The sequence below is a fragment of the Callospermophilus lateralis genome, unplaced genomic scaffold, assembly GCF_048772815.1.
Source record: "Callospermophilus lateralis isolate mCalLat2 unplaced genomic scaffold, mCalLat2.hap1 Scaffold_5641, whole genome shotgun sequence".
NCBI lineage: Eukaryota > Metazoa > Chordata > Mammalia > Rodentia > Sciuridae > Callospermophilus > Callospermophilus lateralis.
In genome coordinates, this window is record NW_027514493.1 from 80,523 (window position 1) to 224,701 (window position 144,179).

Here is a 144,179-nt window from a genome sequence, read left to right on the forward strand (position 1 = left end):
ACCCATGTGTGTCTCTTGCTGCCCCCAACCTCATTGGTGTGAGTGACTTGAAGGAGAAGTTGGTATCCTTAGCATGTGGCCGAATGCTCACCTGATTCAAATTCCTAAAAGCCAGAACAGGATGCTGGAAAAGCTGTGGGTTTTGTTGCTGTCCCATCCCAGCAGAGGGAGTGACATGGAGTGACAATGTGTATGAACTGCCTTGGTGTTGGATGAGCTCTACCAACTTCCAGAGTGTGAAAACAGTGGTTATTTCACTTTCCATTCCAAATCTCATGAGAGTTTTTCTTGTTTTCTCCCCACCCCTAATCCAGAACCATATTGGGGAGGAAATTTTTCAGCATAGGTCCAGTGTCCCTAAGTTGACATGGAAGAAATCTTGCAAGTGCTGGGAAAGTGCTTGACCACTGAGGAGGCCTTTGGGGAGATTCAGAGAATCTGAATAGGTGCCATCAGGAGACACAACAGGAAAATACCAGGGACTAGCTGCTTGTGCTTCATCTAGAAGAGTTTGTTTATAATTCCTCTTGTGGCTGTTTTGTTTGCATATGTACACTTGTGGCCCCTGACCAGTGACATTCTATCAGCTAGGCTCTGGTGTTTAGGTGTCCATGGCAGGCCTCGTTAGGCTGTGGTGTTCTCCTCTTGAAGGTAAATACTTTAGCACATATTAGTATCCATTTGCAAACCTTCATTCATGCCAATATCCCTCTGGGTCATTCTGTGACCAGGATTGATCAAGACATAAAGAATACCACTTTCATATATTGTGTAACCACGATGCAAACTTTACGAATACCAGTTCTCTCCCTTTCCAAGGATTTAACATGAGTCACTGCTCCTTCTCTGTCAATTACAGCTTTGGTCTCAGTCTTCTATTAAGATGGCCAATTCTAGAAGTACCCCTACTTTCTGACAGCTTCCAATCCAGAACTGAGCCCCACTCCTCCTTCAAACCTCCCCCAAATCATTTAGAAGTCAAAATCCTGTAAGTTGTTTCCAAGACACTTTTGATGATATCCCTCTCAGTTCTCTGTGACACACACTGTCCCTCACTGTACGGACTGAGAAGCTCATTCAACCTCAGGAGTTTCTAGTGGTCTTTGGATGGAGGCTGTGTACATATATATGTGCATAAATGTCCTCCCTAAATCATGTAGATTTTACTTATATTTTGTGTCCCATATGATACAATTTAAATGACACCTAAAATTTAGATACACTACAATTTAAGCAAGACCTTCACTTTCCTTGGTAATGGATAGGTTTTATACCTGAGGTGGTCTTTATCTTTAATGGGTAGTAGAGGAACCAACTCGCATTGTATTCATAAATGACAACAGAATCAAGAGGAAGGGACTAAAAAGACAGAATCTTTAGTCCACTTTTTATTTGCAGTGTCTCCCAAAGACTCAACCTGTCACAGTACAGTTAAAACTTCAAATCTCCGGAGGAGTGGCAGACAGAAAGGTAGTATAAGTAAGGATAAAACTTGGGAAATTAAGCATAAAGGGGACTGTGTTGGATAGGGACTAATCATTCTTCACCATGAAACCTTCATTACAGTGACAGGTCAGGCCTGTCAGTCAAGGCAAGGCCCATCAAAGTGGGAGGCCATTGGTGGTGGATTTCACATGCTAAGATTAATAATGTGGCTTCTTATTGTTCATTTGTGAACATTCAGCTGATGTTGTCAGGACAATGAAAAAATGGAAATGGAATTCTAAAAGGAGTTCAGGAGGACTGTATTGGACATATGGAAGCAATCAGAAAACCCAGCCTGAGCTCAAGTCTAAGCTCTGTCACTACCCCACAGTGTCAATCCCACAGTTGGTCCTCATCTGCAAATGGAGTGCAATGATGTGACACTCCAGCAGGACCATGCACCTGATAGCCAAGCCTGTGAGCAGTACCTGACCCACATACTCTGCTGGCTGCTGTGTGTGGTACTCTCCAGGAGGGGAAGACAAGAGTTCAAGAGCCAGCTATAAGAAATGTTATGAGGAGTAGGGAGAGAAAAGAGAGTTCTAGAATGTTGTTCAGGTCCAAGCCTGTAGAAATAAGCTTGGAGTGCAGTTAGCCATAGGAAAGGATGGGCACAGAAGAATGGGGACCAAGGGATAAAAGAACCAAAAACATTAAGAGCAAGGGTGGATTGTGTGAGAGTCCTCTGGATACACTTCTGAGACAAAGAGACAGGGCCTATGTGACTTTTAAAATACATTTTCCTATCTGCACTTGAGTGGGATGGGGCAAAGGTGGTACAGGTTGAACTTATCAAAAAGGACCAGGCTCAGCTGAACAAGTAGGATATTTGCAGCCTTTAATCCTCCCTCATAGTACGGTATCCATTATACCATGGAGTTGTGAGTTTAGGGTTTGAATATGAACCTTCCCAGTCCTTTGGGATTTAAGGATTTTCATGTTGTCAAATTCATCATCTGCTCAAAACTTAATGACCTTCAACATTGACTTTATGTATCAGAATGTTAGTTGATAAAAACTTCTCCCATCCTGAATTTAACCAAGAATTGTGATTTCATTGACTTTCCACCTGTTTGTCATTCACTCATCAAAAAAATTGAGTGCTTCTGTGCACCAAGGACTGGGGACATTGAAGGTGGCCAACAACATAAGCAGGTGCTTGCAATCAGTCACATAATTCCAGATTTAGTGCTGAGTTAGAAAGCATGGTAAGTACTGGGGAGAAAAGTAGAGTATGCCTAAAGAATGTATCCCAGGGGAATTGACTTAATCTGAAGGGAATGCACATGGTTTGTTCCCTGAAGAGGTGATGGCTGGGTTGGGGAGTTAACTACTAGCAAGGATGTGAAGTGAGGAAGAACATTCCAGACAGAGGGAAGAGCATGTGCAAAGATCTTGAGAAGGAGGGCTCCTGGCATGTCTGAGGATTATCTAGAAAACCAGTATGGCAGGGGCTGGGGTTGTGGCTCAGCAGTAGAGCACTTGCCTAGTGTGCGTGAAGCCCTGGGTTCAATCCTCAGCACCACATAATAATAAATAAATAAATAAATAAATAAATAAATAAATAAATAAATAAATAAATAAAACAAAGGTATTGTGTCCAACTACAACTAAAAAATAAATATTCAAAAAAAGAAAGAAAGAAAACTAATAAGGCTGTGGGGTAAAATGTGACCTCCTCAGTGGACTGAGGTTGGAGATGGAGCCACTGGTGAAGAGCCAGGTTTGAAGCTGGGAAAACCAGATGAGAAGTCACTGCTAGGACCAAACTGTGCATATCAAACCCTGTGAATTCCTAGAATGTCACTAGGAATTATTAGTGAGGCCGTCAAGTCATCAAGGACAGCCCTTGGCTTTGACCTTGGGTTTTGCTATTTTCTAAACTGGAACATGAATGAAGACCACCAAGACTCCTTGCATCGACCCAAATGCATGTTGTTCTAACAGGGAATTATCTTAAATGAAGCAGAGAGGAGAGACAGGAAGAAAGCCAAGGGTCAATGTCAGATGCAAAGTAAGACACTTATCTTCACTCCTGCCTGCATTTTTTTTCTCCTTCTTTAGGATCCTGTGAAAATTTTGAGTGAAATACTTTGAAACCCTAGGGCTTGGGGAAGTTTATCTTTTCAGGGCTGTTGGAAAGATGAGAACATTTTGGAGTGGTTTGGTAGCAATTTGTGGTCTCTCTTTGCTTTTCTTGGCAGCAGGGCTTGCTTTCCCTGGCAGAGCTCTGCCTGGATGTGCAGCGGAGGCCCAGCATTTTAAGAAGACTGTCTCAATGGCTAAGTTTTTAGGGCTCACTTCACGTTTGTATCCCAATTCACTCAGTGTTTATCCAGTGGCTTGGGCTAGGTTTGATGGAGACCTTTGTCAATAAAAAAAAGGAATCAGTAGATAAAATTAGGGAACAGCTTCTCAGGTGAAGAATAAAATAAAAGACTGAATTATTGGGGGACACAAAAACTGCTGTTATATTCCTGCACTTAGGGCTTCTAGAACCAGGTGATTTCACACAAAAGAGAAAGAATGCTATTGATCTTTAAATATGCCCAGTTCAGGAAAAGCTGTTTAATTTCAGTGGAAAGGGAGTCAGAGCATTACAAATAAAATACTGTTCAGGTGCTAATAAATGATACTTTGAAGTGAATTGGGATAAGTTCCTACTTACTGGGATAAATTCCTATTTACATAACTCTTTACTGTAGTTATGTAAATACAAGCTTCAATTCTTCAGCCTTTGATTTAAAAAGAATCTCTGATTCTATAATCTCAATTTAGAACTAAATTGACTGGCTTCTCCCTCTGTTTTTTATTAAAGAAAATAACTTTATAAGGATGATCCTTTTGGGATTGGATACATAATCTCTCTGGATATCACCAAGTCATCTTATAAAGAAGTGAACAGAGAAAGAACAAGGATCATGTCATTGGTTTTTCTGAGGTCAACAGAGCCTGGTTTGGGTCCTTGATTCAGTCTTCTATCCAAATATCCTAGCATTTAACAGTGAGCTATTGTCAAGCAAAGGAATCCCCCCCCAAGATAAACCATCCACCCTTTTGTTCATCATGAGGATGTCACTAACTAATACTGTTATGTTCCGATGGGACAAAGGGAAGAGGAAGGAAGGATGCTTAACCAAAAATGGTTGCTATGATGAGGAGGAAATAGGGGTACTTATTAAAATGCCAGCAACAACACTCATCCCACATTATATAAGAATTAAGCTACTGTAAATAAGACACTCTAATTCAAAATGCTGTGGTTTTTTTATGGCAGGCTTAAAGAATTTGCGTTAACCCTGACATCAAACCTCAAGCCATCTTGTACTAGAAATGTTGACGTATGGAATGATCGGCTGAGAACTCACAATTCATCTTTTCCCATTGTCTCCTCTCCTCCCTCATCTAAACCGAGTAAATGAAACAAATCCACACTCTATTAGAATTAATCAGCCACTAAGCGTAACAATCGAATGTTTCAACGTTCTGGAGCTCTCTGCTTAATGAAATGGTTTCTGCCTGAAGAGATTATATTTAGACCAATTTCTCAGTCTGAATTGAGATTTCTATGAAGTAACATCTGAATTGAGATTTCTATGAAGTAACATCTCTCTTTTTTTTTCATCACTTAGAAAGTGGGGTAAAAATAGAACATCCTTACTTTTCTTTTGCTAATGCATCTTAACAAGAAAAGAGTGAATGAACTTACCTTATATCTTAAAGCTCCAAACACACATGACATGGATGATTTCCTTTATTCCTATTCAGTGACCACAAGCAGACAAATGGGTACAGGCTGGCTAATGCCTAGCTGTACTATGTGGTTGTGAGCAAAGCAGTGCCACCAGTCATCTGAGAGAAGGTGGTGGTAGCCAGGAAGCTGACATAGTGAAGGTGGTGGTGAGTATCACATGTACCAGGAACTGTGCTAAATGCCTTGGGTGACATTGCCTTATTTAGTTCTTTTAGGATCCCAGTGGATAGGGTCATTACTGTACTCACGGATGCCCAGAGGATCAAATGACGTATTCAAGGTACTTCAAAATGGAAAGAGAGAATGATGAAGTCAGCTTGAATCTCATTGTTCCACACATGGTTACGCTGGTTGTTCTCAGGGTGGTCTAATTCTGAAAATCATATTATAACTTCTGTGTCCACCTGAGCATCCTGAATATGATGATGATGGTGTCACCACTTAAAATTCTCCTACTCATTATCATTCTGAACTCTTTTCTCTTTCTAAATCCTTTTCACTTTCAGCTTAATTTCAGACATATCCAGATTCTCTCTTGCATGCTCTTGGCTTCAGAGCTAATGCTATCTGAGAATAGTTCAGTATCTTTCCTCTAAAACAGCAACACTGTACTATAATTTTCATTCATGTATTTCATGCATCCCAAAATGGTTTCAGATATTTTAAAATTAACATATTTGCGTCAATTGTCTTACATGAAAGGGCTCCTACAGTTCCCTCTGTTAGGGGTGGGGTGGGGAAATGTGTCTAGTCTTGTAGTCCAGGTGACCAGGTGACTTATAGATTCTCAATTATTTGGGAAGGCCAGAGCACAGGTCTTTAGTATGCCCAAACTATATGTTAGGTCCCATGATGTCTGCTTCACAGATGTAAGTTTCAAAGCTATAAGAATTATTTCCATTTTACAGAGGAGGGAGTTTAGGATCCATGGGATTTGGTGATCCATTCAATGTCACTTGTGCAGGAGTTGGGATTCAATATTGAACTGCTTAGACTCCAAAGCCCAGGCTTGCTTTACCAGGACACCTGCTGGGATGGAAACTGGGAAAAGACTTAATTTGCTCCCTGGGTGGTTCTGACTTTGCAAAGAAGAACCACAAACATGGATGTCTTAACTAATGAGCTGATGGTGGGTGATTTTCTCATTACTGAGTTCTGGAGAATGACTGTCATCTTGAAGAGCAAGGCAGATGAAACAGTAATTGCAGCTAGAGGGAAAAGTCAAATTTGTATTTCTCAGACATTACAAATGACAGTCCCTTCTGAGCGGGTAACCCTGGGGTCACTTGGCCGTTAACTTCTCTCTCTAGGTCATTTTCTTCTGATAAATTTTGAACATTGAAACATTTCTCCTCTGTTGTCATCACAAGGGGGAAATGGTCTTATTTATCAGCCTTTTATGGGAAAGCAGTGTAGGGCTTTTCCCCCTTGCTACATTAGGAGTCCCTCAAATCCTTCCCCTTTAGAGTTTCAATAACCAATCTCAAGCCATCTGAGGGAGAACCAAGGCAGGGCATGTATTTGAAACAATGGAAGAAGAGAAAGATTTCGTCTCCCTTTTGGTTTAACTAGGTTCCCATAATAAGTGGAGAAGAATACTGAGAATTACAGAATTTAGAACTGCAACTTTAGACACCACCTAGTCACTTCTTCCGTGGTCTAAATAAACCCTTTTCTGATCTCTGGTAGGTGTTCTGACCAAGTCTGTTTCTCTGCCAGAGCACCCCATGGTGGAGAGGTTCCTGCATGTTATGGGGCCAACCTCTTCCAACATTATTATCATTGTAGGTTACACAGTGGAGAGGTTAAAAGCAAGGTCCTGAAGGAAGGTGGCCTGCACTTGAACCCTGGTCTCTGCTATTGGCCCTGGAGTCCCCTTCCCACTGTTTCCCATCTTGGTGTATTTGCAGCAAGGGGAGTTTGCAAGGGCTTCCTGTGGATTGTTTCAATGGGTTTTCTGTCCTTCAGCCTCCAGCTGGGTTTGACCAGTAGGGAACCCCGGAGGGCAAAGAACAGGAGGTAACTGGGATTATGGTACTTGCAGGTTCCCTTCCACTGGGTTGCTTTGGCCATAAAAGTCTCAGCTCATGTTATAAGATTTCTGCATGCAGGACCCCTCTGAGTTTCTATAACTTCCCTTCAGGTCCAGGCTGGGTACTGGGGCTCACTGTTAACAAATCAGGAAGTCTGCCCTATCTGGTAGGGTTTCCCCACATCTTTTTCATACTCTTCTAAATGGTCATTTTATTACATTTACCACAATTGAATAGATTATCTTTTCTTATCTGGGATCCTGATTGATAAACCACTATTTGTGTGGCCTTGATCAAATTTCTTAATCTCCCTTGGCCTCAGTTTTCTCCTCTGTAAACTGGGATAATAAGTTTGTTCTCTGTAGGTCACTCTAAGAGTCAAACAGGGTGAAGTATATAAGGTTCATTGTACACATAGGGAGCATTCAGTGAATGTTATAGTAATACTACAAATCCACAAAGTGGCTTACACACTACTTTAGCTCTATAGAACTTCCTCCTCCTCCTCTCTTCCTACCCCCCACCCCCACCCCTTTCTTCTTCTCCTCTCCTTCCTCAGAAATTGAATTCAAAGTTGCTTAACCACTGGGCCACATCCTCATCCCTTTTTATGATTTATTTTGAGACAGGGTCTCATCACTAAGTTGCTTAGGGCTTCACTAACTTGCTGAGGGTGGCTTTGATCTTATGATCCTCCTGCCTCAGCCTCCCAAGATGCTGGGATTATAGGCATGCACCATCCCTTAGAACTTTTAACTTGGGTTGGGTGTTAAGTCAACAATCAATAAGACAAAAAAGAAAAAGTTCCCTAAGGTCAAAATTCATTTTTAAAATCCTATCAGATTAGAGTATATTGACTTTTTGGTATTCAGTCCTGTGGAGTAGTTCTTATTCAAGCTGATGTTTGAGAACCAGTGATCTAGATTTAGGTAAATCTGTGTGCAAATGTCAGAACACCTTACCTCTTCCGCTTTTGCCATAAGTGTTCCTAGAGGAGACTAAGAGAGGCTAGAAAGCTCAAAAGCGCAAAGGTGGCCTCTTACTGTTGTCACATCCACTTACTGCTGGCTGGGAGACTCAAAGTTTATTGTGGGGATTGGAAGGAGACAGCAGGGTCATACTTCAGGTAGGAAGGCTAGTGGCTAGATAAGTGGTAGATAAGTTGGGTGCATGCTGCAGTGCCCATGTGTCCAGGGTGGCCTTCATTGAGCACTCTTGTCATGCCAGGCAACATATTAGCTAAACATTTCCCATGTTATTCTGTTAAATCCTCATGACAACAATTGTTATCTTCTCCAGTTTCAGAATGAGGAAGCTGAGAATCTGAAATGCCCAGACTAATGTGACACAGAGTCTAATCCATGGCAGGGGGTGATTTAAGGCAGGTCTGTCTAACCCAGAGCTGAGTCTTACCCAGCGGCTTACCCTTCATGGCTTACCCTTCATGTTCCGTGGGCACGTAAGAAGAAAGGTCTGTGTTGTTTTTATAGAGTTGCATATTAGTTGTCTAGAATAACACACAAGTGTTGGACTGAAAAGATTTTAACAGCTTGTATATGAAGACAAGAAGTTCAGCTTGGTAGCATATCTTTCTAAGTTTTCTCTTTTCAAAGGCTAAATACCAACTTGCTCCAACTATTTTTTTGGAGTCCTATTTTTGGACTCTTCTCCAATATACTGAAGGCTTCTAGTCTAACCATTCCTGACTTTAACTGCATCATAGAATTGATCACCTGGGGATATTTTGAAGAACAACCAAGCCAGAATCCCTCTGATGGTGTAGAAATCTCTAACAGGAGGCCTTAGCCTTGTTGCATATCTAAAAACTCTCTAAGAATATTTTAATGGGCAGCTAGTTTTGGAAATCACTGCTCCAGTCTGCGTTAAAAATGAGCTGGTGTGAACGATGGCAGGAGCCCTCTGGGACCAAGAAAGAATTTCTTCTTAGCCAGAGTTGTTTGTGGTGTAGTCCATATGATTTAATAAACCAGGTCCCCCAGGGCAGCTGAATGCAAATGTCTCTTCCATGTAGGAGGTGATGTCAGGGTTCCCAAACACTGTCATCTATAGAGAAGGTGGCAAGCTGAAATTTCTACTCCCATTTATATCTGAATTTCCTCAAACATGGAAAATGTAATTGAGTGGGTTTCAACCAGATGTTTTAAAAATTGAAAACAGCTTCAACTTCTTCCTTTTCTGTCCTTTTCCTTACCCGGGGTTTACGTGGCCTTAGGAGCCTTGCTGTAGGCAGGGAGTACTAATGAATGGCACCGCTCTGCCCTTTGCCGATGCAGATACTGAAGGATTACACGGAGTGGCTCACTCAGGCTCAATTTAAAGGGGTGCTGGCCATAGAGTAGTGCTGCTGGGGTCATTAATATCTAGGCCTCCTGGGAGAGATCCTCAGGGCTTTGTTCTCCAGCTGCTACCTCAGCAGAGAGGGAAGGAAAATCCCTAAATGGTGAAGGGAGAATGACAGTGAAACCGCTGTTGACCGGTGACGAGTTCTTGCTTCCCCAATGTTGAAGAATAACACCAGAAAGCACACGCCGAGGCAAGGTCAGAATAGAAATTAGAAGTTTATTAAAGGACAGCAGAAAAGACTTCTCCCGGAGGAAGAAGGGGACCCAAAAGGTGGGAATCCGTGGAAGGGCTGTTCTTTCCCCTTTTTATAGTTCTTTCAGTGATGGAATGTAGATTGGAGGCCTACAGGTGGGCTTAATTATCACCTTTTGGGATGGGCTATCTCCAAGTCTGTTGGGGCTGTTTTCCTGGGCTCCATTAACATTTCTTTGAGGTGGACTTTGGCCTAGGGCCTTTAGGACTTCATTAACATTCCATGAGTTGTCCTGCGTTTTCCCTGAGTCATTCCCAGCATGGCCTCCATTTTAGATTTCACTTGATATTAGACCCGATTTACCTGACTACACTGACTACCTAACTTTAAATCTGGCTTCAACAGGATGCACACGTGACAACTTCAGATACAAAGTCACACATCTATAGGATTTATGGGAAGGCAACTGTCAAGCATAATAACCAAGGTGCAAGAAGCCCTTTTCATTTACAAATTATTTTTAAGAAACACATTGACTAAACAATACCTAAATTCTTTGGGAGAGGAAAGTACCCAAAATTAAATGCTCCAGGATAAAGGATAAAGACGTGGTTAAAGCACTCTTTTCCCCCTTGAAAGACAATGCAGAGTTTGAAGAATTCTGAAAAGTCTGAGAGTGAATGTGATGCAGAAAGAAAAGAGAAGAGGGGAGGAAAGATGGAGGAAGATTTTTGGACCCAGATTATGGGAAGGGAGGTGAAGAAAAGAGGTACATGGAGAGAGAGATTTATTTTTAACTTCTGTAAAGCTTCTCCCCCTCCTTTTCTTGTTATTTCCCTCACTTGTCTATTCATCCTTGGATGTTTTGCCCAAGAAAATGATTCTCCAAGGACCCTTAGAATTCACTGAACATTTTTTTTTTTTTGACGTTTACTGGGCGCCAGGTTCTAGTTTAAAGAGATTTTCGTGTCGCCTACATTTCATTTGGTTAGTTCTCCTGCTCACTGCTAGGCTGGGGATGATCTCCCTATTTTGCAGAAAGGCAGAAGTGAGATCAGGAATTTTTTCCCAGATTACTCGGGGAAGATGAAGATTACTGGGAGATGGTGAAGAACTCAAGCTCTCAGATACCAGCGCCTGACAGTTAACCACCAAATGGTAGTTCAGGGACCCTGTCTTCCCAAACACCATCTCCAGGGCCCGCTCTGCAAGTTTCCACGTGGTCCTCGGCAGTCCATTTTATAATGGGTTCAGCACAATGGGGCACCAAGGAGTGCCTCCTACCGGCAAGAAGATTAAAAGTGACGGGTTCAGAGGACCGCCACCAGGGCGGTAGAGTTTTGAGGTCTCTTCTGGAGGAGGCTGGCAGGTCCCAAGCGACAGGCTTACTCCGCTCACATCTTCCAAACGCGTTTACACGTTGCAAATCTCTTTTTTCAGTCTGTTTAATTCTCATCGTGGCCCTGCAAAAGGGGTTATTTTGATTCCCATTGTCCAGCTGAGGAAATTGAGCCTTTGCCTTCCCGCAGGTCACCAGGTGGCAGAGTTGTAGACATGTGCTGTGTCCCTGTCCCAGAGACTGCATGGGTCTCCTCATTATTATGCAAAGCTGGCCAGGAGTCTTGGACCCTCCCTTGAGCAAGCCCATCTGTCTCTGCGCGCCTCCCCCGGGCTCAGAAGCCGACTGAGTGCAGAGTCGAGGGGGTGGAGGCACGTCCCCAACAACTAGCCATGACAATCTCTCCGCACCTTTCTAGCCTGCGCCCCCGAGGCCGACCTCTTTCGGTTAAAACAAACAAACAACAACAGAAACCCTACAGCTTTCCCTTCACCCCGCCCTTCGCCCCCAGGGAGCTGCATTAATATTAATCTTGATGAATAATTAAAGCCCAGAGATTTATGCGGGCCCCAGCCCGGGAGGGCGCGAAGCGGGGCAGTGTTTCGGTTGTGCAGCGTGCGAGTTTGGGCAGTTGGAGTTCTGTGAGGCTCCATACCGCAGATGTGGGAGCATGAGGGTGGGTGTGCTCGCAGGTGGCGGGTGATTTGGGGTTGAGCGTGAGCTGGAACAGAGATGTATCAGGGAGTGAGGGTGAGCATCAAGGCTGCTCCAGGGATTGGGGACGGAGGGGCATCGCGGGTCTCTGTGCTGCCACCTGCGCTTTGCCCAGCTTGGGGTGACTTGGGGCCACGAGGACTTGAGGGGAAACAATAGCTACTCCTTAGATTCTGGGCTCCTGCCATGGGCTGCCCAAGCCTTCTGGATGACCGGCGGGCTTCTTTTCTTATTTGGCTAATTTATGACCAGAGGCTAAGGGGCAGAATGGCAGAGGAGGGGACCGCTTCTCGAGATGGGGGCTGGGGATGGCGGTTAAAGGAGTCGCTTGAGGCAGCGGCGCCGTGATGTCAGCTCTAGACGAAAATAGAGAGGGATCGCCTGTAAATCCTCAGCTCCGGCGGGGCTAAACCTTGCAATCCCTCCCCGGCAGGCACCGAGCCAGGGCGCAGAGGCCTCCACCACCTCCCCTGGCACGCACACACCGGCACACGCGCGCACCCAAGCACACACTCCCCCGCACAGACATTCACTGTTCTCCCCCCTGCCACCACTCTCGGTGCCTGCCACTCGGCACGCCAGCCTGCCCTGCAGCAAAGCACAGGTGGTAGCAGCGGCGGCGGGGGCGCAGCGTTGTTGCGCGTGCTCCTGTAGCCCCCGGGACAGCGCTGTCTTTGGGAAACCATTCTCCGAACCCTCCAAACACCCCAGCGCCCAGCCAAACGCTACTGCAACCTGCGGCGGGGAGCGCGGGAGGCGCGCAGTGGAGAGCTAGGACGTGGATTAGCGCCCGCAGGAGCCTCCAGCGCGCGTTGAGGCTCTAAAGGGCTTACCAGGGAGGGGGCTGGAAGGGCGGAGAGAGGCTCCCCCTTAAATACCGCTCCCCCGCACACACGAGCTCACCCCAGCGCCGGCTCGCTCCCTCGCTAGCTGCTGCCGACTGTGCTGAAGAGGAGGGGGCGTTCCCCAGACCAAGGCATCCACTGAAGGGTGAGAGGGCCTTTATCCTGGAAGGGAAGTGGGAGCCGCTAGCGGGGTGGTGCCCCCCTATCAGGGTTGGGGACCGAGAGATATCAGCGCCGGGCCTCTGAGATGGTGGCTGAGCCGTGGCTTGGCTGTAGGTGGGATGATGGGGAGGGGGTTGATTTTCTTTCGTGGAGCTTGCTGCTTAATAACGCTTTGAGGAAGCAGGGGACAGAGGGTTGTTTTAATTAACAGGGATAAGATATGATGGAGTGTGAAAAAGTAAGAAGAAAAAAATATCTTGGGGTTACTTTTGAGATTTAAAAACAATGAGTGGTCGGCCTCCGTGTGAGCAGACACTGGCTGGACAGGCAGCGGACGAACGGCACTGGGGAGCGCCACAGGGGCTGGAAGGTGGGGACCTGCCGGAATGAATGAGCTGGACTGGGACCAGGGCGGGGCGAGGATCAGCGCGCGGCCTTGAACTCCAGATTTGCAGTCTCGGTGGAGGTGCTGGGACCCCTCGGATCACTCCTTGTCTCTGGATACCGGAATCTCCCTGGCCAGCTCTAAGGAAGAGTGGAAAGATTTGGGTGATTCCCAGGGAAGGCGGGAAAACCTGTGGTTTGGGGCAGAGCAGGAGTCCCCAGACTCTCTCCGGATCAATGTTGGTTATTCTATTCTGCCTGCAGCCCTGGAGACTCCCCTTGTCTCCTGAGGCTACATGTGCCTGGAGGAAGCTTACAGTGATAAATAAGGGCAGTTGTCTTTCCTGTGAGATAGATGGGGCTGCAAGGGACAGAAGGGCCTGTTAACTACACGTCAAAGGAAGGGTCTTGAATCTTTATCTCCCAGGAAACTTTTGAGGTTTGCTGGAGTCCAAGTGGGAATAAACAGACTAGTTGGGGAACTCAGCCCTTGGATTAATTAAAAAAAATGGTACCAGCCACTTGCAAGAGATCACTGATTCCATATTATGTAAAAAGAAAATATCAGGGGCTCCTTTGGACCCAAGTAGAACAGACATTGGTGCTGGTCCTTTTCAGAGTTTCTGTAATAAATCTAACCAACTTGACAATCTTATTTTGGGCAATGGATCTCTGAGCAGAAGTGAAAAGCTGGTGTCTGAAGACAGATCTCTAGACTCCAATGAAGAGAAAATATTTCTAAAACTGTCAGTCGGTGTCCAGGGGAAGGAATTCACCCTTTTTCAGTCCTTTGGAGTTCTTCCAAAGGGGTCTGGCATCTTGCATGGCATGGCATTTTTTTCTTTCTTTTTTATCTAAAGGTTTAACAGCATGGATGATTTCTCCTTCTCCTTCTCCTCCTCCTCCTCCTCATTATTATTATTATTGTTGTCATCATCATCATCATTATTATTTTGCTAAAAAGATGCTTTGGAAAGACACCTGTGTACAAGAAGGGTGGATCTTGTGCTAAAACATTTTTCTAGAATTAAATATTAAGAGCCTGTATCATTCAACATCAGTGCCTCCCCATGTTTAATTTAAAAGGTTTTCATATTAGAAAAGCTGTGAAGGCATTTCTGGCTGCCTCCAGGGCCCCTCTAGACTTACCCCTGCTTCTAAAGGTGAGGTTGGAAAATACCTGGAATGATATTGGTAGTAGGTGGGTGATGGTAGTCTTCTGAATCCTGCTCTCTTCTGGTTTTGATGGCCAGATAGAAGAGATAGAGGTTAAGATAACAACAAAACTCCCCAAACTAAGGGTGATTATCTCACCTATGTCTTAAATGAGAGCTGTCAAATGATTGTACATTAAATATAGAGCAGAAGAGATTTTTAGCCTTAAAAATGATATATAACAAATGTTATCTTTATGTGTTGTATATATTTAAGAAAAGATTCGCTAAAAGTACTTGTATGTAAGAAGTGAAAGAATTGAAATAAAAACGGAAAGGCTGGGAAACAAATGTAGAAAGATCTATGATCCATTGTTATTTAAGAGCAGTAACTGATGGGCAGGAGACATTCTCAAAGTCCTTCTGCTTTACTCTAGGAGCATTTCCTGAGTCCTTCATGTTAGAACATACACCCTAGGATCTCTGGGAGTGGGGGAGGGGGACACAGACATAAACAGACTGGGAGCTGGCTTATAGAAGGTTGGTTCCAGCAGAGAACTTTCAGTACTAAATTGTTCATGAGGAGTGATGCAATTCTTTCCTCCTCCTGATACATTTGGTTAATGTATTTGTAAAGGAAAATTCAGGAAGAATCCCTGGGCTGGTCTCCTTTGTTAGCTTTTGCACCCTAACAATATTAAAGCTGTTTCCTTGAAACACACATTGCTGAGAAGGATGCGAAAATAGCGATATAATTATACGCTTTCAATGTATGTATTTTCAGTTCAACTCTAACCCGGAATGCCTAGGGAATGGGGCAATATGGTAAGCCGACATTTCTGGTTAATGCTTAGGCATTGATGTAGTTGCCATCAACAACATATGTTGATTACTAAATTTTAAAGACTTATTAGAACCAGTGACATCTAATGTTTGTCACTCCACTTTCAAAGATCATTCTTGTACATCATCGGGTTTGATTCCTCTAATAATTCTATGAAGTAGGTAGTCCAAAGAAAATAGAATAAAAGTATAAGGAATATAATGCTATCTTTCCAGGAAGATTCTAGGATGTGGCAGAGCTTTGGAGTTATCATCTGGAATATTATCTTAAAATGTTTTCCTTAAGGAGTGTGTAGGCATGGCTGTGCTTATTATTGGCTTTCTATCAAATCTTTGGCATGCATGTCCTGTGAGTTGACTTTTAGAATGTTCTTTTTATAACTTGCACTTGTCTTTTGGGGAACATCCTCACCACTGTCTGGTAATTCAAGTTTTCTGATTATTTGGAATTGAAATTTTTTTTAGCATCTAGTGTCTATAAAAACTAACAGTGACTCTTTGATGGCACAAAGAAGTACTTTCCTACATAGCATGGTCTAATTTGATAGTTTAACTTTTTTTTTCTCCCTGGGTCCCCTGTCATGGTTAGAATTACTGAGATGGCTTTTAGGTCCCTGACCCAAATTGCAAAGAGATTACAAGTAGTTGGTGGCAGACAGGCTCAAGTCCTTTATTGACTGGGTCACGGTGGAGTGTTCAGATGCTGAAGAGAAAGGCATTTTAGAAATACATTCTTAGGAGTGGGGGACAGCTAGGTCACTACATATATCAGAGACTCAACGCGATCTGTCTTCTGATCAGCTCCCAGGAGCCAAGGGGTCAGGGCGAAAGACAGTCAGTCACGAGGGCTTGGGTTTCAGTTTGACTCAGAGAGCGAGTGAAACAGAAAACTGCTGATAGCAAAGACCCTGGTGGAAGAGACCCCTGAATTTGTTATTTGGAGCAAAAGAAAACAATATGTAACAGTTGCTTTCTCCCTTTTTCCTTGGGGAATGAAGTTGAGGTCAGCTGGGGGAAGAGCCCATGGAGTGGGCTTATTTCGGGGGTGAGTAGAGGACATGGGGCTTCAGTTCTAGCGGGTTTCCATATTGTATGTCTCAGGCTGCACTGCGATTTCATTTCTCATTTTAGAAATATAGAAATTGGTCTCCTTAGGTAAAACAGATATTAGTAGAGCTATAAGAAAGCCATTTCATGTTTACCAAGACAGTCTCTTGTGAGCAATCGAAAGCTTAATTATCAAGAAATAATTTCTAAATCCAAATGAAACTTGCAAAGTGTAAACACCAGGTTATTAAAAACCAAAACACATGTCTGCACATTAATATCAATGGTTGCTTCTTTTCCTCTTTTATGCAACACAATTAGATGTCTTCCTTTTGGCTTTAGCTTTGAGGGATGTGTAAGACAAGGAGAAGTCCTCTAGAGATGACACTTTGGCTGCAAAAATAAGCAACATTTAACATCTAAGTGTGAGATTTCTGGGTCAGTATGCCATTAATCCTACAGTTCCAGAATTGCAAATCTCTTTCACAGTCTGAAGCTCAACACAGGTTGATTTCAATGAAAATTCCCTTCTGACATTTCCCTCATGGCTGTACCCATACAATGCCCACATGTCTGTTTTCCTCCTTTTACAGGAAAACTAAATTGTTCTCCATATCAAATTTTCTTCCCCAATGGACTGGCTTGCCTCTCAGAATGAACCAAATCTCCTCTTTATTTCAGTAACCTGCTATAATTATTTTAATCTAATAAAGCACTAATAATTTAAAATCCTCTAGCAATTGTAGACATCATTCTCAAGGTAAAATTTTAGTTTTGTTTGCATTTTAAGAACATGTCCTCACAGTCTGGAAAAATAATTAACAAAAGCCAGACATCATCTTCCTTGCAATTTTTGCTTTCATGCCCTTAACAGCTTGTTGGGGGCAGACAGGATGCTTCATAGAAAGCGTTTTAGAATCCAGATTATGGCAAATCTCTTTATTTACCAGGATTGTAAGCTTGCTCTCCCCTCCCTCTGTCCTCCCCTCACCCTGCAATACTCCAAACGCCAAGTCCTTGGCATGAATTAATTAATTTAGAAATATTAATTAATTCTAATTTAAAAATATCTCATTGCTCCATCTCCATGTGCCCCATCATTGATTGGAGGCAGATGGCTGCATATTCACTAGTAGAATAGAAAAGAACTGGCATTGCATTATAAACCTGTCTGTTTGACTTTATGTAATGGCAGAAAAGACAATGGATCAACAGTATTAATGGAGAACGAAGGGTAGACATTTAGTCTTTTAAAGAGAAGAACTCGTTTTCTTAATGCTCTGTGTGTGTGTGGGGGGGTGCGTTTTCAAGGTGTTTTTCAACAATGTTGATATTTACTCATTTTTTCTTTCATTTTTTTATTTAAAGTCTCACTTAGATGGGCAGCTGTGACTGGTGCCTGCTGATCCAGTGTCTGGTGTCTCGGTAACCTTGCCATCTGCTGTGGATTATAGACTTGTTGAGCAAGAACTGTCCTTCGAAAATGGAAGGAAGGAAATGAATGCCATTTTGGCATATAGACTTGATCTGTGTCAATATGGTTCCTGTCTAGGATGGATGAAGGCAAATGTTAAAAACCTTGAATGAAGTCCATGGGGACAGAGATGGAGACATTGTTCCCATACTCCATTGTATATTACGGACTTCATTTAAATTGTGGAGAGTGCTCTCTTCTGTTACATTTGGCCAGGAGGGCCATCTGTCACTGGCTGTTTGCAATTTGGCATTTCCATCAGGTTCTACTGCTACTCCTAATTCTCAGTCACTGTGCTCTAGGGATCCCATTGCTAGAGACAGAGTTGGAAGCCGGGGGGGGGCACAGAAACATTCTTTTTTAAACATTTTAATTTAATTTATTTTTTTGGCTTTCAGAGGATTTTGAAATGTTCAGATTTTTTACTAACTTAAAAATATATTACCTAAAAAGAAATTCTGATTCTGAATTTTCTTAAAAATTGAGACAATTGATGACCAAGAACCTGCCTTTTTGTCTTAGTACCATTTATTGAGTAATTACACAGCCCAGGATCTTTAAAAGTACACTGCATGCATTAATTTATTTAGTCCCAGAAACAGTGTGAAACACTAAGTGCTATTATTAATCCCATTTACAGGAATAGAAACCAAGGCACAGACTGATTAAGTAGCTTACCCAAGATTTCACAGCCAGTGAGTGGCAAAGTCTGGCCTTTAATTCTGGATGCTGACTGTTGGGGTTATGCTTCTAACCACTGGCTGTGCCTTTTAGTTCCATGGGGCAGCATGTAGCTGTGGCTAAGGAATGGCTGTGTCTGGGGGCAGGGCACATACTTTCCAGGTTGGGCACTGTCATTGGGACCATTCCAGTTGTGTTATTTATTTAACCCACTATTTCTCCAAGGCAGATGTTCTGAGAGCTTGGATTCCATGCTTAGGGTATGCCACTGCCTGGTGGTTTTAGATTGAAGACTTATTCAAAACCCCATTTCTATGTAATGAAAGGTAATTCATTGCAACTGTTTCTTTGTATCATTGTAACCACTTCTTGTTGTTTCCTTTATCTTTGCTGTGGGTTGTTCTTAATAGAGAGTTCTTTCATAATTATTGATTGTCAGGAAGCCAATAGCATTGTCTCATCTTGATGTAGTGTTTTTAAACAGGCCAGGGCCTGACCACATGGGCCAGTCTTTGGAATATTGACTTGTGGGTATGTGTTCTTGGTGGCATATGTGGCTGGGAATACAGCCACCCCTGGAACTTATGCTTTTGCAGTCTTCAAGTGCAGTTCTTTAGGGTTGTGATTTAACTTACCCATCCTTCTGAAACAGCTACTCCTTCTGGGAGTTGGGCTGATATTGTTTGTTTTGTAACAGATGCAAACAGTGATGACCTAAGGATACCTTTTGAATGGAGGAAGAAATCTTTCAGAGGCCATATTTGTCTATTGAAGAGTAGCACAGTTTGCTGACCACCCAACAGGGGGCAGTAAAGGTGGGCACTGGTGGTCTGACATTTTTAGGGAATCCCAGGTTCCACAGCATTTTTTTAAATAATTTTTTTTGTTTTTTCACCAAATATGTAATTTGGAAATACTAAGATAATTGCAGTACATCAACAGTGTTCATTAATATCACCATGCACAGATATAAATAGGACCATTTATTTGAACTTATGCCAAGGATATGTGACAATACATATGTGACATCACTCAATTCTTGGAAAACTCCTAGGGGATATTATGCTCATTTTATAGATGGAGAGACTGAAACTTAGAGTCCATGTTTGATTTTGTGCCATCACTGGGTTCTTTACTTTTCTGTGCCATCTAATCCTGTGGTCCTTCATTCATATTGTGTAAATTTTGCAATTTATCCTCATTTCCTGAAACTCTCACAGACCTTTCTTTTATTTTTGTTGTCTTTGCTCCAGTGAGTGCCTCCAATCATTTTGATCAGAGAAGGCAAGGTAGCCTGTCCTTGGTGAGAAAAGGGTATGAGGAATTGAAGAGGTGACATATAAGATGGAAAGCAATGGCTACAGAAGGAAGTTAATCTTTGAACAGAGATGGGCCATTGAAAAGAAAATACCACCAAAAAGAAAATAAAAGAAAAGAAAAAAAGGTGGAGTAAATTTAGGCAGCTGAGAGGGATTGTCATCGCTCAGTTTGTTGACTTCAAATCAGAGAACTTCAGATGGAAGGGTCAGCTGTGCATGAAGGAGAACAAGGAAAAAGAGGACAGATAAAACAAGAGATGCATTCTTCTCTATTAGTGTCAGGGAAAACCCACTGTTACAGACCAACCTGTTTTTTTTGTTTTCACCTTGGTCTTGACTTAAAAGGACAGTTGGAATCTGACGGCCAGCTTCATTGAGAGAGTAGATGGAACTTAACATGAACTTGCACAGCTGGATATACCTGTGAAATGGATGGGCATTGACTGACAGCACTCACCTTCACACCCCAAAGGGACTGATGGTCCCCAGGGGATTGGTTTAGCTGTTATTTTTTTATACTTATATGCAACCCATATGGCCTAGAAAAAGTGTCAAAAATAAATATTGGTCTAATTTCTAAGAATGGATTAGAGAGTAATGCAATCATAGATGTAATCTATTTCCCCAGTGTCTTTCTGGAAATCAGAGTCATCAATCAGCACAGATTTGTAAAATCATTATGGAATTATAGCACTGAAAGAATCATTGTGTTTTAGATCATGATTAATTGCTAACATTTCAAATGAAGAGCTAATCGTTTGTAGGAGTTTATCCATCTGAGAACACTCAGATTTGGATCCTTTTTTGTAGACATTAATACATTGGGCTTGGGGCATTATGGCTGGTTGGCCCCAGGAAACTTGATTCTGAAATGGAGACTTGTGTGTATGAAGTATCTTGACAGTTTATGCACTCGGCATAAAGTGCTACGAAGGAGGGAAGGAAGCAGTGGTGGACAGTCGCAGCAAAGGTCACAATCCACCCACAGTAGGACCTGGAGCAAGGATGGTTCTTCAGATGGTGCCTGGTAGAGGAAAAGTGTGTGGCCTTTCTACCCTTGTGTTTACCAGCCATTGGATGCAGCTCTGCTCAGTCAGGGACCATGGCCCAAGTGAGTATAAGGCAAGGATTTGGAGAGAGTGTTCTTAAGAGCTGTCACTTACTAACACTCCCAGCCATGAAGCCAGTGATTCTTTCTGTCATAAGTGTGGAGGTTTGTGGTTCTAGGCAGCCTACCACACCATCCACAGACTCCAAATTCAATGTTTGCAAGACAACAAAATAAGGAATACAGTTGCCTTCCATATGAATAGGAGGCCGCCCCAAAGTTACCATCTGTAACAAGTACTATACCTTATGATTTAGAGGATACAAAATTTCAGTTAGATGGCCTATTGTACAACCAGGGATTATAGTTAATAATAACATGTTATATATTTGAACATGCTAGAGAGTACATTTTAAGTGTTGTTTACACACACACACACACACAGTATTCAAGGTAATAAATATATTAATTATCTTGATTTGGCTATTCCACTGTATACATATATTGAAACATTGTGTTGTATATCAAAAATACATAGTTCTATACATTAATAATAAATAAGGCTATACCTTAAAATAATGGTGTTGTATGAAAAAAATAAAAAGGGAAGTAAGATTCTTGTAGGCAAGAGGGGAAGAATTAGGGATTACCATCTTCCTCCAGTTTAGTTGTGACTCAAAGAGCAAATAAGGACAGGTGACAGAAGCCCTTCTTTCTGCTTCAGTCCTTCTGAGGATGCCTGGTCTAAAAGAGAAGATGGTTTTAACCTTAGTGAGTAAAGTCAACTCTTGATTTCTATCTGGTGTGGTGAAATTAATGGGAGGGGTCAGAAAGTCCAGGAGATAAATACGAGGAAATCAGACCATAGCTATTATTGATATTTCTGGTGTCCAAAGCACCTGTTTTTGTATTCCAGCTGTATTTATATTCCACTATTATTTTCTGTGGAGTCCTTACCTGGGAGGAATGTGGGCAATGACTGGATGGCCCTTTCTGGAATATCCATTGTATTGTTCTATGATTCGAGAAGTCAGGCATTCTGTCAGCCTCTGGCCAACGGCGCTCTCGCATGTTGACATTTCTCTGCTCTATTTCATTGGTAAATATTAAGGTATGTTCAGAGATGAAAGAACACTTTTGTACCTAATCCAAGGCCTTGTAGATCATACTTCTATACGTTCTTTCACCTCATTTTCTCTTGTCACTTTAGTCTGCTTTCTGAGACCAGGTCACTAGTTACCGTTGTTTGTGTTTTTATTAGCACAATATAATTCAAGAGGCTCAGGTAGAGAAATAGAAGATAAAGCAAGCCAACCAAAGTTTCATTAAAATTTCTTTTATTTCCTTTCTTTACCAGTTTTTAATAATTGAAATCTGTTATTGTTTTGGCAGATGAATATTGTGCTTATTTCCAGTATTTGTATAATGATATTACTGATTATTTTCAATTGTATTTAGAAAATACATTTTGCACGTAGAATATAACTGTCAGCCAACTAAAAAACTCTAAAGGATTTGTTATTCACTGGAAAAAAATTGTTAACAAAAGTTTTAACCTTATGTCTTTTAGACCAGTGACTCTTCCCATAACACAAAACATGGCATTTTTAAAAATAAAAATATAAACCTATTACATTATGGAATGGCAGAAAGAAGTAAAAGACTGTCTCCTGCCATACGTAGTAGTGCACACTTGTAATTCCAGTGACTGTGGAAGTGGAGGTGGGAGGATTGCCAGCTCAAGGTCAACTCTGGCAACTAAGCAAGACCCTGTCTCAAAATAAAAAATAAAAACATAGGCTGGAAGTGTAAATCAGTGGTAGAATGTGCCTGAGTTCCATCCCCAGTATCACAGGTACCATGCACACACACAGTCTCCTACCAGATCCTCTTCTGAAATCCTGTTCTTGTTTTGTCTGCACTGTGAAACATTTTGCTATGCACATGTAAACATTGTAATCTCAATATGCAAATTGCATCTTCCAATAGACTACCCTAACAATTTGCCTTTCACTTAATGCTTTTATGTATATAAGCATGTGGCATAAATATGTGCATAAATATTTAAACATATATATTTTATATGTAGAACTTGTAACACCTAAAACATATATGTATGGGTATATTATAATTGATTCAAAGAGTTCGTGATTGACTTAATTAGTCCTTGATTTAAGTTATCACCGAGTCTTCATTATTATAATGATGTTGGGTAGAATATGGATGGAGAGGGGGTGGGGTGCATATGTTCCAAAGATAGCAGCAATAATTTAACTGCAAATTAGTGGTATGAACTAGAGACAGTGACCAACATGCATTACCAGATATCAGGGGTATTAGAAGGACTCAGGGCCCAAGAGCATGTGGGGTGAGGAAGAGGGAGGGAGTAGCACCATCTCACAGGTTGCTGGCTCAAGTAAATAGGGGGTGAGGTGAGTGCAGAAAACTAATTCAGGAGCAAAATGGCACCTTTGAAGAAGAAAGAGATAATGGATTTGGTCCAGTAGGCTGGGTTGGGATTTTTGTGTATGTGGGATAGGAGGTGGAGATGTTCATGTGAGAGGCTGGAATGTTGGTAGAATGGCAGTTATAATTGTAGAAGTAAATGAGCTCACTCAGACAAATCATGAAGGCTGGAAGAAAGAACTGGGCTGAGGGAAGGTTCCAGGGGAGCTCTGTGGCCATGAAGATGAGCAGAGGGAGGTGAGTCAGGATGTGTAGCATGCGGAGACATAAGGAGGAGAGTCAGAACAGAGCAGGTGTCCTGGAGTGGCTGCCAGTACCACATGATATAGAGAGAGTAAAAAATGTCCCTGTTGCAAAATGATCATTGGATTCATCAATTTTAAGGCAATTATTGGCCTTTCTCAGAGCAGGGTCAGCAAAACCGATGGCTTCTGTCACCATGTTGGTATAGATTCAGAAGTGGGTGGAGAGAAAATGAAAATAATTTTTTTTAAAAAAATTAATTTTATGGGTGCATTATAATTGTACATAAAAGTGGGATGCATTATGTCATATTTGTACATGTGCATGTAACCTACATTTCAACTGCCCTCCCCCCAAATCTGAGCCTTAGTGACGGATCCTTGTCTCTTCTGACTGAGCAAGGGATACCCACCCTCTACTCCAGGGAAGCTCCTTGGTCATGATGAAGTTGTGTTATTGAATGCCTTCTCTTGCTCTGATGCTTGGCCACAAGAAGCCCAGAATTCCTTCAGGGAGAAGTCAGTCTCAGCCTGGCCAAAGTGCCCTCTCACTGAGACGGGAGCTTGAGCTGGCCCTACCAACAGGAAACAGGACATTCAGAAATGAAGTAAGTCTTTTCCTCACTGGAAAAGTCCCTTGGGGAGTCCTTAGTTCCCAGAGTTGCATGTACTCGTAGAGACCAATGTCATGAGAAAGGCCATTTCTGTGGAATGTGCCCAACCTAGCAGAACCATCCAGAACTCCCTTGGCCGGGTCTATTCCCAGCAGCTGCCTTACCCATCATAATGTGTGTCACCCACACATTATGTTTGCTTTCTCCCCAATAGTTCCAGGCAGAGATTGAGAGGAAACTTTTGAGACCTTTTTGATTGGGGGAGTTCATCCACAGCTATGCCAGGATCTTCTCAAAATGACAGCCCTCAATGGTTTTTAGCAACTTCATGTCACCCTCACAGTCTTAAGGGTCTGCTACTTTTTATTAATAGTAAAGTATCAATTGATCACCATATTAATAATAATAACATAGTTATTAATTGTCTTAAGTTGGGATTCCTAGAAGCATAGTCTGAGGCAGGATTCCAGTTCAAATAATTTTTTTGAGAGTGTATTTTTTAGGAAGACTTGTGAAGGTATGGGGAATCCGTGCATGGAATGGAGAACATTGAGCAAGCAATCAGCTTTAGAAGAAGTCTGTGCATTTCTCCTCTCAAGGAAACAAAGCTTTTCTCTGAGCACCATTATCAGTCAGACATGGGCTACCAATGGGAGGGAACAGCTGTTAGTGATTAACTGTCAACACAGCAGTTAAGGGAGGAGCGCTCCAGCCTGGAAAGGGGACCCAGGCCGAGCACCAATGGCATCTCCTGATGCTTCATCCCCTACGTGCCTTCCACGTGGCAGGCTCACTCTCATGTACCTCAGTCATTTGGTTATGACCACAACTCTGTAAGGTAGATGCTATCACTTTCCCTATTTTATTCATAAGGAAATTGAGACTCAAAGGGGGAAATGTGCACACCTAGAAAGAAGCTGGCTCAGAGGTCTTTCTAGATTCAATGCTTCCTGGGATTTGTTCTGTTTCCCCAAACAACCTGGTGAGTATAGTGCCGATGCTACCCATTCCTTATAGTGTATGGACCTCTGTGCCGAGTGCAACCCACTTTGATGTCTAATTTGAAGTCCAGTTACACATGACTTCAGGACACTCAAGGAGGACTGGTCTTGCTGGTCATGCCATAGGGTCATATATCACCTATACAATTGCCTTCCAGAATCATGAAACCCAGGGTTGGTAAAGACGTTGTCTCAAAGGAACCTGGAGTCTCTAGGTGCACCTGTAATAGTTGCCTCCACTAATTCAAGCAAATAGTTCTCTTCCCTAAACCTCTGAAAGTCAATGGGCCAAAGAGTGTAAATCTTGAATGTCAACTCTCATCTACTGAGAGTGAGGAGGATTCTCAGTCACTCTCCAGGATGTCCAGGAAAGAATCTAAATTGATTATCATTGACTGCAAAGGAAGAAGGAAAGAGGAATGATTGACATTTGTCTTACATCTGCCATATTTCATGGTATCAGGATGGGCTGAGTCGTGCTGTTGGTGAATGATACAGAAATCTCAGTGACGGCGACAAGATAAGTTTATTATCGGCTCACACCATGGTTCCACTGCAGGTCTGTAGATGGTTCCACTCACTGTCGTTGTTCAGAGACTTTATGTGACAAACTAGCCACTCTCTTTTCTTTTAATGCCTCTTATTTTTTATTAGTATTTATTTTTTATTAGCAAAGAAAAATAATTTGAACTTGCTTATTTAGCCATTTGCATTTTTGTGTTTTGTTCTTCCATGTTTTGATTGGTGCATAATAATTGTATATAATGGTGGGATTTGTTGTTAACTATTCATAGAACATATAACATAATTTGTCCAATATCATTCCCCAGTATTTCCGTTTTCCCTCTTCTCCCTCCCTCCGTCCCTTGACTCTATTGCTCTCCCTTCAAATTTCATGAGATATCCCCCTCACTTTTCTTTTCCTTTTTCCTGTCTACCTTCCACATTTGAGAGAAAACATATGACACTTGACCTCAGAAGAGTTTGGCTTATTTTGCTTAACCTGATGTTCTTGAGTTTCATCCATTTTTCTATAAATGATATATCATTTTTCTTTATGATTGAATAAAACTCCACTGTGCATATATACCACATTTTCTTTAGCCATTCACTCATTGATGGGCACCTGGACTTGTTCCGTAGTTTGTCTATTTTGAACCATGCTACTATAAACATGGGTATGCATGTACCACTATAATGGTGGTTCCATGACCCATCTTTTGAGGAACCTCCATACTGATTTCCATAGAGGTTGTACTAATTTACAATCCCATCAAGAGTGGAGAAGTGTTCGTTTTTCTCCACAACCTCTCTAGCATTTATTTGTTTGTATTCCTGATGGCTGCCATTCTGATGGGTGTGAGATGAAATCTCAGGGTAGTTTTGATTTGCATGTTTCTAATTGCTAATGATGGTGAACATTTTTTCATATATTTGTTGACTATTTGTATTTCTTCTTTTGAAAAGTATCTGTTTATTTCAGTTGCCACCTATTAATTGGGTTAAAGTATTTTAGTTTTTATATATTCTAGATATTAATCCTCTGTCAGAAGAGTAGTTGGCAAAGATTTTTTTTCCCATTCTGGAGATTCTCTCTTCACATTCTTAATTGTTTCCTTTGCTGTGCAGAAGCTTTTATATTTGATGCCATTCCATTTATTAACTCTTGACATAATTTCCTGAGCTTTGGGGATCCTATTGAGAGAGTTGTTTCCAGTGCCTGTGTGTTGGAGTATTGACCCTATGTTTTCTTCTAGGAGTTACATAATTTCTTATCTAATTCCTACGTCTTTGATTTGTTTTGAGTTGATTTTCATGCAGGGTGAGAAATAAGGGTCTAGTCTCATTGTCTACATACAGATAAACAGTTTTTCCAGCTCCATTTGTTAAAAAGGACACTTTCTCCAATGTATGTTTTTGACTCCTTTGTCGAGGACCAGGTGACTATCTCTGTGTGTTTGTCTCTGTGTCTTCTACTCTGTATCATTAGTTTATGTGTCTGTTTTTAGGCCAGCACCATGCAGTTTTTGTTACTATAGCTCTGTAGTATAATTTGAAGTCAGGTAATGTCTCTAGGGTTGCTTTTTTGACCAGTCACTATCTTAAGCAGGCTTTTGTTGCCACACCAGTAGGGAAAAGAGCTCTAGGGAGATCCTCACATGGAGGTTAAATGTCACCCCATCTCATAACCTATTGGCCCAAACTAGCCACGTACTCCCATCTGGCTCCAAGAGAGAATGAAATGTCATACCACCATATTTTCAGAACAGGAAGGGGAGGGGAGATCCAGAAACATTTGGTAAACAGCATAAATACATAACCCTGTTCCACTTCTCTGGTCACCTCATATTTGATACACTCTGTTCCCCACATACAAAATACACTCAGCTCTTTCTGAAGGGAGATACACAAAAGTCTCATCCAGTCATGGCATCAGGTTCAGAATCCAGGATCTCAGTGTGCTGTGCGGAAGTTCCTAGGTATTGTCCAGATATAGATCCCAATGACAGTGGAATCATACAGATGTTCTGCAGCTCTTCCCGTCCGCTCCATCCTAAGCCCACACACTGCCATTTGGAACAGAGATAGCTCAGGCCCTGCAGACACTCCCATCTGTAAATGGACCACTGGAAGACTTACAAGTCACCGTGTTCTTTTCTTTTCAGATGCGGGGAGTTCTCTTTACCCAGTTTGGACTTAAACTCCTGGGCTGAGCCATCCCTTTTCAGAAATCCTGATGGGCAGACATTAGAGGGCCCCTGCACTATAGATAAGGACATTTCCTTGATTAGATCCTGATCTGGCTCCTTGAGAGGGCTTCTCCAGTCCGTTCCCCACCACCCACCCCAGAGCCCTTCATTCTACTTTCTAGAAAGTCATTTTCCACCATACCAACTTGCTGTTGCTCCTTTAGCAACACCCTCTATTTTCTGCTCACCAAAAGTTAGAGTTTAGGGTTTCTTTTAAGTCTTGAACAGGACTGAGGGTATAGCTCTGTGATCGAATTCTTGCCTAACATACTCAAGGTCCTGGGTTTGATCCCTGGAATTGGGTTCAGGGGTGGAAATCTGAACAGTTAAGAATTTCATAAGTAAAGTCTGTGGTTTCCTTGATATTACATCTCTTAAAAATCTCTGCTAGTGATAGTCTAATGCCAGCAGCCTCATATTCCAACAGCCATCGCCTCAGCACTTCAGAAGCAAGCCCCTGTCTCATTACTGTGGGAACTTTGAGCCCAGGCTTATGGCAGAGAACCACATCCTTGCATTTGTTTTTCCTAAGCTATTTTTTAAATGAAAGAATAAACTGGATGCCACATGAATCCATGCAGGGGATTCAGCAATAGAGAGGATGATCAGGCCCTGGAATTGCTTTTGCCCATGAAGCTAAAGTGGTTTTATTGCAAGAAGCATCTATCTTATCTCGGGCTGTTTGAGATTGAGAAGCAGTAGCGTCTTCCAATTCTGTGTTTTTGCACTTGTAGAATCTCCTTTTCCCTCTAGAAGGTAATAGAAACATTGGAGATGAAAACTGTGCCATTAGTCAGTGTCTCTGAGCAACTAAGAAGACAGAGCTGGCCTGGGGCCTGTGATGAGCATTCAGCACCAATGAGCAATAAACCTTGTGTTCCAGGCCACCGGGAGGCTGCAGTTGTGTGAAGTGCAAACAATTGCCTGGCAAATTTATCTTCTGTGGGGACTTTTCAGCTTAGATGTTTCCTCCCTGGTGCAGCCTCATTTGAAAACAAAATAAAATGCTTCTTTTGTACCAGTAGCAAATGATGCCTATGAAAATGATATGTGTTTAATTGTCCCTACTGCAAATTGGTGCAACCACTATGGAAAGCAGTATGGAGATTCCTCAGAAAACATGGAATGGAACTACTGTTTGACCCAGCTCTCCCACTCCTCGGTTTTTTCCCAAAGGACTTAAAATCAGCATACTACAGTGACCAGCCACACCAAAGTTTATAGAGCTCAACTCACAATAGCTAAACTATGGGACCAACCTAAGTGCCCTTCAACAGATGAGTAGATAAAATATATACACAATGGAATATCACTCGGCCTTAAATAAGAATGAAATTATGGCTTTTGAAGGTAAATGGATGGAGCTGGAGAATATCACGCTAAGTAAAGTAAGCCAATCCTCAAAAACCAAAGGCTGAATATTTTTCTCTGATCTAGTTTCAAATTTTTGTTGCTTTCGTCTCTTCTTCCTTCCAATCTCTGATTTGTTTTATCTTTTAGTCAGTATCTCTTCATTGTCTTTATTTAGAGGCCTGCTTAAGGGCATGGAGGTGAAAGCAATAGTCAATGGCAAAGAGGATATGTTCACCTTCCTCTCTTCAGTGCGGAGTCCAAGAATAGCTATTTGATTTTAAAGAATGAATACGTCACAGAATCTCACTTAGTTTGAAAAATGTAGGCTAAACACCTCCTTTGAAAAAAATCAAACTTTCTTCAATAAAAGACTCTTGAGTGTTGGAAACCATGTAGTTTTTCATTTTAGAAAAAAACACAAGATGAGTGTGAGGCTTCAACCACCTCAGAAACCTTTGACTTTGTGCTTCCATTTTACCCAGAGAGACAACCACAGCTCGTCCCTCCCAGCCTCCCATTTCCCTTGAATTAGAGACTTCTGAGTCCATTTCCTTTTGCCTTTTAATTTTAGCCTTTTAATATTTTCCAATAAGTGCTTTCAACCGGGCAGAATACATGTCATGCTTTTCTCATTATTATTGGTCCATCAATAAATATACAAAAACCAGAGGAAGGATATGCTCTGAAAAATCCAAGTAGCAACAGCAATGATCATTGTACCAACATGAACAATGGGCCAGTCTTTGCTAAATCCACACCGAGGACTTACAACAAGACACACCTAGGACAAAAGCAAATGAACCTGTTATTCTTGTTCTTAAGGATATTTCATTCTTCCAGAGAAGTTGGATATTTCCTCTCTTCTACTGCTCTGCTGTGACATCATTGAGTGAATGTCAACACAAAACTGATTCTTGATGTTATGGGTTTCAATGCAAAACCTTTTGAGAGGTTCTGCTGGAAGAATACAAGTTGACAGGCTAGAACCTGCAAAATGTGGACTTGGAGGTGTCTTTTGCCTCATTTGATTTTTCACCCAGAGCTAATTTAAGGAAAGCCCTTAGGAGACATAAAAGATTGACAATTGCAGGGAAAATTATGCCTTAAGTTCTTGGGTTGCTTTGTGATATAGTTAAATAGTAGCCCCTTACTTTTGTAACAAGGGCCCAGTTTAATGACTTAGTCCAGGCCACCTGGCATGTCATTGGTAGGAATGACATGTGGTCAAATTATGCTTTCAGAGTCATGGCCATTATGTCAAATCATTTCCTACCCCACCTATTTGTTGGAAAATGTCTAGAATGGGCAGGAAATCATCTGTAGCTGTGAGACTTGACTCTCCAATGTGCCCCCAAAAGAATCTGGGGGACAGGTGGAGCCTGGCAGGGCCCTCTTAAAGCTGATCCCAGAGTGGCTTGTTAAAGAGCCTGAGGGAGCCTGTCTGGGTGTGTGGCAGAGCCAAGAAATCCTTTAGAAAAAAGGGGAATTTTTAATACTAGTGGAAATAACAACCCAGAGAAACCTTATGTCGATTTGCTTTCAACTTGAAAAGGAAAATAAAAAAAGAAAACCAGGCATCTGAACATGCAAGTAGCCAAAAACATTCACAGAAGGAGAGAAAGGAGTTTTCATTTTTAAGATTGTAGCCAGAGCAGAGGGAGAAGGTCAGAGCGGGTAGGAAGAGCAACGGTCGGGAAGGAGTGGAAAGTTTGCATCTCTCCTTTAAATACATCCTTCCTGTCAACTCTTTGTACAAACCAGTCCTCATTTTTATGTAGGGAATTTTTTTCCCTCTTCTTCTCCTATTTTTGACTTGAAAAACATTGCCTGTGAAGCACAGCAGTTCAGGCAATGAGCGACTTTTCTGGAAGCCTAAAAAAGGAGAACCCTTACTTGAGAGCATCAACCTTATCGGTTATGAGTAGCCCTTGGAAGTTCCAGGACCAATGGCACATACTGAATGATGAAGAAGTGCCCCAAAGGACTTGCCAAGTTTGAAAAACACAGGACAGAGGATAAAGCCATTATTCTCTTGTTTAGCCATAAACCTGCTTTTCTGGTGATAAGATTCCAGTCGTGGGAAACCCTATAAACTTTTGAGGGATTCCCCAGGAACTTAACTCATCCTAGTCAGAAAATGCATGGAGGGGCAGACAAACAAACATGCCATAAAATAGTGGAATAAGATCTATACCACATATCCCCCTCACCAACCTATGCCAATCAGTTGGCCACTGACCATACTTTTTCGTTTATAATCATGAGAGGTCAAAAGGCATTATGATATGTTTTTTTTGGAAATCACCACTATGAAATGGGACCCCACAAATGGCAGATGATAAAATGGAATATGATTTCTTAAAGCCCTTCAAGGGTACAGAAAATTGGCCATTAAAACCCAAAAGCGGCTGAAGCTCTTCTGCTCACAATTCTGACTCCAGAATCTGAGACAAAGCTTCTGAACAGCCCCAGAAATCAAACAGTGCTGCCTTCCTTGATCTGTGAGGTTTGGCTGAGGGATCCTGAGTGGGAGTCCAGGGACTCTGTGATGAGTTTAAGGAGGACCATTCTCAGACTATCCCAATGAGCTCTAGAGACCCAGGTGTTGCTGGTTTTAGAGACAGAAGGATCACAGCACAAAGGGTTAAAATGGAAGAAGTACAGATATTTATTATGTATCAGCTGAAACCCTTTTATGCCTCTGACAAAGTAACCTAAAAAAAATCATACTGATCAAGGACCGCCAGGCTTTAATATTTCAAAAGCACAGATAAATAGCTTACTACAGATAAATAGCTTCACCCTTTGGGTGTCTCCCAGAAGCATCTGAAAAATTTCCAGGGGGGTCTGTTTGTTAAAAGGGATGTATAACCAGTATACCCCAAACCCCTAACCTCACTGGAGAACAATGCCCAGGGAAGGGCTGCCGGAGGGACAATATGGGCCCATTCAGATTTTCTCCCAGGGACCAATCCCTCTTAACCCCTGGGAATGTCCTTAGCTGGTGACTGTTAGCTGGGAGATAGGGTATGGAGAAGGTTGGGAATCAGACACATGTATTTGTGGTCTTTGTTAGAAGCCATCTTTAGCACACCCCTGCAGGGTTGAAGGCCTCTAGCGGGGAACTGGAACTGTCAGATTCTTGTGGATTATTAACTGAGTCCTAATGTCAGAAAGCAATGCTGTTTTTATAAATTTTGAACCTGACTTTTAAAAACAAAACAAAACAACAACAACAAAAAACAAAACACAAAAAAACACAAAAAAGTAGAAAATTTTATGCTAAAAAAAGTCCCCAATAAAACAATCAGTAGCACATTGCATCTGTGAAGTGTCCCAGCTCCCTGTAATGGTTATATTTCAAACTGTGGTTTCTTTTCAAGTTAATGGTGTAGATGTTACACCCCCATCTTCAGGTCCACATTCTGCAGGTTCTGTGTCTCATCGGCTGTCATAAATTGGTCTGGGGTCTCCGATGACTCCTTGTTCAACAAAAGCACCATTTTCTGAGACTTGCTGGCTTCCCCGTTGAGTCCACTTGGCTTTCTGTCATCCATGGTCCCATTGCCATTGTTGATCACCAGCTTTTTCTTCTGCCCAAACCTAATCATTTGTAAAAAACATCGAGAGAAAGGGTAAAATGAGCATGGGTTCCTGGCCTTTTGACTAAGATAAAGTGGAGACAGGGTCAAATGACTCAATCACCATCTTCATGACCATCATCACTGTTCAGTCATGACCATGACCATCATCACAGTTTATAATGACCTAAAAGCACTGAGCTTGATACCTTATCTACTTTATCTTATCAATTCTTAACAACCAGCATTTCTCAAAGTGAGGTCCCTGGACCAACAGCAAAAGCATCATTTTGGAACTTGTTAGAAATGGAAATTCTCAGTGAATCAGAGAACTCTAGGATTGGGGCCCAGGACCTGAGGTATAACAGTCTGTGGGGGCTTCTGATGCACAGAAGGATTCACATTGGAGAATCCATGATCACCACTCTGGGAAGCCAGTGCTATTATTATCATCCTGTCACAGAAAGAATTGGAGATCTGAATATTTAGTATTTTTCCCAAAATATTCAACAAGCGGTAAAAGAGTCAGGATTCAAACCCTGGTCGGTCTGACTCCCAAGCTCTAATTCTTCTCCCACCACACCATGCAATGGGACACTGCAGCAGTTCCTGAAGACTCAGGTGAACCGTCAACATGACGATTGTAAATCACTCTGATTTGTGTATTCAAGAAAGTCGCACCACTTCCTCTCCCCATCAACATTTCGTTGGCTTTGTCAGTGTTATTACTGCTTGCACAGAGAAGAATAAAACAACATTGTTCTAGAAATAGAGGCCATATTTTTGATTTTCCTAACATTGGTTCACTCACGTATAACCCTGAGTAGAAGATAAATTATTCGCTGTTACTTTTATTCATGATCACAGGCCATTCCCTGTAGGACTGCCAAGGCTATAAACTTTAATCTCTTGTTTGGGGAAATAGAAATTATACCTCCTCCACAGGAGGTGGATCTTATATCCTCTGGCATGAGGCTTGGTGAAGGGTGGAGGGAAAGATGCTTTAACTACGGAGCACATTTACGAGGACAGGAAATGTGGATAAAGCCCACAGAGTAGGGTGCATGGTCAAGAGCAGGGTTTGGGAGGCTGGGCTGTGATACCATGCACCTGTGTGACCTGGGGCTATTCAACCTCTCTGAGCTTCAGTTTTGGGTACTTGTGAAATGAGGCAATTGAGAGTTATCAGCCTCACATGAGAATGGAGAGACCTTGACATAGATCCTGGTACTCAATAAAAGAGTCTATTATGGATATTATTTATTGCTTTTATGAACAATGTGGGTTGAGGACACTAAGCACTTAGACGGGTATCCGGAATACAGGAAGTGATCAAGAAGTGGCTGGCTGTAATTGCTGGCATAATGAGAGCCATGTGAAATGGACTAGACTGATTTCCTCTGGCTGCCTCCTCCTACCATGTTTTGTGTACTATTAAAAGGGTTTAAAGGGCTACAACTAGACTGCCACTTGCATGATTCTAAATTCTCAGGTGTTCTTTGGAGGAAAGTTGCCTAATTAAAGTAATTTCTATTTGCCTGCCGGTGGATGGGTGAGCAGGGAAATGAAGTGGCAAAGTGCTTTGTAAGCATAAAAACCAAAAATCTGTCTCTGCACGCAGTGGAGGGGACGAACGTTATTAATCTAAATGAAGCTGATATTGGAAGTAAATAACACTTGACCTTAGAACACAGGAATTCTACACTTGACCTCTGGCTGGCTCCTCTCCTCTTTGGATTTATATAACTCCACTATCTGTCTGAGCTCTTGGAGGAGGGTAAGATGATTCTTGTTAATAACTCAGTCCAATATTGAGTGATCTAGGTGCTTAATAAATAGTTTCAAAAGATAAGGGCTAAATTTTCCATTTTCCTTAGTTATAGGAATGAAGGAAGAACAGCAGCTGAAGAGACCTTAGGGATCATCCAGCTCAACTCCTTTTTATGTAAACTGGACACTGAGTCTAGAGGTCACGGGTATTGTCTAGAGTCACATTGCCAGAGTCACAGCTTAGACCTTATGACTCCCAAGGCTGGGGATCCTTGCTGACTTGTGTTTTGCCTTTGTCTTCTCTCATGGAAATGTCCCGCTGTGACCGAGCACAGTGACCACCAGATGAAGGGCTCACCAGGAGGGGGCAGGGCAGGCTGGACGGGCTTTAAAATCCAGGTAACAAACTTTTAGGACATGGTGGAATTTATCTCAAAAGAGTTCTTCGGCAACTAACTTAACTGATTCACATCTCTTCTACCTGAAAATCTTTAAAAGATATTTAGGAATTTATTTCGCGTTGTTTAAGAACTGTACTATCTAACGCAGTAGCCACCAGTCACAGGTGGCTATGTAAGTGTCAACTGAATTTAAATGAAAATGAGTAAAGTTTAAAATTATTATTTTATTTTTGGGAGGTACTGAGGATTGAACTCAGGGGCACTCGACAGGGTCTCACTGAGTTGCTTAGCACCTGGCTTTTGCTGAGGCTGGCTTTGAACTCACGATCCTCCTGCCTCAGTCGCCTGAGCCACTGGGATTAAAATTCACTACTTTGGTGGAACTAGCCATGTTTTAAGTGCTCATGAGCCACAGGTGGCTAGTGGCTATGGACAAACAGTACAGATGCAGCACGTGTCCATCACTCAGAAAGTGTTATTGAACAGCACTGTTGTAGACAGCAGGATCCCAGCAAGCTAGACAGTGGAAACAGACCGGGAAGACATTTCTAAATCACAGAGATTTATGGAGGGGACCTACCAAGAAGAGGGTGGGTAACTGCCTTCTGGGTTCACAGAAAATATGATTATTCCCATAAGAGCAGAGACCTGCGGAGGTCTTTTCTGCACAATCAGCCTAGAAATGTCCTTAAATCCCTCCTGTCTTGGAAAGTCTTCTCTGACAATGTCCTCGGTCTTTTTCCCCTCTTCAGACACATTGGAAAAATTCTTTAAGGGAAAGATGCCTGCAGGCTGCTTCTCTTGGACTTCATCCAATATCTCCCACCCCAATTGACTCCTGAAATGGTGTGCTCTTAGTGGGGGTGAATCAAGTCCATTTCCCCTTGGGGAGCTGTCATTCATCGAGGCTGGTCTCCTAAAGAACATCAATGAAAGCAATTTTGGAAGATGGCGGGGGGTGGGGAAAATTGAAGAAGTCATGGAACACCCTATGTCAGTGTCTCACAGAGTACTTTGTCATGGTCAATCCTGCACGTCAACATCAGCCACTAGCATCTTTCCTCTTTCAACCATAATCCCTATACAATGGCTGGCACTGATGGTGTTCTCCACAAATAAGAAGTGACTCAAATCTGACAGGCTTATACAGCCACTAAAACTCAAGATTCTTCTATGGAAGGAACAGCACTCTTCATTTTTTCTCTTCCTTCTCACCAGTGCTGATGGTCACGGGAGCCACCCAAAAGATATTTGCTGAGCTGGTCACGGTGGCACACACCTGTAATCTCAGCAGCTCAGGATGCTGAGGCAGGAGGATCGAGAGTTCAAAGCCAGCCTCAGCAACTTAGCAAGGCCCTAAGCAACTCAGCGAAACTTTGTCTCTAAATAAAATATAAAAAAGGGCTGGGGATGTGTAGCTCAGTGAGAAAGTGCCCCTGGGTTCAATGCCCGGTACCAAAATAAAATTAAAAAAGATGCTTGCTGAATGAATAAGTCTGTTTTGAGGTCCTATTTTCAACCAAACTTTCTTTGATGAAAATAGCATTCTGCATCACTCTTCAGTGTTAACACCCAAAGCAGAAAGGCCCCAGCCTTCTAACAGGATTAGAAATGGGCTGTTGGCTTTAGGAATGCAGTAAACATTCGGGGCCTGTGCAGCCATTAACCATCCTTTAGCTGAGTGGCAAATCTGTTTTCAATTATCAAATCGGGACACAGTAATTTATGGCATCCACGCAGCTACTTTCCCAGTGAGATACTTGCTCTGCTGGGTTCTGTGTGTCCCTGTTTGCCTGTTGCTATGGTGACTGCTGGTCTTGGGAGGAGGGGACCCAGGACCATGAGGCCCTGTCCTCTCTGTTGCTGCTGACAAGACAGGGAGCTAACTCTCCAAGATGTACAGACCCCAGCTGCTCTTGGGGACAGCTGAGCTGCTTCTCGGAGGGCTCCCCACGTCGACAGCATGCAGGCCAAGGTCTCCTTGGTGACATGTGCAAAACTTATGGACTGTATATGTGAGCATTAGGGGTACATTCTAGGGCCTGGGACAAAAGGACTATTTTCAAACAATGGGAAATTCATATTTAATTGAGCAACAGTAATCCAAGGGAAGACAAGGAAGCTGGGGGGGAAGTATAAAGATTTTTTTTTAATGGTTTCCCCAAGTCACATTATTTAGATTCATCTTTTTAAAAAATCCCTTTTTATTAATAGGAGCACATAGGTTTTTTAGACCCCTGGTTCTTGTTCTTTGTGTGACTATTTTTTTTTTATGCTCTCAAAGGTATAGCGAGCAACACAGCTATTGACTTTAATATAGTACTTTTTTTTTTTCTTTTTGGTGCTGTGGATTGAACCCAGGGGCACCAAAATATACTACTTTTATTAACTTGTACCAGTATAAATTTGGTACTATTGATTTCCTCAGATAATTGGAGACTACAAAGGTTATGCACAACATGATATTAGTTGTTTATTGTTTTCTAAAAGTGAACAACCAAGAGTCTATAATTTCTCTCTAGGGCTTCTCCCAAACTAAGGGGCATTTTCTGGCCTGTGAGATGATTCAGAGGCACAATACAGGCAGCCCTACATGAAAATAAGATTCTCTTACTTTAGAAGCAATCCCGGGGGACATCTACGAACGGTTTAATGTTACAAAGGTTTCATAATGAGTCTTTAAAGAGTCTTGGGCAGAAAATTTCCACTTATATAAAAGTACAACTTTATTTTAAAGTCTGTCTGGTTAATGCTCATTTCCTCTGTTGCGAGAATTATTACTGTCCTTCTGTTCACCCTGGGTAGCGTTGTTTCTGGTCCAGCTTGTGGCTTAACTATGTGTATGTGCCATGCAAATAATCTTCAAACTGCTAAGCCCTGGTTGAGGTAAGAAGACAGGGGGGCCTCTAAGGACAGGCAAAGAGAACACTTGTCCATTCTCTCTAGGTCTTCTCTATCTTTATCCACTGGAGTGCTCTGTCTTTACCCACTCTCCTAAGGAAAGTTCTTTATTGTTCCATAGATCTCAATGTTAGCAAGTTTTCCTAGGTTATAACCTGAATTCTTGTAACTGCAGCTTCCAGAAAATAGAAAACATTATTACAAAAAAAAAAAAAAAACACAATCCACACAAAACCCTTCAGGCAAGGGTTCTGGAAGGTTCCATGGGCCTCAGGCTAAAGATCCCTAAATCTTTCCATATTTTATGGATCCTCAAAGCACTTAATAAATGTTTATTTAACAAATCAATGAGTGAATCTATACTTCGTTGTGCATTCCCTATGAGCTATTTCATAACTTTTATGAGAGAGAGTCTTCATTGGGCTTAACTCTGCAAAAATTAAGAACCATGAGATTCAACCACCATTTAAAAGTGGGGGTCCAACTAATCACAAATGCCTCCTTTCTCTAAAGAATGGGACAGGAGGGTTTCTTAAACTGTGCCATGCCCACCAAGCCCTGGGATCTTGTTAAAGCCCAAACTGTAAAACAGGTGGGACTGAGATTCTGCATTTCTAACAAGCTCCCAGGAAGCCAAGGCTGCTGGTCACAGGAACTACACTCCAAGCAGCAAGGACATAAAGCCTCAGTTTAAATGATGCCTCCCCCAAGTCGCAGGCCCCAAGGAGCAGCCTCTTAACTTCTCCGACTGTTGACAGCAATGCAGACTGCAAGAATCAAAGCCAGGGCCAAGAGGGAGGCAAAGATGATGAGCCACTCTGGTGTGAAGGAACCAAAGGACACGCGTGAGCTTTGGAAATGTACTTTGTAAAACCAAAAATGCAGTTTAAAAATCAACCTGTTTCAAGTAAGAACCACAGTCAGCACCGAGAGCCCTCCAACCAAAAGGTCCAGCCACCAGGCACGTCATTGTAAAATAAGAATTTTTTTGTACTGCTGTCCAACAGGCCTCCTGAATGAATCTTTAATCATCAGTCAGCATTTTCAAGTCCTACCATGAGAAATCTCTTTCCAAAAAACACCTAGGGTGACTTGTTGAGACTTGTAGATGCCTTTGGTGCAGTATTATTAAATAGGTTAAAGGAAATTTATGCTTCTTTTGAAAGAAACATTCTAAGCAAAATGAAGATCACATTCTAGTGAGTGTGGCAAAGGACCCTGCTAAGGAGGTAGAAAGTGGGTGAATCTGTGTACACGTAATGAAGGTCATTTGGCTCCATTTGCAAGAGTTTTCAAAATATTCATGCTTTCAATCCCATAGTTATACTTCCTGGAACTTATAGAATCTCAAAATTAGCTGTAAAGATGCACTTTACTGTGCTGTTTCTAATATTAAAAGTTGGGAACAACCCAATATCCAATGGTAGGGGATTGGTTAAATAAATTAGGATATATCCATTGTATATATCTAAAAAGAAAATAGTAAACTATGTGAAAAAGCTGTGGTCAACCACCAGGAATGGTTGACCAGACTGCACATACCATACAGTTCTATTTTTGTACATAAATTACATTGAAAGACAACAGGAAGAATACAGATGAAAATAGTAACCATGGAGCTTCTGAATGGTGAGATATTTTCATCCATTTGTTTAGTTATATTTTTGAAAACCTCTTTGATACTATGTATGACTGTGCCCTATTGAAATACTATACACTTGTTTTAAGATCAGTCTTTGATAGGATTAAGATAGGACTTGGAAAGTGGAAGTTTTATATGTTTGCAATGAACCAGGGTTTGAGAAAGAAGAAAGATGTAAAGTCATTCATTGTCCACTTTCTTGAGAAGTCTTGGTTTCCTCCTATTTCCTGCTGGGTATCACCTTTGGCTCATCTTAAGCAGTGGGGAGGCTGACGGGAGTGTACTATTTCTCCAGCCTACCCTGCAACTTGGCCCTGGTCTCCAGTCCTGAGATGTTCCACATTCACTCTCACTTGAGCTGGGAAGATGCCTACTGCCAATCACAGTTCCTGCATTTCCCTTCTCCTTCCCTTTCCTCCCTGGCAGCCCATCCCCTCTCTCCAGAGGCTCTGCCTTCAAGTGTGCTCAGACAAGCTGAGGCAGAGGAGCCAGGCATACACCACATTCTTCTCTTTCCCCATGGGTGGCTCAGTTTGGAGCCCTCCAAAGAGGGGAGAATTAAAAGGGTAATTTACTATGCTGGGAGAGCCCTTCCTTTCTGTAATCACCCTTTACCAATGGTCAGTTCTGATCCTGAGCCAAATAAAGAACTGGCTTCAGATGTCTCAAATCTTGACATTCTTAAAAGTCAGTGTTCACCCCCCTCACTACTTGCACATGGAATATTTTCTGAAAAGTTTTTTTTTTTTTTTTTTGGACTGGATCAGTGGATTGACCCTCATGAAAAAAGTAATGAAGGGAAAAGATATTTTTTCTCCACCCAACACAGATGGTCTTTATGTCTCCTCCTTATTTGCAATGCAAAAAAAATCCAGCCCAAGAAATAAAGGGGACAGTGGGTGGTAATAGGAAGGTCCTAGGAGAGCTCAGGTAATCACTCATTTGTGAAGAAAACTTTAGTAAATAACATAGCACTTCTCTGAGACAGGCCAGGGGATCTGAATGTGAGCTCAGCCCACCTAGGTGACCCAGGGGACCAAGGAAACAAGAGTGTTCCATCCTTTTCTTCCAAGAAGCATGGTACTCTCATTCATTCTTAAACTTTCAAAGAGAAGCCATCAGGTTCAGGGGACCTTAATTTAGGAGAATGGGCATTTGATTGGGTTTCTTCTTCTTCCTGGAACATTCTGAGAAACTTTCTTTGAATTTTTTTTTTGCTTCACAGTTTGAAACTCACCTGGAATGTGGGGTTTCCTTATAGGCCCAGAAGTCGTGGTTGCCCCACCTTCTTGACTCCCACTTGAATGTCCTACGGGGAAAAGCAACAAGATCTCTTAGCTCAAGTTTGGAATGCACAACCAGGAGTTCTTTCCAGAGCAACACGTGGGGCCAAGTTCCAAGGTCTGCATCACTAAGAAACTATTTATAGATTGAAGCCACAGACATTTATGGTGTTATATAAAAAACATTGCAAGACAATCCACCCCCCTCAAGAGTTCCATGCAATTAAGGGGAAGGCTCAGAAACGTTATTTTGTGTCAAGGAACGTGAAAATTCTTAGAAGCTGTGTGGTGCAGTGGTTAAGGCTTTGGGATCTAGCTGGGCAGCCTTGGATTCCAGTCCTACATCTGCCTCTTGCTAACAATGTGGGCTGGGTCAAATTACCCTCCTTAAGTCTTGGTTTTCTCACTTATGAAATGGGCATGATAATAATAGAATCTACTTAATCATCATTTCACAGAGACTTAAAGAACTATGCAGTCATGGTAGTTGTGTGTAATTATTAATCTCTATGTTTAATTTAGGACCTTGCTCCTCCAAGTTTGGCCCCTAGGCTGGCAGCATAGCCATCACTTGGGAGCTCACCAGGAATGCAGAATGTCAGGCCTTCCTACAAACCTACCGAAGCAGAGTCTTCATTTTAACAAGATCTCTAGGGGATGCAATGGTCAGTTCTGGTCCTGAGCCAAATAAAGAATTGGCTTCAGATGTCTCAAATCTTGACACTCTTAAAAGTCAGATGTCCACCCCTCTCACTGCTTACACATGTAATGTCCAAACTGAATCTATAGATCACCTCTAATATCATCACAGAAGCCAAAACAAACACCAAATAATAAGGATTTGGGAGCAATGACCTTTTCTGTCAATGAAAAATCACCCTAGTAGATTCCTTACCCATGTATTGGTGGAACATACCTTTGTTGGAAAAAATGAACATTTTCTACTACTAAATATTGTAATAATAAGGAAATGTTCCCAAAGTCCCAAATGGGAGGGAAGCATTTGCAAGACATACAATCCACAAGTCAAAACAATAGGTGGCTTATCAAAATGAGAACGGTATCATATTAAAATTAAAACAACAACAACAACCAAACCCCTGTAAGACACCTTGCTAAGAGACTTACCTAAATTAAAGCTTCATGAATTTTGTGTGTTTGTTTTTGCCTTTTGATGCTTCCTATACTACCTGAGAGCAAAACTTGAAATGTCCTACTACAATGAGCTTTTTTCTCTAGCAAATGGGAACCTGCCATAGTCTACCGAAGGCCACTGGGGAGAGAAAACTCAGATGTTTAGCCAGTCAGCAGATTTAGACAGCAGGGGACTGCTGTCTTAGCTTTTCTTAGAGAGCCAGACTTTGGAATCTGCAGAACAGACCCTGAAATCTTGATTACAATGATTATTTGGGGTAGGAAGACTCCTGTTTATATAATTCGATGTTTTTGTTAAAACTCATAATAGAGCAAATTCTTACCAGATGTCTTACTGTTTCAACATACTCCAGCCCATTTTTGACAATGGCCTTTTACTCCACAAACCTCAAAAGTGTCCAAAGCACTTACCCTAAGTGCCTGCCAGGGTCCTTGGTCATTGGCAGGTCTTCACCTGCACAAGTCGTGGGATAGTGGCCATCTAAGTTGGAGATCTTTGGCCTTGGAAACCACCTAAGGTACAGTCACTCTCTCTGGTCATTTTTTTTTTCTGACTCACAGCAGCCTTTGATATTTGAAAGGGAGACCATTAATAGATGATAATCTCTTTATTTTGATTTTCCAAAAAGTGCTCCCAGCAAGGAAAGATCTGGGTGTGTACACAACAACATGAAACCTCCTGTTTGAACAATAGACACCTGCACAGGAGCCAAACAAAAAGACCAGCTCCCGCCCACCAGATTCTCACTTTAGGCAAAAGCTGAAGAGGATGGACAAGAGACAGCAGGCTCTCCTGAGCTAGAGAGGTCCACAAATCCATCAAGGTTGGGACTGGCAGGGAGAGCAAGTTCTGCAAAGAGGGGCACCGGGCACCCTTGTTGGGAGGTGAGACCCAACCTGAGACATGGGCAGAGAGCCTTCATTTGGCTTCAGCTGTGAGAAAGGCAGTAGAGGAGAGAGATTCTCAAACTTTGACTTCTACACAAACCACCTGGAGGGTGTTAAAATGCAAATGCTAATCCAATCTGTCTGCATTGGCCAGAGATGCTGCATTTCTAGCCAGCTCCTCAGTGGTGTCTCTGCTGCGGGTCCAAGGACCACATTTCAGAGTAGCTGGAGTCTTTTGGTTTCAAAGAGCAGGACTTTTAATAATAACTCCCTACTGTTTCCAAAATACTTGCACATTCCTGACACCTTGTGCTCCTCATAAAAACTCTAGGGGGTAACCGAGGCTGGTTGGTCTGCTCTGCTCTTTACTAATAAGGATCTGAGGCTGGGAAAGGTCAAGGGCCCTACCCAAGAAACCTTCAACTTCTGTCTCTACTTCAGAAGTATTTCAAATGAGCCCTACATTCCCATGCTCTTCCATAAAGGGTTATCATCAAAGCCACCATGTAACTATCCATTTTCAGATTGGCTTTAAATCTGTAGGCAATCCTTGCCCTAACTTGGGCATGAAGGGGAGGATGATAATTTACATGGATTAACTGGTTTGTGTGAGGTCACCTGTATTTGCAGTGCTAACGGGGAACCACAGTAGGCAGCAATGGCAGAGCCTCTCACTAGCCCCAGCATGAGAGATCAGCTGCCCCATGTTAAACTTTTGCTGCCAGAAGTACTATTTTCAGGGATGAGATCTGAGAGCAAACAGGAATCTATTTAATAATGTGTGCCTGGCAGTAACTATGGTCGTAATGGATTGCTTTCTCTAGATTGTGCTTATGAGAGGCAGTGCATCTCTGGGTTTTACACCTGACTCTGTCACTCAATGGACATGCCAATTTGGCCAGGTTACTTACTTACCTTTGTTTCCTCATCTGGAACATGGGAATAAAAAATGGTCCTTATATACGACAGGGTTTGCAGTCTAATTAAATGAATCAATATTAGATGAACTTTGAATTTGATAATTACTGATAATTATTGCCCTATAGAAATTGAAGAAATAGCAGTCGCATATGGTATAACCTCTGAAGTGTTTTGAACAACGCTGCTAACACTCAGTAAACTCTTAAATGCTAGCCATTGTATCATGTGACTTTAAATCAATGCCCTGTGACAAATTATCGAAAATTTATTAGTTAGGAAACTGAATCTCCAACCCTTTGTGTATCTTTCTTGGTTAATGTGTAGAGGAACTGGGATCAGGATATTCCTCTTTCAGACTCACACTCTTAGTCATTCTGGCAGATGGCAAATGTTAACAAGCAGCCCTGGTTGAATTCTCACTGATCCTTTCAGATGGAAGACTTGCCTCCAGAGCAGTAGTTCTCAAAGTGTGGTCCCTGTCCCAGAAGCATCAGCATTACCAGGGAATTTATTAGAAGTACAAATACTTGGGCTGCACCCCAGACCTACTGAATCAGAAACTTTCAGGGTGGGGCCCGAGCAATGTGACTTCATTCACCCTCCCCGCGATTGTAATGCATGCTAAAAATGTGTGAACAACTTCTCTGGAGACACTGACTCACACTTCATTGGTAATCTTCAGGTTCAATGATTATAACAGTAAATGACTACAGCAGTTTCAAACTCACCAGCCGATCCAGATCCATGTGTGGTATGGGACCTCCCACCTGCGTCTTGGTCTCCTGTCATGGGCAATGATGGAAGGTCAGTATGGAGTACTTGCATTTTCATACAACCCGTCTCTTTTTGGCTTTAAATCTGTAGGCGATCCTTGCCCCAACATTGCAAATCCCAGAATTAAGGGAGCTGATGTAGCATAGGTCCTCATGGATGACCCTAGGAGATGTGCTTTTGGTAGAAATCCAAGAATGGTGGCAAAGAACTCTCCCACAAAAATACGATGCCCTCACAGGTCTGAGGTTGGAACTGGACATTGTGTATTTTAAATAAAGACAGTAAAAATTGGATTATGAGACTTCTGATCACTGTGTACTCTGGCTCAGGGCATGGAACACTTAAAGAGATTTCTTGAAGGCAGGAAATGAGTTAAAATTAAAAAATCTTGTGATGGAATGATTTAAAGATTCAAAAAGAAAAGTCAACCACCTATTTAGGGGAAAGGGGGTAAAAAAAAGTGAAAAAAGAAATTGTGAGATGATAACATGTGAACAATGTGTATCCAGGTATTAGAATTATTTCTTAATGATTTTCCAAAAATCAAGACTATATTTTCAATACCAATAGTTGATATAATCCCATCTTCTCAAACATCCATTACTATGAAGCTTAATCTTAGACCAACTCAAGAATTGTTAAAATCTGTATCTACAGGTCGAATCCCGGATTTAGCCTATGGTAATTCACTGTCTTCTCCACCCCACAACAACACCACATTTCAAAAAAAAAAATACTAATCATACTAGAATCTTGTTTTTTAAAAAATCACAACATGGTTTCATAAAGTGGCTGTAGTCATCCATTGAGAAGGTACCTGGAAAGAAAACAGTAACCTGATCATCTTCATTTCCCTGATGAGGAAAGGTGATCACCCTCATAATTATATTAGAGAGATTGCTTTGCTCCTTGGTTGATGGTTAGAATAACAGATGGCAGCACTTGCTGAAATGCCCCATTGTAATCCCAGATACCAAAAGCACCACCACTATCACCAAAACCATCACCAGCACTGCCACCACGGTTCTGAATGTGTTAGTTCCTAGCCATAAACATAGAGACTGAGAAAAATGTATGGGCAGAAATACACTTGGATGAGTGTTTGAATGAAAACCAAGGATGGGAATCAGACTATTCACTAATCATTTACTCCACGGGGAACCATGAAAAGTTTGTCCGTATGGTTACACTTGTACACTCCACAGAAGGGATTAGTACCTGGAAATACAGATTGTATAGAAGGCCTTTTATCACCAAGGTTTTGTAAACCTTATAGGATACTGTAACTATTAAAATTGCTGTTTAAAATTTAAATCCATTAGGTTGCACAACAGGTCTTATTTTGCCAAGAGAAACTAAGCAGTACTATTTTTTTTTGTACTAGGGATTATACTCAGGGGCACTCAACCACTGAGCCACATCCCCAGCCCTATTTTGTATTTTATTTAGAGACAGGGTCTCACTGAGTTGCTTAGTGCCTCGCTTTTGCCAAGGCTGACTTTGAATTCATGATCCTCCTGTTTCGGCCTCCAGAGCTGCTGAGATTACAGGGGTACTCCCAGCTGGCAGTACTCATAACATTCACGTCTCCAGAAGAAATACAACAATGGTTCTTGGAGTTTTTAGCAAGAAAGAATAGAACCATGCTAAATGGAAAAACAAAAAAAAAAAAAAACAAGAAATGTGAGGGGGCTCTGTCCTGCCAATATTGCTGAGGTCAGTATTTTTTAAACTATTTTCTTTGAAATCCTGGCGTGGGCAGCCCAAAAGACAGGCCAAACAAGTGACCTTCTAGAATTTCTTTTCCTACATCAGGCATAGCATCACACAGCCACCTGTTTTATGTATTAGGTTTCATATTTTTTTTTCTTCTTTTGGGAGGAAGGGTTGTGGAGGGAGGGTCTCTGTTATTAAAAAAAAGTATATTTAAATTCACTAATTTTTAATGTGTTAATGAGCCGTAAGAAGTACTCAAATGGCTGATACTAGGAAGAGGGAATTTGTTTTTAGTTTCCTAGCTAGAGTGAATGTTTTCTAGTTCCCCCCTTTTTACTGTGAATTTCTTAATGCACAGTGAGAAACAAACAAAAGAATAATTAGAGAACTGCTTATTTGAGAAGAAGAGTCTCATTCCAAGTGTATATCAGACTTAATTGAATAAGTCATTTCTATGCCATTACAATAAAAGAAGTGGTTTCTATTCATTAATAGTATATTGGATCATGAAGCTTTTAGTGCATCATAACTAGAAGAGATTAGCCACCAGCCCATCACCAAAGGTAAAATTGATCAATCCATCACCAATAAAAGAAAATAAAGGAAATTACTCACACGTTTGGGTAAACTATACTAAATAGGCAGCATATATTAGTTGAATCAAATGAAATTGCCAATATTCAATTATTTCCACAAAACCATTAATTTCATATGGTTCAACTTGATAGATCACCAGATGAAGAAGAAGACAAAGAAAGAAATCTCACCATAACAACCAAGTCACACACACACACACACACAAAAAAAAAAATGGAAAGTGCACTGGCAAATGGAAGCATTATTTTTATCCTAAATAAACCTGAGTTTACTGATGGTAGAGTTGATGTTCCAGGATGAAAGTTACAAAGTTGCCTAATCACAGCCTACGCACAAAATAGCCCTTTAATAGGAAAAAAGTGCATGTGATTTCTCTCTGTAAAGAAAGCAAACCAGATAACAAGTGGCCAAATTACCTGGTAAAGAGCCATCAACATTAGAGGTGAAATCTCCAACAGGAACTTCAGTAACTCCAAAGACCCCAGGCTGAGCAGGGGTCACTGGGATGCGGGTCCTGTTTTCCCTTGTGTCTGGGTAGTGGGAGGTTTTACCTTCCAATTAGGTAGTTGAGTCTTCAGGAGGATTTCCACCTCTTCTTCCACCTCTGCCATCATTCCTATCTGTGTGGAGGTGGAATCGATGAAAACCCCACATGGGTAAGATCACCACCCTCCACGTGCTTCTTTTCAGAGCATGCGATTGCTACAAAAGCCTTCCTCTTGTTATCCAAGAACAAAAGCAAAAGACAGGGAAGTTGGTCACACTCTTGAACAAAACTGATATTTCTCAATAGATGCCACCTGGACGGCACTCAACAGAAGTGATTCTAATACCCAGAAGAAGCATTTGTTGAAACATCTGCCTGAGCTGTTAAGGTAAGGCTTAGGCCGAGACAGCTGTGGCCTTGAAGTCAGCTCAGGTACTAGACAATTTTGCGCTCTTTCTCAGTGGAATCCACCTTCAAAGATCTAGAAGGAACACCGCATTGAAAAGCAAAGTGTGAAAGATAAAATTATGCTGCCTGCAAGTGAAATAGAAAATGCAAGGTTTCAAAGACCTAAGGCTACTAACTTAACTCTTCCTTCCCTTTCCAGGAGGGCACTGCTTCTTGGTCACCAGCACCACAGAGTTGCATTCCAGAGGTCAAATGGCAAAATAATGTTGTTAATGTAAAGAACGTAAAGTGATAGAATCAGACTTTTACAGCAATCGCAAATAGTAAGGAAGCAATACATTGTTTTTAAACCAAGTCACCAACTCTAGAGCTTGAGAAGTATGGCCTTAGAGATTAAGCAACACAGTTTACATTTAATGTACAATGGCTTCTAAGAGGTCTACAGAGCAGAAAATGCAGAGACCACCACCAGATGCACCTTTTGATCAAAAGAAGCAGTGTAGCAACAGCCAGCTGAGGTCCCTCCACCAAAGACATTGAAAAAAGCACCCTTAAAATAGTGATTTTTATCAATAGCTGAAGCCAGCTGAGCTTTATAATCCTTACTGCTAGATGTGATAGTAGAAATGGTTGTTTGCTCTATATCTTCTTCCAGTTCTCCATGTGACGTAGAGAAGCTCTGGGAATGACTGTGCTGTTTCAATGAGGGATGAAGCCAGTGTTATTTTGAACCGTAATACAAGCCCTCTGAGATCTGCTAACAGGAAGGATCTATGCACAGGTACGAGGACGAGATGTGCCACACCGCATGGAGAAATATGCAGAAGAATTCCATTTTGTCTCTACCTTCTTCCCCTTTGTCTCTGGGTACAGTCCATCAAGGTCAAGTGCCAAGGTGAAGCCTGAACCAGAACTCTCCACCCACCATGGATCAGCCCAGTTCCCACTACAGCATGGTACCCAGACCCTCAAGAAAACCAGAGAACACGGAGACATGGAAAAGGAATATTTAAATTTTAGTGTTGCTATCAGTAGTCAAAAGCATCTAATTGAGGGTCAACAAACATGACTCTAGGAAAAAAATAACACTGTGTAGGATACCTGTAACCACAGAAGAGAAAAGATCCCATTTAGGATGACCTGCTTGAGTAACTCAAATCAAATTTATACAAGGAAATACATAACTCCCTTCTAAAAACCATTAAGTGAAAGATACCATTTCATTCTATTATTGTTTTTTTGATCTCGTCTGTGGACAGGGATTCTCATCACTGCACCAAGAAAATGGTTCCCTGGGCAAACACAGGACCCTCAGTGTTCTGAGGTTGAACCATTGCCCATAACTGAAATCACTTTGAGTGTTTTGAATTTATTTCATTTGCATTCTTCTAGGAAAGGTACTGACCTTTGAGTTGCAGGTGCAAGCACTCCATAAAACACACCCATCAGCCGTGACCACCACCAAATAAACATTACCAAAAGACAGACATCCACCAAATCCCAAACCCAACATTAGAACAAAAGCCAGAAGAAACATAAAATGGAAATACAAGCTCTTCATTGGCAGAAGCCAGTTCATAGGCTTATTTACCAGCTCCTTTGATGCTTCACACTGTGCTATTTATATAGCCGACAATCAAACACATGCTTGTGGATCTTTTGCTGGGTCTCAAGGGCTCATATAAAAGACTCTCCCCATTATGAGTAGCAAGCAGTAAAATGAGACCCTCTCAATTCTGGATTTCCTTCATATTCTGCCAAGAAATTATGAATGACTTCAGCCTGATCTCTAGGATTTGCCTGTACATATGGTGAAAAATAAGGCTACTTGAAGTTTAGTGCTGCTTCCTACCGAATGCTTAGTGATAAAAAAGGGGGCAATTGGCAAATGTTCCTTTCTTTTGTCCAGGTCCTCGGGGGACCCTGCCACCTTTGTCAATTGTCCACAATGTGCCTTGCCCTCCTCTGTGGATTAAAGTGATTCCCCGCCTCTCTCTGACGATCTGGTTCCCCAAAATGTCTTTTCACAACCATGAAAGCAATCTGTCTGCCTCTACTGAAGCAAGGCTGGGAGTTCAAGGAGGTGGTCAGTTAAAACAAAGAGAAACCTCTGTCCTCTCTGAGGTCTTGGGTATCCCTAATATGAGTACTTAGAATGCATTTGGACATCCATTTTTATCTTCTTCCTTCCTTTCTGTTCTTTCCTTTCTCCTTTGTTCTTTCTTCCTCCCTTTCTCTCCTTCCTTCTTATTTTCCCTCTTTCTTCCTCTTTTCCTTCCTTCCTTTATTCCCCCCCGCCTTCAGAAAGTCATTGAATCTGGAAGTCACCAAGAATGAAGGTAACACCAGGTTTCAACGACCCACAAGAAATATAGACAATGAAGATAGCATAACACCCCGGGGTGAGCAGAGCCACGTAGCAAAAACAAAAAAACAAAAAATGCACGATTCCACCACCAAACACTGCATCTTGACCAACATGGGAAAGAGCCGAAGCAGGAAGAGAGGTCAACCAACAAGGCTGAGTGTCATCATCCTTACGAGTTGTCACTGAAATAGGTCCTGTCCCGTTGACGTCTTCCACCAAATCTGTGTTTGGATCGGCAGGAGGCTGAAGCATTGTACTATGACTGGAGTCCACATCTGAAGGAATTAAATCAGTGTTCTTGCTTTATTTCCTAAACCACCGCTTAAGGGTCATTTATGTTCTGTAGCCAAGTTCGTTTTATATTTGAAACCGGTTGGAGGAAAGAAAGCACATAACTGATTTCAGAGCTCCAGAGTGGAGACAATTGTTTCTCAGAATGTCACAAGAAGTAACCAGCTTTCACTGGAGGGTGGAGTGGTCTCAAAATCGTGATTTTGATTTGTTTTTGCTGAGTCTAGAAAGATGCTACATGAGCACAGGACGGGACTCCCGAGCCTTGCAGAGGCAGAAACATAACCCATGTTAGTCCCATTCCGTGCCCATGGCCTTTCTTAGACATGCAGAATCACCTCCCACCTAGTAGGCAAAATGACTTTTTAACACCCTTCTTCCCTCATTGAGTCCTTTTTTGTTTCACATAGTAAACATGTAAATAAAACTGAAAAAAACAAAATAAAACAATCATTATATAATACTACCTAGGCAGAGACCACAGAAAGTAGCAGGGACAAGAAACAAGAAGCAGTGTATGTCACCGAGTCCCTCCCCAAGAAGCACAAATACGAGGTATCTTTGAAGTTTACTCTCTATAGTGATGAGTGGTGCAGAGACTTAGCACTAAAGTGTTTGAGATCCTATTTTTAATAGTTATTACAGGTCTATTCTGCTGAAGAAACAAATCCTGAGTGAAAGAGAGGCCAAAGGTTGAGTCAATCCACCCACACTATTGCCTCTGGGGAAATGTAATCAGTTCCAAATAGCTCCAGAGGAGAGTGCTGAAATACTGGGCTCCCACATCTGCAGGGAAGTCTTCACAATCTAAAAGAAAAGATCATCGAGATCTTTGCAGGATAGAAATGTATGGCGGACTCTACTCTCTCAGATTTCAAAGAAGAGGAAAGGCCAACTAACTCAAATTAAAATTACTAGTAGATATTCTGCCAGAAAAAAGCCACTCTTGTTCATTTTCATTTTATTCATAGACTCCTTCAAGAGGTAGTATGCTACTCCTCAGTTGAAGCCAGCTGTATTGTCCTTACCTGCTCACCATGTAATGGGATCCCTTTCTCTGCCTCAGTTTGAAGACCCTTTAGTTTGATTCTGAGGATCTCTTACTTCCTTTGTTTTCTGTTGGATGTCATCAGAGCCCCCAGGAGCCATGTTGAACTAAAATGTGTGCAGAGGCTGCATGAGGCACTACAGGAATTCAACGCAATGGCCCCAACCTAGCCATTCAACTCTTCTTCCCTATGACAAGGGATCCACCAATCTGACATAGTTGTTTCTTGGTTTTTCTTCCTTTGTGGTCTTCCTTATGTGAATCTCCTTTTGTTAAAAGAAAATATTTTACTTCCTTTCTCTAACTACCCAAGTTTTTTTTTTCCCATTTCCCCCAAAACAGATCCTATCCATCTTCCTCTAATGCTCTCTGGAGTGTGTGGGATGCTCTGAATTTATTGAGCAATTACTGTTGGCAATAGTGATTTCACATCTCTTTCTGCTTCACATTGCTAGGTCTATTTTGATGCTAAATGCTTTCTTTTGCCAGCTAATTTTGTTTCTTAAAGAGCATGGGCTATGGATTATTCAACTTATTTACTATTGATAAAAGAGGAGCACTACATACTATCAATTCTTGAAGTTTCTCCAAAGCAAACTGTCACCTGTTATGATGAAGAGAAATTCCTTTATACAAGTTGATAGGATCAATTCACAATATTCTAATCTTGCAGAACGATAACTACTGTCTTTTTCTCTCTCTTTTTGAATTCCTCATAGGTAAATAAGAAAGAAGGGTATTTAAGAAGTCAGGAATTCCATCTCATTTAAAAGTTGTTCACCCATTAAATTCATGAACTTTCACCAAAAGCCAAGAAGAGTCTAAATTTCAAATCACAAAATACCATATTATCTCTAAATGTGACAAGAATAATCAAGTTTTCTGAGCCTTTTAGTTACTTTTTTGGTATAACTACTCATCAACTCTTTAACCTCTCTGATTTTTCTGCCAAAGACAAGTTATTTCTTAGACTGCAATGGAAATAGTCACTGACTCCATAACCTTGTTCATTTGAAAACCATGGGTTAGAAGTAAATAGAAGAGGGCTGGGATTGTGGCTCAGCGGTAGAGAGCTCGCCTAACCCGTGCGGGGCCCTGGGTTCGATCCTCAGCACCACTATTTTAAATAAATAAATAAAAGTATTGTATCCAACTACAACTAAAACTTAAAAAAAAAAAAGTAAATGGAAGAGCAATCTTGGAACTAACCCCTCCACATGGGAAAAGACTTCCATTTTCACAATATATAAGTAATAATCCTTTAATGCTCTTGCAAAATTATTTATTCTAATATCAGGACTTCATATTTGGATGAATGTGTCTATTTCTCCTACCAAGAAAACTGAGTTCTGAAGAAATTTCAAGTTCCCAGGGAAAGTAGATTGGCCTAAAAACCAGGACACATTGCTAAGAGAAATAACTGCATGATTTTAAAAACATAATATATTCATTAATGATGGTGGAATGTGACGATCATTATTATCTAAAGTACAGGTTTGAAGACATGAATTGGTGTGAATATACTATGTATACAACCAGAGATACGAAAAATTGTGCTCTATTTGTGTAACAAGAATTGTAATGCACTCTGCTGCTACATATATATATATAAAAATTTCAAATGTTCAGAGACTATTACCCGTGGTTCTTTCTGTCTGATGACCTCATCCCATTGGATGTGAGATTGGGTCAAATAATCAGTCCAGAAATCGTCCTCTTGACCCTGTGTTGTCATTCTTTGATCTGGATGGCCGTCGTGGGCTGAAGCTTCTATGACCATGCAGTTCAAGCAATTGTCAAAGTGTTAATTGACATTTGTCCAGGGACACACTGATATTTTTCAAAAGATTCTCTAGACCAAACATTACAACTCTCTTTCTAGTACACAGGGCAAAGAGATTTCATATACAGAATGTTTTAGCAGGTTTGGGTTCATTCATGCTCATTTTCTTGGCAACTGGCATGTGAACTAGAGGACACAAAGTATTAAAAATTTCTGCAGTGGAAGTGGATACAGAATGAGTTATAGGCATCAAGGGAAGATGAAGAAACAGCTCTTGATCTGTGCTGTGTCAATCCCCTTAAGGGGAAAGTACAAGTACCCAAGTGCATGATGTCATGCAGAGAAAACCACATTCCAGTGAAATACACAAAAGATTGTTAGTGATCTAGAGAAGGAATCAGGTAGATAACAGATTGCCACGGGCTAAGCATGAAAGTCAATACCATTCATCACCAAAGCATGAATGGAATCTATTAGAAACAACCTTTTAATAATGGGACTCATGGCACAAATGACATATAAAAATGTGCCTTATGCCTCTGCCTCATTCTTCACCTATGGAGAAGGACAGATTTAAAAAAAGCTCACAACAGTATCTCCCCAGCAACAACCTAACCACATAGCCAGTCACTGAATCCCTTGCTCTACTAGGAATTCATTCAAAAGTTGCCATGCACTGGAAAGATATTTTGCATTATATTCTATATTGCAAATGGAAACATGGGACTATTTCCCACTGGTAGCAAGTAAGAATGTGAAATTCACATTCTTTACAAAGCAGGATGTATTTCAATACTTCAGTCACACAGACCAAAGAGTCATGCACAAGAGCTTGCAGAACTAAGTGATTTGGCATCACTTAGAGAGAATGATATGACTTGAGTCCAATTTCTACAGTCCCACGATTCAAGAATTAGAGGAGGTGACTTGGTTATAAATATGAGGAAAGCAATTGTACACTCAAGGAGAAATCACCAAACAGATATGCACAAAAGCCCAGATGATGTCAGGTAGGTGTCATTTTTCTCATAATATCAGGTTCTGCTTCTTTTTACTCTAGAGTTCTAACAACATTCTTTCTCAGAAGCCTAGTATTTCACACGGCCATATTATAAAGATGGGCCCACATTAGAGAGTAGTTTTTTTTTACAAAAGGAAGCATTTTATAAGCTTAGTGTCTCTCTTGTAATCTCACTAGGAGATGCCCAAAGCTAGATCTGAAAGTGACATTCTCGAGGAAATATTCCCTGTGTTTCCTTTGTGTGCTTGTAGCTATTCCTGTTCAGGTGATTTTTAGGAGCCTTTAGGGTTTGCCTCTGTGTTCACCACAACATGACTTTTTCAGAAACCTAACAGGACCTTTTCTTCATTATTCTTTTGTCCCATGTCCTCAGTGCTCAGTATTTAATTCAAAAGGAAGTTCCCACTCAAGGTTGCTTATTAAACCATCCATTACCAATTGTCCCTGCTGTTGAATGAGATTCTTCTCTTGATGTTTGGTGATATCCGCCATGCCATCCATTCCCAAACCACTGTTCTCTCTGGGTGGCTGTTTCTTCTGTTGTACTACTAGAAGTTTCCCAGGCTGTGAGAAGATGTCAATTGTGAGCCATTGTGGTCCCATTTCCTCATCAATAGCTCTTATACTTTAAGGGCACAGACTCATGAGGAGAGACAGTAGAAAAGGAAGACAATGAGGAGATACACCACTAATATTCAGAAAGGAATATTAGAAATGAAATGGCCCCATCCTTTAATTCTTCAGCTGAGAAAACTAGGAACCAAAGAAATTTTAATTGGTTCAAAATCATGTGGCTGGATTGGTGCAAAGTTAAGACCAGGCCATAGCCTGTGAATTTCCAGTACTATTCTTATCTTACTGTGGTGAGTGGCCTCACATATCCTGCCTAAGAGAACTGTTCAAAGAATAAACTCTTTGCTGACTTTGGAGGAAGAGTATAACAACTTATGACATAAGTATAGTCGGACAACTCACATGGGTCACGTTCCCTATAGCACACTCAACAAAAATGTACCAGCAATGGCTTTACCCATTGTGAAAGCTGTTACAATGTCTAGGGTGTTACAACACTGACCTATAACATGGTTACAACCCTATGGCAATGTCCCCAAACCACTACCTTCTGACATTAGGCTCATTAATTTCAGGTCTCTTAGGATGTGCTCTGCTTCAGTACAAAATGTTTAGAATAATTTCTAAGATACACTATTAGAGCCCAAAGGGGACTATAGACTTCCTCTCTCTTCCTTTTCCTATTAGAACACTTCTTTGTTAACCCAGCTCACAATCATTATGTTTATATCAAATATATTGGGCTAAGAAATCACATGTGGGCCTGCCTGTTGGACATATTCAGTACAATGTGCAGGACTTATTGAACAGTGTCCTAAATTTTTCTTTGGTTGTCTGGGATCCCTCAGATGAGTGATTCCCAAAAGCTCCTTTAGCTTCTAAGTCACTGTTTAGTACCTGTTCCCTACAGGGGTATTCAAGGTTGTGAGAGTGATAGTTGAACCACAGTTTCAAAAATGCTACAAACTGTTATCTAAAAAAAAAAGCTTACTTTATTCCAAATAAGGTAGGCATCTCTCAGAGCTACAAATCTGAAAGAAGAGAACATACTTTTTTACTTTTTCTCTTTTTGTTTTCATCCTATTTTGATAGTCAAGCGGTGAGCCTGGAGATTATTTTAGAAAACCTGAGGTGTTTGTGCATAAGGAGAATGACAGTGAGAGTATCAAAGTGTCCCTCAAGTTCCCCTGGGTTTGGAAACAGAAAAAGAGCAGTTGTAGAATTCAAATGCAGACCATGTATATTACTGACTTTTCTCCAAGAGTTCAAGGGATGCCATTTTATAACAGAGGAAGAGAACATGAAACAGAAAGTGGGTTTATCATACATCCTCACAGAAAGAAGAATTCCAAAGATCCTTCTGTTTGTCAAACTTTCCTTCCAGATCCTCCACTAAGCACTCAAAGAACGCACTCTTCAGCATACATTTCCATAAACCCACACAAATCACCCATATGGGACCTCTGGGAATCTTTAACACAGAATTCTCTCAGATATAGAATTTATCTCAGATAAACGTTTTGGCCTTTCGTGCAACCTGACAAGTTAGCATTTTTCTTCCAGTTTCTAAAAATTGTGTGCAGATTTGGCCCCTTTTCAGCCTCTGCAGAGATTAGGACTGTTCATAGACACAGAGTGTGGCCAGTGTCTAAAAATTGTCTTCCCTAGCCCCCGGAATGTCTTTACTCACTCCCGTAACCAAGAGCTGCTGACCGCCATCCTTACTTGTGCTTGTTGAATGTGGGGCCTCCTCTACATCCTGATGCTCATGGTGAATGAGAGGAGGCTGTGGTTCCTGGGTCCGGTTTTCTCCATGAACACTGGGGCCATTTCTGTCTACATCTGTTATGGTGAGGTTATACATGCTGTGATTTTTTTTTTTTTTATCAATCAACTTTTATTGGTTTTCTTCTTCCATTTATGTACATGCTATCTAAAGGTGTTATGTCTGAACACTACTTCGGAGCAACCACTCTCAAAAATTTGAATGATTTCACTAATATGTCCCAAGAAAAAAATGAATGGGCATGAAATTTCTTCACGATTACTTGGTATTCCACTATAAACACTTTGTCAGAGATGCTGCCATAAACCATTCAAATGTATTCATTTTATAATAAGCCCCCCCCAAAAATACTTTGTGCCCAGATGATATGACTGATATCTGACTCCTAAATGGAATTGAGCATCCTTATGAAAGTTCACTGAGAATTTATAATGCGACATTAACTAAATTTTCCACTGTGTCCTAAGGGTTGACGATTGCAGCATCATAGACTTTGAAGGAAAAATATCTTTCGTTAATTACATATAACCCATTACCAGTTATTCTTGTGGTTGTCTCAAGTGGTGCTTCTGGGTTTGAATGGCTTGGCCTCCATTGGTTCCAGTGCTGGTTCTGTTCTGTGTGGTCAGAAACCCATGGCGTGGTTGAAACTGTGATAATGATGATTGAAGCAATTAGGAAAATGTTATTTCTTGAGCCTTCACAAATTGTACTGCACATTTACTCCTTCTGTAGTCTATACAATGAGGCATCTATACCAGGTTGTATAGATGGTTGCATGGAAACAGAGAGAAAGTGGAGAGAGTCTTCAGCTTGATCCACCATATTGTGAAGCATCTCAATATCCTTTGCATTCTGTCATAGAATACGTTGGGGTTCAGAACATGAGATCTTCTTGGAGAAAGCAGCCAAAGAAACTGTGGTAGCAGGAAGAACAGCTTGGAATACACCAGCCCTCCACCGAGGATCACCAGAGATGACAGAGCTTTGCCCATCCATGCAGATTTGTAGGTGGCCCTCTGCACTTGAAAGGCCAAAGAATTGGTATCGCTGGCATGTTTGCTACCTCAGATGGAAGAGGCGGGTGTCTGAAAATTATACCACAATGATCACTATTTTGTTAGTTAATTTTACTGGAGAAACAAATACCCTGAGCATCCAGAACTTTCCTGTAGATGGTTCTGAGAAAGAACATCTACCTAGAATAGCAATATGGTTTAGCCACATAACTCTGAATGTTTCTCAGACATGCATGGTAATTCTCATCAAATACAAATATCATGAGCAAGCCATTCATAGCCAATGAAAGAAAAACAAGATGCATTACAGTCAATAGAAAAAGTCCAGAAGTAACCCATCACCATCAGAAAAGTGCGTAGAAAAAAAAAAAAGAGGTATATATCCATATAACAGTTCCCTGATATTGTCATACAAAAATATTTGGGTTAGAATAGCATAAACATCCAACAGAAGGATCATGATAAAATTAGAATGTCTTTTATGAAAAGGATATTTGCAAATCCATCTTCTTTCAAAGCTTATTTTTGATACCCAAATAACCCAAAACTATTTCACAAGTTAAGAGAATAATGTCTAGAATCATGAAACACATTCTCAATAGGCATGAAAAATGGTAGCTATCCTTCCCCTCCAAAAGGAAAAGGGTATCCTGTTGAATCACAGGCATAGACACTCAACAAAAAAGTGAATGGAAATTTAAAAATATGCTCTAGAGATGAAGAAATAGTGGAGGAAGTTTTCCCCTGGAGCCTGATCATACAGTTTATTTGCAGGTTGATCTTTTGGGGTCACCATCCAAGGGATTTTGGTTTCTCAAGTATCAAAATCATATTTTTTACAGATGGACCTACCCAAGACTGGGCCACATCCTGAACCCAGGAGACAGTGTACTCATAAAGCTCCAGTGATTTTGGTTACTTGGTTTTCTTTCTGAAGGTATTAAAAAGAGCATAGAGGGGCTGGGGTTGTAGCTCAGTGGTAGAGCGCTTGCTTAGCATGTGTGAGGCCCTGGGTTCGATCCTCAGCACCACATAAAGATAAATAAATTATATAAAGGTATTGTATCCATCTACAACTACAAAAAACAGTTTTAAAAAATTAAAAAAGAAAGAGTATAGACTAAGCTCTGTAGAGATGTCCAGGCTAAAGAATATATATTTTAAAGCTGTAAAATAAAGAATGGAGTTCATTTTGAGTATTTGTTGTGTGGCTGCCATATGCTCAGGTGCTTTCAAAATCTGGGCTATTCTTTTAGATCCCCTCCTCCCTGGGTGGTATTCATTTGGGGATGAAACTCTCATGTTTCAACAGGACAGACAGAAATTCAGTGACCTGGGAGAGCCCATGTAACACCCCAAGAGCCTTATCTCTAAGGAAAAGCAAAGCTGATATGGAGTTAATTTCAAGATTCTCATTCTGTCCAGCAAAACCATAGGTCATTACAGGTTCATGTGAGAAACTCAGTCATCTGGCAGAATATTTGACCAAACTTGGTATATTTTAATTTTAAAAGAATATTTTTTTTTCAACTCAATTGAAAAAAAATTTCATGTCATAGTTCTCAAAAAGTTTTATAATGGTCACAAATTTGTATACTATTAAGCAGTTTCACTATTTGCTTTTAATAACTAGCACTGCCTTGTTTAAGTGAGCTAATATTTACCCTTCTTTTCAACATCTTTTACTTACATGTTTGTTAAAATTCTGGATTTGTTCCTTTGACTTCAACCAGGTTTTGATTAAGACAACTCTTGAGTTCTCACTCCCCTGTTTTAAGCCTTTCTAGGCCCTTCTAAAAGCCTTCAATTCAGGGTCATTGGCAATTTTGAATTAATACTCTCTTAATCACTCTTCAAATGCAAGGGCTTTTTTCATCCGTGTGCTCCCAGCACCCAGCAGAGCAGGTACACAATGAGCATTTGTTGTGTTGTTTTCACATGTCATTCTCTGACAAACCTCGATAACTCAAAGAGAATCTATAGTAGCCAATCTCACCGATAAACAAAATAGGAAGAACCTAAGGCATTTGGTTCACTTCTCCAAATATGTTTAGGTTGTCATTAAAAAAAAAAGAAATTGCATCTTATTTCCTCCTCCACAATCATATGGGGATATAACTAAGGGATCATTATAAGTCCACCCATTTTTTACATTGACTGTTTTCCAAGAGAAATACTATCAGGTGTCACTTAGGTTAATTAGTAAAACTTGCAAAAGTGGTTCTACTGGAATTGATCATTCTTACTGGTGCTGGAGACAAAGTCTTCATCATCATCAATGCCTGATCCAGAAAAACTGACGTGTTTGTCTCTTTCATCTTCGTTCTCTTCATTTGGCTCCCAGCCTGTTGAGATGGTATTTGAATCCGTACCTGTTATGGTGACTTGCGTTAGTGGTGGAGCTGGATGCCAAGTAACCCATTCCACAGAGGAAGAAAGTCAGGCACAGCAGGTGGAATGGATTTCCCAAGATTTCAAGAGGAAAGGGAGAGGGTTCTTGCAGACTTGCATCTGGATCTAATCTATAGATCTCAAAGCAATTGCTATGATCCTTACATCAGAACCTTCACTTTAAGGAAGAATAAATATGGACACCGCTCCACTAAAGAAGTAAAAACAGAACACAGCAAACTAAAAACATCGAAAGGATAGTCAAAACTCCCCTGTGCTTTCAGATGCAGTTCTTAATAACTCACTATTCACATTCTTTAAAAGTTTGAGTTCCAAGAAAAGAGTGGAAAGGTTTCATATATGCCTATTTGCTTTATCAAGACACCTTCAAGAAAACTTTGAAATCATGTCAATCATTTCTAAAACGGTAGAGTGGCATTCATAATTTTCTAATTTATTTTTTTTAATCTTTAGCATCAGATTATGGTATCTCTCTAAATGCAAATGGAAGTAATGCTGTAATTCCCAACAGTACTTTGACAGACAGAGAGGGAAAAAAAAAGTCAGAGAAATAATGTCTGGCATTTTATTAGTCAACCAGAAGAGACGATGAAAGTGGATTCCAGTCTAAATTCTTAGAACTTTTCCTTCTTTTCTTTTGGAATTAATCATAGAAAATAGATGGAAACTTTCAGCTTCTCAGTGGTTACTGCAGCAGACCTCTTTTTTATTAAAAAGAGGTTTTCTGCATTCTGAATGAGGCTCAGGCTGTCTTATGAAATGACCATTTGCTTTGCATACCATTAGTGTCCACCCCAATAACGCAATTGATGGAGGTTTTCTATATTTTCCTATCTCAGCTAGGTTATTTCATTTTCTCATAAAAAAAGTTACAAGCTTTTTATGACTTCAATAATTTTGGAGTAGGCATAAGCATTCTTTCAAAGTTATAATTTTGTTCTATCCTCAAGACAAACCTGACCCTGTTCATAGCTCCTCTACTATCCTCCTCCGAGGAGTTAGAAATCCCACAGAGTAGAAAAAAAGAAAACTGCATATTAGTTCCATGTAATCAAAGATACTGATCTAAGAACTCATAGTCCTTCCAAAATCATCACAAATATTTGTGTGACCAGAATGGACTTTAGACTTGAACATTATCCCATATGGCAATGAAAATCATTAAAGATGGTCAAGAAAATGCATAAGATAACCATAACTCATTACCAGACATTGTTGTCGTAAGAAGATGATTCCTGGACTCTGATGGTTGAAACAACCATGAAAGCCAGTCCTGGGCCTCTTGCTTCTTGGTTGCTGTTTCAGGAGCCGTAGCACTAGTGCTCATCAAAACTGTGGTAACCATGACTGAACAGATTGTTGAAAAGTGAATTGTGAGTTCCAAAGAAATAGCATTGTGTATGCTTTCACTAATTTTTTTCCCCTAGTCAAGAGAATCATCTATACTCAATAGATGGAAAGGTGGAAAGAAAGGGGGAAAAGGCCAAGCAATTCCATTTCTTTCAGAGGCCCAGACTAGAATTCATAGAATGTCAGAAATGGAAGGATCTTGAATATAATCTGGCTCAAGCTCTTCATCTTAAAGATGAAAAAATAAAAGTGCTGGAAAAATTTGCCGACTTGTGTGAAGTCAGAAAGCTAATTAGCAACAGAGACACCTCAGAGCATGAGAGCTCTGAATTCTAAAAGTTTACAATGTGAAATGGGGAGGGAAATTTTGTCTCCTCTGCCATGATGCCAAACTAGGACCAGTGGTAAGAATTTCAGGGAGATGGGTGTTCTTCCAACACCCATGCTACAGCTTCCTTTAGATTTAATGGAATAATCTGAACTATCCAACATTGAACTTCGTCAAGGAGAGCTTTGTTTCCCATGATAAGGAAGATCACTTGGCAGGAAATTTGTGTAAGTAATTAAATGATTAGAAATGCTGATTGAACCAGACTATTTAAGATCCTCTCCAAATCTGAGCATTTATGATTCTACACCCCAGGTCTTTAGAGTCCTAGCCCCTTAATCTTCCATACACTCTATCTTGGCTAACCAATATCATTCTCCAAGAATTTAGGGTATGATATTTCTGCCAGATATAATCCCAGGAATCCAAAACACAGGAAAAGAGAACATGTAAAGTAGGAGACTAAAGAAGATGTCTTTCCACTTTCTCCATGGAGACTCCAAATCCCCTGGGAACCTTGCCCAGAGTCATTTATTTTATATCAACACTATTATTTTACAAAGCAGAATAGTCCATTTTTAATCCCGTTTGAGTTGAAAATAGTATAGCAACACAGGAAAAGAGACAAAGTGACCCACTGATAAAACCAGAAGCAAGAATCTTGACTTGAAAATTTCCAAAGACTGACATTTCTGCCACCATGACGTGCAATGGAAGAATATCGGATAAGAGGCAACAAAAAATTGAGAACAAGTTCAAGCAGAGAGGCTGAAACCATCATTGAAATCCCAATTACAAAAGACAAGTGAGATTTCTTTTTTCAGATTTCAAGAAAGCCCAGAAATGATCCCAAAAGAAACACAGCCAAAGAAGACCTTTTCCTTCACACTATTTTTTTTCTGCAATGGTCAACACTGTAAACATTTAAAAATGGCCTTTCAGTGTGCTGCAATCTCTCTCCCACCTGACCCCAACATATCCTAATCAGTGCGACATAGAACCATAACATAACATAGCACTGTTGTCATATGTGATTATTTATAGAAGTAAAGAATATAGTTTATTCTGTCTTAAAAGCAAATGTGAAGCATCAACTTTCTATTTTTATTTCTTCCCTTTTGCAGAAAGGATGCCTGCTTATTTTGAAATATGATCATATTCTCCATCAGCAAAAGCTAATAAATGGAGATATGCTTCTAAACCCCCGCCATTGTTATAGACAAAACCTTTCTCCCTGAAGCTCCCACTTTAAAATACTTTGCAGGAATTTAGAAATCATAGGCAAACCTCCAGGAACCTGTAGGCGACCTAGACTCTGATGTAGAACCACATCATTTTCTACCTTACAGTAAAGGTTTGAAGTATCCAAACAAGTGTCCAGGGCCTGCCCTTTCCAGGTGTAAATCATGGTTCCCTCTTTTACTACTAACTGTGATAACTGGGTCAGCAGGAAATAAAGGTGTGCATCTTCCAATAGACTTTTTTCCTAGAAGATATTTTTCTCAATGAATCGCATAATCAAAGCATCTGAAGGAAAAATAATTTTGATTCTACATACCTGTTGCCATAAAAAGAACAAATTAGGTATTTAGGGGATCTTGTCATATCCCCAGAGCTATTGGCTTCTGTGACAAGGGAAACAGCAGCAGATCCTGCTCTCACTAGCGATGCTGAGGGACCCTCAGTGGGACACTTGGGTGTGATAATGGATATTCTTTTTCTTATCATTAAAAGACCTGGCATTCAAGACTATCGATGAGCAAAAGACATAGCGATATACCTGTGGCTGCTGTTGTTGTGAGATCCTGAGTCTTAGGCTGTGAATTACCAAACCAGGACCATATCCAATTACTTCTCTTCTGAGCTGATGCACGGCTGTTTGAGTGCACAGTGGAGGTAACTGCATCGATTATGAAAACATTGTTGAGTGAGATTCTCTCTGTCAGAGTTGGCTCTCCATTCTATGTCAAACATTTGTATCTCTTATAGAATGAAGATTAAAGAAGAGATATTGAGGTGTGTTTTTTAATTTTTATTTTTAATATTTCCACCCTTCATTCTAACATCTCCCAACATCTTAGAACAACATCAGAAATGCAAATTTGTATGGGTACAAATCCAGTGCTTCTAAATCTCCCAATTGAACCTCCTAAAATAATGATTAGAGCAAAAATTAAGCCACAGCTTAATACTGCAATGGAAGGAGATTTGTTCTTTTCTTGACTGGGTGACTGGACCATGCAATATGCAGCATGACATAAAGTTGCTTTCATTCATTCACCTTTGGAGTATCTTTGGAGATGCTTGCATATATCATTTGGATCTATCTAGCAACACACCCAGCTTGTAATAACAACTGGGACTTCAAAGCTCTACTCATACACATTAAACTCAGACCACACTTCATACCTGAGCAAGAATTTCATGAAGGGTGTGTGTTCTAAGTATTGAAATCAGATCAAACTTTCTCAAGTTCCACTCGTCACTTTGGATTCAATTCAGTCCGTGTTTCCAGACAAGAAGCAAAAATGTCAAAGTTAAAGATTTTGAACTCTACTCAAATTAGAAAGAGGACAACAGTAGCATTTTGTAATTTAAAAATCTCTAACTTGACTCTCAACTTGGACTTGAGTCCAAAATGTTTCTCAATAAAAACAGAAAGGTAAAAATCATCAGGACAAATACATAAACCAGCTGAGATTATGAAGACATACATTCCTGTGAAAATGTGATACAACTTATGGACTCTTCCTGCATTGTTTCTCATTATGAACTTTGGCGTTGTACATGCCAAATTCCTATAACAGGCACCACATGGTCCATGCTATAAAGGACATATTAGTTCAGAACAGAACTAACACCTCCAGGAGGGCTCTTCCAAAAATAACAATTATGATAAACAGCCCAGGGGAAGTCCAGAGCCATGTAAATGGTTGGTCTTTTTTTTTTTTTTAAATTGATGGTTGGTCTTGTTAGCTTTCCCTTTGCCACCCACTAAGGACCCTTAAGAAGGAATGAAGCAGTCAAGCCAAAGACAGGCAGCTTCCATGTCCCCAGCCAGTCCTCTTCTTGACCTCTGCCTCCCTGCATGCATTAGGGAGGATCTGCAGACACAGCCTCTGACGATGGCCCAGCTCAGTCCAACCGTGATAAGGCCAGGGAATCTCCTTCCTGGACTCAGAAAATCTGATTCTACTTAGGAGCTCAGCATTGCTAACTCTTCCCAGTATGCCACAGGCTGCATTCAAGTTTCCACCCGGCTTTTGTTTGTTCTGTTTTCTTGTCTTTGTTTTGATATCCTTCTTTGCATGGATTAATCTCTTGGAGCTGCCGTTGGCCTTAGTGAATCCTAGAACACTTCAATAATTCTCCACTTAGCTCTGGACTCACCCATATGGACAAATTAGTTTTTCTCTTCTGTCCTTAACTATTAAAAGAAACAGCTAAGTGCTCTGTAAGGAGGAAAACATAATTATTCTCTTAAGTATGTTTTTCTTTTGCTTAATATCTGAACTAGCATGTTGCATCCATCAAGGAAGGACTAACATTGAGCCCCAGTAACCAAAGCAGTGTCTGGCACAGACTCCAAATCTTGGTTGAATAAATGAAAATCTCACTCAAACTTATTCTTTTCAATATTACTTTCTAGGGTTTTTACCATTGGATCCCAAGCATTAGAATAGACACTGCACATAGTAGGTCCTCAAAACACATTTGCTGACTGACTAACTTAGAAAAGATGCTAATAAAAATGTGATAATTGCCTTTTCTAAAGCTCAAGGGGGTGGGGGGCTCATCTCATCCCCACAAGATGTATTTTGTCAGGATTTTCTTCTTTGGTGGGAAATAAGACTTTAGAACTGTTCTACTTCCTGCTGACACCCCTAATTATTGTATTTGCCAGTGTCTAACAGAACTGTGCACCTTAACAACAAAGTGATGTTTAAAAGGCCGGCAACCAGCCTGGTGCTGGGCATGTGCCTGTGATCCCAGCTACTCCAGAAGCTGGAGCAGGAGGATCGCAAGTTCAAGGCCAGCCTCAGCAACTTAACAAGATCCTGTCTCAAAAGAAAAAAAAATTAAAAGAGGTGGGGGTGTAGCTTGGTTGGTGTAGTGTCTGTGGGTTCAATCTCCAGTGCTAAAAAAATATTAAAATAAAGGCAAGGCACCCAGGAAGCAGCAGGCAGCCCATGGCACTATGGTTTCCAGATGTCTGTCCTGAGAAGTGTTTCCCATGGAACCACAAACAAAACGGGGGTGCCATCTTTAGAGAGCCCAGGCCCAGGAACACATGGGCAGTTTGAATAGATGCACTTTTTGAGATGCTTCAAAGAATCTGCCGGGAATTACCAGAACCCCAAACCTACTTGCATCACTCTCTCAGCAAGTTTCTAACATAAATTTAAAATGCCATTGAGCAAATAACCTTCAATTAAACCAGAGCCATGTGAAAACTTCCCTGGCCTCAGGGTGATAAGGGATAGAAAGGACCTCATCTCGAGTATTGACCAACAAGTATATTTCTGCCACACTGTCTGGAGGCTGGAGTGTCAACCCTCAAGAACTGAAGCCAGGAAAAGAGAAATCGGCACCATATTAAGAAATCTACCCAGGACCCAGGTGCACTACTTCAATATGAATAATCCCCACAGGAGCAGAGCCCATCTGGAAACCTGTTGAAAACAAACCACAGGGGGACAGAGGAAGATGACAAAGGAGAGGGAGGACATGCAATAGAAGTGCAGCCAGTGGCATGAGACCAGAGCCACCAAATGCAGCATTTGCATCTGTCCTCTCTTACAGTCTTAAGTAATGAACGAACCACACACCAGCTAAGCATTAAGAACCTTCCCCGCAGGCTGGCATCTAAACTCTGAAGCTGATATAATTTGATCATAAAACTCTTCCTTAAACCCAATTACAATATATAAAAATATACATTTAGGTTGATAAAGGAGCCTATGGAATGGTATTCGTATTCTGCACTCCCACCTTTGTGGAAACAATTGTATCTACAGTGAGTAAGAAGAATAAAGAAGCAAAACCAAAAATTGTTTCTGTATCAGGTTTGAACCCTAACTATATCCCCAGGAATCAGAGCATCAGGATGGGTGGTGTGGGGGTGTCTTCTAAAACACTTCCCGGGGCACTTCTTACTCCAAGGTAAGAAACACATAGTTGTAGACAGACAGACAATTGCAGGCTGTGGTGGTCGAGGCATATAGAGCACGGACCAGCACGGCCACCCACCGCCCCAATGACGTCACCACTGCCTCCATGCCTGAGACAAAAGAAAATCAAAACTCAAGGGAATGTGGCTCAGGAGATCCCAGGCATGTGGCCAAGGAATTGCTACTGGGAAGCAGAAGGGCTCCTTCTCCTTACTGGTGGTGGGGTTGTTCTCGGAGACCCCAGCGTCCTCTTGGTCTGTGGACGGCTGTGAAGTGGGCAGGTGGGTGTGGAAGATGGTGTAGCCCCCTGAAGTGCTCCTTTCGCTGGAGGAGCCGCTGCTCATGTCCTCGTCCATAGGTTGGCTCGGGTTGATGTCTTCCTCGTGCGTCCTGTATTCGCCTTTCTTGCTGCAGCGGGTCCCGTCGCAGTTGACAATGGCTTGGGAGAGAGAAGGACACTTTGAGAACTTCACAGCTGATATTTTTTGAGTCTTGAAGAAAGACTGAATTGTCATATAGCACAGTGGCTTTGAAACTCTTCTTTAGTAGGAAGGATACCTTTCTATCTAGTGAGGAGACATGGGGGGTGGCACCCAGAAAGTACATTCTTCTCTGCTCTCCCTGCACCCCATCCCACACAGCATGGAAATGAGCAGGAGAAAGAAGAGGTTCTCGGGAACCCTCAGCTTCATGTAGCTCTGGATGAGGCACAATTGTGAGCTTAAGTCCTCATTTCAAAAGCAAGCGCCATGTCACCTTCTGGATAGAATAATCACGAGCCTTATGACATTGTGAGTAAAGCATTCAGCACAGTATTCAAAATAAATGAATGCTCTATAAATGATAATTCCCTACCTGGTTTCTGACTCTGCCTTCTGAAGGATGTGTAAAGTGTGTTGTTATTAACTCCATCCATTTCCAGAAAAGATTTGAAATAGCAGACCTCCACAAGGAAGCCATGGTTGCAAACCCATGAAGGAAAAGATTTTCTTTCTAAAGGGCAAATTTTGTCAGTTGAAGCAAACCTCCACTCTAAGCTAGGAAATCAGTGTGTCTAAATATTGACAGAGGCTCTGCCATCCTCTGTGAAATTTGACCTTGATGTTAAGAAACACGGATGTACATAGAGATATAAATCTTTGGTTTAAACAAGTAAATGGCTAGAATGGACTAGAGGGGGGAAAAGTTCAGATGAATTTATTCATTGTTCTTTCTTAAAATATTTTCTGCCTTCAAGTCTGGGCCACTCACTACACGCATGTGCATTTAGCAGAAATTATTTTCTGCTGAATTGCATCAGTGAGACTGAAGTTTCCTTTTGTCCACTATCTAGCTTGCTCAAGTGGAACTATGAAAAAAAAACACAAATGAAAAAAAAATTCCCAAATCTCAGTCTCCTTGATAATCTCTGTTGATGATCTGAGGAAATATGGAGACCATCTAAGGCCATTTTTTGTTACTGTAACAAGATATTTCAGAACAGGTAATTTGTAAAGAATAGAAGATTATTTCACTCACAGTTCTAGAGGCTAGGAAGTCCATGTTCATGAATATGAACATGGGTCACAGTATCTTGTGAGGGGCTTCTTCTTGTATCCTAATATGGCAGAGAGTATTACCCAGTAATGATTCAGAGCAAGTGTGCTAGCTTAGGTCTCTCTTCCTGTTCTTATAAAACTATTGAGGCCTCACCTTCATGGGGGCCTCCTTCTCTTGACCCCCTCCATCTAATCCTAATTATTTCTCAAAGACCCTATCTCCAAAAACCATTAAAATACAAATTTGGGGGTTGTTTCCCCCATGTAAACTTTTGACATATTCAAATATACCACTGATCAAACGTGTACAAATCTGGGCTTTGAAAGGGATCTGTGGGAATCAAGGCATTTATTGAGCATTTACCATGGACCAGGCACACAATAAATGTATTTCTTAAGTTTTATGACAATTCTTACATGTCATTTGATTATACATAAGAGAAAATTGAGGCTCAGAAAAAGTAAGGCATTCCTCTATTGTCAGCCAGGTGGTTAAGGAAGTAAGATGTCAAACTGGCCCAACTGATCTAACACATCTCACATTGTACTATTGCTGTGTGAGGTCACCCTTCCGGCAGCTAGGCACAGGCCAAGGACAGATTCTTTACATAACAGGGGAGACTGAATTTGTATGGTCCAGGAAGATGCCCATCACCCACCACTACTACCACCAAGCCCAAGCACCGTGGTTCTGAGCAAGCAGAAAGCAGATTTCCTCAACACTGTGCTACTTACCAAAGAAATGAATCCCAGGTACAGTATGATCAGGGTTAATAGGCTGAGATATTAAAAAGTTCTGCTTAAGATTTTTTTTGCTTTTAAAAGTCCCATATACATAATTCTGCAGATAATCAAGATGATTGGGAGTGGGCATGGTATAAATAATGCCATAACACATATCAGGAAGTTTTAACCCTTTATACTTATCTTTCAAAACTTAAGCGATAGCAAACATAAAATTTCCATTTGAAGCCCGAATGCTCCTGTCCCTGACACTTCTTAATCCTTCTTTATAAGAGAAGGATTCGGGTGTAAGCAGCAGGAACTTTAAAATATTATTTAATGTTACTTATGTTTAAATTTATTTTTAAGGTTATCTTCTATTTATGACAAGTAGTGTGGGTTTTCCATTTGCTATCTAGCTTTTATTCTTTTTCAATAAGTAAATTTATTTTTAAATAAATAAATACAAATATATTTTAAATAGAAGAGAATAGGTGAAAAAAATAAAAAAAAAATATACCAGATAAAGTGACAGTGCTGTGTAGTATTTAGAGATATGCGTCCAGAATGTGAAAGTGGTTTCCAAATGACTGAAGATTGAGGAACACTGCTTCAGAATAAATCAAAAGGGGAAGGAACCCTGAATCAGAGCCAACCTTCCCCAGCCCTAGGGAAATGACTAATATTCTATTCAAATATAAACCATAGAGAACACACCGGATGCCCTTCCCAAGAAAGAGAAAACTCAAGATGAGAAGAGAGAGACTTACTTATGGTAACTATGCCATCAAAGGAATTGGGCAGGTCTGTGACTGATGTACAATCTTCTTCGTCGAGTGGAGCTGGGAGGTGGGGGGGAAAAAAGCATGAAAATTCTAAAAAGTCACTAGCAAAATTGACTCCATTTCTATAAGTTAGTAAGGATGGGATTTTTATTAAATTTATCCCAAGTAATTTTCTTTTCATGAAACTTGGTATTTTGCTAGAAAGTTCTCTGCCCTTTGTGGTGCACTTTCCATTTTTGTTTAATTTCATAAGGTCCTGGATACTTATTACCTCTCTCCAACAATTTTATTTATTAAAAAATCTGTGTTTTCTGTATCAGCCACTATGGAAGGCTGAGGGTTTAATTGTCAACAAGATAGATATGGGTCCTTCTCTAGTGATATATACACTAAAGAAGATTTTTAATTTTTTTCTACTGTAAAAGTAATTTAGGATCCTGTAAAAAAAAATTTAAAAAACAAAGAAACATATAAAGTATCGTGAGAAAATTATTTGTAATCCCAGGCACCAATAAAAATGATGGAAAAACATGGCAGACACACGGTTAGCATGAACACCACGTTGATCTGCAGATTAAAATAGTCACTAAGGAAAATGCCTGATCAAAATATCTTAAAACCAATTAATTTATAGTCATGGTATTCATTGTTATTAATATACTAATTACTTTATTAATTAAGTACTTTATTACTTCATTAATTTAACTGGTCTTTCTAAGTACCTAATCGGTATAGACTGTGTCTCAGCTGAGGTCGGCCATCTTGGACATAGGCACCCAGAACAACTCTTATGAACATTGTCTTGGCATAGCTCATCATGGGCAACCCTGGATTCTTTTTCTTTTGTTCTCCATTTATCTTCTCCTTTCCCAACCCTTCTTCAAGATTTCTGGGCTGTCTGATCATCCACAGATGTTGCTGGGAACCCCCCTGAACAGCACTGTCTGAAACCTTTGGAAAACAGGCATTGAAGTTCTGCCTGCATGCCTTCCCTGGAGTCCTATAAGCAGGCTGCAGAGAGCCTAACCCACCATCCCACTCAGGCATGCCATACCTTGTATTGGGCCCTAAAAATTCAGAGAGCTTTGAACTGGTTTTGCTGTTAAAGGAAGCTTGGATTTACTTGTGCATTACAGTTTTTGTAATGTGTGTGTGTGTGTGTGTGTGTGTGTGTGTGTGTGTGTGTGTGTTTGAGCATACATGCATTTGCTTAAATGTAATATGGCAGTATATCTGTATGGTTGGTTTCTTCCGGAGTTGCTTCTTGACAAACAAGAAGTAAAAGGGAGAGAGGGAGGGATGCATGCATGCATGCATGCATTTGTGCATGGAGGAATGGAGGTAGACTGACTGCTGTCACAAGGAGAGCTGCTATCACAAGCATTGTAAGTATCTTGCCATAAGTTGTTGGATACTCAGCATTAGGCAAAACAAGAGTTGGACTATACAGGAGTTGGTTGCTTCCCAGTACCTCCCACATCTTTTTTCCCACAAGAAAAGGGAATATCTTTTACCTGACCATATCTTTGGTCTCATCGTGAAAATAACTAGCAAATTCTTCAAAGGGAAAGGTCACCTCCTTGGTAGGGTCATTCCCTACCAACTAATCTAAACCAGCCTTTTGTCACTTCCACACACCCCAATGTGTATCATCTTGCTTTAATTTATTCTTCTTGTTCACCATTGTCTAAAATTATCTCTCTCATTTTACCTGATGGCAGTCCATGGTAGATCTTACCATGACCCCATCTCCTTCTACCACTGCCCATAGCAATTTATAAGCACCAAAAGATGACTAGTAAGTGTGGGGGTGGGGGGAGCATCGCTGCAGATGGAACCCAGGGTCTCGTACATGTTAGGTAAGTACTTTACTACTGAGCCACACTCCCATCCTGAGGAGTGTCTTCGCCAAAATAGTTATGTGTGATGGGAACAGAAAAGCACTTAATAAATTTTTGATCAATTAATAAAAAAGGCAAAAAACACCAATATAATTTCCCAAAGGTCCATTCTCCCAGGAAGCATACCAAAGATTGTAACTCCCCCAAATGGTTTGCAAATATGAGCAGGTCATGAAGCATGTAGATATACTCTGAATGGCATGCCATAAGAAATGTTAAAGGAAATTACAGGTACAGGTGTTCAATAATTATTTGTCAGTATTTGCTTGACACTTCTATGCCAAGTCATTTAAAAAAATATGGAGATAAAAGAACAAACACATTTCTGTCCCTTTTCCTGATCAATTCACAAGGTTATAGGAGAAGATAGTACTATTTCTTTAGCTCTTTACAATATTAAAAAAAATCCTCAAAAATTTTCTTATTTGAAAATACAATCATGTAGCCAACTTGGGCGATTTGTGGGGCTTCCATCCTGTTTATCTTGGAGATGCTGCTAGAGAATGGTTCCATCTTTGGTATGATATTGGTATTTATATGCTGCAGGTACCCAGAAATGGGTTTTGGATTATGGATGTTTTATGCCAGGGATGCAGCATCCTCCCCTCAATTCAGACACAATGGCAGATGAGAAGAGCACACTGAGAATCTCCAAGAGATACATTGAAATGGGATGGGGCATGTCAAGAACACTAACCATTCTGTGAATGGTGACAGCGTGTGCTCACATAGACCCCCTTCATGCTCCATTTCACTTAAACTTTGATAAAGAACATCAACTCTAGCAAGTATAATGCGATGGATGGTGACCCAAATATCCAATTAATATATTCATGCTCCCATGTCAGATCATGGGACCTCATTAGACAGCTTTTAATTCTGGTTAATGAGCTCTGCTTGGCTGGGAGAGTTAGCCGCTGAGGTGTCCCTGAACCCAGGGATTTGTTAGACACTAAGGTGGGCTTCCTGGTTGGCTGTGTTTTCAGAAACTTGAGCTCCATTGCATAAAAAGGGCCAAGAGAAACATGACAGAAATACAGCCTCTGGTTCTTCCTATCCCCACTCTCTCAAGCAGTACTGAGTACAGACAGCTGATAAATAAATATTCTCTTAAAACTTAGAAGCCTATCAACACTGAGTCAGTTGGGCTGTGGATGTAGCTCAGTGGTTGAGTGTTTCCTTGGCATGAGCCAAGCCCTGGGTTCAATCCCCAATACTGCAAAAAGCAAAACCACATTGAGTTAATTAGGAAAATAGAGAAAAAGAAAACCATTACTTCTAATTTTGCTCCTTTAATAGAGCCATTTGGGTATGAAATACATCTCTAGTATAAAGTTTTTCAAGTGAATTAACATCCCCCTCTCTAAGGAGAGAAAAGTTAATCAATGATATTGACCCTGGCTTTGGGAATGAACCCAGCATCATGGGCAAAATTAAAGGCAAGGAGAAAAGCCTCATCCATCTCTGCCTACAGGGCTTTGATTCCAGACCCAGAAAACAGCATGAGCTTTTGCCTTTTTGAATGAAGAGTCTCAATACCTTAACAAGGCTACATGGACTTGTAAAAGAGGCAAGAGAAAATGAGAACACAACTACATACTTCACTAAATATATTTCCTGGTCACAGCAAGGAGAAGCAGCAAGCAGTGCCCAGAGGCTTGGAGTCTGCAGACCCATGCCAGCCCTTGCACCTGACTAGTCCCTTTATCTTACTTCTCATGCCAAGATGGATCAAGCAGTCCCCACGTTGGCTGGGCATGGAGCTCCTGTTTATCCCCATGTGGTTGTGTTCATTAGGATAGCCTTAAACATTCCAGGCATGGGCTACATACTGTCTAGCCTTCATTGGACTTTCCCCCTTTTGATCAAATTCTTTTTGGGTCCCCTATCCATGCAACAGAGAGGAGTCAATGTTCTACAGCTTTCTTCTCATTGTTTTGAGTGTCTCTCCATAGTTGTAGTAACCTATACTGTAGTTGTAATAACCTATATTGGCAGAATTCACCAACTTCACATACTCTGTTTATACTACCAACTCTGTATTTTTTCCTTTCCCCTAAATTCTAGATTTCCTCTCTGAATTCTCATGCAGATCCTTCAAGGGCCTGCAATAACGGGTGGGTGGCACAGCCTGATTCCAGCCCCTGATGCAACTCCACAATGACTGCAATGTCCCTTAAAATTTCATGCAGATTTTATATTCTACTACCGTAGATGATATCACTTTAGAGCTAATTTAGCATCCCCTTCTCACCTTTAAGGAAAACTGACACTTCATGAAGATGTGTCATGTTTACCTCGAAGCTTCACCTTTCCCTTTAATGCAGCTTCAAACTTTCAGGTGGAACAGAAGGCTCAGTTTGAGAAGTCAGACTTCTGATTGTTGGCATTGAAATATTTGACATTTATGGAAATGATCCTTCTCAAAAGAACCTGAAGACTCATAGTACATAGAATTGTTTGATTTTTCTAAGGCTTGAATTAGATGTGTGAGCACGAATTTCTGGGCTAGGAGTTGGAAGAGTTGCATAGGTGGGGAGCCATCCAGCATCTACAACTTCATTTAACTTTCTTATTCTCTAGTTGTGTAGTTGTGTCAACTGTTGGTAAGTGACATTCAAGAAGGTGGATGGTCAATCATGCACTCTCTTAGCTTCCTCTCAATCCCATATATAATAAATATTCTCAGCGAAACCATTTGGCTTGTACCCCACTATTAGATCAATGACTTTCCCTTTACACTGAATGAATCACCCTTCGTGAGCTGGCCCCTGCCGACCCCTCTGACTGTATTCCCTGGCATTCACCCTTCCGATCACTGGACTTTAGCCACCTTGGCCTCCTCAATGTCCTTGGAACAGGACAAGATGCTCCTGCATTCCTGGCTTTGCACTGGCTGCCCCTTCTGCTAATGGCTTCATGCATTACTTTGATCAGGGATCCTAAATGCACCTACTCAGTTAAAAAAAATCCTATCACTTTTTAACCTTTTCTTTTACTTTGTTTTGTTTTTGAGCACTTACAGCATTCTGCGTTCATAGTAAGTATTTAATATTTATGAGTTAACACCTTCTCTCTGCTGTAGAGACACCTTCTCTCTGCTGTAGAGACACTCAGTGAGCACCTGCTATATGATAGAAGCTACATAAATCCCCACAGATGGTGACACTGAACTGCTGTCATCCAACCATGCTGCCACAGGCCACACAGAGACGGTGCACGTAGAACCAACCTGAAGCATTGAAGCAATACGTGTCATAGTGGGAGGTGTTGGAGGTAAGGATGTACACTCCTGTGTTGTTTGCTGCACAGATGGCATTGGGATAGATCCGGGGAATCACCACGTGGCCTTGTATGAACCCGTACCTGCCACGGAAAAGCAAGAGGTTACTGACCTGCATGGCTGCCATGGAAATTTCATAATATCCCATCAAATGACATTTAATGCAGTGTAGCATTTCTTTCACTTCAACCCTAGGGATGTTAGAGGTTTCAACAACTGAGTTATGTGAAATCCCATAATAACATCACAGGAGAGTAAAAGAGATCAACCAGACTAACAGAAACAAAGTTATCTTATTTACAGATCCATGAACAGCCTTTACTTTTTCTTTTTCTGTTTTCTTCCTTTCTTTATTTTTTTTTTTTTTGGTACCAGGGATTGAACCCAGGGATGCTTTACCACTGAGCCACATCCCCAGCCCTTCTATAAATTTTATTTAAAGACAGGGTCTCACTGAGTTGCTTAGGGCCTTGCTAAGTTGCTGACACTGGCTTTGAACTCATAATCCTTCTGCCTCAGCCTCCTGAGCCTCTGAGATTACAGGCAAGTGTGCCATCCCCAGCTATTTTTTCTTTCCAAATAAATAAAATTCATGAAAGAAAAAAAAACAGTAGTTCCAAACAAAACTTGTAGTCAACCATGTCAAGTTGGTTGGAACAAGCAGAAGGAAACTGAGTCCCAGAAAAGTGATGAGAGATTCACTCTGGCACTCGATGACCATTATATTTTCCAGAAAAGACCTAAAAAGACTACTCCTATGATACAGGAAGGGTTGGCTCTTCATTTCAGGGCACAGATTTCATATCTGCCTTATTTCCTCTCCACCACTCTTCTTTCCCAGCTTGACCTTATCCTGAGAGTCCCTCACTTCACACTCCATTATTCTGAACATAAACCCTTGTTCATATGCCAGTTGCATAGCATGTTTGGTCTCCTGAGGATCCTGTGCACAATTCCATTGCCAGTGGAAATAAATTGACCATCATTAAAATGAGAGAACGAGCAATTAAGGAAGTAGGTAGCAATGGCTAATTTAGTTAGAGAACATTTCAGACATAGCAAAGGGGTGGTGGTGGTAGGGGATGTTTAGCCCTTCTCCCTCTTCCAAGGTGTCTCTGGAAGCATGTTATGTGTCACTGGAGGCCCTTTCATTACAGCGTGCAGTGCCCAGCCTCTTCTAGCAACATGCTAGTGGCTACATACTCATGACAGAAGTTTTTTTTTTTCCCCAATTAGAAAATGACTCAAAAAATGAGAACATGCCATTTTCAAGGGAGGGGATGATGGCAGCGAGAGGGCAGAGAGGGAGAAGCTAAATCCAGCAGGTTTCTGAAAATGCAGCGCTGACTAAAAAAGGCTCTGTGCAGAGCCTTTAATCTTTCCTGCCAGGGGCAACAGCACAGAGTGCATGGCCCTGCAAGATCCATGGAAATGTGTGTGAGTTGGAAGTTTCTAAGCACACAGAGCTCATTATGTCTATGTTGCAACGATAGCTCGCATGACTAATCCTTCCTCTGAACCAAGAGACTGATTTTCCCAAAGTTTTCTTAGCTGGCAAGGGGGAGTGTCACAATTAAATGTTAATAGGTTTTCATGTTTCTGAGTGTTGCTACTGATCAGGGCAGGGCAAGTGAAAGAAGAGTAGCTGCTGAGGTTTTATTCTCACCCGTGAGATTCTGCTATCTATCCTGTGGCAGGTGTCTGATTCAGAGCTATCTGAGTGAAATTATGGAAAGGAGTTTTGCAACACTTAATACCAGTGACGGGTGAAATGATCTATTTCTTTGGCTTGGTTTTACTTTTTTCTTTTTGCTAAATAATACTCCTTGGTGAACCTACCTCCCCACCTTACATTACCACATCATGTCACATTGACAAGGAAGTACAACGCTAATGTTCTAGAACACACACACTTGCTTTGTAAATTATTACTGATATTATCTCATATCATGTTGTCTGTGATTTTTTTTTTTTTTGGTATTGGGGATTGAACTCAGTGGTGCTTAACCACTGAGTCACATCCCCAGCCCCTTTTGTATTTTATTTAGAAACAGGGTCTCACTAAATTGATTAAGTTGCTGATGCTGACTTTGAACTTGCAATCCTCCTTCTTCAGCCTCCTGAGCTGCTGGGATTACAGGCATGAACCACCATGCCTGGCTATCTGTGATTTTTATGTGGTGCACTACATACAAGCTGAGGATATTAAAATTGATGTGTGTGTGTGTGTGTGTGTGTGAGAGAGAGAGAGAGAGAGAGAGAGAGAGAGAGAGAGAGAGAGAGAGAGAGAGAGAGAGAGAGAGAGAGAGAGAGAGAGAGATGCACAAGGAGGAAAGAAATGTTCAGCAAATCAGTACAGCATGCTTAACTTCCCTCTTCCCCTCAGGAAAGCTTGATCACTAAAATCTTGTCCTGGACTCAGACTAAGCAGACCAAATCCTGACTCCTGTGCAAGCTGTGTGATTCAGGAAAAGCTGAGGAATTTACCTAAGCCTCAGTTCTTTATTCATAAAGCAGGGTAGTAAAATCAATCCACAGCATGGTTTAAAGACTAAGTGGAAGATGCAGCTAAGGGGCCAGAAGGGCTCTCAGCACCTCAGCACTCCCTGATGGCCCTGACAACAAGATCTCCTCTTGTTTTCAGCATATGAGACCACCTCTCCGTCTCTCAAAAGACTTGTCTGTATTTCACAGTCAAAATGCAACTTACTAAATCCACTTTCTTAGCCTAGTGGGCTAGTCAAGGCCAAATTTAAACAATTAACCTTGGGTATCCAATAAATTGATTTGCTAATGGGTCTTCTTTCATCTCAGTTTCTGTAGGTACAGGAGAAATCTTCCTCCCTCTGCTCCTTTTACACTCTCCAGACTTAGCTCTATATAGACACAGAGATGTCAAATACATCTGCTCTTTGTTTCAGAGTGTTACTGCTTGAGAGTACTTTCTTCCCTGATGCAAATGTTCTGCATATAATTTGTGTCATTCAATACAACAACCACTTGCCGTTTGTGGCTAGTTGAGCATTTGAAATGTAGCCAGAGTCACTCAAGTTTTCATTATTTTTAATTTTAATTAATATAAGTAGAAATCAGCACATGTGGTTAATGGCTACCATATGAGAACCATCATAGACTAAAGATTTTCCCCTTCCATTTTAGGAAAAGAATCTCAGCTACCTCTCATGAGGTAAATGCATGACTGTACCCAAGGGCAGGGGACAGCAGCATTTAACTTACACTTAGTAGTTTTCATAAAAAGTCCTGCAGCTTGACTTTGCAAAAGCAGCCTGTGTGTGTGTGTGTGTTTGTGTGTGTGTGTGTGTGTGTGCATTGAAGAGAAAGGAGACCCACTTTTCCAGAACCACAAGCTAGAGTGGAAACTTCAGAGGGTTTACTAACACTACTCTGACCTCTTGTAGTGAAATTAAACCAAAACCAGGCACTCCGCAGTGGTTGTCACCATGGCTTGCTCTTTGTGTACAACCTTGCCATAATAATTTAAAAAATAAGGCCCCTGGCCATTGTGATTACCTTAGAACAAACAAACAAACTGATTTGAGGAAAGCTCTACCGAGCACTGGGGTCCCTGAGGCATATAATGATGTATCTTAATGGAACACATGCTAAACTATTTCATGGCTATTTATTGACTTCTTCAAACCAAAGCAACATAAACACACACACACACACACACACACACACACACACACACACACACACGTTTGCAAAACATGCTTTGGGCCAAGTCTGCAGGGCCAAGACTCAACCAGCCACATATTTATTTTAAACACTGTTATTTGGTTTACGTTTTCTTGTGGTTCCGACAATGATATTGCATGCTTCTTCAAAGCCAGGAGAGCACTGTGGAAGCACATTACCCAAGAGGATTCCAACCAATATGACCCTTTACGTCTTCCTCAGGCCTCCCTCTCTATGACTCACAAAAGTGTCTTTAGCTGACTTGAAATTCCAGTTGTCAGGCTGGTTTCACATGGACTTGGCCAAATTAATAGGGGCTGACTGGTTAGGTAATAATCCATTCAGCTGCCAGGGAGGAGCCTTCAGTTCTAAGTCCGGTCCCCTGGACCCAGACCACTGGCTTTCCCAGTGGTGGGTGCTGGTACCTTACCTGCAGGTCTCAAATCCCTTGGCTAGAGCCTGTTGCATCTGGGCCATGGTGGGCAGGGTACTGTTGAAAGCCTTGCAGAGGTCAGGCGCCTCCATCCGAGAGATGCTGTAGCGACCGTTTTTCTCCACATGGAATACACCTGCGTAGCGGCAGGTTATATTCAGATCTGTAGGATGAAACAGAAACGTCAGCTCTTTTGCAGACAGACTTTGCATCATTTTAGGGAAGACTCAGGAAATATTCAAATAAACAACTCCACTGATCAGAGCCTTCAAGATTCACTCAGGCACATCAAAGGAACATTCCATAAGCTCAAATTTGAGATGAGACATGGTAAATAAAGCACATCATGCTTACGGTCCCCATTGGTTACTACACAAAAGAGTTTTGTTTTTTTTTTTTTTTTTTTAAGCATCTGATTTAAAGTAACACAAACTCATGGAAACCTTACAAAATTGAGGAAAATAATGAAGAAAAACAAGAGTACCAGTGAGAAAGCCAGAGTCTTTTGCTGAATGTTCTTCCAGTTTGTTTACTAAATACACACCCCACATGGAACACCTATGCATATGTATATGTACACACATAGGGCTGCATAGTGGAAATAGTACTAGATACACAGTCCTATATTTGGGAATCTTGCTTCACCTTAACCTTCACAGCATTATTCCACACTCGAGTGTGATTGCCTCCTCACCCATAACCTCCAATACCTTCTGGCTGTACCCAGAACAAATGTCCTCATCATGGCAAGACCAATGCCCTCTGGCTCCTGTCTCCTTCTCCAGCCTCAACATGGTTTGCTGTGCTCTAAGCAAAAAGCTTTCCATCAATTCCCTCAGGTACTTTGGCTCCTTAGAACACACACCTGCTTTCCCTCTGCCCGGAATGTTCCATCCTCAGTGATTCACATGGGTGGCTCATGTTCATCATTCAGAATTTCAACTTTATGACCCCTTCCTTTGGAGTCCTTCCCTGATCACTCTTACCAGCCCCCAGCTTTTCCCTCTACTTCCGCCGGCTTTTGGGGTCTGCGTAAGAACATGTTCATCCATTTGGATATTTGGCTCTTTGTCTGCATGAAGTGACAGTCTAAAAAGCAAAGGCCTTTCACTTGTTTTCACTCTAGCATCTATAACAGTGCCCAACAGAGAGCAGATGCTCCTCAGCTATCTGTCAAATGAATGAACGACTCCTTGAAATTTCCTCAAAAACACATTTTTAATATAGCGACAGATCCATGTCCTGCTATTTGTTCCCAAGAATTAATGGCATTGAAAAGGAAGCTGGGTAAATGACTATTTAACATGAAGAATTCTGTGAGTTTTTGTAGACATTACTCTGAAATCTCAGGAGCTTTAAATCATCCTGGTTCTGCATGATTCGGTGTGTAACAATCTCAAAAGACTTCAAAGGCCTTAATTGAAAACTCATTACTCTTTTGGAAGTCTATTATCCCCAGTCTGCACGTGAGTAAACTCTGCCCAGATAAATGAAGTAATTGGAATTGGCCTGGTGAGGTTCCATTCCTTCTGAGCGCTTCCTTGAGACTCAGGGCCTGTGGTTCTCTAGGAGACAATGGACAAACGCCCAGGTGCCACATGGGGCAGCATTCTGTTAGTTAAGACACAGAATGACAAGGTTGGCTTCAAGCCAGACTCCAGGCTTTTCCCTTGGGCAAGTCCAAAGAAAGTTGGGAAAATTCTACTTATTTATCAATAAGAAAATTGAGGTTCAGAGAAATGAGTTGCCTAACAAAATGAATATTTTCATCTAGAATCATAGGCTTCTCCTGAATCCCAGTTGCTTTATCCTGCCTTTCTGAGCTGACAGCTGTGGGAGAGATCTTTCACAGCAGTGTCCCTAGGTACCCAGTCCCTTTGGGGCTGTGTTGCCTCAAGTTCAGCAGAACTCCAAGGGGTGAGTTTTATGTATTATTTACAGGTGAAGAAACCAAAGCTCAGAAAAATTGAACAGCTTCCCCCAAATCACCCAGCTACTAAATGTTAGAGTTAGAAAACAATCCCAGGTGTGTTTAGCACCAAAGGCATGCTTTGAACTGCTTTGTGGGGGTCCTTTTATGTCACTAGACCAGCTATAGGAAAGGGAGAGGCACATGTGAATGGTTGCTTCATGATGAGAAGGATAGGGTCATTCTTATGGAGTGCACAGGTGACAACCAACAGCTCTCCCCTGCTAGAGCCTAAAGGAGGTTCCAAACTCTAGAAATCAGTGTTCAGCAAATGAAAAATGGGAGAACTATTAAAATTCTACCTTATCTTCCCTTATTCTGAAAATAGTAAAAGAAATAAGAAGTGGCACTTGAAAAGACATAAGCCAACGTCAACTGTGTTTTCTTTTGTTTGTGTCATTAGGAAGTGGGTGCTTAAAGGAAAAAAACATCAGGGGTGGAGTTGTGGCTCAGTGGTAGAGTGCTCACCTAGCAGGTGCGAGACCCTGAGTTCGATCCTTAGCACCACATAAAAAAATAAATGAATAAATAAAATAAAGATATTGTGTCCAACTACAACTAAAAAATAAGTATTTAAAAAAAATCAGAATCCGCGAAATACAAAATATGCTCTTGTGCAGAGTGTTCCTTATCAGGTCTGATGTGTCCTCCCAGACCACTCCTGCAACACTTGGCTCATGAGGCAATGAGAATCAGGAGGAAGAAAATGCCACTTGCCATTTACAGCCTAAGTGGGGAGAGGACCCTGGGATTCAGAGTGAGCCCAGGGCTGGGTTGCCACACCATGTTACCCTTGTGACATTTTGAGATGTCTACTCCCCAACCCAAAGGTCTAGACAGGTCAAATTTAGGCTCCAGGCTGATCGAGCTGGAACCTGGCACCCAACTTTAGGCTGACTGCATCCAACTTGATGGGACTCCTGGGAGTCAAGCCACACCAACCTCTTGGGCAGTGGCAGCCCAAGGCACTGGTGAGCTCACCACGTTTTTCACTTTTATAGGAGTGATCATTAAAAAGCCAGGATTCTGTTTCTGTCTTCTGATTTGTTGAGCTTGTGTCCAAAATGGAAGATGATGCAACTCAGAAACCTAAGTGAGCTGATTCTGACTGGACGTGGGGAGGGAAAGGGCCAAATATGTTTTAAAGCATTGTTGCTATTTAGATTGTTGCTATTTAGATCTTCCAAATATTGGGTTGCTTTCCTCGCCTCAAGTGCATTTATGGGACTTGGATACTGAAAGCCTGCTGAGGCCCCCACTCCTGAGCCTGAGTCCACAGTCTTCCTGGCAAAGGATATTGCATGCCCTGAATGGTTGCCTCCGTGCATAAGAATTCTGTAAGGCTAAGTAGTCCATACAGAGCAAAGCTCCAGGAAGACAGATGACAGAAAGAAACCACAGTGTGTACCTTGTGTGTCTCCATGGCAATCAGGAAATCCACTGTTGTCAAAACCTTTGTTTTCTTCTTTTTTGGATCTTATTGATTTAGCAAATTGACTAGCACAAACCCAGGATGTGGTCAATAATCTCAGAAGGCATCTCAGGGACCACATAGGGGTTTTCCTGTTCTACATAGAAAAAGAATCGTTCCCCTTTTTTTATAATTATATATTTTTTTCTGGGTAGTTACAGTGACTGCCACATCATCTAATTTGTACCCAGTTTCTTTTCAGGTCTGCAGCCAGAACTTTGAAGAAATAGTTAGATGGAGAGAAGTACCTTGTGAGATTCGAGAAAAAGGAGAAACTATTACTCACAGGTAATAACTGCATTTCAGGGGTGATTAATAGGTCACCAACATGCTGATGAGCCAGGGGCTCTATCTGGAAGTAGGACGCACTGATTCTAGCCTAAATCCTGTTAATTATAAGCTACATGACCTCGAGTAACTCACAGTAGCTCCTCTGAGCACACCTAATCTTCCTGCCTCCCAGGATGAAATAAGAAGTTAGGAAATCCTTGGAGCTTGTAGAAAAAAATGGGGAGGGTAACTATGCATGCTTGGGACAGTATGAAAATCTCAGAAAGCCTCTCAAAAATCACATATGAATTGAGACCCATTAAAGTCTCACCCTCTGCTGAATGGAATGAATCAAAGTGTGGCAGATAGTCTTGCCATTTTGGAGTTTCCTTTGCCAATTATGAAGCACTTTCATACCCAAAAGAAGCCCTATAAAATCCAGAGAATAGAAGCAATGGTCTCATTTTACAAATGAAGAAACAGGATTAGGAGACTTAATATCTTACAGAGTTTGAAGAACCCAGGTGTCAATGCAGATTCCCCAGGTCCCCTGGGTTTCCCCATTACCTCCTGGGGCTACTGCCCTTTTGCCTTGATTTGTCCACAGGCTAAAGGGAGCAGTAACTGCACTTAGAGAGGACAGTGACAGTTTTCAGACTTTCTTCCCCTCCCCACCACGATGTATCCGGCAGAACTACATGATGTATCAGGCTGATCCACCAGCTGCTCATTCTCCCCCAGTGCCCACATTACCTACCGAGGTCTGGCTATTCCCTAGGATGCAACACGGACCAATCTAGAAATCAGTGCAGTAGGGACCAACCATAGCCATGATGATGATTATCAGGAAGTCCTGCAATGCACCAGGAGGGTCAGTCACCCATGTCATGGCTATGAAAGAGATGGTCAAGCAATTTGCACAGGGTTCTATGGTCAAAGGTAGCAGCTCACAGGAAATGCATCCTGCAAACATGCTGTGGGGGTGATGTAGGCTTAGCATTATTATTTTTATATTTTTCCTCACCATATCAGCATAAAAATACTTTGCAACTTACAATTATAAAGATAAAGATTATCCTCCGTTCACTGGGCAGAAAGGAGAGAGCCAAGTCTGAATTTCCAATCTACTCTATGGGGGCTGGACCTGGGTGAACAGTGGGCTTGACAAGATTTATAGAATCAGGAACTCAACTAAGCCATTTTGTCCTTTAAGACAGAGCCGTGCCAGTGGAGGGGGAAAGGCCACCCCTAGTTCCCACGGGGCCTAGCTTTATCACACAGTCCACAGCATCTCCAATCTTGATTGTCTTTCCTCTTGCCTTTCTTTTAGTATCTTTTCCAGTGAGAAAGAGAGGATTCTGAAATGTATGGAGCTGCTCCTGTGTGGCAATGTGGTCCAGGCGGCTAACCAGATGTTATTCCACATAATTCTCAGAGCAGCCTTGAGAGGGCCAATTATCATTCCCACTTCACAGACGAACTGAGTGAGGTTCACAGCACAACTGGCCCAGGATCCCACTAGGAAAGTGGCCAAAGGCAGGAGTCAGACTCCAGAACGACACACGATCTCTGACAGGAGTCAGTCAAGACTTGGTTTATCAAAGCCACAGCTGTCTGCTTGGCAAGCACAGAAGCTCACACTAGGGACTTGAAATCCAAGAGAACTACAGGGCAAAAGGTATGGTTGGGACACTGGGGTCCTGACAGCTCCTACAGTGAGCCCCTGGCTGGGTTTCTCAGTCACGTTCATACTAACGGAGCATCAACTATACATCAGGCTCTTGGCAAGGGACACCTCATATTATCTAACTCAAATCCCATAATAGTGGCATGAGGTAAACACAATTCTGTCACTAAATCTTTTTACAGGTGACAAAACTGAGGCTGAAAGAAGCTGAGAAAATGTCCACAGTTGCACTGTAGGGGGTCAGGAGACTCCTCCCTTCCTTTTTAGCCACCACATGTCAACACCTCTATTAGCTGCTGCAATTTGAACAGTGTTAATATTCCAATAATAGACAATACAACTGATTACTACCTTCTTCTTCCAGTGGATAGCTAAGGGACCAAAAGAGATAGGGAGACTTTCCTAGAAAATGTCAGCCCTGCATTGGGACTTGAGGCCTGTGCCCAAATAGGGTTGACTCTCTAGGGACCTAGATAAGAGCTTGATGAATGGATTGGATTTCTGTCTGGCTGGGGTAGTGGACCAGTCAACGGCTCTGCTCTTCTCATGATAGACGGGATCTAGTTCAGATATTCCTCAGACTGATGCTTTTTAAGCCTCTACCCCCCACTTCCATCACTTCAACTCATAGGTAGGACAATGTCAGTCATTCTCCATTGGGTACTAGATGCCTATCATCCAAGTGGCCTCTTTGCCTGTCACTCAAAAAGGCTCATCCTAACACAAGTGAGTTGATACACTTTTATAGAAATAACCATGATTTCGTTTCAGGTTATAAGAAAACTAAGTCATTCATAAACCTTAACACTCGGTTGCCAATAGGACTTTATCTATAGTTTACTGATAACCAATTCTGAGCTACAGATGGGTTACAAAAGAACAAAATTCATGTTTTTGGGTTTTCCCTTTTCCTCTTCAGTTATGTCAATGGGGAAGTGATGTGTCTACAAAAATATTTTCTTGACTTGCAACAACAGAGCATTTCAAGTGGCTAAGTAGAGTTCTAGATTTTCATTGATTCTGAACTTGGAAGCTCAGAAAGTGCCAGGTGATATTTTAATAACCCAATCTCTCTCTTCTCATTTTCTGTCGAGTGCTTCAGTGAACAGGGATGTGTGTGTGTGTTTGTGTGTGTGTGTGCAGCACGTGTGTACATGTGTGCACACACATGTGAAGCAAGAGCTCTATTCCCAGTGCAATGACTCTGCTGTTGCTCATTGCTCAGATGCTTTTGAGAGATACACAAACATTTCAAAGCAGGAGAGCCTGTATTGTGGGAATAGTTCAAAAATCTGGGCCAAAAGATTTCCAGGATTAGTACAGTTCCAATTGCCCTGTGCATGAAGAGCATGTAATTCATACCTCTTCCTGAGCTTTCAATCTGGGACATCCTATCTGTAACAGCAGATGCCAGTCTCAAATGCCAAGCTTCAGAGAACTTGTTGCTGATAAGCTTTTAAATACAGCTCTAGCTGTGGGGTTTGGACCAAAGTCTTTACCGCTTATTGCATGCTCAGCTGGAGTAGGCAAAACATAACTTCCTGATTTTAAGGAATATGACTTCAAATGATACTTCTGTGAAGCTGTTGAAGAAAATAAGGTGTTGATTTGCCTTTAAATAAATGGCCATGGACATGACAAGGGACCACACCCAGTAATGGCTCATTCTTTCACCACACTGGAACTGAGTTCTAGAAATCTCTGGGTGAGAACAAATGGGCTTCTTCCTGTGAAATCTGTGCCTCTAGAAGCATCAGGAGCCCACTAGGCGTGACATAAGGTGTCAAGTCACACCATCTTCCATATGTGTGCTATGAGCCAGCTATGACCCTAGATGCTGGGGACACAGATACCATCCCTGCCCTCAAAGAGTGATGACATAGACGGTAAACAGACAAGTGGCCAATCTGTGAATGAGGTCATTTCTGGTACTGATGTAACAGAGAATGACAGGGACTGCATGGACAGGTGGTAAGTGTGGTCTGATGCTCACTCTTCTGGGAAATTGTGGGCATATTTTAATTTATTTATTATAGGGTTTGGGGTGGATCAGATATCTGGTAAAAGGAGCCCCGCCCCCATACACAGATCAAATGAGATTTGGAAGTCACCTTTACCTTGCACATAAAAATATGTCCTTGGAGTTTGAACTCGTCAGGATACACAAGCAAGAATTGAAAGGAAAAGGCTATGACAACTAAATGGACTGACCTTGGGGACAAGAGTTTCATTTGAATCACATGCTGAGTACAGTGAGTGAAAGGAGGGCTGTGTCTGCCCCTTCTGGTCTTAGCCTGAAAGTCAAGGCTATTCCATTCAGGCACAGAGTTCCCAAAGAGCCCAACAGGGTGAACCTGTGATGTGTCACTCCTAAGCCCTCTAACGCCTTCCAAGGACCTCCTGGGCCCTAGGCATCTGTGCCATTCATTATTTCACAGTAACTGGAGACTGCAGTGTTATCCGCATGGTATTTATTGTAAGATCATAACGGCTGAGGTCGTCTTTGGAAAGATGTGTCCTAGACTCAGCTCTGGGATGTTAAGCATGCTGTGATTTCTTAGTCTTTAAGTTTCTTCAACAGGAAAGGGAAAGTAATGCTTTTCTCATGGGTTGCTTTTAAGGATTACATGAAGAAATGCATCTAAAGCCCTTGGCAAAGTATCTGAATCTTAGAAAAGCACTTGGTACTTGATAGCTATTAGCCAACCATCTCAAAGATTAAAGGGTACTCAAGGCAGCCTGGATGGGGAGTGCCTCTCAGGCTAACTTAATTCTTGATTAACTGGTCGGTTGCTTACTATATCCTTGGTCACAGCCCTTGGAGACCTCCAGCACTCCAGCTAATTAGGATTCAGTGCTGGGAGCCATCAGCCAAGTAGGTGTGACAATTTCCTTGCCAGCTACTCCCATGCTATCTAGTGGAAGGACTCTTGAAAGGTCACCTTGCTCAAGGACCAGGGCAGATCCATGTTTAGGGTGTCCCCGGTTTAGCATAATAGGAGATTAGGGTGTTCCCCCTTTAGAATAGGGCGTATCCTGCTGCTGAGTTCCTCGTGAGTTCTTAGGGTCAGACAGTATATTTGGGAGACAGAAGCCCAGGAGTGGTGGATTGGGGCAGAGAACGTGGATTCCCCCAGAACGTGTTTGTAGACGGCCGGTGTGAGTTCGGGAATAAAGAATTGCTGTTTGAATCTACAAGCTGTGTGGAGACTCGTGATTTGTGCCCAGCCAGAGACTGCGGCAATTCAGGAGCCTAATTTTCCAGATGCAGTCTATATAGTATGTGAAAGAGACAGATTGATAGAGACAATACGACAATTTAGAGGGAGATGCATAAATAGTCTACCTATAAAACTCAAGGAAAGACCTGCCACAAGTGGTATTAACCCATGGAACTAAAGCAGGTCCCCTTGAGACAAAGGCTTATTCACCTTCACATCCTAGAGTCCCACACACAGTATGATACCCAATAAATGTCTTTTTTTTTAAAGTGGGAAAAATATTAATTTGAAATTCCAGTGACACGGGGTTTGGTGTCAAGCCGCTTACTGAGAAGCTTCAAGCACTTGGAGAAGTCACTTCGCCTCCCTGGGAATCAGTTTCTTCATCAGACAAGCAAGCGGTTGGATTTGATGGCCTCTAGGTCTCAACCTACCTCCCTGCCTCTGAGAGAAGCCTGTGTTTCCTCCTAACTTACCCTCCAAATACTACAGGAACCCAAGTGGCTCCCTCTTACTTGTGGGACAGTGGCATTTCACTGTATCAAGGTGGCTATGGTGCATAGGATAGCCAGGCTGGGTATTCTGGCCAGTAAAAAGAAAGAATAGACAAAACTAGAGAGAGAGAGAGAGAGAGAGAGAGACAGCACCCTGCTCTCAGATGAGACCAAACAAAGCCTCTGAGCACAGAGGCCTACTGCTGGCCTCCTGGATGCTGGAGGGAATGAGTGGTTTCTATTAAGAGGTGGGCACACAGTGACTGATCTCCTTAGAGAGGCTCTTTCTCAATTACTGCAAACATCACCAGTGCTCCTTGTGGTGCATTTCAGCATTTTGGGCCAATTCAAAGCATTCTTCCTTCCTGAGACAGTCCTCCGGCGCTGCTGAGCAGACGGCCCCTCCAATGACTCCCTGATCTTTCGTGGTCTTGGAGGCCCCACAGCCCTGGGAAGAGTCTGGAGAGGGAAGTTCCCATCACCTCCTATCCCAAAGATGCTGGCCAGTTTACATTACGTCAAGTCTCTTAATACTCTAGGAGCCAAGAAAAAAAAAGAAATCAAAATTCTTAGAAAAATAGATCCTTGAATTTTCAAGGCCTCCAAGTTCTGGGATTGAAAGATGAGTTTTAACCCCATAAAGCTGAGTAGGAACTTGTAGTGTATTGTTAACAAGGAGAAGGTCACTCTGAATTCAATTCCAGGCCTGTACACAAGAGCTGAGCCATCTGAGGCAAGCACTTCCCCTCTATGAGCCTAAGTTGCTCAGCCTGTAAACGTGGTTTGTATGAAATTCAGTCACTCATTCATTCCAGATATATTTGCTCAAAAAACAAGTGAAAGGGAGTTAGATAATATATGTTAAGAATCAGTATGCAGTAGGTATCCTAACAGGTACTCCATAGATATCAATCTTTTCCTTCTTCCCCCAGAAGATAAAACTTTGAGCAACCAGCCTTAGCTCTCTCAAATACTGAGAGGACCCATAGGTTCTAAATTTATAATATATTTATGCCATCAAAAAATCACTTACACTTTGATTATCTGCTGTTTCGTGCCAAGCAACAGCCTAAAGCCACACTCATGAAATTAAAAGCAAGATGAGAACCTGCCTTAGATGCAAACACTCCCATGAAAAAGTGCAAAAGTCTTACTCACTTCTGAGGTGTGGCCTAGAGTGGTCGGACCCTCCTTCCTCTGGAGGGGAGCAGAACTAAGCAGTTAAAGAAAAATGAAGTGTTTTTGGAGATAAGAGAACTGAACAACCTAATGATTGACAGGACTTTTAGGTACTCTGAAGTTGCCCCCTCCCCGTGGGCAACCCACAGATTCCAAGCTGGGGCTGTAGGAGAGGAAGTAGGTTCTGGAAAAGTCCAGAATTCCCCATATGAGAAGGAAGCTACCAAGTTAAAACACCTCTGAGGGCTCTTCTGTCGTCTGAGACCAGGGAGAGCACTGTCAAGAAACACCTCCTCCCCAGAGGGAGGAAACTGCTATCTCCTCCTTCAGCCCCACCACCAACTGCCAAGACAGAAGGCAGGAAAGGCTTGATCCTGCTGAGACAAGCAGCCTGGGAAGTTGACTGTAATTGTGCAAGTAAAGACAGGACCTGGAGTGTGCGCCTTCATCTGCCTTCACCAGCTCCAGCAAAGCTTCCTGGAACATCCCAGCCTACCTTATCTGCTCTGCTGCAGCGGTTCCAGTAAGCACATGTGTGTGTCATCACGCTGGGGTGCCCGCCCCACCAAATTAAAGGAGATTTTATTAGCAAATGTTATGCCCAGAAATGGAACGGAAATCTGTCAAAGGCAGCTGGAAGCCTTCTGGAGTGTGGCGGGAGCACAGTCAGGGGTGAATGGTGAAGGGAGAGGCCTATGATTGCTATGATCATAACAACCATCATAATTATTACTGTTGAGTGCTTACTCCGTGCCAGAAATTCTATCAAAGGGCTTCATGGACCCCCTCACATCAGTCCTAATACGATCCTAAGCTATAGGTACTATAATTCTGTTTTAAAGATGAGAAAATCAGGGCACTGAGCAGGTAAATGAATTGCTTAAAGAGACGTAATTGTTGAGTGACAGCACTCGAATGTGGCTGTCACTACAGGGTCCACAGTGCTTTCTGAGCACCCAGGACATCAGAGGATCCCCAATAGCCCAGAGACTCAACTATGTAGGCTGGAGTAATTGTGCTCAGTCTAGCCTTTAGAAGAAGATAGAGACCTGGTTTTGAAACACTGTTTCCTGTGCCTGTTTAAAGAGGGGCCTGTTTCTGACCATATCCCAGGAGGTCTGGGAAGCTCTTTTGGGGAAGAAACCAGATGGGTTTTTCAAAGTTTTTAACAATGCAAACAATGCAGAACACAAAAGTGGCTGTTGACTTTAACCATCCAAACAATATAAAAACAGAAAGCTCCAATAGGCTTCAAAAGGATGGAGGAGCCTGTGAGCTACCTGATGGTGCTTGTTGGAAGGGAGAAGGAGCTGCCACATGTCCCAGGAGGGACCTGCAGGGAGCTCCTCTCTCAGCCCCCAGTAAAGAAGGAGCCTGGTTTGCGTCCCCGAACCTTGTCCCAACTTTCTCCTTTTGGAAGAGATTTTCCCCCTTGTCCTTTACATTCATCCTATGTGATGAGATGTTGCATTTATTCGGCTTCCCACGCTACTCTTAGACAGTGCCACTTAACAAAGCTGGCGAGAGAAGTGGGGAGGCACACAGCCCGGAGGATGAAGGAGGAGAGAGAGGTGGCCTGCTGGCTGGCCCTCCCTCGCTCTTTACACACTTGTCTCTTATTGAAATAGGAATAAATAGAAGATAGATGATGGAGAAATGGGTAATAGAGATGATAGACAGAGATATATAATAGATGATAGAAATTAATAGATATAAAGTTATTTATGGGGGGGGCGTACCAGGGACTGAACTCAGGGCACTCAACCACTGAGCCACATCCCCAGCCCTACTTTGTATTATTTAGAGACAGGGTCTCACTGAGTTGTTTAGTGCCTTGTTGTTGCTGAGGCTGGCTTTGAACTCGTGATCCTCCTGCCTCAGCCTCCCGAGCTGCTGGGATTACAGGTGAGTGCCACTGCACCTGGCCGATAAAGTTATTATTAAAAGTTGAATTTGGAAATCCTATCCTGAATCCATCATGGTAAAACACAATCTCATCCAAACCTCCCCAACACTAAAGTGGATACAGGCCTTCCAAAAGAGAACCCCAATTCCAACCAAGCAAGCAAGATTCTGTCCAGTGCCTTCATATACTAGACATTGCTAGTAGGACCAGGGCTTCAGATAAGGCAGACAAGGTCACGGTAACATAAAGTTACAGTTCAGTGGGGAAGACAGATGTTAAACAATTCAACCCCATAGCACGACGAGTATTCTAGCAGAAATGCCTGCTGAAGTAGAAAGCTTCTTATAATTGGAAGCCTTTCCTCTCCAGGGCCCTTGCTGTCCCCATGGGAAGCCTTCCTTAGGAAATGCACTACAGCTTAGGACTGAGGGGTGGATTTAGAACTAGCTGGCCAGGCTAATGCTCAACAAGGCTCCCAGTCTGGAAATTCAGCCTCAAAATAAAGCATAAGTCATTTTGGCTTAATAGAATCCATTTCTTCTAGCTCTTCATGGTTAGATACTAAGAAGAACTGGCTTCCTTCCTGTACAAGAAACAACCACATCTGTGAGAACCATCTATAAACACATGTGAATAGAGTCATCATGGATCCTTTAACTTTGTTTAAGTGTTAAAAAAAGTGAAAATCACACAAAAAATTCCTGAAGGCCTCCCCCAGGATGTTACATTCATGTGCTAAATGTATAGAGGCAGGGAACTGGCCCAGAAAACCCTCCTGTTCATTTTTGGGTGTGTTAAAAGGCCAAGATGTTGGGCCCTTGAGTTTTGAACTCAAAGAAACTATTAGGAAGGATTTTGCCTTTGAAAGACCAATTAATCCAAAATTCAATAGCCAATCCCAGACTCCTAAAACCAAGTAAGATCCATGGGGAGCCAGTGTTGTGTGGTGACATGAACATCAGCTCTGGTGTTCAGATCTCCATCCTGTCCTAATTAGCTATGACCTTGACTTGTAATGACCTTGGGAAAGTCATTAAGTTTCCCTCCCATACAAAAGGATGATAATGCCAACCACAAAATTAATGTAAAGACCAGATTAGATAATGGAGATGAAAACACTTCACACCCATTGAAACACTCCAGTAGAAAAGTGTAATAGAAAAAAGAAGCCAGCCATATCTCTTGGGGGTCTTCATTTCATAATTTACAGGATGAGATGCTCATCCAAGGCCATGGTGATTGGTTGTTAATGGATCATGATAGCAGTCCTGGGGTGTGGTGTTATTCCAACAGTGCTGAAATGGCCTATTAAATACTGAGTTTCTAATAATAAAGTTCTCAAGTATGCAAAAGATAGACTATTTTTTGGAATTATATCAAACTTAAGGTTATTCCCTGAAGTTATTTCCTTTTATGGGAGAGAAGAAAGGATAAAGTTGTGACTACTATGACTGAGAATAAGCCAAAGACCATGTAAACCTCAAATTATATTGTGTCTCCATGTGGATTCTATCCATTAAGTGAGTCTTCTCAGAAAAAAAATGTGGAGGATGTGGCTCAGGAAAGCAAGAACTTAGTTGTACCTTTTTTTCTTTGGCCCAGATAGAATTTCAAACCACAACTCCACCAAGTGGCTCTTACTGACTCTAATGCACATTGTTATCACTGCAACATGGTTTTCTTCTGACTAACCCAACTTTTGTCTGGAAACCCTCAACTTGTGCTTTGGGGTGGGGGCAGAAGCCCAGACTCCTAGCTCCAGTGGACAGGTTATGATTCACCTTGGTGAAGCATTAAGGTCCAGTTTCTCCTCATCAGGGACTGGTTAGGGATGTGATCCCACTTGTCCAATGAGAAGTAAATAGAAGTCAATCAAGCACTCCTGGAAAAACCATTCCTCCAATATCAATATCAATATCACTGAACTCCTGGAATGGTCTCATCCCAGACTTCTTGTTGTGGAAGATAATACTTTAGGAGAGTTGATTGCTCTGTTACTTACACTGCACTGATAGCTACAAACCAAGACCCAATGGATAACAATCTCATAGTTTGATGCATAGATGGATTGCAGCTTCTCTTTAGTCATGGGAGTTATAACCCTCACTCTCCTATCCAAGAAAGTACATCTGACTCAATGTGGTGAGACAGATATTTGTGCCGTTAGTGGGGGATAACCTTGAATCTGTTCTCATTTACCAGACATAGCTGTTGACCACTGATCATTTGGATTAGTTGTTGCCTACACTCCACCAATTGTTACATATCTTTATCATTGACTGTGCATACATTTGACAGGATCTTAAATAATGCCACATTCGTATCACTGTTTTGAAAGAATCTGCCCTTGTCATCTCCCAAGAAGTCACCAGAAGCAAAGGAGATAAAACATGGAGGCCCTTTTAGCCAGAAGTCATTCTGCAACACCCTCCGCCTGCACACATATGCTAAGTAAACCTTGGTTCCAAGCTTCAGCTATAAGACCAAGAAAGGGTCAAGCAAATGGATGAGGTTTAATCCTAAACCAAAATTTAACACTCAAGATCCTAAGTCAGTTATAACACCCTCCCCTTTCCCTGCCTAAAATGACCTCCAAGCCACATGGTGCCCCCCTTTTTTTTCTCTTTCTCTAGAATTTGTGTTCCTATGCTCTTCCACCATCTGCTTCTAAAATCCGGAGTCAGCTTGGAGGGTCCCATGGTTCTCAACCCATTGTTGTCTGTGGCAGAGCAGGTAGGGCAAACCAGTAGCTCTCAGAATTTTTGAGGAGTGAAACTATGTTTTTCTTGCTTTCTTACTCAGAGGACCCAATTGTGAGGCAGTCAGGAGAGGGGACAGTCTAGTTAGAGCTGCCGTGTGAAGCTTTGATCCCATCCTCAAACTGAGAGTAGGAAGGGTTCTGAGAAACCCAACAAGCGGGGTCCTCCAGGAACTGTGGGGACCCGGCAACCTGGAGGTTCTAAGAGGCCTAGATCGGATGGGAGCTCCCTGTTACACGCTTTCACAAGACCTTGGGCTTCTCCTTCATAACACTCACACGGTATAATTAAATAGGGGCTTATTAGCTGTTTACCATCTGTCTCGGCGATGGACTGTAAGCTTATCACGGAAGCGGCCGTGCCTCTCTGGTTTCAAGTTGTACCCCAATGCCTAGCACAGCAGAACACACACTGGTGTTCCATGCACACATGCTGAGTGAAAAACAGAATCATTTGAAAACCCCTGCTTGTTGATCCAACTCATAGAACTGCTCAGAGAGGCTGAGCAGAACCCAGGCCAGGTTGCTCTTGGGCCCTTTGGATCCAAAGGTTTATTAAGGCAAAAAAGGATCAAAACAGATACCAAATAAGGACATGCAAGATAGTCACAGGAAACCAGGTCCAGCACTGCGAGGGCTCCAGAAGAGGGGAATCACCTCACCGTTTCCCATTGTGTCACCAAAACACCGTTTATTTAGTCTTCCTCTGTTTTTGAACTTCAGGTCTCCTTGGGGAAATTTCAGCCCATTGTCCTCTTGCTCAATGCCTTCTCCTCTATCATTTCAGAGGACAAAATGGAAAGGTCCGGGAGTCAGATTGTTTTGCTACTAAATAGTTGTATGACCTCAAGCCAGTCCCTTGAAGTCCTTGAGGCTCTGTTTCCTTGTCTAGTCAAATAAAACTATTTTTACCACCCTTTCCACTCTGACATGCCATCATCTTTGACTTTTGGTCACCAGGCCAGGCTAACTTTGCACAGAGAGCCCTTTCTCTCTTTCTCTACTTCTGAGTGCTACTGTGTAGGCTCCATTCAACCTGAGCCTCCGAGCTGACCCATCAACCCTAGCAAAGCATCTAAGAAGCATCCCACCTTGTGCTTCTATGGAGTTACCACCGCAAATGCATTGAGACTCATCTTGGCAGAGTGCCTGGTCCCCTGCCAGCCTGAATGAATTTTCATGCCTCAGGAAATGGCCACAACCAAGATGTCTGAGCCAGGACTGGGCCCTCCTAGATAAGCAGGGGATGGCAGGCAGCTCCCAGAAGGTTGGTGAGCATTCCGAAGAATACAGTTTCAATGATTGGGGTCATCCAGCAACAGGAGCCATAGATAAAGGCAAAATTCACCTCAGGTAATAATAGCACCTTGTAATTTTACATCACGTGCTCCTGCCTACCAGCACAAAACACTTTCACACCAGGAGGCCAAGGTGGAGAGGTCTGGGGGAGGCAGAGGGATTATTATCCCCTGGTGGTTCACACAGTATATTGAAGCATTAGACTGGAGCCAATAGCCCAAGGTCACACAATTAGGCTTTCACAGGATGGGAACTAGAGCAGAGTGTCCTAAACTTACCCAGGGGCTATTTCTAGTAGTCTCTTGATGGAGCCTTTTGTTTATACCTTGGTTCTATCTTATCTTACCTGTCCAGGTAGGGAGACTATTTTTTTTTCCCCTTGGGGATGAGTAGTAGGAAACTTGAGTGGCCTAAAGCTGGCTGGCCAGCCTAAGTTCAGAATCCAGATTTCTTGACTTTGGATGCTACAAGCAGGACCCAGTGGGGCCCGTCCATGGGAAGCTGCTATTTTTTTGCATTTGGGAGGCACAGCAGAGCTCCCGTGGCAGCTGAGAATGCAGAAGCTCCAGGGCTGATAAAAGTTGTAATTAACATGCAACGTACAACCCTTTCATCTTCAAAGGCTTTTTCCCCATTAGCTTGTTATTCCTCCTATCACCCCCATGGGTGAGGCGTCATTTTTTGTCTTCTCGGTTTGCAGATGGAGAAGGCAATGCAGAGATGGCACCCTTTGACAGGAAGCCTGGCCCTTGTTCAGAGGAGATTCCTGACTCCCAGCAACTAACTGCACTTGGGGTGACGGGAAAACAGAATGGGGGTGAATCATAAGAGAAGGCCCAAGCAACTCTCAGTAAGACTGTTTTTAGACTACTCTGAAAGGAGGTGGAGCTGACAGTGTGGCTACTTGGCTACCTTCAGGAATGACTGAACTCCCAGAACATTCTATACTAATGATCAGAAGCATAAGCTGGAGAAAGCTGTTGCTCTACTATGGTGATAGCCCAGTGATATCACCTGGGGGTCAAATCTTTCATTTTTTTTTTGTCCATGGCAGATATCACTAATGGATCACAGCACTCTCTGTAGCTGAGTCAAGGTTTGACTTCTTAGTACAGCACTTCAGAAAGCCTCTGGGAGTAAGTAGGAAATGTCACGAGAGCTGAATTCTACTTGCTATGGCTGCTGAGGACTGTTTGGGATTCACTTAAACTGCCACTTTCTAACCCAGGTCAAGTTGTCAGGGTTCTCTCTCGACCGATACTGAAGCTGTCTTGCTTTGAAACTCTGTTAGCACTGACAGATGAGTCATCAGACTTCTGCGCTAGGGAAGTTAGTAATGCAGTGCCACTATTAACCAATTACCTAGAATCAGTCCAACGCTATCCCTCACTGTTCTTCAACGTGGACTTTCTTTTTTTTTTTTTTTTAATATTTTTAGTTGTGGATGGACACAATACCTTTATTGTATTTATCTTTATGCAGTGCTGAGGATCGAACCCAATGCCTCATAAATGCTAAGTGAGTGCTCTACCACTCAGCCCCAGCCCCAGCCCCAGCCCCAACATGGACTTTCTTATCCAGGCAGACTGACCCCTCTTCTGTCCCTGATTCAGTCATATTAATTTCTCCTGCTTTAAACTTTTGGTCCATGCTCTATCCTGTTCTGGGGTTTCTCTCCTCTTCTGTATCCATCTTCTTTCCACATTCAACTCATCCTCAAATTCTTGAAGCCTTCCCATATAGTCCCAGCTCAGGAAGATGTCTGTTTTTTTTGTTGTTTATTTGTTTGTTTGTTTTCTGATCTACCAACACTTGGTTATTTGCTCTTAGGTACAACTCTTTCACCTACTAAATTTCTCTTCTACTAAACTGTAAAATTCTGAGGAAACTAGCTCTTTTACCTCCCCCACTTCTTTCCAGAGTACCAATCACACCATACACTCTAATAAGCTAAAGGGGTCTGTTTGTCACCATTTTACAACTGGGGAAAGAGAAACAACCAATAAGGGAAGGACCTTGCCCTTGTCATCCTGTGTCTAAGGGAGAAATGCTAGACCTTGGCTGGGTATGTGTGGGTTCTCAATTCTCCTAAAATACTTGTGTCTGAATGATGAGCTGGAGATCCAGATGGCTGAACCACATTCAACCCTAATTGAGGGCATTGTATGTGACATGAGACCTGAACCCATCTGGAATTTAATTTCAACCCAAAACCATGGTCAAAGGATTCATGATGGGTGTGAATTGGGAACAATCAGAATAGGCTGTAATCTGATCAGGATTTTCAGTGACTGATAGAAGACTGGAACCAGACAGAAGATTTAGCCTCTGACCCATTTAGACAAACTCCTCAGTAATAAAGTCTTTAGGCTCCTTTTTTTTTTTCCTCTGCCCACTTAGAGCAAGAGTTTCTCTGGCTTCCTGGGAAAACAAACAAACTTAGAGGGAGTCTGGGAGACTCTCCGTAGAAGCAGCAGCTCACCAACACACAGACCTGTCTAACTCAGAGCCTTGACTAAATTTTATATGTAGGTAGTATATATGCACATACATGGGTTTGTACTTTTGTTTTTCTTTTCTGTTTTTTCTTTAAGATTCTCATATTGTTTTTCCATAAGATACTAAAGCTCATCCTCTAAGTTGAGCTTTGGCTGAGTGTTGTGGTTCATGTTGCAAGGTTCCTTTAGGGAAGCTGAGAATTCAAAGGTGTTCCTGGAGCTTTAAGAGTGAAGACACCATCTTTTCTTTTCTTTATGAGCTGGCTGTTCTGACTTGGAGCAATGTTTCGGAAGGACAGTTTAAAGGACCTTGCATTTAGAACCTACAGGTAACTCTAGGGCTGGATTCCTGGAGTGTCAGCTATGTGGGTAGGACATGTCAACTTTTCTGACCTGAGCTTCTTCAGCTGTCCACTCCCCAGGCAATGAGAGTGGAGGACTCCGGGCAACGTGCCTTCTCCCTCGGAGTCATTCTGGCTTATTGGCATTTATAGGGTAACTGGGTCCATATGCTTGTTTCTGGCATGGACCAATAATTCACTTCTGACACTTAATATAAACCAGACATCACATTTTTTGGTACTGCATTATAATAGTGTTATTCTTTCCATTAAGTTTTATGAAACTGAGGTATTAGTGGGCCCACAGAATGGTGAATTTATAGAACACAAGGCCTGGAAAGAACTTGAGAGATCCATTAGAATCCAGCCCTCTCATTTTAAACATGAAAAAATGGTGGTAAAGTTGGGTTAAAAAAGATTTTCTGAACATCACATAATTAATCATATTCAGAACTAAGATAGCTCAATCATTTCTATTCTTTGGGTAATTTCTTTTATTTTTAGTTGTAAATGAACACAATATCTTTATTTTGTTTACTTATTTTTTTATGTGGTGCTGAGGATCAAACCCAGGGCCTCAGATGTGCAAGGCAAGCACTCTACCGCTGAGCCCAAACCACAGCCCTTTGGGGTTGGGGTACTTTCTATGAACTAGACACATAGCTTTAAAAATGATGAACAAAATATTTTTCTTGAAGCTTAATGGTGCGACTGCCTGAGCTCATACTGCTTCCATGTAGGAGAGAGAGGAATAAACTGAAGTCTGTCTTGTTTTATAACCCTAACACCTCCATGCACCCTCCTACAAGGCCCGGCCTCCTCCTTTGGGCTATGTGGTTATATGGAGGTGATCCTTGGTTTGGAAGATTTTTAAATCATGGATTGAAAGAACCAACACTTTTTATATTTTCCTTTAACGTAGTGACCAAAAAGCCAACATACTCTCTCTGAGCATATTGAGAATATGATTATGAGAGTCAGAGTTCATAATACATGAAACCAGACTAAAATATAAAAACTGAGGCATATAAGGAGCCAGACTTAAAGGAAACGAATGAGCTCTAAACTTCCCCTATATTGCCTGATATGTCAAACCTCAAGAAGGATCCACTAAAACCTGAGACAGTGCTGAGAAAAGATATTTCAAGATTCAAGAGTCATTAGAAGAGGCATTAGAAAAAATATTTTTCCCCTGTAGAACATGAAAAAGAATTAGACCAAACCTATAAAAATCACAAATGGTAAATGATGGGGATTGCTTTCCTATTCAAATATAGAAATGTTATTCATTCAACCATCTAAGTATTTATTTAGCACTTACTACAATTGGGGGGATATGCCAACAGCTGGGAGCTCTAGTTGTACAAAAATGTACCCGAGGCAAGGGCTTTCCCCTAAGGGACTTTAGAGTCATTACACAGCTAAGATACATCCTTAGAACCTCTTTTTAACTGAAGGCATACCACAGAGTCTTTATAAATTATCAGGGGGAACAACTGGAAGATCATAAAGGAAAGTGAAAGTTACTTAAGTTGCCTAAAGGGATGAACCTGACCTCTAAGGCTGACATATGAAAACAGCTAGTACCAGCACAGAGGATCCAGTGCAAAGGCAGTCTCCTGGGCAAGAGATTTCTTCTTCAAACTCTTGTCTGCATCTGTATGTTCGGGGCTCCTGTCCTCCCTCCAAGGTGTGGAGCCTGCAGCTCCCTAGTGGCTACAGGGCTGGTCTTCTGAAGGCTGCCAGATGGGTGCTCAGGCCTGCTGGACTCTGGGTTTTGAACTGGGAACGTTCAGCATTGGCAACATTTGTGGCTGACATATAGGAGACACTCGTTTAATACTTTCATAGTTTACAAAGTGTGGGGCGAGAGGTATGGGTGAAAACAACACTCTAGGTCAGAGGCTGCATGGAACTGTTCATTAGTCCCTGGCACCTTAATTTGCATAGTGTGAACACCTGTGAAGAGGCATTACGGTCATCACCCATGTCTTCAAGGAGATGAAGTACAAAAAGGTGCTGCTTAACTCTCTGACTGGTGCATGGGTCCTCCCAGAAGGCACAAAGACCCGCTTGAGTGCACAAAAAACAAAACCGATGGGGAACCCTGGACACTTCCCTATTCCCAGGCTAACTGCCTGGACTCTGTCTTGCAAACTAAATCAGATGTCCCCAAGGGGTTTTGCCTCCTGCCTTCCTGGGTGGCTTGTTTTTCATCCAGGGGTATGCGGAGAAAATTCACTTGCTCCATGATGTGACTGATGTTCACCTACTGGGCCAAACTTGGCTTGGGCTGAGTTCTTTGTGCCCTGGATGTGGGAAGCCTGACTCCTGACAGCCCCCTCCCTACAGTTGTAAGTGATAGAAAGAAGACCTTCGAACCTGGGGCTTTTAAACAGGCCAACATTTTGCTGCTATTCAGTTGGTTCATTTCCATTTTGCCCAATCTTGAGTCATGGTCCTAGCTGATGGAGAAATACCAATCAAGAGCCTTCACTTTTCATCCTGGTGAGAAATACTGATGTAACAGTGAACTCAATTCACCATCTTCTCCAGTCCTACACCCTCCCCAACATCCCATCAGTAAAGGAGTGTAGAACTTCCATGCAGGGATTGGAATGAATGAGCCACTCATCGTATGAATGGGAAGAGTTTTCATGATGACTTCTCCCCCCTTCATTTTTGCAATTCAATTCTCTCCTCTGACATTGTGTTTGAAAAGGAAAAGCAAAACCAGCTCTGTGGGCATTATGATCCCACACACAACCAGATTCCCAAATAGTTTTTGGAAACAACCAGAATACTCCCAGGTAAAATCATCTAGGTTTGGGGGATGCCCTGAAATCTTAATATACCAGGAAAATCACCATCATTTTGACCGAGAGCATGAACTCTGTAGCCAGACCTGCTGGGTCTGAATCCCAGCTCCATCAAATCCCAATTGTGTGATCTTGGCCCAGTTACTTAAATTCCCCGTGCTCAGTTTCCTCATATGTATAAGAAGAATAACAACAGCATCACCTTCATGAGGCTGGTGTGTGGTGAGTTAGCATACAGGAAGCAACTGGTATGTGCTAGCACATCGTCAGCACCCCGTGTTTGCTATTATTACCAACGGTGATGATGGTATCTCAGAAACATAGAACCAACCACAAAAAAAGCAAGTGCAGAAGATACAAGAACTCTAAAACAACAACATGAAATTTCAGCCACCACCAGAAAAGACTTGCTGTGACACCATAGTAAATGCTCAAAATGACTGGTGATGAGCACACCCACACACACATACCAAAGTCTTGCAATTAACTTTTACTCTCAAAAGGTCGAGACCCTACTGAGGTCTGAATTAGAACAACATATATTCCATGTTTGTATAATTATGTCAAAATGGACTCTACTGCCATGCAGAACTAAAAAGAACCAATAGAAAATATTTTTAGTTAAAAAAAAAAAGAAAGAAAGAAAAATTTTAAAAAGGTGAAGCCCCAGGGCAGGTTTTAGGGATCTGAGTTTTGGAAAGTGGTTGGTGACTCAGCCCCTCCACACCCACCCGAGACCCATCTGCCCACACTTGCCCTTATGAAGGACACTTGCTTCAGGAGGACACACCCAGGCTGCCAGTGCACCCCAAACTCGGGGAGATCTGGTTCCATGAGTTTCTGTCCCCTGTAATACCCATGCACTCATTTTGTGCCTGAATTCCAGTCTGTGTCTCATGGGGCAGGGGACCCACGGGAAGGCAGGACTTGGCCCAGTTGTGGACAACTTCCCACTTGGCAAACTGGGAAGAGGAGGTCAGTGTGGCTCTCTGCCAGAGGTCAGGCTTCCCTGCACATGGGCCTCTTTCCTGCAGCACCATCATGTTGGAAGGCAGCTTGATAATTCTCTCTCCCAGAGAGCCCCACAGGAGTTTCTGTGAAGCCCTCCAGCTTCTCTCTCAGCCACCACCTTTCAGAAGCAGGCATGGTGGTTAGGTTGGCCTCTCACCTGTGGATTCCACCCTCAACATCGAGGCTCCCAAATGGCCAGACCTCCATACTGGGCACTGCTGGGGAGTGTTATATTTTGAGGCTTCAGTTTGGGATTGGTGTCATCCTCTCCCTTTCCCTTCTTGGCCTAACCATCTATACAACCCTGCCCTCCCCGGCCACAGCAAGCAGCCACTAAAGCCACAAGCAGATGAGTGAGCTCTCTGCTCGGGCTGACCAAACATGAGCCCTGTGGCAGGCAGTTGCCCCTCAGCCCTGCCCAGAGCCAAGCCAGCCAGCGCCCCCGATGGCACGTACATTCAGCACATGAATGCACTGGCCTCTTAAGCAGACCAGCCAGCCAGCTAGCATTCCTATGGAGAAGTAGGTCTATATTCTAGAACTTCAACTCAGTTCAACAAACAGTTTCTGGTCACAAAGGTGTACCAGCTCTAGGGTCTGGAACTCCAAAAAAATGAAGGAGATATGATCCCTGATATCAGGGGGCTCCACAGAGCTGTAGAAGACAGATAAGAGAAATACCCCTTCTATTCCTCTTGGCGGATGGGGCTGGCTTCTCAGACCCAGTTTGGGGGAGTGTTTTAAGAAAAAATTTCATCTGCTCCATGAGTGGAGAGTAGGGTTTAAATTTCAAATGGGAGGAACCAGTTCTCCCTAAAGAACACCCGTGTCCTCTTTTAAGTGGAGACACAACGGAAATTGAGTCATTGGCATCTCACTGTGCAAACCCCCAGAATTTCTCTCTGGGGTCCAAAAGATCCCCTTTGAAAACGACGCTGTGGGAGGCAGACTCCGCCACCTGCTTCAGCTCCTTCTTTCACAAGAATCACTTCCCTTTCAGGGTCTGGGTAGAGTTGACTAAAACAGAGGTGTTGGGGAAACAACCACAGCTAATCTCTCCCTCAGCCCCTGGCTGGGCTGCTGGGGAGGCCTCGCTCGCCTCCTGCAACCTCCGGACCATCAGCAGACTCCAGGCTGATTCACCATCTCTTGGGTGGCCCCATGTCACCTGGCATTCCACACTAGTTTTGGCTCAAAATCCTTGTCTTTTGCAGAGAACCATGTCAGCCCAAGGGGGAACCAAGACTTCCCCTTACCAGGGGCAGGTATAACCTGCTAATGAGCATGTGACCAAGGGCCCCTGCGGGTTGCTGCGTAAGAAGCGCCTGCAAGGTCAGTGTGAGAGGATCTGCAGGGCCTCTTTCTCAATTTCAGGAGAGGACTTTGCCCTGACTTTTCTCTTAAGGAGCAACCTCTCCATTTTTTCTAAGTTTGCAAATGAGAGCATGTCTAGAAGTGCAGCTGGACTCTGATAAGGGAATCGACTGAATTATTTTAGCAACAACTAAGAAGGCTGACATCTCTGACAGCTGCAGCCAGGCCTGCAGAGTGACGAGTCAGGACAGGGCAGGGCAGGGCAGGGTATTCAACAATCCACAACCAGCCCGAGGGTGGAGGGCAAAGCCATTCATGCCAGGCTGTGCTGGCCTCGGAAGACAGGAGGATGGGAGGACCACACACAGTTCCCAAAGTTCTCCAAAGGCAAGTAATGAATTGACGGAGCAGAGGCCCTGAGGTTCAACCTGGGGGGATTTGAGACTACGGGGAAAACATAACTCTACCACTGTATCCTTGGGCAAGTCAAATTAGGATATGTTAGAATGTACTCCAGGATGGGTGAAGTTGGAGCCTCAAATTCTTTATCAAGAAAATGGAGTGAAGAACACATTCATGCATAGGGCTGCTGTGAGGCTTACATAAGGACTCATGGCAACACCCAGCTCAATGTTTAGCATAGAATTGGTGCTTAGTGAGTGCTATTTTCCTAGAAACTTAGGACCCTGCTTTGCATAGAACCATCTGGTACAATAGCAAAGTGCCAGATTTTAAAACCGGCATCCACAGATGTCTCAGGAGGCAACAGAAGCCCCAGGACAAGGTGGAATTGTTCTGAATTGTTCTTGAGCATGAACTTGCTTTACCATAATGTGTGTGTGTGTGTGTGTGTGTGTGTATCATGGACTATATTATATACATATATTATGGAATAGGAACATATATATTCATTCCTATTTTTATTGGTGCATTATGATCATACATAATAATGGATTCAATTCTTTGTTACATATTTGTACATGTACATGTTGTGGCCATAAAATTTGGTCACTATTCTCCCCTAGTGTTTCCCCCCTCCTCCCCCAGCTTCCCTTCATATTATCATTCTTTATGAAGCTCAAACAGAACTACTGTGGGGGCAAACTACAGACTTGGGATGAGTGGTAAGACAGTATTTAAAGTGTTAAACAAGCGTTCGGCAGGGTTGGGGCAGCCTCCTACAGACCTCCAAGATAGAGGTATTTTAGAGACCAAATGTATGAAAGGTATCCTGCCCTAATCAGTCTCAGAGGGCAAGTCACTAGTCCCTCTCTTTCATGGTCTACTTCCTCCTTGGGAAAAAGAAGGGATTTTTTGATGTGAGTGTGTGTGTGTGTGTGTGTGTGTGTGTGTGTGTGTGTTATGTATGTGTTTCCCTAAATGATACTTAGAGTCCCCCGCTCTGAGTTTATGACAATGAATCAGGGAATATTTCTTGAATGAATGGAAGGGGATGTGTCATAAACTAGGAATTTCATGTGGTCCAGCATCACCTCCCACGTGGGAAGATTTGGAAGAAAATAGACCCTTCTCCTGCGGCTGCAACCTCCAACACACGTACTCACACCAAGCGTGTTCAGGATGCCACATGTGTGCCAGGGGAATCACTGAATTAATCAGTGCTAAACCCCGAGGGGATGCAGCTCTGCTTTCTGATTTCCTTTCATGGGAACACAGCCAAAGCCCTGGCTCCCAGAGATGGAGGCATCTCTAAGCCCCAGTGGGAGCAGAAAGGTACCGGCCATCCCCAGGCAGAAGGGTTCTCAGAAGCACCCCTCTTTCTCAAAACCAGGGGTACAGTTCCCTAGCACTGACCTTTCACCACAGAGGAAGGCGTTGGGTGTACAGAGGACTCCTCTGCCTCTAAGGCCACATTCTTCTCCCCACACCTCATTCAAGATACCTGTTCTCCAACTCTGAGTTTCTAGGTTCAAAGGTGCTTAAAGGAGCTTTGACTATTGCTATGCTTTCTGATTTCTGATACAGAGTTTGGACCTTTCTTTCCTCTGCTCAAAGCCTTGCCCCTTTCCATTTTCATGGTCTTCCAGAGTCTTCCACACCCAAGAATGGGCCATGGCGGTGCCTTTCCATTTCTCTCCCTTCCTTCTTCTTCCGCCTCTGCCTACCCAGCCCTGGGTCTGCCGTTAAGTCCTGTCTCCTTTTCAAGTCTCAGTTCCTTTTAAACAACTTCACAAGCACATGGAAGTCAGGACCCAGGTGCTCACTGCAGCTGGCCTGGCACTTCTCGTGCCTTCTGTGAATGATGCACCCAAAGAGACCAGGAAACCCGAGGCAGGAGTGAGCCTGCTGGTCTCTGGGAGAACCCCAAGGGTCAAGAGTATTTGAGGATGGGGCCCTTTAGAATGAGACAGGCTAAGAAGAATCAAGATACTCAGAGACAAAGCAGAAGACACCACCGGTGGGTAACATGCCAGCAACCTTCCCTGGAAGCCTCAGGGAAGCTCCCCGGCCTCTGTTCTCTAAGGCTGGGCCCAGGGCTCCTGCCAGTTCCCCTCCCATAAGAGCATTTCTGCCTTTCAAAGGCCCCTTGGAGCTCCAGTTCCCTGTGGCCTCTGGTCTAGTCCTGCCCCAAATCCTATCCAACTTCGCCCATCCTGGAGTACATTCTAACGTATTCTAAGCCTAGGCTTCAGAACTCAATGAACCTGAATTCATATTCAGTACCACCTGTGGCAGTGTAACCTCAGCAAGTCACCTAACCTCTCTGAGCCTCTGTTTTCCTCCTATTGCAAGGGCAAAATGAGATAACATATGTAAAGGATTTAACACAGTGAAAGTATACAACAGTGACTAGTGGTATCACAGCGCTATTATTGTTGTTATTGTTGTATTCATTATTTGCATTGCTTCTGTTCCAGGAATCAAAATTCTAGTTCCCACAGGTTGGGTTGTCTTTTGCTTTCCTGGTATTCCTAAGAACTGGGTTTAATAAGTATTTGCTGAGTAGAATTAACTGTAGGCTGAGCTGTCTCTGTGACCCAGCTGGCACTACTTGAAAGAAAAATTAATTTTGCTAGTGATAAGAAAATCCGTCAAGTAAAAATTATCTGTTCATATATAGACAAAGAGAGGGAACACTTGGAGTTGAGCCATGCTGGAATAAATACCCCAACCTCCTCTGGATGGGATACTGGAACCTTAGCTTCTGGGTCCCTGATGTTACCCTGATATCCAAGCTCCCTCCAGCTCCAAGGCTACCAGGCAGCCCTATCAGTGTTTGGATTTTCCCTGACTGATTGGCAGAACCAGGAGGTCGCAGCTGGCCCAGTCATTGCCTCTCCTATACAGTCTCCCTGCCGCTGCCCAGCTGCCGGGGCTGGTCCCTCATAGACATCCAACCTGGCCTCAGAGCTGGCTCAAGTTTCCACAAGAGTTATGGTGGTCAGTGACTGGAGGGGTGATAAAGGCTTGGGAAACCAGATTCAGTGGGGGAGCCACCCTTACTTTCTCAGTTGTCTTTCTGGAAAGCTCATTGCCAAGGGCTCTCAGGCTTCTAAGTGCGTGGCCACCTTACCCGGGCACCTACCCCTCCTGTCCCAGTGCCAGTACCTGCCTCAGCTCCTCTTGCCCGTGCCCTGCCTAGCTCTGCCCTGTCAACCACAGACTGCGGGGCTCAGAGAGCCCTTGGGCGCAGGAGCCTGCTAGTCCAGACACCAGCAAAGCATCCAGGAGTACAGTTAACTTGCGGCCACGTGCTCCAGCCCTAAGGACCTCACCCAGAACTGCGCGCGGGCAGCCTGCCCAGCGAAGCCTCCTCTCTCTTTCCCGGTTCTTCTCAACACAAGGGTGCTTCCCACCAGCAGAGTCTACTGGCAGTTCAGCGCCAATCCCAGCCCTGCTTTCCAGAATCCAACCCAAGTCGCTCGCCTTCCGCTGGACTACAGTCCCCTAGGGCCACTCTGCCAGCGGAGCTCCCGTGGCGCCGTCCTGGGTTCCCACTCCGCTGGCCCCGATGGCCGCAGTCACTCACCGATCTGCAACTGCGCCAGGCTCAGCTGCACGAGGCAGAGTCCCCAGGCTGCACGCCACCAGAGCTTGTCCATGGTGTGTGTGCGCGAACCGCGAGAGCAAGCAAGTGGAGCTGGGGGCTCCCGGGGCGCGGGGCGGGGTGCGGGCCGAGGACGCGGCTACAAGGGCGGACCGAACCTGTCAGAGGCTGGGGGCCGCTGGGCAATGAGGCCGCCTCGGAAATTGGCTGCAGTTTTTATTCCAGGGTTGAGAGAGTGACCTAAGAGGGAGGGAGCGAGTGAAGGACACACCCAAACGAGGGGCTGTGACTAAGCAGCCAGCAGCGGTTTAAAGATATACCAGCCCTCCTCGGCCCTGGCCCTCCGCCCCCGCCCGGTTCTTAATGGAAGTTGTAAATCCGAGCTTCCGGGAAGGGACCGTGTCAGCGCCTGGAGGCGCCCACCCACCGGACACACCGCCCGGTTCTCCCGCCAGTTCGCCCCCCGCCGGAGGATGACTGAGTCCTAAAACCTCTCCGCTGAGTTCTGCCTCTGGCCTCTCCTTTCCCGCTAAATTTCTCTGAGTCAGGCTGGGAAGGATTCTCTGGTTTTCCCCGGCGAAGGGCTGGAGATCCTGGGAGAGAAGCTGGGGCAATGGCGAAATCCTGCCCAGATGGCGCTTCCAGGGCCATAGTGGAGAGTGAGGGGTGGAGAGCTTGTGGGAGCGCTCGTCCTTCTTCCCCTAAGAGAGTAGTGAAGTCCGTGGTGCTCAGATGGGTCAGGGGCAGCTACTGATGGCCAGCCACAGGGCTGGAATTTGCCTCCCCAAATCCATGTGTTGTTCATCCTCAGGTCCCAGGATGATACCTCAGTCCTTCCACTCACTTACACACTCATTCATCTTCCCAAGTAGTTTTTCATCCACCCATCCACCAATCTACCATCTTTCTTTACATCCTCCCATCCATCCTTCTGTCCATCCAGTATCCACCCATGTTCATCCGTCTTCCCAACATCCACTAGATCAACCACACATCCAACCATCTATCCAACCACTAGTTCTTCCACTCATCCACCATACAACTTATCCATCATTCCATACATCTTTTTCCACATTTCTTCATGAAATTGCATCCCTCCACCATCCTCTTCTCCATCATCCACCCATGTATGAATTCCTCCACTCATCTGCCATCCATCAACATAACCACCCATCATTTTATCCATCCTCTCATTCATCCACCCATTCACCCATTCTTTCTTGCTTCTACATATCCTGCTTCTGCAAATCTTAATCCACTTTCCCCCCTTATCCTGGCCAATAAATCTCAAAGAGGGACAGAGATTATCATATTCTTCCCGGGAGGCATTTCAAGTTGGAAAACATGAAAAATCATATTTTTAATTCATACCTACCCATAATATACTATGAATTAATATTGGGAAAGCAAAAGCAGGAATTTTTGCCTGATGAGATACACAGAAAAATGCAAGTGATTATCAGTGGCTGTGTAAGACCCTGAAGGAACTTCTGAGGGAAGGTAAGATTTTGTAATTTATTAAAGGAAAATGAAAAATGGAGAGAAATGCACCTAATTATCCACCCGTCCACTCATTCATCATACATGCAGTGAGCACCCAAGGACTTCAAGATAAATAAGACCTGGCCTTGTGTTCAGAGGCCTCACACTCTAGTAGGGAGCCAGACTCAGCAGCCTGCCACCCACAATATGAAGTATCCTGCCAAATACAGTCGACTATCTGTATCTGTGGATTGAAGATATTCTCATTGTTCCTTAAACAATACATCCAGTACCATTTGCATAGCATTTACATTGTGTTAGTTTTTGTAAGTATCTAGAGATGATTTACAGCATATGGGAAGATAGTAGGATATATGCAGACATGACACCATTCTATATGAGGGACTTCAGCATCTAAGGAGTTTGCTATCCATGCGAGGGGAGTGTCATAAAAATAATCCCCTCTGAATACCAAGGGATGACTGTATGTATGTTCAGAGTGCCATCAGTCCTAGAGAAAGAAGTCACCCACTTTCCTAACTTCCCAGGGGAGGTGATATTTGAGCCAGGTCTAGAAGGAGGAAGAGAAATTCTTCTGAGAAAATTGTAGGGACAGGTCATCCACAGGCAGTAGTCTTGTAGTGAGGAATACTACGGGTTCAGGAACAGAACGTCCAGGTTCAAATCCCATCTGGGCTGCTTGACCTTCAATAAGGCAATGAGCCTGTATGTAGTTCAATTTCCTTAAGTATAAAGTGAGCTTCATAATAGTATCTACTTCATAGAATTGATGAGGATTAAATGACTCAAAATTCCTGCATCTATTAAGTACTAGATAAATGAATGTGTATATATAGTAAGGACCATGTATGTGGAATAACTTGAATATTAGATCAAATGAAGAGATGGGATGGGGGAACAGCAAGACCTGAAGCTAGAGAGATAGACAGGGTCCAGATTTTAAATTAGGTCAGTGAGTTTGAACTTGATCCTGTAGAAAATAAAGAGCAGTATATGTTGTAGGTGTTGTGTTTGATTTGAACTGCTGGCACCCACTAAAACATGTGAGATCTTTTCTGGTAAGAAGTGGGAGGGTCTGTATTTTCAGAGCATTCATTTCTAATTTAGGAACAGAGTGTTTCGTAGAGCATGTCAATAAGTTTGGCTTGTGCTTTGTGTTATTAATACACCACAGCAAACCTGCACTGCCTTACTCTGTACTGCGGTTGCGACTGTCTCTCTGTGTAGAGCTCTTGATTCTAAAGACAGCTGTAGAAGAGCCTGCTGAGGTAGAGAATTCTCCCAGGGAATTGTTCAAATATAGAAATGTAAATTTTAAGAGGCATCTTGGGGAACCTTGCCGGTCAGTTGAAGTAGGAGGTGATTTAAGGCCTACTCAGTGAGTCATTTAGGAGCAGATAGTCGGGCTAATAACTTAAGTCTCATTAAATCGCATGTAGCAAACATGGTGCATGGAATGAGAAAGCGAGGAAAATGGTGGTGGTTGTGCTCGACTCCAGTCTAGTATTTTAAGGGACCGTGGGTGGCCTTGATCATATGGTTGCTGCCTCCATGTGACAAGACTAGTAGGAGAAAGAAAGACACAAGTGGCACTGCTTGCGAATGTCAGTGTAGTCTGAGAACGCATCTACCAAAGACAGCCCTAGAAAAGAATACTCGAAGCCAGCTGTCTGTGCTCTGTCTCCAAAGCAGTGTGGAAAACAGGAGCAGCAGGGAGGGTCTTCTCCCTTTTTGAATTTAAGTTTGTATGTGCTAAAGAACGAGTCCCCAGGACTCTTGGGTAACAGGATGATTGTCAAAAATCCTGATGTTTTGTCTTTCAAAAATCCCTCTCCACCACCCGTCGCTATTCCTCAGCTTGTTGCACTGTGAGCCAATTAGTTTAATCATAAGAAACAGAAAAACAGAAATGACTGAAAATTAAAAATCTGGATGAGCACCTCTAGAGGACCGAGTTTCCTGGCTTTTCAGTGAATGTAGTCATCAGAAGACTGCGCCTTGGTGGGACTGACGCTTGCTCCCTCCCCTATGTTGACAGGTAGTCAGGTAAGGCAGTCCTCTCTCCCTGGAACCTGTCAGCAGGAGACTTGGCACAGTGGAGTCAACAATGAGCTGCTGCCTGCCTTCCACAGAGATCAGAGGAAGAGCAGCTGCCAGCAGCTGAGCCGTGTGCAGGCCATGCCATGTCAACTGTCTAGATCCTAACATGGGGGGGAAACTTTATCCTTTGCTGAAAATAATAAACCATCCTGGTAATGTTTTGTGGAGTGTTGATAATCCAGAGTGAAAACAAACAACTTTTGCAAAAATAACCAGACAGGATGGACCTATACAAGTATGATAGAAGTACTGCTCTTGATTTATCTGAGACTCTTTGATCTGCATTTCATCCTTCATATGAGGGTGAAATTCTATCAAAAGTCAATATATGTGTTCAAATTACTTTTATGGTCTAATCTAATGGGAATATACCAGTATTCATACCATCTCTTCTCCCTTTCCCCACCCCCAGTCACCACCAGCTATGTGACTTATTCTGTCTCAGACATCATTTGTATATCTCCATGTAAATCAGGGTTAGTGTTTATTGTTTCATAGTGTATATGATGAAGCCCCCTCCCCATCCAAACAATCACCATGAAGGATAACATAAAGCTGTGTGTGTTTGTCACCTGGAACTGCTCCAGGACAGGGTCCCCCTTTCATTTCCTTGGTACACTTAGATATGCAAAAGATCTATTGGCCTACCTGCCCCTGCTCTCTCATTGAATTGTGTGGATTATGGTATCAATGCTTAAAAAAGTTGATCAAGAATTAAGGAAGAATTAGATGTGTGTTTGCTTTAACATAGTCTCTTTACTGATTCTACTTTAATCCACAATGCAGAACTGTTCTAATTTCTAGTCATTGTAAGACAATTGGCCAAACATGTTATTGATGCAGAAATGCATTAAAATATAATTTGAAGTTAATCAGATAGCTCACAACAATTGAGACTGGTGCTGAGGATGCAAAATAATTTATAATTTTAAACTAAGTATAACAGCGCTGAAGGTCACAACAAATTCACTGTGACACTAAAGATGAACCTACACCTCAGTGATGCCCAGAGAACTATGGAAATCCAGCTCTTTCTATGTGGTTGTATGTAGCATTCAAAAGTTGCCAGGCACACAGCCTTACTTCTTGGTAAAATGCTTTATTTTCAATTCTGAGTTTACTAATTTTAGGTTACAAACCCCTATTTTTGGTGTTGGGATTCTGAATAACAATCCCTGACCACTGAGGCTGTTAGAAATAAGGTATCCTCCTTGTAGGGCTGCAGGACAGCAAGTCAGTAGCAAAGAGAGCATGTGTTGGGGGTGGGAGTCAGTTCTTGTCCATGAGTCAGCTTATGGGTGGTGTAGTCTATGAAGGACATCATCCTTTGTCATGAATTCTTATTTTCCATAATTGAATCCTAGCTTTTAGCACCATCTTGGGAAAAATAGGCTCTTGATAACTTTTTATGAATAAATATGTAACCATAGCTACATATATTAAAATTGTATATATCTAAATGACATATATACAGTTGCAAAAGCTATGACAAAATGTTGCAATGCAGTCCATGTTTGTAAAACTATTTTGACCTAAATTCCTAACAGATTTTCTGCCAGTATACTTATCAGAGGTTTGGTTGTAAATCACATTCCTGCATATCCCATTCAAAGCTCAAAAAATAACCCAATCTTTTTTAGAACAGATAAAGGTATAGATTTTCTTTCCATGGGCATGCCTTGACCTACATAGTCCCACTGTATACTTATTCCTGCATAGTACTGGGGGCTCTGTTTGGTTATCCTTCCTCCCCTCTCCTGCTGACATAACAGCACAGGGGAGGAACACCCTCTTGCCATACTTTCCACCTCTAAAAAGAGCACCATATTCTGCCTTTCAAATGCCCCAACCCATGTGCAATAGATGCCTCCATAAAAGAAGGAGTAAAGAAAGATGAACAAGAAAAGGAAAACCCAAGCCTTTCACCTGTTGGCAGCTTTCTGGTCCCACCTTGCTGTTGCTCCCCAGTGAACCAGTGCTAAAAATGCAGAAAAACTATTCACTTTTGACCACCCTTTACCCTTCCACTATAGTTCTTGCTCCTTCTCCCAAGTCTCAGTTCCCATTTTGGTCTTGGTCTTAAAGTCTCCATCCTAGCTTTTACAACCTGGAAGCCTCAGGCCAGCCTGTTTTTCCTTCTTTGGCTGGAGTTGCTCCCCCAGGTCACAACATGGGGAAGAGAGACCAGGAGCCCTGTTCTGCTCCCTGGGCTGCCTCCATCTGGGGACTGTTGTAATTTCCAAGGTAAGTGCATTTTATCACAAATGCCAGGGTGGTTTGTCTCTGTTGTTCTTTTCAATTTACTATGAATTAATTGGTCTCTTGTGCATCAACCAGGAGACTCACTACTTGGTAGAGAAGTATAAAATTATATTGTTTTTGTTTCTTTGAAATATATTGTGAGTCTTACACAACTCTGAAACTGTTGGAACACAACTCCATTTTCAGCACCAGTAAGTTATATTTACACTGTGGAATTGTATCATGGTAATAGGTTAATAAAAACACTGATAAGCTTTCAAATTGCCATTTTTTTCCCCTTCCTGTAACATGGGCATAAAACTATAAATACAAATGCCCATTATTAGGAAAGCAGATGAACTTTTCTATTCACATAATAGTTGCACAGGAATTTGGATGAATCTTAGCAGTATAATGTTAAATTTTTAAAAACCTTAAAAGATTAATGACATCATTATATCCAATACATAAAATTTAAAATAATTTTTTATCCTGTACACAAACATCAAAGTTATATATTTTATAGAATAATCAAGTTGTAAATGAAACATATAATTAACATAAATTTTTTTATAATTAATATAAAATATTAGATGATCTTCATAAGGACAAATAAAGTTAAATAAAAAAGAAGAGACCAAAAATAATAAAAGTAAATCAAGATGGAACTTACTTCAAATTAGGGAGGGTAAGATTGGATATAAGTCCTCAGATGACCTAGCCCTTGTCTGGGATGGTGAACTCATGAGTGCTAATTGAAATAAAATCCTGTGCACCAGGTCTGAAGAAGGAAAAGAATACGAAATGCATTCTTTTTCCTTTGGTTTAAGAGTCTCTTAACTTTTCCAGGGTCAAATAGTAATGAATTAGCCTGGTTTTCATAGGAGATAGCCATATGGTAGTGTCACTCCTTGACTTTGAAACTAAACAAGGAATGTCCAGGAGGTCAGCAGAAACACAGCAGCACCTGCTGGGAGGAAGAGAGTCACTTAGCTAGTGAGGTCACCTGGCTGACCAGTGAGCTTCATCTGAGTGCTGGTCTTGCATACATAAGCTGTTGTACAAGTCTACTGAGACGAATTACAGTCCTACTAATAATGTCTCACAGATCTGTCTGTGTGCTGAGGTGGGAAGGGCACAAGATGAGGGATTATAAATCCCAATGTTCTGGTTCTGTTCGTCTCTTCTACGGGACTTCAGCAGGGTCCCCTCTTTGCACTCACCATCATTGTCCTATTTCTTTGGGATGATGCACAACTCACGATATAGTAAGAATAAAATTGCAAACAGTAAAGTAGCTTATGTGAAGTTATCACTGCAAGGAGACATGCTTCCATAGCCTTTTCTGTTTGCTTCATATGTTTTAGGTGTATAAATTACCCATTTTGAGTATCATTTCTACATAACATCTTATAAATGTTTATTTACTTCATAGACTAAATGTTGGCTCCCCAGAGAAATTATGTTCTCATACTCAGAACCTTATTTTACCTTATTTGGAAAATGGGTGTTGCAAATGACATTAAGGATCTTGAGATGGGGAGATTATCTTTGAGTGTCCAGAAAGGCCATAAATTCAGTTATCAGTGTCCTCGGAAGATGGACGGATGGAGATTTAACACAAAAGAGAAGGTATTGTGAAAATGGAGACAGAGATTGGAGTGCTGCGGCCCCACACCAAGGAATCCAGGAATCACCACAGAGCCTCAGAGGGAGCAAGGCCCTGCTGACATCTTGGATTCAGCACATTGAAAGCAATATTGGACTTTTGACACCAGAACTGTAGTAGAATGCATTTCTCTTGTTTTAAGCTAACAAGTTTGTGTTGTTACAGCAGTCACAGGAAGCTAATACATTCACAAAATATGTTTTTGAATATAATTTTAAAAATCAGACTTGAGGAGATCAAGGTTTCATAGTTTGATCAAAAGTTTGATGGCTTTGTCATACTTTATTTTAAGTGTGACATTTTTTATATCTTTATTTTATTTATTTATTTTTGTATGATGTTGAGGATCGAACCCAGCACCTCATACATGCTAGGCCAGCGTTCTAGTGCTGAGCCACAACCCCAGCCCCTTAAGTGTGATATTTTTGAGCGAAAAAATATAATACTTTTGTGTCTCCTGATATTCGGTACACAGATATTACTAAGGACAACTATTTTCATTAAAAAAAATAAGATGATGATCAATTTGGAATGTTTACATGTTATACATGATACATATGTTGTATCAAAATTTCAGTTGGCTTCCACTTGCAGCTGAAGAAAGGAGCATCAGAGGATGATGCTCTTTTATTATTATTTGTTTGCTACCATTTCCAGAAATAATTTGCCATAAAAGACACACAGGCTACAAGACTGTCCAAGTAAGTGGAGGGGAACAGGCATGTTGAGCTCTGATCTACAGAGCACAGAGCGTCTCTCTGCATCCGACATGTGAGGCAGCTCCTGATCTGAGGCGCCACACCACTGGACTGAGCTGATCCCCAGCCCCTCCTTCCAGATGCTGTTTTAACAAGTCATTTTACATAAGTCCTCAAATGAAGGTGGACCTCAAGACTTCCTCTCCACCACTTGTGCTTTGAGGTTGAAAAGTCCAGATAGACAGAATCTTGCAAAGCCATGCTTCAGTGGGCTCTGAATCACCTGGGGCTCTTGCTGCACTGTAGCTTCAGATCCAGAAGCTTGGCAGCTTCACGGGTGGTGCTGATGCTTCTAGTCGAGGGACCACACTTTGGGTAACAGGGCTCTGGCTCCTGCCTCAGGTCCCTCTCCCTGATCCTATTTTTCGGTTGGGAGGTGCTGCTCAGGCAGCTGGTCTGGTTCTTCTGCCCTTGCTTGGCAGCATCACCCCCTCCAGCCTCTGTGTCTCCACCCTCAGGCTGCTGAGTGTTTGTACATTACAAGGCTGCAGCTCCTACAGCGCACAGCTGGAGACCGACAGTCTGAGACCCTGTCACAATAACTTCACTCAGTCTGAAAAGAACAGTCATTAAGATGCGAGTGAAATTGATGAGGGAATCAGAGTTTAGGGAGAAAGGGGATAGAGACAATAAGAGAAAAAGAGAGAGCAAAAAGAAAGAAAATGTAGTCAGGGTAAAATATTTGAAATGAGTTGCTTTTACTGTGCTTTTAAGAACATTTTCTGCACCTTTTTTGTTTTTTGTTTTTGGTTTTTGGTTTTTTTTGGTACCAGGGATTGAACCAAGGGTGCTTTGCCACTGAGCTATATTCCCAGCCCTTTATATATATATATTTTTTTATTTTATTTTGAGACAGGGTCTCCTTAAATTGCTGAGGTTGGCTTTGAACTTGCAATCCTGCCTAATCCTCCTGAGCTGCTAGGATTGCAGGTGTGCATCACCATGCCCCACTGGATTATTTTAAATTTACTTTTTCTAATTTCCCTAACAATCACCTGCTTCTTTTGTTTATTCATCACCTATGAATCTTTTGTTGCTCTCTGGATCCAGGCGAGAAACTGGAATGAATGAATGAATGAATGAATGAATGAATAAACAAACAAACTAATTAATATTAATAATAATAATAATGATAAATCCCAAAGCCACTTAAACAACAGCCTCTGATAGATCACCACTGAGCCAGCCGGTGGTCTAACCCAGAGTGATATTAGAATCATTGGGGTGGCTTAGAAAATTTCACATATTTAGGCTGCTTCTTAGGCTAGTTAGAGCAGAATATTTGGGGTGGGTCTCTTTTTTCTTTTTTCTTTTTAATGAGTACTTTTTGATGATCCCTAGATAGTTCCCATATCTGGCCAACACCACTAAGTCAGACCTTTGCTGTCTGGCTGGTAAATTGAACTTACATTCAACAAGATAATAAAATCTGTCCTTTAATTATTTTGTTTTCTTCCTCTAAACCTTGACTGTGTTAAAAACACTGCATAATATTTTGGAAACAGCATCTCCTTCCATCCTGTACCTTCAGCTGAGGAGCCAATATTCAAGCCCCTTTCTGAAGCCCCAATCACTTTCACTTTCTCAGTCCAGGAGCTCCCTCTGCTGGCCGTTCTCAGGTAGTGCTCGCTGCTGTATCATGTCTCTGTGGGTTCCGGGGCTCTCTGCAAAGCAACCCAGAATCCCCAGAATTGTAGCATTTTAAAGCAGTTTTTTTAAGTCTACATAAAACTTTCAAGCCATTGTCAAAAAATTAGTGTCATAAAACTCCAATTCTTTCCTTTAGTACCTGCAAAAATATTGCCCCTGGATAGAAAATGGGGAAGGAAAGTTTTCATGTGTACTTTCTCTACCTTCCCTCATCTAATTCATCTAATGTCCTAATCAACTCACTTCTCCATGCCTGTGCTATTAGTTGTAATTGAAATCAAATAAAAACAAAAGTAAACCTATATACATGACCTCGTCATATCATTCAAATTATATATTGTAGAATTACATCAGAATTATAATCAGAATTATTGTATCAGTGCATGTGATCATTGTGTTTCTGGAGGTAGAATTTAATCCTCATCACAATGCAAACTGTGGTGCAGCCCAACCCATGACTTTGCTTAAGCAGAGTCTCATAAGAACATTCATTCCATTTCAAACAGCCATTGCCATTAGAACGCCTTTCTTTCTTGTATACTAGTATCTTACCCCATGGGTCCTTATTTTCCTGTCACTCCGTACAGCATTAAGTCAGTCTCCGGCTGACAGTGCAGTAATTCATCTATTTGAAGTGTTGTTCTAAAACATTTCTTTCTCAACAAGAATGAACATTACTGGTCAGCTTCATGGCCCAGAACCCTCTGGTCTTTCTGGGTATCTTCCATAGAGCACTGACTTATTAACTAGACTCTTTTCATGTACAGCACCTGGTACTGGCACAAGAATCCACCTGTGCTCTGACTAGTAAATAGTAGGACCTAATGATTAAATCTGTATTTTGTTTATTGCTTTGTAACAATATTACCAGAAATTGAGCAAGCTCATGCACATTTATCATCTTGCAGTTTCTGTGGATCAGGACTCTGGGCATGGTCTAACTACTTTCTCTGCTTTGTGCATTACTGAGAAACATTTTACATAAGCACAAAATCAAAATGTTTTGCCAATAGTGATGGTATTAAGTAATTATTAATAGCAATAAATAGTTTAATTATTTATTAAAACACTAATTTTACATTTTTTTAATCAGTGAAAAAGAGTAATGTCAATTTTCTCCATGATGGAATCTTACAGAGTGGATTCACCATGCCAGAAATTCCTGTTCTTCACCACTTTAACATCTTCTTCTCCCCCTGATTTTTTGACAAGAAGAAGGGGCCATGGAGCTAAAAGGCCACTTTTAATAGGAAAGGGAAGTCACTAAAAATTATTTTGAGTGCTCGTGTGGAGGGTGATGGTGAATTAAGTAAGCTCCATGAGGGAGAGGAGGGATCAGGAGGGGATTTTAATGAGCAGCAAGTTGGAGGTGGGTTTTAAAGGAACAGGAATGATCTTCTCCTGTGAGTATGGCTCACAGGCAGGACTGAGAGCAGGGGTTCTTTCCTGAAGGAGAAGGGAGAATGGTCTGGCACAGAGCAATGAGGAGGACATTGGACAGGGAGAAGGATGCAGTTTGTGTAGTCTAGGGAGAAACAGTAGCCTTCACTTAAAGAAGGGCTGAGTTCTCAAAGGAGAGCCATGTAGGTCTCAATCTTGGAGAAAGAAGCTCATGAGCTTTGATGAAAACAGTGTAGGAGCAGCAGGGTTAGGCTGTGATGGAGACAGGGCCAAAGAAGAGGATGTGTGGAGACTTGTGGTCTGATAATCTGAGAAAGAAGGAATGAATTGGAACTCTAGGGCTTCTTAAAGATGGTAAGTAAGCTTAGTGTCAAAAATTTCCAGGCAGAGAGTGGTGGTAAAGCTGGGTGTCCTGAGGGCAGAAGAGGGTGGGAGTTTTTTCAAGAGCATAAAGATTTCCAGATTTTCCTTCCTGCATATGATGGTGTCTCTTTCTCCAGGAATTCCAAGGTATCTGCAAGACTCTTCTTACTCCTGTAATGTGAGTAGTGTCACTTCTTAAATTATACAAGATATTTTTACCTAGAAACTCATCTCTTTTCTTTATGAGAATGCTCAGCTATGGAACTGGGGATTTCCCCTCTTACCAGTGTGTTATTGCTGCACCTTTATGTATCACACTGTGCAGACCATCTGAGAATCAATAATGTATCAGGCAGCACACTGGTGCTTTAAATGAGGGAGTAGAAGGGAGTGCTTAAATGGATAGAGTCCTTGTTTAAAGGATTTTATTGCCTAGAGGGGTAGGGAAACATACCAACAAATACCTATAAGGAAAATAGAAGCCTGTGATTGGTACTATAATTGCAATAAATGGCAGGTCAGTGATGGGTTTTAAGGCAGTAAGAATGGTCTATTCACAGACAGTACTGAGGACCTGGGGGTTTTGGGGATGGGGGTAAGGGAGAAGAAGAGAGGAGCTGGGGTTAGTTTTCTTCCAACATGGTAGATAGAATATTCTATCAAGGGGACAAAATTTGCACATTTTAGCCAAAAAATTAACAGAATTTTACAGTCAGCTGTGAAGAATTGGATTTCTGGGAAGTTATATGCCACTTAGCACACAGTTTATACATAATGTATCCTAAAAAAGTGATTAATAAATAGATGGATGAACAAATAATAAATTCATCTATAAAATACTTATATCTTCAAGATTATTAACTGGATTGATTATGTTGCAGACATTTTTATTCATGTTAAAATTTAAGTACAAAAAAGAATAATTGAACTTCACTACTTTTGATTCCAGAAGGAAGAACAGAGGAGAGGAGAACACTTTTTCTCCAATTAAACATATTAATGTAGAGACTGAAAAAATTTAGTTCTCTTTCTTCATTTTTTTCACAGTAGTGAAGAGGAGCTCCCCTTGGTCTACAGAGTGTCAGATCACTTTCAAGTATTTGTTCTAAGTAATTTGGTTTATCTTTTCAATTCCCTTTATGCTACCTGTTGTTTTTAAAGTATGTGTGTGTGTGTGTGTGTGTGTGTGTGTGTGTGTGTGTGTGAGAGAGAGAGAGAGAGAGAGAGAGAGAGAGAGAGAGAGAGCAATGAATCTATTCTTGATCTCTCAGGTTACATCAATGAATAGATTAATAATACCAAAACAATCTACAGCTTCATTGAGTTAGTATTCAATCTGGGTAGACAAGGGGAAACAGACAAAACTAAAATACAGGAGTGTATTAGAGAAGAATATATATAGGTACCTCCAGAGTTGGTTATAATCAGTATAATATTTTTAATTTTTCCTTGGGGTCCTTTTTTGCTTGCTCCTGTGCAGTGATTGGTAGCTGTTTGTGGAGGTCTGACCCTATTTTTTACTTTCAAATTTCTTCCATTTCCTTTGAGCATTTTCTCCTTGATATACTAAGAAGTTTCAAGAATGTTTTCCTTTTATAACTTTTTAGTCTTATGACTGTGCTATTCTGTGTTTCTGTGTTTACTATACTAGATTGAGAATCACAGTAAAGTTTCAAAAAAAATTCATCTTTAACATTTCTGTAGTAACCAACAGAAGTGAAAAATATCAGTTAGTGGTTAGGCAAGTGGTATGATAAAATGAAAAGAGGACGAGTTTTAATGAGTTATTATTTTAATGTGTTGATGTTTGTCCAGTGCTTAGAACACATAGTTCTTTATATTAAAATGCAATGTGTGTCTTTAATAGATAATGAGTGGGCGAGATGCTTATACCAGGTTAGCCTCAGCTTTCTCACTGGTAACACAGGGTGGATAGCTAGTGTATGCAGTTGTCCAGAGGATTGGAGGTCCTGTGAATATTCATTCTTCATGGTGCCAGATCCAGAAATAGCAATGGTCTGACATTGCTTGAGGGCCGCTTCTGTCCCAGCCTCTGTGCCAGAGGCGTAAACCCAGCGTCATCTGATCTGATCCTCAAAAGGACCACTTGCTTGAACACCTACAGGAAAATGAATCTCAGTTTGGTTTACAGTCATAAGCTAGCATGGAGTGTAGTGCTGAGAATGTGTTAGGTACTGAGTGCACATTTGTTTAATGAGTGGATTTAAATGCCCATTTTTCAGATGAAGAAATGCAGGCTTGGTGAGATATATAAATGACCCAAGGGGATGTGTCCAATAAATGGTGGAGTAGAATTGAACCCAGGCAATCTTACCCTAAGGCTCTTAATCTCCACACTGGCAGGCTGCTATCTCTGTTGTGGGGGAGGTTCTAGAGAGAGGGCCTCCTGCCTCCATCCCTCATTTTCATAGCTCTTTCTCTACACTTTTGTCTGACAGTGAAGGTACACTTAAGTCTCATGTTGTTATTATTGTCCCTGGTTGGACAAACATTGTCATGTCTCATCTTTCCCCACAACATCAGAAAAGGGAACACACAGCAAAAAATAAAGCATATGTGTATGCTCCAGTTCATATCAAATGCACACTGACACACATATACATACATACATGCTGCACACTGGGATCTTAAGAAGATGCATCTGATTTTTATCTTTCTTTGGATCCTATTAAGCAGCAGTTTGAGGCTTAGTGAAATAATTTGTGATCTGAGTTAAATATAATTCCATTAGTTTATCAAACAAGTGAGAGGAAAGCCAGTTAATCTCAGAACAAGTGTTCAAATCCCACTAGGGTATGGCAACTTATTACTCATAGGAGGTTATTTTTTTCCTGATTGATAGAATATTTGTAATTGTAAATTATGTATCTTTTTAGATGCTCAAAAGTTAAAAAGAATAGAGTAAAACCTTTCAGACATTATCGTTTTTATTTACAAAGAAGTCAATAAAGGGTTTAAAAAAAAGACTCCTGGAAAATTTTATCTGATTAATATATTAGTGATATGATTTCATCTAGACTCTCTTTTTTATTACCTTAATAATATCATGTCAATGACTTTTGCATGGTGAAACCAGCTTTTGATATATTTATTTGTTGGATAACAAGAAAATGAATAAAAAGGATTTTGGTAATAACAATTACTTGATTCATCAACAGCAAAAACATGATAGCAAAAGAAAAGCGTTATTGAACATGGAAATATGTTCTTAAACTTCTTAGCTACATAATATCTTGGTTAATTTGACTCCAATTTCCAGGTATTCTTAGGAAAATCTGTGACTAATGCAATTAAAATGGTCTCAAACTGATGTGGAACATTTTTTTTAGTATTTCTTATTATATTGAAATATGTCAAATGTTAATGCAAGTTTTATTAAATCTTTTTGTGGTGCTGGGGATTGAACCCAGAGCCTTGTGCCTGTGAAAAACCACTCTACCAACTGAGCTATATCCCAACCCCTTCATGCAATTTTAACAAAAATTTACAAATTGAAATTGCAGCAATTTTTTGCTGGGGATCAAACCCAGGGGTGCTTACCCTATATTCCCAGGCCTGGGATACCAATTACTTGATTCATCAACAGCAAAAACATGATAGCAAAAGAAAAGGGTTAGTGGATATGGAAATATGTTTTTATAATTCTTAGCTATATACTATCTTGGTTTAATTTGACTCAGATTTCCAGGTATTCTTAGGAAAATCTGTGACTAATGAAATTAAATGGTCTCAAACTGATGTGGAACAAAAATTTTTAGTATTTTTTAATATATTTAAATATTAACTTCACTAAGTTGCAGGCATTAAGCTGCTGAAATAATTGCTCCAGGAGTTTGTGGCAATGCTCTGAACATCTTGGCATGACCTTTACAGAGAAATGGATATCTGTGTTCATAAAGTACTTTTTAGTTCTCCCATAAGTCACATCTCAAACCCATGAAGTCTTCAGTCCAGTGTGTGCTAACGGAAGGGTGCTTCCATCCTGTTGTGTTCTAATGTTTGAGAGCACCTCTGTGGTCCTGTCCTCCTTACACCTGTTTGGGTTCGACCTGTCTTACCTAGGTTGCCATAGGAAATGTGGCCTATTTCTTGAGAAGTCTTGGCTGAAAAAATGTAAAGGTCACTTTTAACTTTTGAGTTTGAAAACAATTAAAATATAAGGTTGTTATTGGGGGGCTGTAAATGAATCTGAACCCATTAATCAGACGAACCATAATTCTATATTAGTTTTATAATGACTATTCACTGGAGATTTAAAGAATATTTATAAACTTAATGCTACTAGTTGTGAAACAGATGTGGACTTTAATTTTGTGGCGTTTATATGCCCTACCAAAGTTTAGAAGACATGTTAAGGTCAAAATCAGTGAAATGTAAGCATAATTGGGCAACGTTCAGATGTTCAACTGCCTGAATTTGTAATCCCACATGCATGCATACACTTTTTAAAAAGTATCAAAAAGCCTAATAACAAAAATGATTCAGATTTCCACTTACTGGTACTTTAAGATTCATTAATAAATTTTAAAAATTAGTTTATAATGACCTTGAGGGGTATTGCATTTTAAATTCATTAAAATGTCATTCTGTGTATTTGCATTTTTAAAATCTGGGTTTTCTTACATAATTCTTGTAAAGTAGATAATTATATGTAGCACAATATGTGTAGTTCTATGGTAATTCTGTGTTAGCCATAAAACTATACACCTTATATATCTGATACTATGGAATTAACATTGTTTGGAAAACTCAAAATTCCACATTCTTTCCCTCTCATATATGTTTATGTATATACATATCTACACATATTTCAAATCAGTCACTTATTGATAAAAACTGTGAGGGGCTGAAGATGTGGTTCAAGCGGTAGCGTGCTCGACTGGCGTGCGTGCAGCCTGGGTTCGATCCTCAGCACCACATACAAATAAAGATGTTGTGTCCACTGAAAACTAAAAAATAAATATAAAACTCTCTCTCTCTCTCTCTCTCTCTCTCTCTCTCTCTCTCTAAGAAAAAAAAAGAAACTGTGATCCACACCAATAAGAGTTTTTTCCACAGCCATGGAGCTGTTTGGCACTCAAGGAGAGACTGTAGTTTTATCTCCTAAGTTGGAAAATATGTGGCCCTAGGTCTACAGTGTGTGGAGCAGAAATTAGAAATGCTAACATTTTTGAGTGACTTACAGTTTCTCTATAACTACCCAGATTACAAATTGAGCCCCTGCTCTATAAAGACTTTTTACAAGGTAGCCATAATGGTTCCATGGGGAGTCTACTTTATGTAGTGTTGGTGAAGAATTTAGTGCTAAAGGTGAGTGTGTAGGGGGGGAGGGGTGGACAAAGGGAACAGGAGAGGAGGCCTTGCACCTTAAGGGTCTCAAGATAAGCAGTCACCAAGTTCCTTTTTTCATATTATAAATTGCTGATTTCCAGATTTCCATATAACAGGAACCATTGTTAGTCCCATTTCAGGGGAAGAGATGTGATTATATGAGCATGGGACAAGTGGGTGTTTAAAAGATGCTGGTGAGAGAGTCCTTGCACTCTTACTTGCAGATTTAATTTTGAAGATCATTGTGCCTGACAAAGGCACTTTCTGTTCTTTCTCCAACCTCTAATTGTGAATAAACAAACCAAGTTTCTTTCCTTGAAGATTGTGTGAGAGAATGAGTGTCCTATGAAGAGGAAATGGTATAGAAAGACTTAGTGTGAGCCACTGAAGAGGAACTTAATCTAGTCACATTTTCTGTAGGAAAATGCTGTAGACCACAGCCAATAACACAATTTCAATACAGCTGCAGAGCAGCAGCAGCTGAATGTATGCTGAGGATCTGTGCAGAGTGTCTGCAGGATCTGGGCCTCAGTCACATCTCCACCTGGATGAACACAGGTGGCCTGCAACATTTCCCCTCAGTTGTTTGTTGCCTTTGCTGACCTGTGAGGCTCATGAGTTTTATTCTATTTTTTTAATAGTTTTATATGGTGCTTCCCCATGAACCCATTCATTTTGTGCTCAAACTTTGGGTAGTAGAAATTATTCCATCCATTTTTCATTAATGGCATGACTAGATCTCAAACCAAGGACTTCTGATGAACCCCCCAGCCATTATTCTTTGCACTGCTCTATAGCTTTGTAGGTAGTATGTGCATGTGCACACACACAGGCACATGCATACATTTTGAAAATGGAAATGATACAGTGTGTGTGTGTGTGTGTGTGTGTGTGTGTTGATGAACTTTGCTATATACACTTCATAACAACCCCAGCAATCTGCTTCATACACTTGGAAGTTGCATTCCAGTGGGAATTGGAGATATAAGCAATGTGGCTTCTGTTATTCTATTTATATAGAGACACATACACTCACCCATATACATATGCAAACACATATGCATATGTGAAATATTTATCATATATATCTATATCTCTCTATAGCTCATCTAAATATCTTTATATCTTTACCATCATCATTTATATATCAATACCTATCTTCAGCTAGTGCCCTTATTATCCTACAGAAAATGGGCAGTGGCTATCCATCATATGTCCATAGAGCTAATTGTCTCAGAACTGCCAAAAGAACCCGGCATCTGTTATTTGACTCAAGTACATAGAAAGTTCCCAAAATCCACTAATTTCCAGATCTCACTTACATTTAAGTAGCAATGACAACCCAACACAGTTATATTTGGCTTGTTGAAGTGACAACAAAGTTGTTTTTATGTCCCTTGCTTTATGATGCAAGTGCTTGCTGGTTCTGCACATGCTGCCCATCTTTTCCACACAGCTATCCTATGGTGTCATGTTCATGCTCCCTGCAGGGTGGCTGAGTCCTGGAGAGGCTGAGTGGCATAACCTAGCTCCTGGGAAGGAATACTGCATGCTTCTAGGACAGTGTTCTCAGGTTTTCTCTGCATGCAAGGCTTGGATGTCTTGAGGAGTCCACTGACAGTATCTGAGCACCTGAGCTGAGCAGAGGTCTCATTCCTCAGTCCAGGCATACAGTTTACAACCTTTGCAGAGTGTGATTAGACATGTAATTGTGTACCTAAATTTATTCTACCATTGCATATGTAATTAATTATAATATAGTTGGTTCTCTCTGGTCTCCCTTTCCTATAAATCAAATTACTCAGGGACTCTTATATGACAGTAAGATCTTTTTTTTAAGTACATGTGACATTTTGAAAGATGAAACAAAATGCAATTTATAGTATTTCAACTTCAAATGCATAGCTTTCTGCTGTGATCAGAAAGCAAGGGGGCCGTGATCTTTCAGGAAACAGCTTCAGAAAGCTTTTCAAAACATCAACTTTTCTTTTCAGTAGTGTTTCATGTTCAGTAGTGACCATCAAAACCAAAATACCCCAAACCATGTACTTCTTTGTTGGAACTCACAAAGAGTTATTCATTTATCTATTTTTTTATTTGTATTAAGTACCAAGCACTGTGTGCCAGGCCCTGTTTCAGGTTGTTCGTAAGAAGCGGTAGATGTCATTCTTGATGTTATGCATCAAGATATTGTTTCCTTAAAATTCATGTGTTAAAGTCCACACCTAGATATAAATTTATCTGGGAAGTGGGTAGATGCAGATGTCATCAGTTGAGATAAGGACACACTAGAGTGGACTATTTATCCAATATGACTGTTTTCTTTTACAAAAGGAAAATTTGGACACAGAGACTCCAACAAGATAAATACCATCTGAAGACAGAGGCAGAAATAAGAATAGTGAATCCACAAGTCAAGAAATAACAAAGATTGGCAGCAAGCCACCAGAAGGTAGGAGAAGGTATAGATCAGACTCTCCCTCTAAAATAAATGTGTAATACAAAAAATCACATGGTGAGGTCATAGATGATAGTGGTTAATCATGTGGAATTTTTGTTCTCTCATAAAACAGAAACAACAAGCAGTAGACTAGTAAGAGAATGTTAATTAGAACATGATAAAAGTTCATTTTAACAATAAAAAGTTAAAAATTGGCATTAGATATCTTTCCAAAAAGAGATAAATAGACAGATATGATAAGTCATGCTTGTAATACCAGGACAGGGGCCTGAGACAGGAGGATCTTAAATTTGAGACCAGCCTAATCAACTTAAAAAACCCTCTTTAACTATTAAAAAAAAATTAAAAGAACTAGGGATGTACTTCAGTGGTTAAAAAAAAAAAAAAAAACTGGGTTTCACCTGTGTTTCAAAACTACAAAACAGAGAGAGAGAGAGAGAGAGAGAGAGAGAGAGAGAGAGAGAGAGAGAGAGTGAGAGAAAGATAAAGAGTGAGTTAGGGACAAAGAGAGAGAGAAACAGAGAGAGAAAGAGAGACAGGGAGAGAGAGAAGAAATGAGAGAGAGGGAGGGGGAGAGAGAGAGAGAGAGAGAGAGAGAGAACCAAGATTAAAAATGCACTTTTGTACATAGATTTTGGCAAAACAGTGAAATAATTGCCATGCTTGTGCAAATCTTGGGTTTGATCTCAATCAATGAACACACACACACACACACACACACACACACAAAAGGCATATTTATTTACATAAGTATATAAAAAACTTGACAACTTTACAATAATCATTGATGTATAGACAAAGTTTTCTTTTATATTTTCCAGGAATTATAAAGCAAAAAGGAAAAAAAAACAGTATATTCACATAAATGTAAGTGGATCTCATAGTAAAAACTCAGTGATTTTTTTTTGAAGAGTAAGCAGTGACATTTTTATTTTCCTATTTTACTGGCTGGGAGTTTGGATACTTTATGCATTGTTTAAATTACTTATCTATTCATTCCTGCAAAGCACATGTGAACTTAAAATTAACTTCATAAATATTTTCAGGGTGTAATTATTTATTATTTAAATATACTAAATCCCCAAAATTTAGTTCCAGAAACTATTTGAGAAGGAAAGAAATTAGTGCTCACTAGCAGTTTTTCCTTTGTTTCTTTTTCACACAGCTTTTGGCAATGACTAATCTGTTTTTTGACTTCATGAATCTACTTGTTCAGAAAATTTCATATAATATTAATTTTAAAACATATTATATTTTTTCTTCTTACTCTCACTTAGTTGATGGTTTGTAACATTTAGTGCTCTCATAAAATTACTTTCTCAATATGGCTAGGATTATAACTCAGAGGTAGAGTGCTCTCCTAGCATGTGTGAGAAACAAAGATAATATTGCTGAGTAATATTCTTTTTTTAAAAAAGAGAGAGGTGAGAGAGAGAGAGAGAACTTTTGATATTTATTTATTTTTTATTTTTTGGCAGACACAACATCTTTGTTTGTATGTGGTGCTGAGGATCGAACTCGGGCCGCACGCTTGCCAGGCGAGTGCGCTACCTCTTGAGCAACATCCCCAGCCAAGCTGAGTAATATTCTACTTTTTGGCTTTACAGGTTTTTATTTATCTACTTACCTTGCATCGATTTTACTTTTTGGTTCTTATGAATAGTTCTGCAGTAAATATTCCTATGTGAATTACAGTCTCAACATATTTCCAGGTACTTTATGTAAATTTTAGAGGTGACTGTTCATCTAGAAATTCTTTTTTTTTACCAAAAGAAATAAAAAACACAAAGGTAACTTTACTTTTGTATCAAAGAGGCATAAATTTTTCAATTTTATTCATATTTGATATATTTTTTATTTTCTGTGTTCATTCATTTTAGGGTATTTTTTGCAAATGTTTACATAATATAGGAGAGATGCATTTGGATAGGCAAAAGAAACAAAAGAATACTGACAAAAATAAAGACATAATGGTTTATTCAAAGGCATAACAAAAACAATTTAGAACTGAGGCAGGAATTTTTAAATGTCAAGTACTATGAAATCATTTACATTTTAGAGCTTATCATTGACAGCTTGAAAAATTTGGGGGTCTCTTGGATGTAAAACATTTTTAATGGTTTAGTTCCTTTTGTAGAGTAATTATGAATGGTGCATTTTGGCACTGGTGTGAGAGAGCCAAACAAGAAAATTGTTTGGGGTGTGGTGTCAATCAGCTTCTCAATAAGGAGAATTAACTGCCCTCTAGCCAAGGTAAAAACAGGGACAGATAGTTTTTTGGGGCGGGAAAACTTTATATCTTCACTTTCATGGTGAGGTTGTTTTTTGTACAGAAGTTTTTTTCAAGTCCAATTTCTTTTTTTTTTTTTTTTTGGAAGCATAACTAAAACTCCACAGCTAAATTTGATTTATAAATATGTAATTGAATTTTTCTTAATTTATTAAAGTTTTAACTCTTATATTCTAGTGTAAGGATACATTTCATGTTAAATATTGAACATAATCTCATGTAAAATTCAATAACATTACTTGAAATATAAATATGCATTTATATCAATCTTGCTTAAGGAAGAGACTACTTATTCTCTATTCAATTTTTCTGAAAATATTGTCAAAATTAAATTTATCAGAGGTGTGGAGTTTACTTATAGACTTCCATTTTTTTCATTGTTATGTTGTCTGATTTTATGTGTATGCATGCTATCTAAATATTTAAATAATTAGTATGCTTAGTTTGCTAGGATTGTCAATTTCAGTAAGGTACACTATGTAGCAACAGAAAACTTTTACTTAATTTTATGAGACATGAACAAGAACAACTAATGAGAAAAATTGAAGCACAAATTTTTAAGGAAAATAAAATAAAACAAAAGAAAACAAAACGAAACAAAACCCCCTTTTTTTTTCTTGTACCTGAGATAGAACCAAGGAGCACAGCATCACTGATCCACATCCCCATATCTTTTTATATTATATAGAGACAAAATTTCTCAACATTGTTTACAACCTCACTTAGTTGCTGATGCTTTTTTTGAACTTATTATTTTTCTCCTCATCCTCTTGAGCCACTATAATTTAAAGTTTGTGTAACCATGCTTGGTTAGTTTAAATACTTTATAAAGATGAAATATTGTTCTCCTGCATTATTAGTAATTATTCTCACTTATTAACATAAGTGTTAGTAATCAGGATACATTAGGATTACATCAGGTTGCTCTTAGAATTGATTTTTATTTAAATTATTATTTGTTTTCCATTCTTTTATATTCATGTTTTTTCACTATAACTCATATTTGGATTTCTCTCTATTAGATATTTAGAATAATTCTTGAAATTAAATGTAACATGGTGCTTTATCAATGCATATATATCATAATCATGAACATATTTTCCATTAATGTCTATTAGAAATCATTTTGTATTGACACAAATTCCATGTAGCTTCATGTTCTTATATAGAAAAGCCCAGATAACAACCTCATAAGAGAGTTCTAATGAATTTTTTGGTATGTTGTTTAAAAGTGGTTTGTACAGAAGTGAGAGTACACTGTCTATTATGGGTTTTTGAGTTTTCATTTTTAGGACTTTTGGGATGCAGATGAAGTGTTTTCTTTCTAACATTTTCATAGAATATTTTATCACCATGCCTCTGGAATGCATTTTAGTATTTTCATATTCTCACATGGCAAAAAATTAAAAATGTATTGTTGATTAAGTGTTTTCTAAATTGAGACATCCGCCATTATTCAAAATTATCCCAAGTCCTTTCTAAAAGCTTCAGAAGTACACTCTTGAGTATTATATTTTCACTGGTGATATACACAATATGGACACAGATCCTGCTTTTTTGGTATGTTTTTATTCAAAATCTCAAAGAGTAAGAAAATTTACATGTAGTATGTGGTCTGGTGGAAATATTTGGAATTTGGAATCATGTATAATTGATTCTGAATTCTACCTTGTCTGGTTAATAGCTGTGGATATTTGAACATATTTTGTTTTTTCAAACCATTATTTATGTTTCTTGTATAAAATAAGATAGAATGAAATAGAGTGCATGATATCATCAATTCTTCCTTCCTTTCTGTATTTATAAACAAGATTTTTTTTATCTTTACCTATTAAAATGCAGAATCAGTTTCCAAGTCCTTATATCTAATATTTCTTTCTTTTCTTCTTTGGGGCATTGGAGTACCAGGGATTGAAGTCAGTAGCACTTGGCTACTGAGCAACATCCCCAGCCATATTTTGTCTTTCATTATAGACAAGGTCTCACTGAGTTTCTTAATTCCTCAACATTGGTGAGGTTCATATTTAACAAGCCTTCTGCCTAAGAATCCTGAGCCATTTGGATTACAGTCATGCACCACTGTGCCTGACATTTTTTTTAAATTTATTGTGGCTCATATGAACCTGTAAAAATGAAAGTGAATGCTATGGTATCTACAATCAAAAAAGGTCTTGATTTATTTTGATTTTGCTTTTCAAACCCTTCTATGTACAAAATACCAAGCCCACATTAGAGAACGAGTCATCAAAGCAGAGAATCAAGGTGTTCCTGGTGAGGATGATAGCTAACCCTCTAAAGTTCAGCAGTCATCAGCTAAAACTTTTTATAGCAGAAAAACCCAGATGTGCCCAGCATGAATTACTAAACCTGCCCAATCATGATCTAATAAGATGTAGAATGACTCATCCACCAATTATAATTGGAAATCAGGATTCTGTCATATATTTTTATCAAATTCTGTGGAAAACAGCAGTTGCCTTATTGGTACTGTTTTTTCTTTTCTATTTTCCCCTAAGTTAAATTTGGACATTTATTGAGATGCTATTAACTTATGGAGACATGTATATATTAGATTAACTAAAACTGTCACAGTACCTCATATCAAGTGATGAAACAATATCACAGCCAAGGCATTAGGTCAAAGGCTAAGTTTCAAAATAATATGTTTGTCTTTCATATATTTAAGTTTTAGAATCAAGGCTATGAAAAGATATACTGAAATGAGATCTCAAACTTTTGAGATTCTTTCTACCCTTTTCTGCTGTCTTACATCTGAAATCAGAATAAATCTCTTTCTAGCACCTAATAGAAAAAAATCATTATATTTTGGACCCTGTCTTGTTTGATCTTCCTTCTCTTTCTCAGGGAAGTGGCACGCTTTCTGTTTTGTTTTGTTGAAAAGCATTGATTAAAAAGTTTATTGCACACCTCTTATATGGGATGCAGGTGTCCAGGCGCTTTGACTCCCAAAGGCTAGAGGAGCCATAGCTCTCAAAATGAAATGTGACCACTATTAACTAAGATGTACTGGTGGCTTAAAATAGAAGAAGTTGTGAGGATCTACTTCGAAATACTTATATATTCTTCATCAGAAATTTTATATTTGTCACATAATAATAGTACTTTTGATATATTCAGTTTTGTGATAATAATAAATTTCAACTATGTCTTTTACCTTTTTATTGTATATACTAAAATAGTTAAAACTACCCCTGTGGCTAACATATTATTTTTATTGGACATTAAGTGAATGCTTCCTAGTTGAGAGCTCAAACTTCCTTTTTAGAAAATAGATCAGAAAAGTTAAAATAAAAACAAAAAATGCCCATTGTAAGGTTTCCAATAATGAACAATATGTATGCATGTAATTCATACAGTGATAATATCCTATATAAAAGGCTAAATTTAAAGATCCTACTGCCAGGCTAGACTCCAACACTTTAGGAAAAACTTGACTTTAAAAAAAGCTGCTTCTGTACTCAATTGTCATCACCTAAAAAAAAATGTAGAGTAAATGCACCTAAGAACCTGCCTATCTTTACTAATTACAGCCTCATTCATTCCTGAAGTTGATACCATCTACTATCATTTGGATAGAAGGCTAAGTGGATACAGACTATGAGGGCAGCGGTTTCCAATCAGGTGCTCGTGGGTGATAATTGTTCAGTATAACCTATGATCACTATAAAAGGTATGGCTTAAACTATCTGATCGAGTTTTCTGGAGCTTGCTGTTCTTTCAGATCTATTTCTAGGCTTCCTAATCAATGCTCAGTTAACTCAGGTTCTGCTTTCACCCAGATGATTAAAAATCTATAGGGAGAATGCAAAGCACCCTGAAAGCCTGACAATAGTGACTGTGCATGATTTTGAGACTGTATCTGTACACTAGAAAGGAAGACCACTTGAAATAATTTCAAACCTCAATTTCTATGGCTGGGAGTGGTTTTGGTAGATGTGAACAGCTGAGCAAAGTCTCCTGTACATGCAAAAATAAATCCTTCTATGAAAAAGTTCATTCTCAAGTCTCCTCTGGCCAATTTAGTGGGAAATACAGCAGCAGCTGTAAATCCAGACATTCTGTCCTATCCAATCCTGGCATCTTCAGGTATGGCCTGAAGCATATGTGTACAGCTTTGATCTGGAAGCCTGACATCTCAGACTTTGTGGTACTAATTGGCATGATCTTCAGGAGAGAATTCAAAATTCAGATGTAATGTTTTTTTTTTCTCTGCATTAAAGTGTTGCTGACATATAGGTGACTGAATGTCTTTTTTCTCCTGAGCTTTCTACATTTCTGGGAAGCAGGACCTTAAATTCAGAATGCTGGACATTTCTTTAGTGATATCTTTTGAAGGTCTTACAATGTAATCCTCTATTTTTATTTTTCTGTTCACATTCCCAATGACAACTTTATTATGGCAAAACATAAAAAACTGTTTCTCATACTTCAAATAGACTCATTATTTCATAACTATAATTTTGTAACACTATATGGCACTGTTTATATAATATTCATTTTAATTTTTAGTTATAGGTGGACACAATATCTCTATTTTACTTTTATGTGGTGCTGAAGATCAAACCCTGTGCCTCACATACACTAGGTGAACATGCTACCTCTGAACCATAACCCAAGTCTTAGGTGGCATGGTATATGTGATTTTTATCATCTGATTTGTGAGAATTTAATATGAGAAGAGGAGAGAGAGAGAGACAGAGACAGAGACAGAATGACTTGATACTTTGTTTTAATATGCTCATTTTTGTTCTCTCTTTTTCTTCCATAGAAACAGATCCCTTACTGGAATATACTTAAGCAGGAATTCCCCATTGGAAACTTCACAGGATGTTAGGTCCTCATGTCACATACTTTCTCCTGGGTCAGTGGTTTCTGAGGTATCTACAGCTATCATGTCTTTATAGTTTTGGAGTGTATAGCCCATTTGAATCTCTTTGTCCTCTCTTCCCAAGATGAAGCAGTCTAAAATATAATATAAAGATTATCTGGGGAGTAGTTGGATGCCCTGAACTGAAAGAAATCTCCTGAGACACCCTGAATTTAAGTCATTATTTTTTCTTTAACTATTGGCAATACTGCTACATGATAATGGGAATGCAGTCATTTCTTTGACTTACTCATGTGAACTCCTTGAATATATACTCAGAATTAATTTAACCATGTTATATGTTAGTTCTGTTTCAAATAGTTCAAGGAGTTTACATTAATTTCCAGATGACTTTCCTAAACTTACATTTTTCACTAATAGTGTGCAAGGGTTTCATTTTTCTCATATCTATGGTTTCTTGATTCTAATAAGTTGTTAGCACTTATTAGATTATTGACAAAACTATTATATCTCTTTTGGGGGGTAGGCACTGGGGATTTAACTCAGGGGCACTCAACCATTGAGCCACATCCCCAGTGCTATGTTGTATTTTATTTAGAGACAAGGTCTCACAGAGTTGCTTAATGCCTCGCTTTTTCTAAGGCTCAAAGTTCTCAAGGTTCTCCTGCCCCAACTTTCCAAGCTACTGGGATTATAGGCATATTGCAACCATGCCTGGTGACAAAAGCCACTGTAACACCTGTGCTCAGTATACAAGTGTCCACTGTTTGACTTGTGCATAAAATCTGTCATGGAAGTTTAAAGAGTCCATTCTGTCAAGTAGCCACAGAGAGAATGTGTGGAAATCATTTTGGGGAATTAAAAAAGATATGTTCTTTCTAACCTTTTCTATGAACTACTTCTTGGAATTTTAGCAGCCCATTGAGATATTTGCAAACTAATTGAAAACCAATAGTTTGTGATCTGGGGGAGATTTTTCTAAGATCAGAAATCTTTATTCCCAGAACTTCAGCATTTGTAATGACTTTCTTTTTGGGGTGCTTTTGCCTAAGCCTCCTATCTTTCTTTCAAAGAGTGTTTTATTTTTCATTTCTTTTTTTAATATATTTGAGGTAATTAGTTTCTTCCATTGAATGGAAGATGTTAAGTGATTAAAGCAGTAAATGAAGAAAAATTTTCCTGCTGGGACAAAATTGGCTGTCATGGAATTTTTAGAAGGGCAAGTGGGAGACTGGAGCTCTTTGTGTGCTTAACACCCATAAATGCATAAACCAAATTATTTGTGATTTAACTTCTCTGTCCTTATCCCAGGGTTTTTAAGACCAAGGATGACCTTGCAGGCTCATGGATAACTATCAAATTTTTTGTATTGTTAGGACTTATGAATGTGAAGATCCTTTTTCAGCATGAGCAAAATTAAGATCTAAAGCTGAGAAAACTATTTAAAGGGAGGGTTATATATATATATATATATATATATATATATAGAGAGAGAGAGAGAGAGAGAGAGAGAGAGAGAGAGAGTCTCAATCTTCCCCTTCTCAGGGTGACACTGGCTGTTGGTAATTATTTTCCAATTACATAGCACATTGCCTAAGGCTGGACTGAGACCCAAGTCTAGCATAGCTTTTTAAAATCATCAAGTGGCAGATATTTTCATAGCTTTGCAGTTTATATAAATCTCTGAACTATTTTTTTTTTACTTTTGAGGAACTTAAAACAATATTTTCTTTTAATATATCCATGAATGGAGAGTCAGAAACTCTTATTCATTTATATTCCAAACATTGACCTCACTTAAGATATGTGTTCTATAGTTGGGCTGAAATTTTAACCCAGTGCTTTGCAGGTTGTTTACACAAAATATTCCAGTGAATTCTGTCCCCTAGTTGATCATTCTTTAGATTTGACCAGGTCAACCATTCACATGTGATATTTTTCTTGAGGTGTTTAAATTTATTTTGGCCTTTCAATTTCTATTAACTATACATAAAGTTTTACATACTTATACATTAATCTATGGACTTTGGTTTGTATTATGATTCCTTGGGTTTTATTATTGTAAAATAAGTTTTTCTTTTACTTTAAAATTTTTTGGATGATTTTATGTATAACATTCCATATGAATTTTAAAATTTTTTCTCTGGCCACTTCTTCCATTAAAAGTAAAATATATTACCCTTTAAATGAGGTGATGTTGTAGATTTAGAGGAAATTTTGCATCTTGTTAATGATGACTGTTATCATCTAAACAATGATGTGTTTGGTCAAGTCTTTTAGGTTCTTTTTTCTATTTTTATTTTATCAAACTACCTATATTTAAATATGCATGTACGCAAAATATCACATGTTTGTTACATCTACATAAACTTATGTGATGACTTACGTATTTGTCAAACTGGATGTATTATGATAAAAATGCATCTGGAAATTATTTTTCTCACCCTAATCTTTTTGTCTTTCTCAACCTATCCTCCTTATATCTTTCTCAATGTAATTTGCCTTTTCTGCATGTCCTGAATTTTATCTGTTTGAACAAATACTGCCATATACTTATATGTTATTATGTTTCAGATATGCAGTAATTTTCATAAGCATATGCTTCTTCTGGGAAATGAAGGTGTGTTTTCGATAGCCAGTTTCTTTATAGAATTAACAAATTTTACTCTCTGTTTTGTTCTTGATAATTTATTTGCTTCATGTGTTTACTGATACTTTTTAATTCTGTCTCACAGATATAATTTTATTTGCCATTTTCCAATTTCAAAAGCTTTTGAGATATTTTATAATTATTGAATACTTATGTTTCCCTTTAAAAGGTGGCTATTGAAGTCTTCTCCCTTTTATTGGTATGCAGAATAAAATCAGAGGCATTTAACCACTGAACAACATACTCCATCTTCTTTTTTTAACATTTTCTTTTGATACATGGTTTCACTTAATTGCTTAGGGCCTCACTAAATTTCTGTGACTGTCTACGAACTCACAATTCTCCTTCCCGAATATCCTGAGCTGCTTGGAATATAAGATTGTGCCACCATGAATAGCCCTTACCTTCTTTTTATTAGGAGTTTCTGTTTTTGACATTCTTTTTATTTTTTTCTACTTTTTTGGTGACCAGTTTTAAAATCAGGGATGCTTAACTACTCTGCAACATTCCCTGCTCTTTATATTTTATTTTTTGGGGGACAGGGTCTCTAATTTGCTTATCATCTGGATGAGTTGCTAAGACTAGCTTTAAACTTGGAATCTTCTTGCCTTAGCTTCTTTTCCTCCTTTTTCATATGTGAGGCATACATTTTGTCATATGTGAGGAAATTATTTTTTCCAAGTTTTTACTTAAGATTGTACTCTTTAATGGTATGATATCATAAATGTAACTTGCATTTAAGTTTTTTCCATTTTTTATAAAGGTGTCATTTAAATTTGAAAAAAAAGAAATATACTTCTGTCTTTTAATATTATTATTATTTTATTGTTTTAGATGATTAAAGAAAGCTGTGCCATACTACTCAGGCACATTTAGCGTCCTTTCTAAAATTTGTATTGAGTAAGTAGCACACACATTCATAAACACAGGTACATGAACACATGCACAGACCACCATACACACTCTTGAACTTATGCACAACCCATGCAAACAGTCATGAACATGCACACTCACAAACACACTTATGAACACAGATATATGAACATTTGAACACAATCATATAAATTCACGCACACACGGACACATGCAAATGAAATATTCACAGTAACACAAACAAATTAATAAGAACATACACTTGAATACATGAACACACAGTCAGAAAGAAACTCACTGAGAAATGCAGAACTCTGGTCATAATATTTTCATCTAAACCTTTCCACTAAGAGGGGCCACCAATCTTATCTTGCCAAGCTTTGAAGCTGTCCTTAGGTTGATGCCAACAGCACCCCATCTACCCACTTCCACATCTCCATAAATCCAACCAAGCTAATCTAACATAGCTTTGATGCTGTATCCTTGGGGTGACCCCAGAAGGACACTACCTCCACAATTTCTCTTATTGTCTGCCTGAGGAAAACTAAGGGCTGACAGAGAACCAACTATGCCCTAACCCGCCCCTGTCCATGACCCTCTGACCTCCCTTTTAAGACCATATTAAGTGGACTTAGACTGGAATATATGTGATTCAGGAAGGTCCTGCTCAGAGCTGAGAGTAACTCCTCTCAAATACAACCATTCAGAAGAAAAAACCATCTGCAGTCTATGCAGGCAGAGCCATAGACCCTACTACCAGCACCACTGGTCTGGACACACCCACACCAATGATCATTTTATCTTTTTGTACATCACTGACTTCCAAAGTCATATGCTTGATCTCCCTCATTCTCCCTTTGAAAAATCCCAAATCACCTCTTCGCAGGTGAAAAGAAAGCTCACCTCCTTCTTCTAGTATATATAGTTACTGAATAAAATCTCTTCCCACTCCATAATCTTTTGTCTGGCTATTTATCTTTGACATCACTGAAAGTGGAAATTCAGAAAAAAACAGAAGAGAAAGTAAATTAAAGACAGGAGAAAATTTGAGTTTGGGGTCCTTCTTAAGATGCTAATACTTGAGCAGGCCAAGCACTGCTGTGGCCCAGGGACAGAAAACAGCAAAGTCATAAAATACCAGGTCCTGGGTGGCCATTTACACCTGCACAGAGAACTTGACTGGTCATACATGTGCCCTTGGGCCAAAAGGCCAAAACAGAAGCCACCAAAAGCCTCCTGTAAATATTATCTTTAAGGTAGACTGACAGCCGGGGAATGGTCTCTAGACCATGGGTTTTAAGAAAAGATAAATACCAGCACATGAAAAACAGTTGAGGTGAAGAAAACATTTTCAACTGCACTGTAGTCACCTGTGTTTCCTCTTCTATAGAAATGTCGTATTTGCATCTGAGTCATGTAAGAGTTTACTACATGCAGTTCTCAATACTGTTTAAATATATTAACACTTAGAAAATAAGCAACTGAAGCATGAATAAACACAAGTGATAAGGTGGCATTAGACAATCCCCCTAAGGACCCAGTGTGGCTCAGGGCCTGGGAACCCTGGGGCATTCTCTGTACCATTCTGAGAGTGTGTCTCAGAGTTTTTCCCTTTCTATTTCCTGGATTTCTCTCTGGAAACACACAATTAACAACAACAAAATACTCTGATAATGAACCTTAGGGATTCAATAATAAGCCCTGTGAAAATATAACCTAAGGCAGTCTAAAACACCGCCAGCTTCCTTCCCTGCCCACAGGCAGGTTACACAGCTGTTTTCTCCATCTTTCTTCCTTTGTTTCAGGCTGACCTCAGTTCTGAGCTACAACAGCTTCTACAGAGACAGGGGCCCAGGAAAAGTTCTGCTCCTCTCCAAGGACCTTATGGGTAAAGTTAACACTCAGTGGTTTAGTGGTGTATAGAATCATCTACCCCAAACCTTCCCCAAACATACACCTTAGCCCAAGCCCTAATTCTAACACTGCCACTCTCCACACATAGAGCTTTACCCTCTCTGGCACCAACAGTAACTCAAACTCTAATAATATCATGTTAATTCTCTAGTCCTAGACAAACCCTGCAATCCTTACCCTTAAGCCTACCCAAACCTAACCCTCACTTTCCCTTTAAGTCTTTTGTGATGAGGTGGTTTCACTTTAATGCCAGACTCCCTGAATAGGCTCTGTGGCTACCACAAGATCTAGAGAGAGGGCTTCAGACCCTGGAATCTAATGTCTTCAGTCCTCCCAACCCAGGCAGTGTTCCCATCCTGGATGCCTGGAGCCTTCCCTTTCCCAGGGTTAGTGGGGTCATGCCGTGCCTACAGCTCTCTGAAAGGCCCAGGGCTGCAATCCACCCAAGAGCCAGCTCAATCTAAATAAAATGCAGCTCTTTTTCTGCATTCTCTGCCTCATTATTTCCATTAACTGGCTTTGTTATACTCCACCATGCCCAGTTTTGACAGGGCAGTTAAATGGGTCCAGGGTGTGCACCTGAGGGCTAGCATACCGGGACTTCTCAGGATTCCAGTTTTAACTTAATTAACTGTCATTGACTGTTCCACCTACTTGGTCTCATAGAAGATAATAGAGGAGAAAACTCACTTCTTTGCATAGCATTTCTATCATTCTGTGCTATTTAGAAATAACTCAGGATAATAATATAAAGACTAAACCCTGTAGCCACAGTCTATGGTGCTGGAAGAAACCCACCCATTGTGGCAAAGGGAAGATAATCCTGTGGAGTTAGAGTAAAGAGCAGCAGTGGTGGACTGGTTGAAGTTGTCTGGTAACAGGCACAGAACCTGGCTCTGCCAAGCTCAACAACATGATGACGCCCAGGTGAAACACGAAAATACTGAGCAGCAGACACTCATCTTACCATACTTTATATAAGAGCAGACACCAACAGCTACAAATTTTTCTGCAACTCTTCACTATAGTGTACTGGCCACCAAGTGTCCCACTACAAACTATGCGTCTTAATGTCCCAAAAGGTTTAAGCTCAGTGTGCAGACTCTGCCCATTCAAGAAGCTCACCTGAAGAAGCTCAGAGCTGTGTGTGGATGATTGTGCAATATTTTGAAATTTCAAAATATTATCTACTTGTCTTTCAACATTATATCAAACATCAATTTATCAATATTTTATTTATATTAAGTATCTAGAAAAATTGGGAAAAAAACTGGTTTTCTTTGAAGCTATGTTATATCACATAAGTGATGACAATATACACCTACTTCTAACTTATTTTACTACATTAATTCTGCTGCTACTGTTGTGAAGTTTTAAGATGGGCAGCTCCAGACTTGGTCATGTGTGATGAAAGTGACACAGTCAATTTGAACCTAACAGCTGGTCCCAGGAAGCACACACTGTGTGTATGAAGAGACTCCTGAGTTCTCCCTTATCTATCTTTCTTTCTTTCTTTCTTTCTTTCTTTCTTTCTTTCTTTCTTTCTTTCTTTCTTTCTTTCTTTCTCTTTTTTCTTTTTAAATTAGAAGTCCTTAGTTGCTTCATTAAAATGGCACAAATTGGTTTGATAACCTGAGAAATTTTATCTGTAGGTGGACAGCTTTTGAACCTTATTCTTCAGCTGCTCAAGTAACCCTTCTTAAACAACATAGATATTTTTCTGACATCCTGTTTTTTTGCTTTTTTTGCTTGTAGGATCACATCAGTTTAATTAGAAACAGGTCTAAGTTATTTGATTCAAGAAACAATTCATCTTTCTGGGCTTGAGACACTAAACAATCCAGCCAAGTGAGTCCTGTCATGACTTCTATTCATTTTTATATCCATAGTTATCCCAAGGAATTGCCTGTTTTTTTTGTATTTGTACAATGACCATCAACTGCAAGGCTGTGACTTCAGTTATAACCACCATACATCTTCTCTGGGCCTGCTCTTTCCACTCCCCACCCCCCTTCTCTCTGAAGTTGCTATAACAAAATACTATAAACTGAATATCTTAGAATCAACAAAATTTATCTGAAAGTTCTTGAGGCTAGAAAGTCAAAGATCAATGCACCAACAGATTTGTTGACCAGTGAGGACACATCTTCTCATATATTGTACCTTCACTGTGCCTTGCATGGTGAAAGGCAATAGCTACTTCTCTAGGGTCTCTGTTACAAGGATATTAATTCCATTCATAAGGCCTCATAATTTAATCACCATCACAAAGGCCCACCTTTTAAATTTTTTCTCATCGAGGATTAGGTCTCAACATTGAATTGGGGGATGGACAAAAAACATTCAAACCATGGCAAACTCCAAAGGGAGAAACAGAGACAATAACCAACTGAAATGGGAAGTTGGCTCAGTACACCTTGCTACATAAATAGCCAAACCCATCTCTGGCCAAATGGCCAGAAAAGGATTAGGCATCCTGATGGAAGTGAGACCAGAAACTGAAAATGCATTAGGAGTCCAGAAAAGTGTTCTTTTTTATTTTTCATCTCTGCTTGCCTCATTGATTCATTTTTTAAAATTTTCTAATATCTATTTTTTCTGTTTCTCAATTCAGTCTCTAACTCACACATTTCCAATGATCCTCCATTTTTACATGGTCTGCCATTTTATCCATACATAGAAATTAATTGAATTGGTCATGGATCCTGTTCTCTTCAATTCTGGTTGGGAGAGGATGAGAGAGCATCACATGTAGGAGTGTGTCACTATGACAAAATACTTAAAGGAGCAGAAGTTTATTTGGGGCTCACAGTTTCATGGTTTAGTTCATGGTCCATTGACTACATGGCTTTGGGCCTAAGATGAGATAGAACATCATGGTGGAAGGCCATGACAAAGCAAAGCTGCTCAGCTGATGATGGACAGGAAGTAGTGAGAAAGAGAGAGCTCAAGGAGTCAGGAACGAGATAGAGTCCAAGGCCACACCCCCAGTGTTCTACTCCCTCCAGTAATACCCATCTGCTGACAGTTATCACCTAGTAAACCATTCAAACTATTAATACATCAAATGAATTAATCCAGTGATGGGATCACAGTTCTCATAATTGGGTCACCTCTGAACATTCTTGCATTGTTTAACAGATGAGCTTCAGGTGGAGGGATGGAAGAAACCTAATAGCTAAACCATAACAGGAGGTTAATCCAATCGCTGTGGATGAATAGGCAGTTCTCGGGCATAAAGATGATTACATAGGTAATCAGGTGTGCCTACAAGAATCCAGATTTGCACAAATTAATGTATTTGAGAGTCCAAAGCATATGCAATTAAATAATATAAGAATTAATTAAATCAAGTCATGCAGATTTTAATGATTCTAACTACCATCACTTCCCCTTGACCAAAGGCTGTTCAGGTTTTAAATAGTCAGTAAAGTTGCAAGATTGACAGCATTTGTCTTTATTCTACTTAGAATTCCCTCTGCCTGCTGTTACATTGCCCTGCTAACTATATGTCTAATCTTTGGAGCAAGACTGTTTAATAGAATTTGGCCTCAATCTGAGTTCTGATTCCATGACCTTTGGCAAGTCTCTTTACTCCTCAAACTTCTAGATTCACATTTGTAAGATGAGGAAGTCATGTCTACTCTCCCTGCTCTCAGGATTAACAGGATATTGTCCACAAATAAATGCTGTACACATTTTGAAAACTATAAAGAATTTTTTGAATTGTAATAATCACTGTGGTTAAGGTCTCTGACCCTGAGAAACCTCCAATCTGAGATTAGATCCTGCCCTACCTCTTATTAGAATGTCTTTTAGGGCAACTTACTTCACCCATTTGTGTTTCAATTTCTTATCAATAAATTTAACATAAAATACTAAGTGATAGGTTATTATGAAGATTTAATATGATAATGTGAATAAAGTACTTTATATAATACTTCACATTCAAATATTCTTAATATAAAATATTGATATCTATTGAGGTTACAGATTAAACCTTTGGGTTCTATGCAAATCTAACTTAAACATTCAGTTTAGATTTGTAATCCTTTCAAACAATTAATACATCAAATGAATTAAACCAGTGATGGGATCACAGTTCTCAGTTCCCTCTTTCTCTTTTTGAAAGGCAATTGTGGGTTTTCTTTTTCTCAAGTATGACACAATTCGCTTTAATTTTAATATACACTAATACCAAATCAGGGCTGAGGATGTTCTTTAGTTGAGTGTTACTCTGGTACATTGGAGTTTTTAATTTTTATTTTTATTGAAGCATTTAAATTATATATTGTAGTGGGATTCATGACACCATATCAGTCTCCCAAATAATGCAGTGTATAATTTTTCAAAGTGTTGGGAGGGGGCAATACCCGGAATTGAACTCAAGGGCACTCTACTACTTAGCTACACTTTCAGCCCTTTTTGCTTTTTATTTTGAAACAGGATCTCACTAAGATGCTAAAGCTGGCCTTGAACTTGTGGTCCTCCTGCCACAGTCTCCTAAGTCACTGGGATTACAGGCATACACTCCCTCACCCAACTCTCAGTTACCTCT

The 144,179-nt window shown here is 41.0% G+C and overlaps 1 pseudogene; it reads right to left on the reverse strand.

Moving 5' to 3' along the window:
- Positions 1-32,663: 32,663 nt before the first annotated feature.
- LOC143388215 (CD44 antigen-like) lies at positions 32,664-107,602 on the reverse strand (annotated as a pseudogene).
- Between the last annotated feature and the right edge of the window lie 36,577 nt (positions 107,603-144,179).